The sequence below is a fragment of the Hemicordylus capensis genome, chromosome 2 (assembly GCF_027244095.1).
Source record: "Hemicordylus capensis ecotype Gifberg chromosome 2, rHemCap1.1.pri, whole genome shotgun sequence".
In the NCBI taxonomy this organism is placed as follows: Eukaryota; Metazoa; Chordata; class Lepidosauria; order Squamata; family Cordylidae; genus Hemicordylus; species Hemicordylus capensis.
Genome location: NC_069658.1, coordinates 190,648,811 through 190,776,113, shown reverse-complemented (window position 1 = coordinate 190,776,113; position 127,303 = coordinate 190,648,811). Strand labels below are relative to the sequence as shown.

At 44.7% G+C, this 127,303-nt stretch overlaps 1 protein-coding gene and 1 long non-coding RNA gene across 10 annotated transcripts; one reads left to right on the top strand and one right to left on the bottom strand.

The window, feature by feature from the left end:
• Positions 1 to 56,424: 56,424 nt before the first annotated feature.
• Positions 56,425 to 101,606, bottom strand: LPAR2 (lysophosphatidic acid receptor 2). 9 transcript variants are annotated; one of them, XM_053295317.1, is made up of 4 exons: positions 88,520 to 88,633; positions 72,290 to 72,613; positions 71,441 to 72,192; positions 56,425 to 57,920 (listed from the first exon to the last, which is right to left on the bottom strand). In XM_053295317.1, exons 3-4 carry the CDS (start codon positions 72,171 to 72,173, stop codon positions 57,619 to 57,621), a joined length of 1,035 nt encoding a protein of 344 aa, XP_053151292.1. In that variant the 5' UTR covers positions 72,174 to 72,192; positions 72,290 to 72,613; positions 88,520 to 88,633; the 3' UTR covers positions 56,425 to 57,618. The 9 variants fall into 9 exon arrangements, with proteins under 9 accessions (XP_053151292.1, XP_053151291.1, XP_053151293.1 ...); XM_053295316.1 differs by lacking the exon at positions 88,520 to 88,633 and adding an exon at positions 81,504 to 82,096; XM_053295318.1 differs by lacking the exon at positions 88,520 to 88,633 and adding an exon at positions 81,504 to 82,096 and having other exon boundaries at positions 72,293 to 72,613.
• LOC128344669 (uncharacterized) lies at positions 81,731 to 127,031 on the top strand. The gene is made up of 7 exons (XR_008315978.1): positions 81,731 to 81,816; positions 88,021 to 88,122; positions 92,994 to 93,141; positions 119,052 to 119,163; positions 119,710 to 120,118; positions 120,735 to 120,830; positions 126,196 to 127,031. It is a non-coding gene; the product is annotated as an uncharacterized LOC128344669 (long non-coding RNA).
• Positions 127,032 to 127,303: the final 272 nt, after the last annotated feature.

The window sequence follows — 127,303 nt, the reverse complement described above, 5'->3', positions numbered from 1 at the left end:
AAACCTTAGCAAGCAGACGAATGTACAAAAAACTTCACTTGAGCATACACAGAGGTTTTGTAGGGTTTTGTAACTTTCAAAGAACAAAACATAGCTTTTTTTAAATGTGAAAAGTGGTTTTTCCACTATTTGCATCAGTAGAAGGCAGCTTCCTATTTGCATCTGAAAAGCTTGACTTGGCTCTTTATTATGTTAATGTGAAGACTCTGCAAGTCAGCTTATCGCTGGCAGCCGCTCCCAGTTTATACAAAAAACTCACTAAAATACAGGATTTTTAAAACCCGGACAGAAATTGGGATAAGCTCAAATTCGGAGAGGAAAACCCGAATTTTGTGTGAAGTGCTCTCAAAGATCTCACACAGACTTCAGCAAAAATCTGGCCAATATGCAAATGCACAGACTCCCTTCTGGCGGAGATTCGAGGTAAAAGGAGTCTGGGATGACTCCTGGTGCCACCTCATACTGAAAGATGGTTAGAGGAAGCCAATAAGTCATTCTGGTTGGCAGCTAAGATCTCTGGGTTTCTGCCTCAACATGAACTAATATTTAAAAATAATACTTAAGCTCCACACTAAATTTTGTTACTGATACTTAACAGCCACCCTGTATTTATCCAAGGCAATAAATAACATAAATAAAATGCCCTTAATTGGCCGAAATAAGAAGTGGCATGTACATAGGAAAGAACACACTTTATATACATCCATATATATTAAAAAATGACAGATCTGTTGGCTGCTGCAAGTTGGCAGTCCTTTATACAGATATAAAGATGCCTGTGTCTTCTTCCAGGTTCTGGAATTTTGAAATATTCTACACAAGAGTATGATGGCATGAGAGCCAAAGCCTGGAACTGGAAGTGAATCAGTTCTGTATTTAAAACAATGAGGCTGTTCTCACGCACAGCCTAACCCAGGCTAGGGAACCCCAGCTTGGGTTAGGCAATGTGTGACAACCACCAGGATTGGGTGCGATCCAAGCAAGGCAGCACCACCTAGCCCGGATTTTCAGCCCAACTGTTAGCCGAGGTGAAGGGAGCAAGCACTCCCTTAACCCGGGTTATCTGTTCATGTGTGAGCACGTCATCTTGGCCTCTGGAGCACTGCACTGCGTCCACACAGCATGGATCTTCTGGGAGCGCGGTGCAAGATCAAGTGCCTGTCTGAGGGGAAAGTGAGTTGAGCAAGCCTTCCCAGAGGCGTATCTAGGGAAAATAGCGCCTAGGGCAAGCACTGAAATTGCCCCCCCCCATCCAAACATCTGACACCCATCTTTCAGATAACTTTAAAATAATATCAGCTCAAAAATACAAGTCAACCACATTACTCTTTTAATATTTCAAAAACTATTTAGCAGTGGACTTAGCCAGACCAAAAAATGCTGGAAAACTACAAATTTCAGTACGCTGGGGCTCATGAAACACCCAAATACTATGTGGAGGTGTACTTGGAAAACTAAACAGAAGTGCCTGTCTAATTCCCTACTATGCATTGTAGCATCACTATTGCATAAGTTTTAAAAATCAATGGAGAATTTGACTTTTCCCAGATACTCTGAAAATAATTAAAGGATATACAGAGTAAACTGTATCACTGCTTGGAATATATTCTAGTATTTCAGAAAGACAGTTAAAATGAGAGAAAGAGAGCAAGAACCTCCCCATGGGCCTTAATACTAAGGATTTAACACTGATTCAGAGACAAACTCACCATTAATAGCCATATTATTAAGACATCACATTTAACTCACTTATCACAAGAAGCAAAGTAAGAGCAAATGAATACAATCCTAGCTCATAAGCTTCAGCTCAGTATTCACAAGCCCTGATTCTCTGTACATAGTGCCAAACTGAATATGTGTACAGTGACTTATATTATATTAAATTAAAAAAAATACCTGTAGCCCCTTCAGGGGGCTTCCTAAAGGCCATGGGAGGGGGGTCTGCAAAGGTTTCCCCTCCTCCTGATGGCCTCTTAATTCACTGTTGCAGCCGGTCCCGGGCTGAGGGCTTCGCAGGGACCATTTGAGCATGTGCGGTGGCCATTTTTTAAAATAAAAAAATGGCCACCAAAAACAAAATGGCCACCGCTCATGCTCAATTGGCCTCTGTGAGGCCTGGCATGGCCTAGGGCCTCACAGAGGCCATTTGAGCATGCACGGTGGCCATTTTGTTTTTGGAAGCCATTTTTTAAAAAAAATCATTTTAAAAAATGGTGCCCCCCTTCAAGTGGCGCTCGGGGCATGTGCCCTGCCTGCCCTACCCTAGATACGCCCCTGAGCCTTCCCCCTGCCCACCCGCTGGCCCAGTCGTGTGAACAACCTCAGTGTCTCATAAAGCAATCTTTCCCTCCAACTACTTCTGTGCTGGGATTCAGAAGTTAGAGGCACCAGGGGAGCAGACTTGGTAGCATGCTTGTGTCCTCTCAATAATATAATAGAGCTCTTTTCACGATCGGCGATGTGAGCTCCAGGGCAGTCTGCGGGGAAGGCAGGTTTAACTTATCTTCCCCACAGGGATCTCCTACCCTTCCCTGGGTGGACAGATCACCTGCCCAGATGACCGGTGGTTCGCCTGGCAGCTCCAAGTGCACGGTGCATTATGGGAATCCCCCTCCCCTCCCCAAGTGTGTTAACCCTGGCTACAAGCAGCCAGCCGTGACTGACACATGATCAGAAAAGTAGCCTCCTCGTTTTAATGGGAGGCTACTTAGGCGAGTTTGCCACCATGTAGCCACCAGGATCAGGCCCAACTCCAGTGGCTCACACGCCCATGCAAAACTGGGCTGGGTTCCCTTAGCCTGGTTTTGCACATGCTTATGAATAGCCTCAATCAGTCATTCGGGATTCATAGGCACAGGAAAACAGAGTATTGGGGCCCGAGAAGACAAGAACCTGTGACATGAGCTTCACACACATTTAAAAGGTCATACCTTATAGGGTCATACCCCCAATCCCTATGGTGGTACTGGTTTGCTGCTGCTGCTGCTGCTGCTGCTGCTGCTACTACTACTACTACTAATAATAATAATAATAATAATAATATAAGTGGCTGACATCCAGACTAACGAAGCACTGGTGCCACAGGAGAAGCACGTGTAACACTTCTCAAGAATTCCAAACTAATGCAGGACTAGTGCTTAAAGTGGTGGTGGTGGTGGTGGTGGTGGTGGTGATGGGGCAATTATGACAACAACCCCTTCCCTCAAAAGCACCCTGTGCCGCCCAGAAATATGCCCCTAAGTGCTGTGGACATTTTTTGGGTGGCACAGAGAGAATACTTCCAGGGAGAAAGGGTTGTTGCTGAAATTTGGCCTCTCCCCCTGCTGCATGAGTGATGTAACTTAGCTGAACTCTTCAGAAGCTATGGCGCTTCTCCCGTGACATTAGTGCTTCATTAGTCTGGATTGTCAACCACTGAATTTTGAAGATGTGACTGTTTTTGGACTGAGGGAGTGACAACAAAGAGGTAAATCTAAATGTGCAAATGTGCTTTTGTCATGAAATAGTTTTTGTTTATTTTTAGACCCCCACATAAACTTTCTCATTTGGTTTGCTTGCTACAATAGACTGTTTTTCTTCATATTTTCCCCAGTCACATTCTGCAGGGGCTTAAACTTAGTGAGGCATTTTCAAAAGTAATTGCACTGCAGTGTGTGTGTGTGTGTGTGTGTAATCACTCTTCACATTCTTTATACCTGAATAAGAAGAACTGGAGTCTTCAGCATTTCAAATATAATAATTATAAATGTGTACTTGCCCATTTCGGGTTACTTTTTAAAGATGGAAGACATACAATTTTAAAATGTCAATTTAATTAAAATTTGTAGTACTGCCAATATCAGCATTTTCTCATCTTTTGAACAATTTAAACAGAATCACAAAGAAAGCATAAAACCAGTCACTTTCCTTAGTCCCCTGCTGAGCAGGTGTGCTTCTCAGCAACATCAGCAGTTTTATTTGTCTAGGTAAAGAAAGGTATCTCCCATTTTGTTATTTGACAATATCATGTATGCAATGACAGGCAAGGAATATTCTGGAAAATGACCTGGACTTTTTCCTCTTGGTATTTCATAAAGTAAAATTTCTACAGTGCAGCATACAGGCAGTTGTTCAATTGCTGGAATTATGTAGTTAACATTTTCAGAAACATCTCACAAACATGTATTAATTGAGGGAGTTCAGCTTAACAAACGTGTATGAACTGAAGTAGTTCAGTTACCCCTGCTAAGTGAGCAAAGAGACACCTTTTCAAATGGTGATTCTCTTATATTTAGCAGCGGGGGAGCAACTGGCACCCCAGCACAGCATCCCTCCAGTGGCTGTTGCTGGTATCTGCTTTATGTTTCTTTTCAGATTGTGAGCCCTTTGGGGACAGGGGGCCATCTTATTTATGTCTTGCTTATTCTTCTATGTAAACCGCTTTGGGAACTTTGGTTGAAAAGCGGTATATAAATATTCACTAATAATAAATTAATTATATTGGCTAACATGATGAGAAAAATTACTTAGAGTAGTCCTATTGAAATTAAAAGGACAAGTTAGGCATACAATGTAATATAAATTTGAAACAAATAATGAGAGCCAGTGGTCCCCAGATATCTCAAGTGACTTATGCTTCTACATTATGTAACATATACAGCACATTTTCCTAACCCACACACTCACAGAGTTCTGAATCAACCATCTCTATCCCTGCCGCAATCCCCAGCTTTATGGTCTTAGCCCCAGCCATTTATATTTTAGCCTGATATTGTATCCTTCCTCTGTATTTTATTCTCCCATACCAATGTAATGGAGAGGGACAGAGGAGATACATGAAAAGAACGTTGAACCTCTGGGCAAGAGAAATTTTTGCCTGAATTTTTAGAAGTATTCATGTGTAGGATGTGTGACGCACCCCCCCCCCCTTTAACTGAGCAAAGAAGCACTTTTTGAAAAGTGGTGATTATCTATATTTAGCAGGGGAAGAGCAACTGACCAACCCCAGCACAGCATCCTGCAGGTGGCTGTTGCTGGTGTCTATCTTACATTTCTTTTTAGATTGTGAACTCTTGGGGGTCAAGGATACATCTTATTTATTATTTATTTATTTTTCTATGTGAACTGCTTTGGGAACTTTAGTTGGGAAACAGTATATACACATTAATATCCTTCATTGTCATTGTAGCCCTTGCAGGTTTTCTCCTAAAAATTATTTTGGTAAGTGCATGAGCACTCCAAAAGTAGCCATATCCCAGTTGGGGAGCTACTGATACAGATCATACCTTAAAAAATCTTTAGCCTGAAGATCAGTCACTGTGGAGGAAAAAAATACACCAAGTTCAAATGAAACAGCTGCAACAGAAATCTATGCATGTACAGTAGTTAATCAAAGGTTTAATGAAGAAGCAGTGAACGGAAACATGAATGCAGTTTTAATGTTATATGTTTAACTCTGTTGGAACACGGGGGCCGCTCTTACCCCTGGACTTTGGGGACAAAGCCTAGGGACTACACATACCCTGGGGGCCTTCAAATCTTTTTTTGGTCTGTCCCGGATGGTATAGATGCATTAAGAATGTGTTTAAAATACAGGGGGGGGGGCCCTCCAAAGGCCCTTAGGTCCAGGCTCCAAAATTACCAAGGTGCACCTTTGCCCAGCCCCCTATTTTAAAAATCAAAATGCAAGAAGAATCAACATTATTAGAGCTCACAGAGGGGGAAAGGCCAGAAATTATGATGCTGCTCAATATATTTATCCTGTCACATATAAAATACAGAACTTTATATACATAAATTCATTGGGAGTTTTGTGGATGGCAGTTGCTGATGCTGCCATGTTGGTCACAAAGGATAGGAAATTCAAAGAAAATAAAATGACTTATTTTATTGGCCCAACTTAGGTTGTTGTCAGTGTATGCAAACTGCTGAGCATCGCAGAACTCTTCTATGCCTGTGGTACTGGGATTGGCTTGCATATTTCCATACCAGTGTTCATTTGTCCAATGAAATATGCAGTTTTGTCTCAAACACTAGTGGAGGGAGGCCAGTGGTGGCCCATGTTCAGCTGCCGTGGCGGCCCCCTTGCCTCGCCCCATATGACATCAGATGCAGACGGTAAGCCACGCCCCTGTGTCTGATGTCAGGTGTGGGGCGTGGTCTAGCTCCCAAACAGGGCCATGTGGCCCCATTCAGGAGTTAGATCAAGCCTCATGGCATGTTGGGGTCGTGAGGCGTGGCCCCTGAGGGGCAGTGGCCCAGGTTCTTTGAACCCTGTCACCCAATGGTGGCTACGCCCCTGGTCTCAAATCACAGGGAGCAGATCCTAATTGATGTAGCAGAGGGAGGTGCTCTGATAACACTTAGGACAAAAACAAAATTTCATCAGTATTTGAGAAAATGTGAATATTTAAATGTTGACCTGAGATCTTGGTATCAAAGTTCAAACCTGTAAGGCACCAGGGATTTTGAGCCAGGGGTTCTGACAGCAGGATTCAGGTGTCTTACTCCCTTCACTGCCATAGCAGCTCACAGGCAGAGCAGGGAGTTATCAGAGCAGGCAGTTATCAGCCTGCTTTTGGTTGCAGTGCAGTGCTACTCAATAATGCAGGGGCATAGCTAGAATTGAACAAAAGGGAGACAAATGTCTCTGGGCCCCTGAGGAAGGGAGATCCACTGGCTGGTTGACAACTTGCTTTTTGCTTTCCCCCTTGTGCCTCTCTGAAGAAGGAGGCAGAGGGCAAGGGCCCATCTTCACTTTTTGTCCCAGGGCCCACTCAATTTGTGCTATGCCCCTGAATGGTTGGAACTGGTACTGCAGCTATTCAGCCCAAGTGACCTGAGGAACCAATAGAAGCTTAGCTGGTGGCCTCAGGTTACCTAAGGGTACACCTTCTTATGTACCCCCCCCCGCCCCCCGTTCACTGAGGCCATCTGGGGAGATCCGCTTGCAGTTGCTTCTGGCTCATCTGTATAGTCCATGTATGGAAATAAGTAATAACTTTATTGTTGTGACCAAAGAGAAAACACAACATACTGAAAAGTTAAGAACATAAGAACAGCCCTGCTGGATCAGGCCCAAGGCCTATCCAGTCCAGCATCCTGTTTCACACAGGGACCCACCAGATGCCTCTGGGGAACCCACAGGCAAGAGGCGAGAGCATGTTACACCCGTGTACAGTTTTTATGTTTGTATTTTATATATTTTAAATCAGGTTTGTTTTCATATTTTTAGCTTAATACTTTTAACTGTCATTATTTCTTAACTTTTGTAAACAGCCTTGGGATTGTTTTTAATGAAAGGCGGTATATAAATTTAATAATCAATCAATCAATCAATCTGGTGGCAAATCAGGCTCGGGCCTTCTCCATAGTTGTCCCTAAGCTTTGGAACATGCTCCCTGCTGAGATACAAGGCTTAACATCATTGGTGGCCTACTTTAAGAAGGTCCCAAAGACACAACCTTTTTGATAGACTGTTCATTCAACCTTTTACATTTTGCGACTGTCTTAAATGCTTTTAACTATTTTAATTGTTTTACTTTATTGTAAAACACATGGGATTCCTTGAGTGATGGTCAATAGATCGATAGACAGACAGACCCAGGCTTGGTTCCTCAATCTGAGCAACATCAGTCAGCTGCCTTGCCTTGCTTGCCTTGCCTGCATAAAGTGATACTTTACTATTCTCTCATCTACAACCATGTCTTCTGCTTTTAGCCCTTATAATCCAGGTCTATTCAATCCAACTCTCAACATCAGCCCATCTTTACTATCTCTTCTGCCTCTTGTGCCTTTGACCCTCATCTACGTACTCAGAAGTTAGATCCCCTCTTGCTGCAGCCTAACTTGAAGTCAGGCCAAGACTAGACAAAAACATGGTGGGCAAAGTCTGATTACATTCGTACAGAGGGGTTATCTCATGATAAAATGCTTTATGTTTGATAAAATGTGTTATGTCAACACTTAACACATATCTTACTTTCTGTCATTAGGTTCTAAGGGTACTAATACATTAAATTTGGAGTTTGGGTTATTAAATCTATGGTTGAGGTGATAGAAAAAGGACAATTGTTGTAGATCCCTTCCAATGCAGCATATACAAGTCCTAAAGGATGGAATAATTAACTATCCCCATCAGTCATATGTAGTATTGTGGATTTTTCAGAGTTCCCTCTGTTCTATATGCATCAAGGTGAGGGAGTAGAGAGCAAAAATAAATGGCAGAATTTGCACAACCAGTGACGGAAGGCTGGATGTTTAAAAAAAGAGAGAGAGAAGGAAAAGAAATGTGGGACAACCCTCCAAATGTTAGATGCTTGAGAGGTAAGTGTCACATTCTGGATGTTATGATGCTCTTTGTCTATTTGTTAGTATTCTATATTCCTCACCCTCTGACAGATTGCTGTGCAATACAGTGCCATCACTGTAGTCTCTCGAATTCCTCACAAAATCACATTGCTTTACCCACTACTTCTTCCATCAGGTCTGTGATTAACAGGTGCAAACATTAAGATTAACAGATGTAAGATTAACAGATGTAAGATTAACAGATGTAAACATTAAATTAATAATCTGTGTTAAGTCATATTCTAGGATCCCTCAGCTCTTTGACCCATGAACCACATTTCTTTCTTCTGCCAGTATTAATACAGTCCATATACAGCTCCCACCATTCTCCTACTGTGACATTCTTCCATGGTGCACATGGTATTTTCCTCCACCTAATCTTATGATTCTGAATCTGAACTCTCCTCCAGCTAGGCTTATGGTCAGTGTTCCCTTGTCTTGTCGTGAGGCAGCAGTTGCTATATTTAGAATTATTAGGAGATGTCAGAAAACCAAGTGCAAGGAGCAGGACAATTTCTTTTTCCACATTGTGAAATTCTAGAGGAAGCCCCTGCTTAGTTTGAGCTCTGCACTGTAGCTTACTTACCCTAATGGAGAAGTCAGCAGATTGATGGTTGGTCTCTAATAATTAAAGGAAATTTCCTTATTATATCTACAAATATTAAAGTGTTATGTTTCTCTAGCATTAAATAGTTTTATTGGCATTAAATATGTTTTCTGGCATTAAATATTTTTATTGGGACTATAGAAATGTCCAGTAAGATCAATACAAAGATATATGTCTTTATTGTATAATTCAGAATACAGCAGCTGATAACAACTTTGTCTTCCTTCTTGGCTTCTCTCTTTTCATCCTCCACATCCGATTCTTTACTGTCCACCTCTAAAGTCAATTCTTAGTGCCTTTAGGCTGCAGTCCTATATGTACACTTACATGGGAGCAAGCCCTACTGAACAGTTTGGGACTTAGTTCTTAGTAAATATAGATAACATTGAATTGCTTGACTATGTTTTGGTCTTCTCAATTTCCACCAGTTATTTTTAGGTACTGATCTGTGCTTGATGCAGACATACAAAAGCTTCAGCTATGCACATTTTACTGTTCAATGCACTTCGATGATATTTTGATTCCAGATTTTCCTAGTTTGTAAAATATATACAAAAGGAACAAATTTGTTTTTGTTCTCTCCATTCATACTAATTCAAGTCCAGTTATGTTGAGAGTAGGGAAAGCTAACTACTACATACATGAAGAAGGTTTGATTGATTGAGAACATTACTTGTGGTTATTGTTTTCCCTGTAGATTTGAAGCTTCAGTCAGTCCAATCAATAAATGCACCAATATTAATAGGAAGGCACTGTGCTCTGCCTGGAAACTAAACATTACCCTCTGCAAGGAAGCCTGGGGAGTGCTGGGAACTCACTCAGCAACTGCATCTACTGATGCCTTGAAATTTTCTACAGATGAATATTCACAGACCTTAAAGGCCACAGCTGCAATCCTGCACACAGTTGCTTAAATCCCACTGACGTCAATGGGAGTTAAGCAAGCTAACTTGGAGCAGGATTGCAGCCCACGTGTTCTTCATATTTGAACTATGAATGCTACAGTGATTCAGCAAATGTAGATCTACTCCAGCACATATAGGATTTCTGAGTGTCTTACAAGGAGAAAACATTTTGAATTAAATTGCTTTTTACTTGGGAATGGGAGAGAACAATAGCCATAATTCCGGGCTAAATGTATACATTAAATTCTTGGATGCATTTTATTTGATTTTAAAATAGTCTAACTTCTGTGCATATTATTTCACCTGACATTAAAGTAATGTTTAGTAGTTGTTGCAATACAGAACTAGATATAGGTTAATAGAGAATTTACTATCAAAAGTGTTTAATTACGGGAGTAGGTAAGTTGGGTAGATAAGAAGTTGCCTCTCTGTCACATTTTCAATTAAGGTTAGGAAAAAACCTTACAGCATGTTTTAGTCAAATGTAGGGGCGATTCACACGACCTACTGGGCAGGCACGGGAAAGGCTTCCCAAACCATTTATTCCTCCACAGACGATCCTTTGTTGCTTGGTGGGAGCACTCACTCTCCCACACGATCAGCCTTGCTCTGTTCAGTGAGGAGCAGGGCAGATTGATCTGAGGACAGGATTCACACACTGCACTGAGGGATTCTCCCAAGAGACAGGTGCTCAAGGGGCCCATCTCTCTGCGTGTGGCTGGGCTGGAAGCAGCCTGAGCTTGCACATGAGCAGGTAGCTGGGGTAAGGGAGTGCTCGCTCCCTTAACCTTGGTTAACAGCCAGGCTTAAAAGCCAGGCTAGGCGGTGCTGGCCTGCTGGGATCAGGCCCGATTCTGGAGGTTCTCATGCACAGCCTAATCTGAGCTGGGCGTCTCTAGCCTGGTTTAGGCAGCACGTGAAAACAGCCCCATAGTTTAGGATATTTGATATCAAGAGGCCAGAAATTAAACTGTGCAACATTATCAAAATGATCCTTACTATAATGGCTGTCCTGGCACAATTTGTGAATGAGCGGCTGGTTGCTTATTGACTAAGTGTTTAACATTCTGTTGTACAAATGAAAAAAATTACCTTCTCTCTCGATTTTTGGATAGTTGAAGATGCTTGCTTAACAGGCACTGATGGCCAGTTGTCCTACAGCCAGGAATGCAAGATTGCACGTACCAGCCAGGATGGGGGCTGAGACCTGCATTTTTCCTGGATATGTGTATGACAGAAGAGGGGAAAGAGGTAATTAACTCTGAATCTGATATGAGGGAGGGAGGGAAGGAGAGGCACATTTTGGAGCTAGCTGGCATGAAGTGGGCTTGGAATGAGTTAGGAGTGAGTGGCTGCAGTTGCTTTTGGGGACATTCAGGCTAGCATTGTGTATTTGGTTTTTCCCCTGCCAAATCTCTGGATGGGAATATTGACTGACAGGATGAGGAAAATTACTCAAAGTAGTCCCATTGAAATTAAAAGGACAAGTTTTGCCTAATTTGTCAAATTTAGCCTACTACTTCAACAGGGTAGTTTGGGATAATGTCATCCACCCCAATTAAAGATGGCGGATGCATGAAAGTTTGAGGCACAAGTGAGCTAACTTGTGAACTGCATAACTGATTTGAACCAAATTTGCTACAGCTGAAGGGAGACATAAGGTCACCTCAGTGGTATAGTTTGTGATGATGTCATCTACTCCAGTTCAAGATGGTGGACGCATGAACATTTGAGGTGCAAGAGGGCTAACTTGTGGATCATCTAACCAATCTGAACCAAATTTGGTACAGTTGTAGTGAGTGATACATAGGGACATCTCAACAGCATAGTTTGTGATGATGTCATCCAACCCAATTCAAGATGGTGGACGCATAAACATTTTGAGGAACAAGAGGGCTAACTTATGAACCACCTAATTGATATGAACCAAATTTCAAACAGCTGTAGGGACACATAGGGATGGACACCTCAAAGGTGGCATAGGTTGTGATTATGTCATCGATCCCAATTCGAGATGGTGGACACGTGAACGTTTGAGGTGCAAGCAGGAACCAATTTGGACCAAATCTGGTACAGCTGTAGGGACATGTAGGGGCATCTCAATGGCATAGTTTATGATGATGTCATCCATACCTATTCAAGATGATGGATATGTGAACGTTTGAGGCACAAGTGGGCTAACTTGTGAACTGCCTAACCGATTTGGACCAAACTTAGTCCACTTGTAGGGACAGTGAAAGGAAAGTAGGCCGATTAGTTCTTACCAGAACTTCTTGTAATTTAATGAAACAACTTTGAGTAATTTTCCTCATCATGTCAGACAATCACAATATCACAATATCCCTGAGCAAATATTATCCATCTTGAATATCTGTCACTAAACATACATTCCAGATGCTCCTGACAAGGAAACGGACCCTGCAAAAAGCTACCCTGAGATTTCTTAACACTGGGGTATGTCAGGAGCATGAATCAGTATGGGTTTAGGATTGCACGCTTGAGGAAATTAAATGGTGTAGGACCATCAAAAGGAGCCTTCTACAATTGCTGTGTGGGCACTTGGGGAGGCTGTTCACTTATTGTATTGCATGAGCTGCTACCCCTACTGTGCCAGCACAGACATCTGATCCTCTTGGCGGGCTGGAGGGCAGGGAGCAGAGGAAGAAATCCAGTTATTGAATCCTTTAACTATTTTCATATCTAACAGTGGACACTGGGAGGAGACAGAAATTATAACAGCAACAGTGGCCTAGTCTAATAAAAGATCACATCTTAATTTTCTCTGCCTCACAAATTAATTTATGGAATTACCATCCTGAGCTCACAGTTATGAACTGTGCAGACATTTGTGTCAAGCTACTTTGCACAAAATCTGCAAAGTATTTTGAGCGTAATACTAAACAAGTATTGATTGATGATGTATAAGTAACCTTTCTGCCCAAAGGCACCCAAAGCAATATGCAGCATTAAATACCAAAACCATAATTACATTAAATATTATAATTACACATCGAATAAAATCTAACAAAATCAAACAGCAGAATCACAAATACATCATAAAAATATAAAAGGATGTAGTCCCCAACCGATCAACTGTAACTGAAATATCAGTGATTGAACTATTGTGCTTATTCTGCTCCTGCAAAGACTTGTGTAAAGATAAATTAAGTCTGATCTACTGATGCAACAGAATGAAGTGGTAGAGTCTTGAAGTGATAGAATGGATTGTACCACTTCAAGCTGCCAGCAGGAGGGGATCAAATGTTAGTGCTCTCCTACTTTAAACAAATACTCCCTGCAAGTTGAACACTAGCACAGGAGGAAGTCTCCTGAGTGAGAGCTTTCTTCTTGAAGTGCTAGGGTTTTGTTTCACTTGCAGGAAGCATGTTTTTAATGTGAGGAAACATTCAAAATATTACCTCCCTCAGCTGAAGCCTGAAGTGGTACCGCCTACTTTACCTCATTCTGCGGCATATGTACACCAGGCCTTCATGTTCAGGTATGGCTCAAATTATGTGGTTGTACACAGAAGTCTGAGTAATACCTTCTTTCATTTTGATTTATTTTATTGATTTCACTTGATGGCCCCTCCCCCATGATTTATATCAAACCTGTTCTGACTTCTCTGGGTGGGAACAATATTACGACATCCCTGAGTGTACTGTATATCCCGCCCCCCCCCCAAACCCACCCAAAAAACCAAACCCCCTATCTAGGCAAAATGAAGAAAAGCAATTCTTGTTTCTTGGGATTTACTTAACAGTTGTCAAACCAAACATTGCAGGGAGGGGAGAATAAGAGTCATTGTGGAGATCTTTTTTTCTTTTCTATAGACTTCTTTAGAACTGTAGTGTGCAGAATTAGAAACTGCATGGATTTTGCAATAGAAGGCTGCAGTTGCATTCTGCTAAAAAACAACAACCCCAAAACTGTTTTTGAAAATAAGTAGTCTTAAAACAGAGGACAATTAGCAAACATGTCTTTACTTGTCTTTACGTACAAGCAATTTCCATGAAGGTTAAGTCTCACAGAATTAAAAATACACTTTAGCCCCAGTCTAGCTAAAGGTGGTCATGACTAAATCCCATTGAAAGCAATGTGATTTTAGCTGCAGCTAAGTTGTGTAATTGGTGTCAATGGGTCATGCATTAAGCCAATGTATTTTGTCCAAAGTAAGTCCCGTTGTGTTCAGGGGAGTTTACTCCCACAGTAAGTGCATGGATTTGCAGACTTAGCTACAACTAGACTTTGTGGGTTGAGGATTTTGTATGAAATGTATTAGCCAAATTAAAAGGCAGTTACCAATGCATTAGGAAAAGACTGATAAAATAGTTACTGATTACTTTACGTCTTTATCTAGGTATTTGTGCTATGCCTTTTGGACCTAACAAGGACCCTCAAAACATCTCACGATAAATTTACTAATATGTTAAACATAATAAAACATAATACGTTAAAAATAATAACCAAGTTCACGACAGCACAGCAGTATAACCACAAAACTGGGGGGAAAGGCATATATCACCCCACCTCAAAGTTTTTACCAGCCAGTGAGGAGGCCAACTTGGCCTCAAGGCGCAGGGAGTTCTACGGGTGAGGCACCACAACCAAAAAGACCCTGAATAAGTGTTGCAGCCAATCAGGTCTTCAGTGGTGTAGGGACCACTGTTCCCTCTAAGGTACGCGTCTGTGCACCAACTTCCAAGCCCCCACACAGCAGTTTCTGGCAGGCGTGCAGTCTGCTGTGCCCACCACTGCCGTTCAACTGCCCGGAGCCCCATTCCCCCACCCCCAGTGGGGAAGCATTGCCACATTTCCCCCCTCTCCCTGGCCGGGGTTGCTGCCTATTCCTCCAGTTCCATCTGCACCCGGAGCAGCCAGAGGATTAGGACGGGAGGCAGTGGTGGCTCCCCCCCCCCAGCAGTTCCTCAGACAGAACCCAGAAAGACCGGAGCTGGGGGTGGGGGGAGGAGGACAGAAGGCGGTGGTCGCTCCCCCCCTGCCCCCAGCATCTGCAGATGGAGCAGCCAGAGGAGGATGGGAGGGAGGAGGAGGAGGTTGTGGCAGCTCTCTCCTTTGGCAGCTCTGCAGACAGAGCCCAGAGAGACTGGAGCTGGGGGAGGTGATGGTGGGTCACCCCCAGCAGGGGAAAAAAGGTTAAATAAATTGTGTGTGGCGGGGGGAGAGAGATTGTGCTATGAAACCAACTGGCAACCAATGCAGAAGGAACAGAATGAAAGTAATGCACTCCTTAGCTTGAGTTCCCACAAGAACTCCAGCTGCCACATTCTGTACCAACTGATGTCTCCAGACACTCTTCAGAGACAACCCACATAGAGTGTGTTACAGCAGTTCAAATGGGATGTGACTAAAGTACGTGGTGCACTGGCCAGATCTGCCCTTCCCCAAGAAGGAGAAACTATGCAAATGTGCTTCTGTCCATGGCTGCCACCTGATTATTCAGGAGCAAAGCCAGGTCCAGAGAGCAAGCCCAGACTGTGAACTTGTTCCTTCAGGGGGAGTGCAACCCAGTTCAGAACTGGCTGTAGACCTCCTCCTCCTCGACTGGCTCTCCTATTAATCACCAACATCTTTGCCTTATTCAGATTAAGTCTCAGTTTGTCCACATCCAGTCCATCACCAAACCCAGATTCCAGTTTAGAATGTCCACTGACTCTCTGAGATCGGATGAAAATGAGATAGAGCTGACAGCATACGGATACTCCCACAGTCAAATCTCTGGACAACTTCCTATAGTGATTTCATCTAGATGTTGCACAGCTGTTAAATGATTACTATAGGGGTTTATGGGAATTCCATTCTTTACTCAAACACAAGGGGTCTGCCATATTCAAAACCTCTGTACTATTCCAGGCCTGAAAGAGGAGCCCTGAATCTAGAATACTGCTTGGCTGCATAGCTGCCATATTTCAGACAAAGCCAGTTCATTGTCATTTTCCATTATGGGGCACCACAAGTTGCAGCTAGGTTGGAGGTAGGTTGGAGGAGGGGATTTCTAAGTGCATATTAAAGATCACATTTAAAAACAGTTAACCATTAATACCTTCTGACCATTCTGCCTTGTTCATGATCAAGAGATAACAAGCACATAGGAACATAAGAAGCTGCCATATACTGAATCAGACCATTGGTCCATCTAGCTCAGTATTGTCTTCACAGACTGGCAGCGGCTTCTCCAAGGTTGCCAGCAGGAGTCTCTCTCAGCCCTATCTGGAGACACTAGGGAGGGAACTTGGAACCTTCTGCATGCAAGTGTGCAGGTGCTCTTCCCAGAGTGACCCCAACCCCTAAGAGGAATACCTTACAGTGCTCACATGTAATCTCCCATTCAAATGCAAACCAGGGCAGACCCTGCTTAGCAAATGGGGACAATTCATGTTTTCTACCAAACGACTAGGCCTCTTCCATGAGCTAAGCATTTTTATTGAATAAAACTAATCAACAATAAAAAGACCCAATGTACAATACTAAGAATGAATACATCATCTACATATTAAATACAAAACCATACTGATGTGCAAGACAGAAAATACACATAACACATAAAAATAAACAACTTCTACATAAGTACAGTATAAACATGTTCTACAATGTACGACCAGTTCTTCCACTTCAACTCAAGTATTTGTCAGATAATTAGAAGGAACTTATTCAGTATATGGCCTTGATTCCTCCAAAAGGAAGAGCAAAAATACTTTTGAATTCAATTTCTCAACTCAGTCATCTTCAGAATGTCAGTTGACTTGCTTTTCACAGTGGACAATTTCCTATAACAACATCATATGGTAATCCATAGTATATAGTGAAATCACTTATTGAATGAAACATTTGACTATAGTCTTTACAATTAACTTTAGACAGGGGGGCTTCACACGATTGCTACCAAGTCCAGAAGTCCATCTATCCAAGATTCTACTGACTTTCTCCTCTCAACTTCAAAATTTGGTTCCAAGTGGGTGGAGACAATCAGTAGAATCCTCGGTGGGTCTTTGGGACAGAGCCATCGATTGGTAGGTTCGCATGACAGACCCGCCAGAAGTGTGTGCTTGGCAGCAATTGTGTGAAGCTGCCCATAGTCTTGTTTATACAGCATATGGGATACATTCATGGTGGCCAACATCCTTTCTAATGCTAGGCTTGCACAAGAACATTGTGCTAGTGCATGGCTGCTGTGCTACCTACTTATGTTAAATCTGGAGCTTGCATTTCAGACTAGTGTTGTGCTAGTGCAAGCATGTTTGCACTTGTGCAACAGATGCACAACCTATGGCACGCCTCAAGTTTTAAAGGGAGTTTGATGCAATAGTGATGTTTTGAAAATCCTCAATGCCTCTGCACAGCTTTGCAATTTTTTTTGTACTAATGCAGCTTTGCTCTTTGCATGTGCACCCTTAGTCAGGATGTCAGCCCCGTCTCTTTCCTTTACCAGACCTAAAAATTTTTTTTAAAAGAAGATTTGTCTTGGTATTACAGCTACATTTATACCAACTGTTGTGAAACAAAAGCCTGATCTTGTATTTACCTGTCAAAAACCTTTGTGTTGTAATATACCAGTGGTCCATTGTAAAGGTAAAGTTGTACCCTTGAGTCGGTGTTGACTACTAGCGACCATAGAGCCATATGGTTTTCTTTCGTAGAATACAGGAGGGGTTTACCATTGCCTCCTCCTGCACAGTGTGCTTTTCAGCACCTTCCTCTATTGTTGCTGCCCGATATAGGTGTTTCCGGTATTCTAGGAAACACACCAGCGGGAATTCGAACCAGCAACCTCTTTCTTGTTAGGCAAGTCATTTCCCCACTGTGCCATTAGGTGGCTATATTGGTCAATTGTAGAAAGTGTTTATACTTATGTGGAAGTTATTGATGTGCTCTGTAGATTTAAGGTCTTGCATATCAGTAGGGTTTTGTATTAAATAGATTGTATATTCATTAGTATTGTATATTGGGTCTCTTTATTTTGGTTAGTAGTCATTATCAAGGCAAGGACTGGTAAAAGGATGCACATGCATCCTTTCAGTGCTACTTTATGGGAGAAGTGGGGATTTTAGTCCATGTTTTGTGGGTACAGAACCAGAAGGTAGTAGTTATGCCAGATTTACAGAGTATAAAGGCATGCTGTTGTGATAATAGCATGCCTTTCTACTCAGTTAATCTATAGTCTATTCTCCTCAGCCACTTCCTGGTCAGCTGGATGTGACTGAGGAGCAGTCTGCAGTTCCTAGGCAACTTTGATGTTCTTCATTTGCACTATTGTTTATCTAATTATTTATTTATTAAGTAAGTAAGTATATTTGTATACTACCCTATACAAAAAAAGTCCCTGGGCGGTTCACAATATAAAAACCATCAAAACATTAACATAATTAAAACAATTTAACACACAATAAAAACTCTAAAAACCGAAGTTTTAAAACTATAAACTAAAAGGCTGAGTAAGTGGGCTTTTCAGGTCTTCATATCCTGTTTTCAGTCCTTCTTAAAAACATTAAGAGAAGAGGAAACTCTAATTTCATTATGAAGCAGGTTCCAGAGTCCCATGGCAACTCTAGAAAAGGCCCAGTTTCAAGTCGTCACCAACTGAGCTGGTGGCAACCACAACCAGACCTCCCCAGATGATCTTAAGAGGCGGCAGGGTTGATGAAGAAGCTATCCTTTTCTTTGGAACCAAAAAAATGACTGGCTAGGAAAAAAAGCAAGTAGGGGTGCCAGACAGTGTTCCCTCTAAGGTGTATGCATGTGCGTACACTCACAAGTTTTTGATGTCCACTCAATTAATTTTAGATCCTGCTCAGGTTGAATCAGGAAGGCCCCATTCTGAACACACATGCACACATACTGTCTTGATACTGCCACTCAGAACAAAATTCATTCTGTACACAGATGGAAAAAAATAGAACACTGGTGCTAGATCGCTGCTTGCGTGGAGTCCAAAGGTAAGCAAGAAGTGCAGAGAGTAAGACAGAACATTTGTTCTAGATACCCAAATACCTAGTCCAGCTCCTGGCCGAGTAATATTGTGTCAATACGTATAACTTTACCCTTTATAAATCAGTACAGTAGGCTTCCCCCCCCCGCCCTTTTTTCTTTCTACACACTGAAAAAAAAGAGAGAGATTATATACATAAACCATCTTTTCCCTGCTCACAGATAATCATGTCTCTGCTGGATAATGAAATGAAAAGGAATTAAATTGTAGGGCAATAGTTCACACTGATACTGCTGAGGGAGCAGGGAGAACCATCTTCCAGCCTTGTGATGAATCACCTGTGCTTATAGGAAATGGACAGGGGTATAATTAACAAGTGAATTCTTGCATGTCAGCACAACGGAAGAAAGTTCATTCTCAGACTGAAGCCGGAAGCAGGCAACTGACCAAGGTACACAGACTTGAAAATCTTGAATGGAGATCCGCCTTCTTTCCTTGTTAACTGCATCTTATCTCCAGAAATCTCTGTGACCTGGATACATATTTCAGTGGCAACATTAGATTTCTGATGCAGAAGACTACCGTGTTTGGTCTAGTTAAGCAATCCATAGCTCTCTGCTGGGCAGTGTTTTTGCAGTACACATACATTTTTTAATGCAGGGCTAACTAGTGCTGAATCTACTCAATTTCTAGTAAGTTTCTTCTGTGTGCTTTTTGTATGCAGAACCCCTAAAATCTTTTGCGCAATTCTGTGAGGAGGAAAAGCTGTTGATAAACTACCAAAAGACGAAAATAATGACCTTTGCCAGGAGAGTTAAAGACAATGGCTGGTGCGTTAATGGTAACAAAATAGCTCAGGTCCACTGTTTTAACTATCTAGGAATAGCTTTTCACTCTTCAGGTCGAAGAGATGCACACCTAGATAATGAAGATCTTCTCACGATCAGTGAGAAGAGCTTTGGGGCTAACTGCAGGGATAGCAGGCTTAGCCCACTCTCCCCGCAGACGAGCAGCCGCTTGTAGCTGGGTGGCCAGATCGGCCGCCCACACAACTGTCATGGAGCCGGCAGGGGTGGCGGGGATCAGGGGCCGCGCAGCCCCTGGAAGTTCCAGGATGCCCTGCATGAGGGCGCGGGGCATTCTGGAGAGACCCCTGAGCCCGGGAGGCTGCAAGCAGCCTCCCAGTCGGGGGTCTGCTCATGTGTCACCGTGCACCATGGCAACACATGAACAAAAAGATAAGTTAACGAAGCGCTCGCTCTATTAATCTTGTCTTAGGGGAGGGTGTTTTAGGCATACTAGCCGCCTTGGGAGCACCGGGCTCGCCTGTGAGCTCGGTGGTTCCCACAATCCCTGGAAAGCGGGCTAAGCTCCCTTAGCCCACTTTCCAGGGATCGGTAGAATAGCTTCTATGTTTCACAAGTGGCACAGAGGAGTGCCTCGGCCATTATGTCTTACTGTTATTCCAGGGGAGGGCAATATGTCCCAGTGGCTTTGAAACTATTTGAGGCAAAAGTAGTGGTGCACCTGCTGTATGGTGCTCAATTGGGCCCTTACTTCAACCTCACCCGGATAGAGACAATACAGTCTAAGTTTCTAAGATCAATTATGCAAGCCCTAAAATGTGTCTCCAGTACAGCATTAAGACTGGAATTGGGAGTCACGCGAGTGGAAAGCCGAGTGTGGATGACTACCCTTAACTACTGGTTGAAGGTGGTATTTTCACCAATGGGCCTGACCCCACTGATGCTTGAAGACAGTTTTCAGACGCAGTGGAAGTCAGCTGTTAAAGAAAAGCTCACCTTTTGTGGCCTTCCCCCCTGAAGTGCTGCAATCCATGGGCCATGAGCTAGCAAAAAAGGCTGTTAAACAAAGAATATTGGACATGGAATGGCAACAGGAGTTAAGCAAGGCCCCCAAATGACTTAAATTATGGAGACATGCCTTTAGCACCAAGCCAGCTGATTACGGTCAAGCCCTAATAGTTTCCAAATATCACAGAGCATTTGTGTTGGCCTGCTTTGATGTGTTGCCCTCAGCAGTGCTATATGGCAGATAAGACTCCCTACTCTGAACGCTACTCCCCCTGTAGTACACAGGCCATAGAGGATGTGGGTCATATTTTATTATATTGTAACTTTTACAGGGATTCATGTGAATCATTAATTTTACCCTTGATTAAGGATCTACCAGTCAGAGGAGATGAAGTAGGCAATCATTGGACCTCTTCTAAAGAAGCCTGCATTAGATCCCTCAGAGTTGAGTAATTATAGGTCTGCTTCCAACCTCCCATGGCTGGGCAAGGTAATTGAGAGGGTGGTGGCCTCTCAGCTCCAGGCAGTCTTGGAGGAAACTGATTATCTAGACCCATTTCAAACTGGTTTTCAGGAGGGCGATGGGGTGGAGACTGCCTTGGTCGGCCTGATGGATTATCTCCAATTGGGAATCGACAGAGGAAGTGTGACTCTGTTGGTCCTTTTGGATCTCTTGGCAGCTTTCGATACTATCGACCATAGTATCCTTCCGGAATGTCTGAGGGTGCTGGGGGTGGGAGACACTGTTTTACAGTGGTTCCGCTCCTACCTCTCGGATAGATTCCTGATGGTGTCGATTGGAGACTGTTGCTCTTCAAAATCTGAGCTTAAGTATGGTGCCCTTCAAGGCTCCGTACTCTCTCCAATGCTTTTAACATCTACATGAAACAGCTGGGAGAGATCGTCAGGGGATTTGGAGCTGGGTGTTACCAGTACACTGATGATACCCAGATCTACTTCTCCATGTCAACTTCTTCAAGAGCTGGCATAACCTCCCTAAATGCCTGCCTGGAAGCAGTAATGGGCTGGATGAGGGAGAATAAACTGAAGCTGAATCCAGATAAGACAGAGGTACTTAGTGTGCAGGGTCAGAATTCTAGAGACAATTTTGGTTTGCCTGTTCTAGATGAGGTCACACTTCCCCAAAAGGAACAGATTCACAGTCTGGGAGTACTTCTGGATTCACACCTCTCCCTGGTTTCTCAGGTTGAGGCGGTGGCCAGGGGTGCTTTCTATCAGCTCCAGCTGATACGCCAGCTGTGCCTGTTTCTCGAGATCAGTGACCTCAAAGCAGTGGTACATCTGTTGGTAATATCCAGACTTGACTTTTGTAATGCACTCTACGTGGGGCTGCCTTTGTACGTAGTCTGGAAACTTCAGTTGGTTCAGAACGCGGCAGCCAGATTGGTCTCTGGGTCATCTCTGAGAGACCATGTTACCCCTTTACTGATGGAGTTGCACTGGCTGCCAATAGGTTTCCGGACAAAATACAAAGTGCTAGTTATAACTTACAAAGCCCTAAACGGCTTAGGCCCTGGTATTTAAGAGAGCGTCTTCTTCAAGCCCCACCGCCCATTGAGGTCATCTGAAGAGGTCCGTCTCCAGTTACCACCAACTCGTTTGGTGGCTACACAGAGACGGGCCTTCTTGGTTGCTGCCCCGAGATTGTGGAATGTGCTCCCTGCTGAGATACGTCCTCCCCATCTCTGGCAATTTTCAAAAAACATCTTAAACCCCATCTTTCCCCCCAAGCTTTCTCAGCTTCCTAATATTTTGGGGTTTTATCTCTGTTTTTTTTTTTTAAAAAAATTGTTAAAGTGTTTTTAAGTTTTTGTATATGTTTTTAACTGGTTTTATGTTATTGTAAATCTCCCAGAGACAAAAGTTTGGGGCGGTATACAAATTTGATTAAATAAATAAATAAATAAATAAATATACATTTTAGCACTTAGCAATAGCACTTACATTTATATACCGCTCTATAGCTGGAAGCTCTCTAAGTGGTTTACAATGATTTAGCATATTGCCCCCCAACATTCTAGGTACTCATTTTACCGACCTTGGAAGGATGGAAGGCTGAGTCAACCTTGAGCCCCTGGTCAGGATCGAACTTGTAACCTTCTGGTTACAGGGCGGCAGTTTTATCACTGCGCCACCAGGGGCTTTTATTTCTTTTATCAGATCATCCAGCCCACGTCACCCACAACGTGGCTAAATTTTGTTTTATAGCAATGAATATACGACAACGACTAATGACCACTGTAGTGGAATAATTTATCATGCCATTGTATATTCATAAAGTTATGCTGTTGTAATACTGTACGTGTATGACATTGTGTTTTTTCTTCATGCTTCTGTACTGGTCAAAGACCGCAATAAAGTTTATCTGTCTATCTTTGTATGCAGAAGTTATTCATTCTGGTGTACTCCCTCACTTTTATTGTTGCGTGGAATATACAGAAGGTATTTCTTTCAGATTATTTTCTTGAGTGAAATCTAACAGCATGCAGAGGTGATTCATTCAGTATATTTCCATTGAAGTGGATGAAATAAAGTGCTGACATCCTGAGTAACAATACACTGGTGCTTTTCCTCTTGCACCACGATTTTGGTAGTCACGATGTCCGTCACTGATTCTAATGTTTCCAGGTCTGGTGCACTCAGCACAGCATGTTCAAGCAATAGTTTATAATGACTAAAGCACACACTTAATATTCAAGTTGTCATGGATTTTGATCTAAATCCAGACTTTGCAGCCAATTCTGTGGGTCTTGGTCTTTTGAACTTGATTCCAGATCAGTTTCCAAACAGTCTGGAGTCCGTGTCCAGTCCTAGATTAATCCAGATCAGGCCCCCAGACACCCATCGGATCTGGGACTCCCATATCCACAATGTTTGTGATTAAGACACTCAGTTAAATGACTGGAAATCTTTCACATGAATAAGCAGCCTTGTTCTCTTTACACTACAGAAATTCACCCCTCCATTCTTCTAGAGCAGCCTGTGACCATTACGGCTGGGGATTGTAGATGTTGTCATCCAGTGACATCTGGGGACCCAAGGCTGGGTATCTCTGGGCTAGAGTAAGGTTTTGTACAGACTCCTCTCTTTTCAGAGAGGTGAAAGTACTCTTGTCCTCTCCTTGTATATGTACACAATACATATTTATTTTCTAAACGGGAAATATGCGGAGCTTTTAACCTTAGCAATATGTACTGCAAAAATATAAATATAACTAAGAAACAATCCCCTATATAAAAATAACAATTTTATAATGGTTTAAGTGTCAGACTAGGATCCGGGAAACCTGGGTTCAAACCCCCCACTGAACCATAAAGCTCACCAAGTGTTCTTGGGACAGTCACTCTCTTAGACTAGCCTAACTCACAGAATTATTTTGAGGATATGTGATCCTCCACTAACACAGGAGAATCTCATATGCTCACTTGATCTCCTGAGAGAAAGGGCAAGATAAAACACAATCAAGCAATTAATCACATTTCCAGATAACTGGGGCAAGGTAGGGGTTGGGAAGTGAATAAAGGCAATGGATACCAAGCAACATCAACTGCAGAAAGGGGGCACCAACCGTGGTTTAGAGTATCCGCAACTGGAAAATTGTGTCTGGTCTTGCCAACCACAACTCAAATATCCGCGATTGGTGCGTGTTTTTGTTTGTTTGTTTGTTTTTTTAGTGTTTTGGGGTTGTTGTGTTTTTCGGGGGGGTTTGAGATTTTTGGGAATTCAGATGTTCAATCTGTTCATTCCTCTTTGCTGACCCTTGGTGATTTCAAGTGCATTTGAGTATTGGGGGGGGGGGGGAGTTCAAAAAATGTCCAGAGCAGTGTTGCCTCGAATAGAAAATCCCAGAGGTTGTGGACTACAACTCCCAGCATCCTCAGCCAAAGCCCACTTCAGCTAGGGATTCTTGGTGCTGTAGTCAACAACATCTGGGATTCCCTCTCACAGGGAACACTGGTCCAGAGGTTCAATCTGCTCATTCCTCTTGGTGACTCTTGGCGATATTAAAGGATTTTTGCCAAGTTTTTTTAGCATATCCCCCTTTATTTTTTGGTGTTTTTGCAATCACGTTTCCCCATACCCCTTGTTTCCCATAGACCTTAATGCTTTGCCAACTGCAAATTTGCCAACTGCAGGATTTTGCTGGAACAGAACCTTTGCAGTTTGCAAGGGATGACTGTATTTCACAGGGTCATACTCATCAGGACCCTACATATATAAACCACTGCACTATGGTGGTTGGTGCTGTTTTTAAAAAAATTTAAGTAGGATTTTTAACTTGCTGGATCTGTTGGTTAAACTTATACATGATCATGACTTCTCAGATGTTATCTAACCATTGTTGTTTGATTATTGGGGCATTTCCTCACACATATTTCTCTCTCTGCTGCAGCTCTGTCACTGGCAAACCCACTTTCAGGTTTTCATGAGGCCTCAGAGATTCCTGCTATAATCAAAAAACTCTGTCAGAAGAAGTGCAACTTTCATTACTTTGAGTATATTTTTGTGTTATGGTTGCATAGTGCCTGTAACAGAAATGGTGGGACATAGTTTTCCCCATTCCTGCCTTATGGCAGTGCAGTTTTGGGATGTGTTTTTAAAAATATTGTTCCAAATTGAGCAAAGGAGGATACCTGCACACATCTGATGCAAATATGCACGTTAATGCTCTTTTACTTACCATTCTTTTTACTTTACAGCTTAAAAGATGAGCTTTACTTTTATCTTTGTGCACATTTTGTTTGTTTGTTTAATTCAAAATGACGATTGCACACATCCATCACAGAATCAGTCACACATATCAATACATCTCATGTTCACACCAGTGAAAAGGCTTTGTAAGACTCAATGGCCACATTCACACGTAACATGGAACTGGAGGTTGCCGAACCCGCTGTTATTTTTGGAAACCATGAATCACATAGCAGATGTTCATCTAACTGCGGTCCGGCAGCCTCAGATTTCCGGGCAGGGGTGCCACTGCCCCTTCCTAGCCCACCAAGTCTTTATCCCAACAAGCTCCATGACACTCGTGTTGCCAGACTCCAGGCAAGGCGTTGACATGTCATCAGGGCTGAAGACACTGGCTGCGATCCTGAAGGGGACATGTGCAGCGTAATCATGCATTTGTGGCAAGGATTGCCTGCCCTCAGCTGGGCAAGGGTATTTAAACCCCTTTAAATGGCATTTAAACCCTTCTCCTCACACCACTTGCTCCAAAGCTCATGCAAGAGGCCAGAGGACACACAGTCTTGCACATGCACATAAAATGTGAAAGGGTGGGTGTGTAGAGGGGCACTGTTTTTCTTCAACCCGGGAAGGGGTCATGATGACTTCCTAGGCGGGAATATGTATATAAGGGCGGGCAAAGGACCCTGGGGCATGGTCCACTGTAACAAGGGAGGATGCTGTGAAGGCAGACCCACTGGAAGCAAACCAAGAACCCCCAGCATACTCCTGCCCCCGCGCTGGCTTGACAACTGGGACTCAGTCTTCTCAGGAGAGGGCCAGTCCACTGGGAAGGACCAGGGTCCCAGTGGGCCTCAGTTTTCCACTGGACTGCACCCTCATGAGTTAGGCTATTCAAACTCCATTCTCACTGGTTAATAATAGAGCTCATGATCTGCGCCTTCCCCTCGTCACTAAGTCCTTACATGTTCCAATGCCTTGCTGGCTGCTCCACATGTATGGGTGGTCCTGGGTAGGCGCAGTGGGGAAGTGCTGTGGATAGACCCCTCTACCCATGCAAACTTCCCAGGCTCTGATTGGCATATTGGCATATGCAGATCAGCTGCCATGGGGAATCACAGGTGCGGGTATCCCTTCTCTTCAGCTATTCCTGTTGAGCCAGCTGGCCATACTGCGCAAGTATCAACATGTGTATGCACCAGGGCACAACCAGACTGGCCAAGGGGCTGCCTTTCAACAAAGACACAGGGCACAACTCCATCGTCATGTGTCACCTGTTGCCTTTCAACAAAGAGACAGGGCGCAACACCTTTGTCATGTGTCACCTGTGTCATGGCTGCCTTTCAATGAAGACACAGGGTACAACTCCCTTAGTATGTGTCATCTTTGTTGTGGTGGGGAGGGTCACCTGGTTTATGGTGCCATAAGGATTCCAGCTGCATTTTCTAATACTCCTTCATTGCCAGAGTTGTGGAGACTTCTCCTCAGAGTGGCTGCCCTGTCATACCATCCCTTTTTTTGCATTTTGACCAAGGGGCATGAGACAAAGCACAAGCCAGGCCGCCCACCACTGCTGCTGTTCACTTTGCCGTACTTTAAAGACTGTGGCGCGGTGGCCTTATTGCCAGGCAATAGCTTGTGAAATGCCGGGACTGGGGGTGGGTCAAGTTATCTGAAAGACGGCCAGCGAGTAGCGCAGCAGTTATAGAGCTGGCGCATTTCAGGGCTAGTCTGCGTCACTCTCTCTACGGTTTCCAGAGCAGAAACAACAAGAAACCCAGGTCATGGTGCTGTCTGCATTGGAGCAGCAAAACTCACTACAAACCAAAAGTTCAAATTTGAGTTTGGCAAGGGAAACCTCAAGTTGCTTTAGTTTGGATGTGCATGGAATCCAACCTCTGCCCCACTTCTTCTTCTTCTTCTTCTTCTTCTTCTTCTTCTTCTTCTTCTTCTTCTTCTTCTTATTATTATTATTATTATTATTATTATTAATTTATTTACACAGTCAGACAGGTGTTATTGACTAGTTTGTTTTATCCAGACATCGAGTCCTTCCCAAGGACCTGAGATGGCTGAATTTTATTGTCAATGTAGTTGCTATTGTTATAGATATCATCGCAGAATATAGGCTGTTCCCAGCAAAGCTGCTTTTTGTAATTGGCTAATGGTGATTTCTGTGGCCCCTATGGTGTTGAGGTGCTCTTCAAGGTCTTTTGGAACTGCACCCAGGGCGCCAATTACCACTGGGATTATTTTGGTCTTTTTCTGCCACAGCCTTTCAATTTCAATTTGTAGATCTTTGTATTTGGTGATTTTTTTTCTGTTTCTTTTTCTTCTATTCTGCTATCCCCTGGTATTGCTATGTCGATTATTTTGACTTGTTTTTCTTTCTTCACGACTACAGTTATATCTGGTGTATTGTGTGGCAGATGTTTGTCTGTTTGTAGTCGGAAGTCCCATAATATTTTTACATCTTCATTTTCTACAACTTTTTCAATTTTATGGTCCCACCAGTGTTTTGCTACAGGTAGCTTGTATTTTTTGCAGATGTTCCAGTGTATCATCCCTGCTACCTTGTCATGCCTTTGTTTGTAGTCAGTCTGTGTGATCTTTTTACAACAGCTGATTAGGTGGTCCACTGTTTCATCTGCTTCTTGACAAAGGCGGCACTTGCTGTTTGTTGTTGATTTTTCAACTTTGGCTCTTATTGCATTTGTTCTTAGTGCCTGTTCTTGTGCAGCCAGTATTAAACCCTCCGTTTCTTTCTTCAAGTTGCCATTCTTAAGCCATTGCCAGGTCTTGGTGATGTCTGATTTTCCACATATATTGTTCAAATATTGACCATGCAGTGGCTTATTTTTCCATTTTTCTGCTCAGTTCTTGACTTGTTCTTTTTTGTAGGCCTGCTTTGTTTCATTGGTGTTGAATAGTTTCTCGTTATTGACCATTTTAAGTGCATCTTCTTCACTGTCCTTTATGTATTCTTCCAGGCCTCTTTTCTTCTCTTCTACTGTTTGATAGACTTGCAGCATTCCTCTTCCACCTGAGCTACGAGGGAGGTATAGCCTATCTACATCACTGCGGGGGTGCAGAGCATGATTGATAGTCATTATTTTCCTGGTCTTACAATCTAGCGTCTCTAGCTCTGCCTGGGTCCAGTCTATTATTCCTGCAGTGTATCTGATAACAGGTATAGCCCAGGTGTTTATGGCTTGTATGGTGTTCCCGCCATTGAGTTTGGACTTGAGGATTTTTCTAACTCTCCTGATGTATTCACTTCCAATTTTTCCTTTAACTTCAGTGTGTACAATGTTAGCAGCCTGGAGAATGCCCAAGTATTTGTAATGTTTTTTTCTCTTCCAGGTTCTTGATGTTGCTTCCATTGGGCAGTTCTATTCCTTCTGTTTTTCTTATTTTCCCTCTGTTCATTATTAATGCAGCACACTTGTCTAGTCCAAACTCCATTGCTATATCGCTACTGAATATACGGACATTGTTTAGCAGTGATTCAATTTCTGACTGGGACTTTCCATACAACTTCAGATCGTCCATGTACAGCAGATGGTTGATTTTACTGGATGTTTTAGATGTTTGGTATCCGAGGCCTGTTTTGTTGAGTATTTGTGAAAGTGGAGTCATGGCGATTACAAACAATATAATGAGTCCCCTTGGAAAATGAGTCCCCTTGGATAATGAGTCCCCTTGGAAAATGCCTCTTCTAATGCTAACCTGTCCAAGTGTCTCACCATTGATTGTTAACTGTGTACTCCACATGCTCATTGCTTTTTTTATAAATATCTGAATGTTTTTGCTGACACCAGTTGTTTCTAAACATTTTAGTATCCATGTGTGAGGCAATGAATCGAAGGCTTTCTTGTAGTCAATCCATGCAACACTTAGATTTGTTTTTGTTCTCTTGCAATCTTCTAAAATCATTTTGTCAATCAGCAGCTGGTCTTTTGTGCCTCTGGTGTTCGGGAAATTTCCTTTCTGTTCAACTGGAAGTTGTTTGTTAGTTAATAAGTGTTGCATCACTTCATCTGCTATTATTCCAGTTAATAATTTGAACATAGTTGGCAGGCAAGTTATCAGTCTGTAATTTCTTGGAACTGCATCTCTTGCTGGGTCTTTCATGATGAGATGAGTTTTCCCAGTTGTTAGCCATTGTTCAATATCACCGCCTTGCAAAATGTGATTGAACTGTTTTGATAGTTGTTTATGAAGGCTTGTTAAGTGTTTAAGCCAAAAGCCATGCAGTTCATCGTCGACTGGCGCAGTCCAATTTTTAATTTTCTTTGCTCTTTCACTTATTAATTCTGGTGTTATTATTAGATCTTGCATTTCTTGGTTACATTTTTTTACCTCTTTCATCCAGCCTGCTTTTTATTTATAATCTATTGGATTGTATATTATTATTATTATTATTATTATTATTATTATTATTATTATTATTTCTTGTTTGCACAGTCAAACAGGTGTTATTGACTGGTTTGTTTTATTATTATTAATTATTTATTTATTCGATTTCTATACCACCCTTCCAAAAATGGCTCAGGGCAGTTTACACAGAGAAACAAACAAACAAATAAGATGGTTAACTTTGGTTCTGCGTTATGGTCGCATGTGGCCAATGCCCATATTAAAGCATGACATCACATAAATTATTCTCACAACAGACAGTTAAGTAGGAAGAGCACCCAGTCAGGCTCCAAACCCTGTGCATGCTCACGAGAAACAGTTGTGTGCTGGCAAAAACAGAGGTAGGAGGAGGGGGCAGTGATAGTGTGCTAGCCATGATCTGGGTAGGATGGGGTGGGATGTGCTTTTCCTCTGTCCTTGACACAGTGCTGGGTGCCACCATCCCACCCAGATCAGGGCTAGCACATGATCACTTAACCCCCTATCTTACCTTGAATTTTGCCAGCACATGACTGTTTCTTGGTAATGCACCCGCAGCTTGCAGTCCAGCTGGACATTCTTCATTCCCAGCTGTTGGTCGTGAGAACCAGCCCATGACATAAGGAGACCAGTCCTTTTCAAAAGGTCTCCAGTTTTTTAAAATTTATTTCATTTACTGTACAGGTTGAGTATCCCTAATCTGGACATTCGAAATCGGGAATGCTCCAAAATCCGGAAACCACCATGGCATGCACCCGCAGCACCAACTCATTGCGGCTTCGTTTTCATTACATTTACAGCTACCTGTAGTTATCGTAAATTCAATGCTCATTCATTTTTATACTTTCTAAACTGTCCGTGTTTAGACTTGGATCCCATGCCCAAGATATCTCATTACAAATATGCAAATATTCCAAAATCCGGAAAAGTCTGAAATCCGGAAAACTTCTGATCCCAAGCAGTTCGGATAAGGGATACTCAACCTGTATTTGTATAGCACCCACTAGTGAAATCTCTAGGTGGTTTACAACTTTAAAACAAATGAAGCAAGTTCCCTCCCTGGCTTCTCCAAGATAGGGCTGAGAGAGATTCCTGCCTGAAACCTTGGAGAAGCCACTGCCAGTCTGTAAAGACAATACTGAGCTAGATAGACCAATGGTCTGACTCAGTATATGGCAGTTTCCTATGTTCCTATGTTCCCATGAAGAAATTTTAAAAACAATTTAAAACATTTAAAAGTTCAAATTAAAATAGCTAAAAACCACTCAATAGCTATACAGCTTGGCTGAAGAGAAGTGTCTTCAGCTGTTTCCTAAAGGCCAACAGGAATGGAGCAGCTCTAATCTCAGCAGGAAGTGTGTTCAGGGGCATATCTAGGGTAGGGCAGGCAGGGCACGTGCCCCGGGCGCCACTTGAAGGGGGGCGCCATTTTCTAAAATTTAAAAAATCTTTAAAATGGCCACGAAAAACAAAATGGCAAATGCTCAAATGGACTCTGTGGGGCCCTAGGCTAGGCCAGGCCTCACAGAGGCCAGTTGAGCATGCGCGGTGACCATTTTGTTTTGAGCAGCCATTTATTTTTTTTAAAAAAATTATTTTAAAAAATGGCCATGACACATGCTCAAATGGTCCCTGTGAGGCCCTAGAGGCCAGCACAGGAAGGGGGAACCTTTGCAGATCCCTCCACAGCCTTTAGAAAACCTCCTGAAGGGGCTACAGGTTAAAACAATTAATATAATATAAGTCACTGTACACATATTTAGTTTGGAACTATGTACAGAGAATCAGGGCTTATGAATACTGAGCTGAAGCCTATGAGCTAGGATTGTATTCATTTGCTTCTTGTGATAAGTGAGTTAAATGTAATGTCTTAATAATATGGCTATTAATGGTGAGTTTGTCTTTGAATCAGTGTGAAATCCTTAGTATTAAGACCCACTGGGAGTTTCTTGCTCTCTTTCTCTCATTTTAATTGTCTTTCTGAAAGACTAGAATATATTCCAAGCAGTGACACAGTTTACTCTGAATATCCTTTAATTATTTTCAGAGTATCTTGGAAAAGTCAAATTCTCCATTTATTTTTAAAACTTATGTAATAGTGATGCTACAATGCATAGTAGAGAATTAGACAGGCACTTCTGTTTAGTTTCCCAAGTACACCTCCACATAGTATTTGGGTATTTCATTAGCACCAGCATACTGAAATTTGTAGTTTTCCAGCATTTTTAGGTATGGCTACGTCCACTGCTAAATAGTTTTTGAAATATTAAAAGATTAATGAGCTTGACTTGTATTTTTGAGCTGATATTATTTTAAAGTTATCTGAAAGATGGGTGTCAGATGCTTGGACAGGGGGCGCAATTTCAGTGCTTGCCCTAGGCACTATTTTCCCTAGATATGCCTCCGAGTGTGTTCCACAGCCCTGGGTCAAGTACAGAGAAGGCTGGCCTCCAAGTTGTCCCCAGACAAGGCAGTGGCCCCCTCAGACGAACCTCCCCTGAAGATCTTAATAGGTGGTGGAGTCCATAATGAAGAAGGTGTTATCTTAAATACCCTGAGCCCAAGCCAGTAAGGGCTTTATAGGTAATAACCAGCACTTTGTATTTTGCCTGGAAACCTATTGGTAGCTAGTATAGTTCTTTTAAAACTGGTGTAATATGGTCTCTTCAGGAGAACCCAGAGACCAATTTGGCAACAGCATTCTGCACCAAATGCAGTTTCTGGACTATGTACAAAGGCAGCCCCACTTAGAGTGCATTTCAATAGTCAAGCCTAGAGATTACGAGCATGTGCACCACTGTCTTATGGTCACTCACTTCCAGGAAAGGCACAGTTGGCGAACTGGCCGAAGCTGATAGAAAGCACTCCTGGTCACCTGAGGTATAAGAGAGAGGGTTGGGCCCAAAAGTACTCCCAAACTGCGAACCTGTTCCTTCCAGGGGAGTGTAACCCCATCCAGAACCGGCAGATCTATCTCGTTTCCCGAACTGCGACTTCCTACAATGAGCACCTCCATCTTGTTTGGATTCATTCTCAGTTTGTTATCCCTAACCGGCCCATTATTGCCTCGTGGCAAGCGTTTAGGGAAGTTATGCCATTATGAAACAGGCATGGAGAAATAGATTTGGGTATCATCAGCATACTGATAACACCCTGCACCAAATCCCCTGATGATCTCTCCCAGTGGTTTCATATACAGTAGGTGTTAAAAAGCATTGTAGACAGAATGGAGCCTTGAGGGACACCAAACAAAAGCTCTCTCTTCGCAGAGCAACAGTCTCCAAATAACACCTTTGGGAATCTGCCCAAGAGATATGAACGGAACCACTGCAAAGCAGGGTCCCCTATGCCCAGTGCCCCCGGCGATTCAGAAGGATACCATGGTTTTTGTCTCCCATCCCATGGCCAAAACTGCCAAACCTCATGCGGAGACTCAATAATTGGAGCCCTGCCAGTACAGCAATCAATATTCTAGTGGTTGATAGTAAATTCCAAACTAAACTTCGATGTTCCAGTAATGGCTTCTTTCAAATAATTCCCATTACACTTGGATGGATTTGATGCATGGGGGTGCAGCTGGTTGGGGGAGTGCAACTCTCCCAACTCCCCATCCATGGCCACTAACTACATTCAACAAAGTGCAGCTAGAGCTGGATTAGAGTCTATTGCTAATCAGCTAGCCCTTACTAACTGAGCAAAGAAGCACCTTTCAAAGTGGTGGTTTTCTTTATATTAAGCAAGAGGAGAGCAACTGACCCTATCCAAACCCCTTTGCAACCATCTTTCCAGTGGCCGTTGCTGGTGTATACCTTATTTCTGTTTTGATTGTGAGCCCTTTTGGGATAGGGAACCATCTTTATTATTGTTTTTTCTATGTAAACCGTTTTGTTAACTTTGGTTGCAAAGCGGTATATAAATCGTAGTAGTGATCAGCCTCCCCTCCTTCTAAAGAGTTAACAGGGAGTGAACCCTTGTCTCAACTGACAAGCTGGTGAACTCCAGGGCAGCCAATCAGTACACCAGCTGAGTGGGACCTAGAGAGTGGTTTCTGGGAATTCTGGGAACAAGAAGGGTGGTCTGTGTTGGAGAGAAGCATGTGCGGAAAAGCTTAGTGAGGGGCATGGAGTTTTTGATCCGTCATGGTCAAAGCCAGCATGGAGGTTTCTCACATCAACTGCAAATCCTTGAAAGACAGGATTGCAGGAAGCTTGATTCTCTACAGGTGTTAGGTTAGTTTTCAAGGAAAAGGGGATTCAGCACAGGGGACAGTTTGTTAGTCAGATTTTGTGTTAGAAACGTATATTTCTTTGTGTGCGTGCTTTGTATGTTCCTGATACTGTTCTATTATTGTTTACCTGCAATGTAATTGAAATAAGACACACTAGCCTACACTCAATCCACCTTGGGCATTGCAAAAGACTCTGGAAACTTTTAAGCGTGCCTAAATGCAACCTGAAAATGAAGCTTAAGGACAATCTGTTTTTGTAACCTACTGAACCGGGTCTCACGATCAGTGAGACCCAGTTTTTGCAGTTAAGCGGGGAGAGCGGGCTAAGCCCTCTCTCCCCACACACGAGCAGGGAGGGAGCCCTGGGCGGCCGGATCGGCCGCCCACATGATTTCCGGCTCCATGACAGAGCCAGCGGGGGCTGGGGGGAGCGGGGGCCAATTGGCCCCCAGAAGCTCCAGCATGCCCTGCGTAAGTGCACAGGACATGCTGGCGAAACCCCTGGAGCCAGGAGGCAGCTTTTCACCTCCCTTCTGGGGTCTCCTCATGAGTAGCCATGGCGTGGAGCCGCACTGCGGCTACTCATGATAAAAAAACCCGGGTTTGCGGAGCACTCGCTCTGCGAACCCGGTTCTAGGGATGGGCTACTTAGGTGGGTTAACTGCCTGGGAGCCACCAGGCTCGCCTGCGAGCCCGGTGGCTCCCATGATCAGGCAAAATCGGGCTAGGCTCTCCTAGCCCGATTTTGCCTGATCATGAGAATAGCCCCACTAAGTATTTGTGAGTGTGTTTAAAACCTGAAAGCCTCAGATAAAAGCAGGCTGTAGTAATTTTTTTTAAAACCCCACTGTTCTTTTTTTGTTCTTTTCTTAGAGTTGGTTTTTAACTCGGGGGAAAGGGGAGGGGGCAGAAGGGGGATTTCTCTGGTGCAAAAGTGTCCTCAAGCACTCGGCAGCTATAGGTTTTTCTCATCCCATGTAAGCTTACACATGGAAGGGTTTGTTTGGTTTTTGTATTTGCCCAATAGCCAGTTACAGAGGGACCTTGGATTAAAGCACCCTATCTACTGGTCCAGTTCTCTGCAAGCTTCAGGGTGCTTGGTGGCAGCATTTTAAATCTACCGGAAATATAGAAATGTTTTAGGAGAAGCCCAGCCAGGCAGCTCACCAGGGATGACTCTGCATTTCTTGTCCCCCATGTGAGCTAGTTCTGAGACAAAGGCTTTAATTTGCTACAAGTATATACCAAAAGCAATGTTCAGTAAAGGGAGGATGCTCACACGTTACGTACTACATGAGTTCCTCTTTTGACAGCCCTAAAAACCACACCTTCCTACCAAGCAATGGCCTACCATTTATATCAACTTCTTTATGTGAAAATATTTTTGTGGGGATGGGGACATGAGCTGCCTGTCTTCTACACTGCAGCATGCATCTACTTTTTCTGATTCACCTTGAAGGGATGAAAAGCTCTCCTCACTGCAGTAGTGTGTGTCCAGTTTTTACAGGCACATTGCAGAAATCAGAATTAGCACCATCATAGCACAAAGGAGAAGGTCTCGCCCATGGCTCTGGTAAAGCTTCCCTCTGTATGGTCTCTGAGGGTTCCTCACTTCGATACCCAGATCTGAGACTCCATGACTACATGTTTTCAATGTATCATCCTCAGGGTGGGTAAGGGATTTAGCTAAAGTATCCACAAACTCTCTCTTTAATTACTGGTTGAGTGTCTGGAATTATAAGCAGAAAAATCTTGTTCCCTGTGTGCCCTTCCCAGATTATGTAAGATGAAGGCGTCATGTATTGCAGGAAAAACAAGTAAGGTTAAAGGCATGTTTTCTGAGGAAACAAAAGACATGTCAGCTCTCAGCTTGAACCCAGCTTTGCTCTCTTTCTTAATGGGAGCAAGGCACCGCTGTTTGGGGTGGGGTGGGGTGTATACCACATATCACCAGAAAAATCAAATCCAAACCAGCCATGTATTAGGCTTCCATAATACAAAGCTGTTACACACAGAACTACAGCACTAGCCCAGACTGACCAGAGTAGAGCTGCCAACATTTGTTTTTAAAATCACTGGCCCTTAGTCAGGATCAGGGGGTAGTAGCTGGACAGTTCCTGGTAGGTTAGTGGTGCAGCCAGCATAGAATTTGGTGAACCAGGGCAGAAACCGGGGGTGGACACAGTCTGGTGAGTCAGAGCCACAGCTTACAGGACTGTGGACTTTTCAGAGCCAGGGATGGTGTCAGGGGTTATCCCTCAAGGGCAGCTGACAAGGGGCCAAGGCCCTCCAAGGAGTCACTGCTGATCCCTGCAATGATCCCTGCTGATCCCTGTGCTCATTGCTGTTGTGTTGTGGTGAGTAAATCTCTCAGGGCCCACCCAGGTAGGAGAAGAGGGCATGTGGAGACAGGGGCGCAGACAGAAGGAAACTTTTATTTAAATCCATAATTTATATTGGCCCTTTTTCCTGGTGATTTAAATTGTGATTTAAATGACTGGTGTAAATCAATCAACCTTGCCACAGAACTATAAGGATCCCCTCTTTTAATGCAGTGATCTTCACTATTTCTTCAAGCGAGGGCTGCTCTGGCAACCCCCCCCCCCCGCAAAAAAAACCCTTGAATGTGAGAGTAATTTCCCACTATGCTGACTTCCACACAGTACTGTTTTCCCCCCTCAGTGCTAGGAGGTTCTTGAAGAGAGACAAAGCAGTCTTATGAGGTCTCTGGTATGGGGAAGGTTCTGGGGAGGGCTGCACTTCCCAGCACTCCATGTATGCAGAGGCTCTTACCCCTGGACTTTGGGGCCAAAGTCCAGGGCCTCCACACACCCTGGGGGCCCCCACATCCTCTTTAGCCTGCCTTGGGTGGTGTAGTTTGTGCCCTCAAAAACCTATGTGTTAAAAATGATGCTTAACTTGCAGTGGGGGGGCCCTCCAAAGGTCTTTTGGTCCAGTCTCCAAAATTACCTTGGCGCACCTCTGCATGTATGCCTTCCAAGATGGTGCAGGGGCTCAAGAGGGCTCTGTTTCCCTGAGAAGAGCTAGACCCTGAGAATTATCTAGACCCATTTCAGACCAGTTTTCAGGCAGGCGATGGGGTGGAGACTGTCTTGGTCAGTCTGATGGATTGTGTCCAGTTAGGAATAGGAGTGTAACTCTGTTGGTCCCTTTTAGATTTCTCGGTTGGATTTCAATACTATCGACCATAGTATCCTTCTGGAGCATCTGAGGAGGTTGGGAATGGGAGGCACTGCTTTGCAATGGTTCTGTCCCTACCTTTTGAGCAGATTCCAGATGGTGTCCCTTGGAGACTGTTGCTCTTCAAAATGTGAACTGTCGATAGGTTTCCGGGCAAAATACAAGGTGCTGGTTGTGATGACCAGCCTCCCCACCCCCATAGAGTTAACAAGAAGTGAACCCCTGGCCTTGACTGACAGGCTGGCAACCCCAATCAATCCCCAATCAATTAAAAACCAATCCACCAGGTGAGACATGAGGGAATGTGGGGAAGTAGAAGGAGAGAGAGGAAAGTGAGGAGGGGCAGGGACAGGGAATCCAGCATGGAGTTTGCTTTTCAGTCACTCAAGCCATATTAGGAAAAACTTTTAAAAGTGACTTGGTGGCAGCGATTTAATCTACCGGAGATCCATCTTTTCATTAAAAACCTACCAGAGACGTTTCCTTTGCTTTCTGGTTTTGAAAGTTAAAGATGTAAACAAGCAGTAAATCCACAGCTCAGAGAGGGGACTCAGAGATAGAGCCTCCCTCATGATCCGACTGCTGGAGACTGGCTCAGACTGGTCAGGGGGTTAATCATAATTGGGATTAACCCAGATGCCTGAGTCAGATCGTTACATTGGTTATAACCTATAAAGCCCTAAACAACTTAGGTCTTGCATATTTAAGAGAATGAGGCTCTACACATGATCTGTGTGTAGAGCCTAACTGGGCTCTTCCCCCAGATGAGCAGGGAGCTCGCCCTGTGTGGCTGGATTGGCCGCCCACATGACTACCAGCTCCATCACGTAGCCAGTCAGGGCGGTGGGGATCAGGGGGCCCCTGTCCCCTAGCCCCTCCCTCCACATTCTGGAGAGATCCCCGAGGCCGGGAGGCTAATTGGAGCCTCCCGGTTGGGGGACTCTTCTTGAGTTGCCATGACACGGAGCCGTGCTGTAGCGATTCACAATTGCCAAAATGGGGTTAGCGGAGTGTTTGCTCTGCTTACCTCATTGAAGGGGGTGGAATTAAGTGGGCTAACTGCCGAGTCATGTGAATAGCCTCAATGTCTACTTCACCATGAACCACATCACCCATTGGGATAATCTGGAGAGGTCCGTCTGCAGTTGCCACCAGCTCATCTGGTGTCTACTCAGGGACGGGCCTTCTCTGTTGCTGCCCTGAGACTCTGGAACATACTCCGTGCTGAAATAAGAGCCTCCCCATCTCTGATTAAAAAATTTAGAGCCCGTAAAGACTAATTTTTCCACCCAAGCATTTTAACTTGACTGGGGTTTTAAATTAAGGTTTTCATGTTTGTTTTAATTTGCTTTATATTGTTGTTGTTTTAATTTGCTTTATATTAAGAACATAAGAACAGCCCTGCTGGATCAGCCCCAAGGCCTATCTAGTCCAGCATCCTGTTTCGCACAGTGGCCCACCAGATGCCGCTGGAAGCCACAGACAGGAGTTGAGGGTGTGCCCTCTCTCCTGCCATTACTCCCCTGCAAGTGGTACTCAGAGCCATCCTGCCTTTGAGGCTGGAGGTGGCCCACAGCCCTCTGACTAGTAGCCATTGATAGACCTCTCCTCCATGAAGTCATCCAAATCCCTCTTAAAGCCATCCAGGTTGTTGGCTGTCACCACATCCTGTGGCAGAGAGTTCCACAAGTGGATCACGTGTTGTGTGAAAAAGTACTTCCGTTTGTTGGTCCTAGACCTCCTGGCAATCAATTTCATGGAGTAACCCCTGGTTCTAGTGTTGTGTGAGAGGGAAAAGAATTTCTCTCTCTCCAATTTCTCCAAACCATGCATGATTTTATAGACCTCTATCATGTCTCCCCACAGTCATCTTTTTTCTAAACTAAAAAGCCCCAGATGTTGTAGTCTTGCCTCATAAGAAAGGTGCTCTAGGCCCCTGGTCATCTTGATCTTGTTGTAAGGCCCCTGATCATCTTGATATTGTTGTAAACCACCCAGAGACGGAAGTCTGGAGCATTAGACAAGATAGATAGATAGATAGATAGATAGATAGATAGATAGATAGATAGATAGATAGATAGATAGATAGAAAGAAGCTCTGCTGGCACTGAGTAAAGTGCCAAACTGGAAATGGTTGTCTCCACATGGTGTCCAAGTGCTGTGCCAAATATCCAGCTTCAACCAAAACTTTGCACAGGCCTAATAAACAATTAGGGAGCAGCACGTAGGGTTGCTGGGAGTTCCAACTACCTCCTGGCCCTAGGCCTTTCAATGAAGAACATTGGTTTAGTGAGTACTACATGAACTTGTGCACAGATGTTTTTGTTTTACTTACTGCCAGGACACCGGGCCCTTTCCTGTTTCCCTGGCATTGCACAGGTCCTGAGAATTTGCCTTATGTTATGTATATGGTATAGTGCCATGGTGTGGGGGCAGGGCTCCTGCCAAAATGCTCTGGGGTTCCAAAAGTTCCAAATGAAGCATTGTGCAGGCTCAGGGCCCACATACATGACTGCACAGATAACCACTTGAAGAACCTCACTTAGAGGTAAGGAACTTGCTATTATGGATTTTTTCTGCTCTGTGGTTTTATTGTTATTGTTTATTTTAACCTGACTTTAGACAACTTTTTACTGTTTTATATTTTGTTAAGCCTGTTTAATTTTGGTAACTTTGACAAAAATGTATAAGATGTTTTTGAATGTTTTAATTTGCAAATTGCTTTGGGAATGATTTTAAGACTGAAAAGCATGGCAGAAATGCCCTAAAAATAAACAACTTGGTCTCTAAATTGCCACAGAACACTTTGGCTTTTTGCTGCAGCAGACTAACACAGTTATTCTTTCTGTCATTCTGTATATTTGTCTGTTTTTAACAAGGAACTTCAAAAATTCACTTTGCATTTATCTTTATCAACGTATAGGTCACAGAAAGGTCAAATCCGATAAACATACATCTTACAAGAGCTAAAGAATGTCTCAGGGTCTGATACAACTTCAAGAGTGTTTTATTTAGTTTTTCATTGTTTATAAAACTAACTTTGTTGCTGGAAATCATATGAAACATGATTTGGTAGAGAAATCTCCATGGCTCCACACAACCCATATAACCCATTCTTAGAGATGGATAGGCTTAATGCTTTGGCAGGGAATGCTATGCAAAATAGGAGGAGGCTATAGGATAGTCAGAAAAGAGTGCTGGGATTCAGATCTGCCTAGAAAAGTTTTCAAAGAGGTTTCTGGCTGGCAGACAAAACTTCCAGCTATTGAGGTATTGAACAACTGTTGCTTTGGGACTAATGCCACCTGCATGCATACTTGCCTCCCTCTGCTCAACCTCCACGTTTGTTTAAAATCATTTTATTACAAAAGGCACCACAAGTCTCCAGTACTCTCTTCTCACAAGGACTATAAAATTGCTCCAGAACTCCGAGAAGGAGGGAGCGTGAAACAATTATTCAACGTTCTCTCTTATTCAGTGGAAATTTCCTCTAATATATAATCCAAATCACCCTTCTTGCATCTTGAGCCTTAGTTCCTCATGTCCTACACTCACTGACAAGTGGGAACAATTCTTGTCTCTTTGCTTTATGGCAGCCTTGGACAGCCATCATGGCCCTCTTAATCTTCTTTATCCTATGCTAACACACAGAGTTCTTTTGACATTTCCTTATATGCAAGGCTGTCTGTATTCACACACCACCACAAAAGATTAAAATTCTGTGCCCAGGGAATAGAATAAATTGAAATAAATGGGATTTAGTTCCGAGGAAACCTGGTTAAGATCAGACTTCATGTGTGTTTTATTATAGTATCTTACATTCTAAAAACCAGCTTTAATAATCTTTGTCTCTCTCCTTGGAATGGTTTCCCTCTAATTTTATTTTATTTCTTTTGTAAAACCACATGTTTTATATGACCATTTCTACCATCATCAGAATTTCAATATCACCAATATTAATCTTCCCATTTGATGAAAATGTGATTTTATCATCACCCACCCACATGGTTCAATGGCTTGCTAAAACGTTTTTTAATGCATTCCTTATCAAAAGACTAAACTGATCTCCCGCCTCAGCACTGAGCCCCTAAGGATGCCCTCCATGGGTCCCTGCATTATACAAGTTCTCTCCCCCCCATATGCATCCTGCTCATCATAATGACAAGCATTTTGCAAGTAAATAAGACTGGCATGGCAAGCTAAGCCTCAGCATGCGGTACCCTCAGACAGTATTCATTCCTATCCTTGGTCCCATTGAAGAGGACTGAGCCCAACGGCTAGCAGACATGATTGCACAGGCAGCAGCCATTTCTCCTCACAATGCCCAGAAACAACACTGTGTCATCATGAGGAAAAATGGCTGAGGAGAGCGCTGTCAAGATACCACCCCAAAACCATGGGGTGGGGGCACTGGAGGGCAACCACCTCAACCCTGAAGCCATTCCTGTGGCACAGGAAAGGATCCCTGATCTTCACAGACGTAACATATATAACAACATATCTGGGGAGTCAAGCAGGTTATATCAATGCCCTCAGTGCGTGTGTATGCTCAGACATGCTTGTGCTGAGCAAATGCATCACTGTGCTTCCTCAGTCCTTTGACTATACGTATAGTATAGATGTCACAAGTGGTGCAGGTACATGGAGTTTGTGACAAGCCTAGAAAGGAGCAGCTATATGGACTAGCTGTTAGGATTGCTGGTTTTTGCCCAGGTAGCACAGGTTTGACTCCTGGTATGGGGACAGTGTGTCTTTTGTAAGTTTCTTCTCTCAGTGTAGGTACCTGGCTGTGTTCTACCTGTACCTGTAAAGCACTGTTGTGTATCGACACTGCAACTGAATGGGGGAGTTAAATAGTGACATCGGAAGACATTAACAATGACTATGTGCGCCAAAAAGCCTTCTATGGGAGTAGCTTTTATTGGAGGAGAGCTGGTCTTGCAATAGCAACCATGAATTGTCCCCTTTCCTAAGCAGGTCTGCCCTGGTTTACATTTGAATGGGAGACTACATGTGTGAACACTGGAAGATATTCCCCTTAGGGGATGGGGCCAATCTGGGAAGAGCATCTGCATGCGAGCATACAGAAGGTTCAAAGTATCCTCCCTGGCATCTCCAGATAGGGCTGACAGACTCCAGCCTGCAACATTCTGTGTAGACAATACTGCTCGTCTGTGTAGACAATACTGACCTAGATGGACCAACACTCTGACTTGGTAGAAGGCAGTTTCCTATGCTCCTATCACTGTTCCAGCAGGAAAGCCTGTGGTCTATGGCATCAAGTCAAGCCTACCCTTGTGCCTGTCTCTCTCTTTCAGTAGACCAGAGTCCAAACCAGTGGCCTAACTAGGTCTGGAGGGCGGGCCACAGGTTTTATAACTCAACATGGAATGATTGTGCTGTCAAGTCAGTGCTGACTCCTGGCGACCACAGAGCCATGTGGTTTTCTTGGTAGAGTACAGGAGTGGTTTACCATTGCTTTCTCCCGCGCAGTATGAGATGATGCCTTTCAGCACCTTCCTATATTGCTGCTGCCTGATTTAGGAGTTTCCCATATTCTGGGAAACACACCAGCAGGGATTTGAACCTACAGCCTCCTGCTCTCTAGGCAGGTTGCGCCATTAGGTGGTGCATTAGGTGCGCCATTAGGTGGCTTGTCAACTGAACATAGTTGATTTTTCTTTTTTCTTTTCTTTTCTTTTCTTTTCTTTTCTTTTCTTTTTGCAGCTCTATAGGCACTGCTGAAATTTGTGCAGGACACTTACTTTTTTATTTTCTTAGCGGCTACCAGCCACCATGTGCCTACATGCCTACCTACCTTCCCACCCCCCCACCCCCAGCACTGGCAAAGAGCCAGCATGCATGGAGTCAGGGCCAGGCGAGCTATACGCCCATTGTCATTGGCTCTGGCAAAGTCAACAAGGGCTAATGATGTCAGCACCCAACGACAAGTTCCTGTGTACTGACTAGGAAGTGGCAACAATGGTGGCAGGAAGAGGAAGAGGGGTGACAGATGAGGAGTGACTCTTTGCTTTGGTGGCCCCTCTTCTCGGGGTGGTCTGTGCCGTAGGAAGTCCATGTGCTGTGGAAGTAATTGTGCAGGGAGAGATCATCCTTTATTTCCTCTGAAATGCCCAGTGCCCAGTAGGTGCTGATGGTAGCTCAACTGTGCTTCCACATTGGGGCTTCTTCTCTGGCATATTATCTTGGATTCCTGACACATCAAGATCATAGTGACTACAAGTATGATGGCAGTCTGGGACCAATCTCACCTCAGTTATGATCAGTTTGGGGCCAGGGGCGTAGCTAGGGGAGAAAGGTTCCGTGTTCGCCCCTCTCCCTGGCAGCCCTTCAGATTGATGGAGATGAAAAAGAAAATAGGGAGGGGTGAAGCTGGAGGGCCCTCAGGAGCTGAGGGTGGGGGGGCTGGGTTCTTTGAACCCATCTTCTCAATTATAGCTACACCTCTGTTTGGGGCCTGAAGAGGGTTCAGGAATTGTGCTCAGAGAGGGTGAGCTCAGTTTCACACACCAAATACTACCCCTTCATAGGGCAAAGGATTGCCAGGTGGGAAAAGAATAAGGTTGTGGATGTAGGCCTGAAAATATGTGTTTTCTGAGCTGAATTCCCCACCGTAGAATCTTTTAAATTGCATAGGGAAATGCTCCCTCAGTTCAAAAAGGTCTTTGGGGTCAGAGTGGGTCGATGGAAGGAACTGAAAATGCATACTTTCAGCCATGCGCCCAGCTCCTCCTGCTCTCCCCCACATCACAACCCTTTACATTGCCAAAGGGAATGCTGCCTCACAGTTTAAAGGACAACAGGGTCAATCAGTGCATTCAAAGGTGTGTATTTGTGCATATGCTGTCTCTCTGCATTGCATTGTTTTCAATAGGCTGTATATTTAAATGCCCACCCAAATGTACACTCCCATCCGGACTGGAATCTGCATATGAGGGTGAGGAAATAGGTGGCATCTACATTCCAAGGCACCTTTGGATGTGTATTTGATTTTGGCCTCTGGTTTCTGATCTAGCAAGTGATAGGTATTCAAAAGGCTGCTTCTGTTTGTGGATCTCCTTAACTGGATGAGAAAAGGAGGTGTGGGTGAGCGGGTGGAGAGCTGAGATCTTTGAGAATAAAAGGAGGACAAAAATACCTGTCTTTTCCCTGCTCCTCTTCTTCTTCTTCAAGGTAGGATGAAAATACACAAAGCACAAAAAATTGTGGAGAGCTTTGTAACAACAGCTCTAAACATCCTGCCTTTAGCTTCCCTCTCCAATTCAGGATTTGTATATGCTTTGCTGAAATAGAACCTTATTAAAGATTCAAAACACCCTGTAAGCCCTTTCCAGTTACATTGAGTGACAGCTGTCAATCTGAGACTTCCTGCAGCAGATTATTTTATCTGTGTCTGTTTTTCTTAATTCCCTGTTTGTGCTGGTGGAAACACTTCCTTTGGCAGCAGTAGAAACAAATCACAGACTGGAATGTTCTTTTTATTGGTTTTGTGTATTAGAACAAACCCTAACCATAATGACAGCTTAAATATTACAACCTCAGTGGGAGAGGCAAGTGATGTTCATTGGGCAAAGCCCGAACAAACAAGACAAGCAATAACAGGACTCCATAACTAATATTTATCACAGGGATGTCAGTTTAAGATGCTGTAGCTGTAAATAAATGTGTTGTAAATACAGAGTGTCTGCAGAATTGCAGCAAGTTATTAAATACGGACATAATGGGCTAGTTTAATTTTATTCTTTTAGTTCTTTCTGACTAGGGTTACCATCTTTTTTTACTGCCTTTGCTCCTGTGTATTTAACCACAGCCTGACACACAGAAATTCACAGTCACACCTCTGTTTTATTCCTGGGATTCTCAGGCCTTCTTCTCCTGCGGCTATCCCAGCCATTCTGCATTGCTGATCAAGCATTTGGCTGCTCCGCGAGTTACCTTTGGATAGCAGAGGTGCCCTCTCAAGTTGCTTCCCAGTGGAAGATTAGATATGCCAGATTTTTAGGGGGCCTCACTTCTGTGCCTTTAACAGCAACCTAGCATCCAGAAATGACCTTTAACAGCACCCAGCATGTTAAGTTTGTCTTGCCACAGGAATAATTGATGGGGAAACATCCACCAGCTTTCTGTTCATCAGGCTGCTGTTAAATACACACAGGGGCATGGCCAATGAGCAGGGTGGCAGCCAGAGGCTGCCCTTCTGTGAGGCAATGTAAGGAGGTTGCCTCAAGTGGCCGATTATTGGGGCACTACCAGGGTGACAAGATAACCTCTGCTGCTCGCTGCCATCTGAGCAACCCTTTGACTTCTCCTCCTCACCTTTGCTGCTGCTGCCTCCCTTATTTGCTGCTGGCCTGAAAATGAGAAGGGGAGGAAATAGAAGAGGTCATTTCAGAGGAGGGCATGCATGCTGCATATTGCATGGTGTTGGCAGCTATTGCCACTGCAAAGGAGGTTGGAGAGGCAGCAGAGCAGTGTGGTGTGCACACATGCAGACATGCTCATGAAATAAAGTGGTGGCAGCAGTGGCAGCAGCAGCTGCCACCATTTTAAAAAAGGGATTGGGCAGCATTTGGCATTCTACCTCTGGTGTAAGGTGGTCCTGGAAACTAATTTTCCACTTGACAACTGGGTTGATCATAATAAAGTGAAGAACAAAATCCAGCCAAGTCATCAGTGTGGTGCGGTGAACCCTACTCTCTTAAGACCGCACAAGAAGATACGATTTAGATGCCAAGATCATTTCAGATTTAATATTAGGGAAAAGTTCCTGACTATATCAGTAGCACTTTGGCTGTTTGGGATCTCCTGCCATACAGGTTTTCAAGGACTTGGGTTCCTAGATGTTATTGGACTACAACTCCCATCATCCCCAGCCACAATGGCTGATCTAGATCTAGTGATCTAAATCATTGGCCTCCAGTGGCTTTGTCATGACCTGATTGCACCAACAACACACTTTTTGGAGGAGGGGGGGATGGAACAAGGAGGAGAGAGCAAGGGTGGAAAGAAGTTACCTTTTAAAAGATCACTTATGTTGCATCCTCCCCCTGTACTGCTCTTCCAGGTTCATCTAGCAGCAGCAGTAAAGGAATAAAGGAATGGATTGTGGGTGAGCAGCATTCTGCTTCAGACCACCAATAACCCACATTAAATACTAAATATGGAAGCACCATTTGAAGCACCAGGGAGTTAAGGAATGCTGACTTGATGTGATAGTTAAGCAAAGAACAGCCAAGCTAAAGGCCAGTGTAGTGTAGTGGTCAGAGTGCTGGACTAGGACCATGGAGACCTGAGTTTAAATCCCCATTCAGCCATAGAACTCACTGGGTGATTCTGGAACAGTCGCTTAATTCTCAGCCTAACCTACCTAACAGGGTTGTTGTGAGGATAAAAATAACCATGTACAAAGTTCTGGGCTCCTTGTTGGAAGAGCGGAATACAAATGTAAAAAAAATAATAAATAAAAGTAGGGGGATCCTGCTGAGAGTGTGATGGATGAAGGTCCTCCTCCAATGTGCTTCCATAAACCATTTACTAGGATCACCCACTAGTAAGGTTGTCCTCACTTGAGAGACAATATACTTTGTTACCCACATAATCTATCGTTCTGGAACTGAAATCAAAGCCAGCTTTAGAGCATCTTTTATGGTGCTCTTAGAGCCCTTTCTCACGATCGCAGGTGGGCGGTGGAGAAGGCTGCGAAAGCCCGCCTTCCCCACAGACGGTCTCCAAGGACTGCCTGGGTGTGCAGATCGTCTGAGTGTGTGTGTGGTGCATTGTGAGGATCTCCCCAGCAATGGGCAGGCACCCGTCAGTGCTTCAGTGTTCAGTGCTGATACACGGTCAGGTTAAGGGAGCGCTTGCTCCCTTAACCTTGTTTAAGAGCCCAGCTTCTTAGCCGGGTTTGCTGCCGAGGCACTGCAGGGAGCCTGGGCTTAGCTCCCCTCGCCTGCTCTTGGCTGGTCATGAGAACAGCCTCTTAGTATGGTATAGAGAGGTGAACTAGGTGTCAAATTAAAGCACGGAATATCCAGACTTTCAGCAAAGAATAAAGTCGTTGCCAATTTAGCCCCCTCATCACCTCCACTCGTTTTGACAAAAGAAAGAATCTGAGGTAAGTGGAGCGGTCATTTCTGAAACCAGTGTGGCTACCGTATTAGCAGATTCAGCTTCACGTTTCATGGAGCCCTTAGCAAACTGCCATCCATGGGTTTCCTCTTTCCTAGGCAGGCCCAGGTGAGCTCTGCCACAACCACCTGAAAGCCATGAATGCAGAGAGGCTCTCGGAGATCAGCAGTGCACCCTTCTTGAGGGCTCTGGATGCTCAAAACCACCCAGCAAAGCTGACTCCTGATGCCAACCCTGCTATTGCTTGTAACTGAGCAAAGAGGCACCTTTTAAAAGTGGTGATTCTCTTTATTTAGCAGGGGGAGAGCAACTGGCCCTATCCAACCCCAACACAGCATCCCTCCTGTGGCTGCTGTTGGTGGCGGCTTTCTTATGTTTCTTTTTTAGACTGTGAGCCCTTTGGGGACAGGCAGCCATTTAATTAATTAATGTATGTATGTATGTATGTAAACCGCTTTGGGAACTTTGGTTGAAGCGTTATATAAATACTCGTCGCATTCGTTGCAAGAGGATTGGCTGCAGCTAGTTAAAATACAAGCCCCCCCCCAAGCATTGGGCTCAGCTGCTGTTATGTAATGTTTATGTTGCAACTGCTCAGAAGCTTTAAAAAGTGTTTTTAAAGCGAAGCTCAGTGACAGGTGAGGCTTGCACTCTCTATGGGAAGCAATGTAGCAAACAAAGGCCACTCGCAAAGGCCTGGTCATCCAAACCTCAGGCTCACACTCTCCTCCATACCGCTGCTATGCATGGGAGGAGAGCAAAAGCTTCCATCTGAGCTTTTGAATTAATCACAGTTCAACTATGATTTATTTAAAAAAAAACACAAGAACAAACTGTGATTTATTAATATTATTAATATTTACATATTGTTTTTCAACAAAAGGTTCTCACAGTGGTTTACACAGCAAAACTAATAAGTAAATGTTTTGATACATTGATTTGTCAATTAATCATAGGTTGAAGAAACCACAGTTCCTTGAGTTTTGACATAATGAGGAACTCAGGGGCGTAGCAAGGTTGGAGTGGGCCCAGAGACAAGATCTTAAAATGGCCCCCCCTCCTCACTGAAGCTCAGCTCATGAAGTGAAGAAATCTTAAATTAGGCTGAATAAGGGTAACAAAAAGCATAGTAAAATATGACCTATATGCCACAATAGAACATCATCCTAAATTATTTTTTAAAAGGTTATGTAAATTGTGGACGATGCAAGTCATTTAATGGCACTAGAGAAAGACATGCTGTTGTGGTAGCTCCAGGTCTTAACACTCACATCAATTTCGGAGGATGAATACAACTGAAGGAATCCCAGGCGGGTGCGCGGCTGAGGGAGTCAGTCATGTGACTTGCCTCGGGGGGGGGGGCAAGGCAGTGGGCCCCCAGACAACCATCTCCCCTTGCCCTATTATAGTTACGCCCCTGGAGGAACTGTGGTTAGTTCAAAAAAGAACTCTCTCCTCCATTGTGTGCACAAAGGTGAGAGGAAGGAAGACTGTGAGAGCTTCAGACTCTGTCGGGCTCATTCTTGTAACAACAACCCAGGGTTTGTCAACTGTTAGATTGTGTGTGAGAATGTGATTTGTGTTTATGAAAAAGAAATATGTGAACAGTGTATGAGAGAGTACTGGAGCATGTGAATAAATACAGAAAAGGTATCACACATAGAAATAGATATCCACAAATTTTCACTAGTTTCCATGAGTAATATGTGTGCAAGTCTGTCTACTTTGTGATTTGACAGTTGCAGCCCAGTAGAATTTGTTCAGAGCAAAGGTGAGGTCAGGATGCATGGCAGAGTCCACCACCCCCCAGAATGCAAACTGCCTATTAGAGGCTCAATTGGTCATAAAAGCCAAATGAGTCTTTTAGAGAACTACATATCCTACTGCTCAGGACAAAGATCAATTCACAAATGTCTCACTGCGTGCTGCATTTTGTATGGATTCCCCACAAATCACACATTTTAAAACTCTCCCTTCATATTGCTTATAAATGAGGTAATCTGGCAAAGAAACACAAACTCCTTTCTAAAGACTAATTTTTCCAGGAATCATTTGTGGGAGCACTAAACGAGTCATAAAGCCTTGTGTCCGTACACCCTATCTTAACTCTGTGATGTACACATGGGATTTTTTTTTTAATGAGATAGTGTCAAAGCTTCCCTTAAACAGCTGGCCGGAGGTGGGCTGTTCGCCACTTTTGTAAACATCTGGTTGTTACTGCCCTTCAGGAATGGACACAGGCTTCCTGAAAGAGCTAGAAATGAAAGTCCGGTTGTGAAGATTTTTAAACAAATACCAGTTTGTACTAATTCCAGGGCCAGGTTTCCGACAGTTCTGTCCCCACTGAAATCAGTGGTCTTATATGGAGTCAGCCCAAGGTATTTTGGTGTTTGTGGGGAAATGACCACTCCACTGACACTAATAGCACAATCCACTGGGAAGCTCCCCTGCCCTGCACAGAGCCTCACTGAAAGGAATGTGAGCTGTGCAAGACCATCTCACAACTCCTGCTAACTGGGCAAAGAGGCACCTTCTAAAGCAGAGGTTCTCAGTGTTGGGTCCCCATATGTTATTGGACTTCAACTCCCATAATCCCCAACCAAAGGCCGCTGGGGTTATGGGAGGTGAAGTCCAATAACATCTGTGGATCCAACATTGAGAATCCCTGTTCTAAAGCAGGGCAGCACAACTCTGACCCTCTTGCAGATGTTGGACTACAATCCCCATAACTCCTGAATCTTGGCCACTGTGGCTGGGGGTGATGGGAGTTGTCCAAAAACAGCTGGAGGGCTGCAACTGTGCAGCCCTGTTCTAAAGTGATGGTTCTCTTTTATTTAACAGGGGGAGAGCAGTTGTCTCTATTCAACCCCAACACAGCATCCCCCCAGTGGCTGTTTCTGGTATCGTGTGTGTGTGTGTGTGTGTGTGTGCATTTTGACTCCTGAGTGGGAATGAACAGCTGAAGTACCTCAGGAGAAATCTCTGACAGAGTCTATGCTGCTGTTCATGTCAGAGCAGCAGTAGCCTAGTGAGCCCATTTCTTGACTCATGGGACCAAAAATACACCTTACATTAAAACGTGGTTTGGTCCTCTTGTGTTTTATTATGCTTTTAAGTGTAAATACCTGTGAGGGGGAGGCAATCAGGATCACATCATGTGCTGAGGTGTTTAATTGGAGCTTCCCTTACAGAGCTAGTAACAGCTGTGGAGGGCTCAGTACCACTGGGAAAGTGTTAAAGGAAACTCCTTCCCTGCAGTTGATGTTTACATGAAACAAATCAACATGCTGGGCCAAACTATACATTGAGGTCATTCACACAATGAGAAACGGAGGCTTTTCTCATGATCAGTGCTGGTCATGAGAAAGCGGTGGGATCCTCTTTAATAACCCCCTTAATAATCCCGGCTTCTAGCTGAGGTTAAGAGTGCTCTTGCACCCTTAATCCGGCTACCGGGGATCACAGAGACGGGTGCATAATGTGCCCCTCGGGGGGGGGGGGAATCCCCAATGCAATGTGTGTCCCTCATGTTGAACTGAGAGTTGCTTGGAGACTGGAACAAGAAGTTCCCGTCCCCAGATCCCTCCTCGGGACCTGATCCCTGCTCTGTGCTTCATGGAGCTGCACGGAGCAGGGCTGTCCATGTGGGTGCAGGGGAGGCACGCTGATGTCAACCTGCTTGGTTGTCTGGGGAGAAGGTAAGTGGAAGGCAGCCTGTGTGTGCTCCTAATTTTCAGTTGTGTAAAAGCAAGCTAAGAGCAAAACCTGGGTAGAAGTGATCGGGTGGAAGCAAGGTAAAATGAAAAGTTGCCCAAGTTTTCCTCCTACCTTGCTTCCACACAATCGAAAATTGGGAGCACACACAGCTCCCAAACCTAGGCAGAACATGGCAAGGCGCTTCACATGAGCAGTGTGAAGAGCCAGTTGCGGGGAGAGCAGGTTTGACCTGCTCTCACTGCAGACGATCACACGGAGTCCTCCCTGGTGGCTGGATTGGCTGCCCAGATATTTGGGTGGTGGGGTTTGGGGACTGGGAGGCCACTGGAGGCTGTGATTGTGCAGTGCCTATTGGGGAGCCTCCCGATGCCAGGTGGCTTGTTGTAGGCTCCTGGTCAGGAGGCTACTTGTGAGTAGGTGCGGTGTGGAGCCACACTGCAATGACACATGATCAAGGAAATAGCTTTTGGGGCATTCTCGCACTCAAAACCCAGGTTTAGGCGGGCTCCGTAGGCGGGCTTGCTGCTGAGCCGCTGCCAGGAGCCGCACAGCTCCCGTTGTGACTCGCGTTTGGGAAAAATTGGGCAAGGCTTCCCTAGCCCGATTTTTGCTGAGCGTGAGAATAGCCTCCGTTTTTGATTGTGTGAATGACCTCATTTACTGCAGTCTGTCTCTCTCCTTTCGTTCAACCACACAAGCGACTCTAATTACACAATAGGCTTGTTCACACCATTGTTTGAATCTATTGTTGTTTGAAGTGATTGTTGGAATCCATACCAAGGTGGTCTGTGGCCTGAGATCCACCCCACCCGGCATGGGTTCACACAATCACACTAACCTTGGTAACTCACATTAAACCTAGAATCAAACAACTGCATGAACAAGCCTAAAACCAGTGATCCAACCAAATGTGTTCTCTATCTGCCAGGGGCGTAGCAAGGTTGGAGTGGGCCCAGAGAGAATATTTTAAAATGGGCCCCCTTCACTGAAGCTCAGCTCATGAAGTAAAGAAATCTTAAATGAGACTGAATAGTGGTAACAAAAAGCATAGTAGGTTTTTGTAAATTGTGAACAATGCAAGTCATTTAATGGTACTAGAGAAAGACATGCTGTTCTGGTAGCTCCAGGTCTAAACACTCACATCAATTTCGGAGGATGAATACAACTGAAGGAAGCCCGGGTGGGTGTGTGGCTGGGGGAGTCAGTCATGTGATTTGCCTCTGGGGGGCCCCCCAAGGCAGTGGGCCCCCAGACAACTGTCTCCCCTTGCCCTATCATAGTTACGCCCCTGCTAGCTGCTCTATATTTTGCAGCTTGATATTATACACAGAAGTAAGGCTCCAGTTCAGTGGTACGTATCCCCAACTAAGTGTGCGTAAGTTTGCAGCCCTCAAAGAAGAATGAGTGCTGCTGGTTAGATTGCCAGGGTTTACTTTGGTTTGGTCAGAGAGAGGCTTACAGTTAGCACTGACCGGCTCACTGTTCCCTCTAAGAGGTATTCCCAGATGTTAACTACAACTCCCATAACCCCCAGCCAAAGGTCACTGCAGCTGGTGATGCTGGGAGTTGTAGTCCACACTGGGAATACCTTTTACAGGGAACACTGGACAGGGTTAACTACTATTTTTAAAATAGTAGTTGTGGGGGGCAATCTGGGCTGGGACAGTAGCAGAGGGAGGACAGATGTCAGCCTTTGTCCCCACCATCACCCTTTTGATCCAGATTGATTGCTATAAGACAAGGGAGGGAAGGAAGCTTCCATTGGCCCTGAAGGGAAGAGTTCCTATTGGTGCAAATAGCAGCTGCAGGGCCCACCATGGCAGGGCAAAGAATTACCCCACCCCAGCTGCAATATTTTGGAAGAAATCTTCAGCAAGCCCATCAGAACAAACCACATCCTTAATATCAGGTCTTGTTTGACCTGAAAACACCTCTGAAACAGCCAGAGCTAAGAAGCATTAAATTCAGTGGGCAACAATGCAGCTGTAGGTCTCTGCCGACTGCTGCTCAATGAAACAGGTAGAAGCTGTGATGAGAGCAAGATGGTGCTTGTGTACATCTCAGGAGACCTTGCCTAGGGGGAGTGCCTGTGTGTTGTGCCCAATGGTTGAACAGGAAAGCCCACAACTGTGTGGGTCAAGTAAAACAGGGCTACCGCTTTGGAAACTGACAAGCAGGTCTCCCAGAGCACTCTCTGAAAGTAAAAGAGGATTTGTTTGCAATAAAATGACTCATGAAGAGGCCCTGAAGTTGTAATCAAGTGGCACATGGCAGAGTCTAAAGACCAAGTGTTGTATTCTCTATCCAGTAATCTTTTGTATTTAGTTGTTTGGACATTTGTCCCAGTGGGGGATCCTGTAGAGAGTGTGAGGGAGGAGTCAGAACAGAAAAGGAAGGAGGAGGAGGAGAAAATGGGAGTTGTTGCTGAATAAACCTTTAGTGAAATCCACATAAGATTTCTTGGTGTGTATGAGGGAAGCTGCTATAAAATAAAATTTTATATAAAACAAGGCAAAAATATTTAGTGCAACATTATGGTGTATGCAGCTAATGTGTTTCTGGTACAGCACATGGATGACTACCTCATATTCTGCCACTGAAGCCAGGCACACCCTGGCTGTCCCTGCAGTTCACTTCCACCTCTTCCCTATCGTCATCAATTGAACTTCATTTTCATATGCGGGGGGGGGGGGGGGACGGGACTTTTTCTGCTGACCAAAAAGGGCAGATTGAGTGTCAAGTCGGCTTGTAGATTATTGGTTCAGCCCCCCATACAGGTCCAAAAATGCAGGCGGCTGCTGCTGCTGCTTTCTTGTGCATAGGGAGGAATTAACCCTTGCACATGCTGCCTCTCCCCCCAACGCCATGACATATCACATACTTTCCACCGCAGCTAGCAATGTTTACCATTTTGTGGGGAAGATCAGCTTGGGCGGGAGTTGCAGGGAGAAAGCCATAGGCAGGGGGGAGGATTAAGTCACTTCCTCCGTGCTTCCCTGCAAACTGCAGCCACACATATTGCTCTGCTGCTGCAGCTGAAGGTCCCACACTGGTGTTTTCTGCCAAGTCTAATGAAGCCTTTAGCGTCACTCTTAGGGATAAGAGCTCTTTTTCTCCTCAGTACTAAAGGCTGCATCCTCCCACATCCCTCCTAATCATGAGGTAGGGTTCTCAGACCTCTCTCTTCCCTTCGGTCATTTTGCATTGTGTACAGAAAGTTCAAGGCGGCTTAGTCACCTTTGACCAACTCAGGTACGCTCTCAAGTCACTTTAGGAAAATTTTAAAATACAGTCTCCTGCTTTTTAGTGGCTCTCCTTCCAAGCCTAACGCACGATACAGTGAAGGAAGAAGGCAGAGGCGGTAGCACCTGACTAACTAGTATCTCTTCAAATATACCTATACATGTATAGCGTATGTCAGTACCTGCCTGTAACTGATCATCCTTGCTTTCACCCTGCATCTGAGAGTTATTGTTATGAGTTTATGTATTACAATATTAGTCTAAAAGGTGTGCATCCACACACACACACACACCCAATCTATATGCAGTAACTGACTAGCACAGAAATGGAAGTTTGTCCTGGAGCACAGCTGAAGTGAGGGGGGCAAAAAACTGCCTATTAAAAGTCTGTGGGTCTGGCTACTGTTAAATGCACAAGAGTAGAACGATGACAACCTTACTCAACAATTTGAATATTCTCCTCATGTGTTTTCTTTTTAATTTCTTCTCATGGCTAGAGCTAGATCTTTCAGCCCTGATGGATACACTCCTTCAAAGAGACCTAGAGGGGCATAGCAAGGTTGGAGTGGGCCCAGAGACAAGATTTTAAAATGGGCCCCCCTCACTGAAGCTCAGCTCATGAAGTAAAGAATGAGGCTGAATAATGGTAACAAAAAGCGTATATATATATATATATATATATATATATATATATATATATATATATATATATATAAAATCTATGTGCAACAATAGAACATCATCCTCAATTATTTTTTTAAAGGTTTTGTAAATTGTGGATGATGCAAGTCATTTAATGGTACTAGAGAAAGACATGCTGTTCTGGTAACTCTAGGTCTTAACATCCACATCTATTTTGGAGGATTAATACAACTGAAGGAAGCCCCGGCAGGTGGGCAGCTGGGGAAGTCAGTCATGTGACTTGCCTCAGGGGGGTGGGGGCACCCAAGGTAGTGGGCCCCCCAGACAACTATCTCCCCTTGCCCTATTATAGATATGCCCCTGCTAGAGGTTACTTACTTTTAATACTGGTGTGTCAGCTTTAGGGTGGGTGGGTCAGTTTTTGCCTTAATGCAAGGTTGCCCTCCATTTTCTCTTTTTTATACCGACTGCTCTGTCTGTACTTTTGATACTAGTTTGATCTGTCAATGTTAGCAGAATGCTTATTCCCTGTGCCAGGGATTCCCAACCTGTGTACTCCAGCTGTCAATGAACTACAACTTCCATCATCTCCAGTCACAATAAACTGCAGTTGAGGAAGATGGGAGCTGTAGTACCACAGGTTGGGAACTCCTTCCCTATGCCCTGAAAAGTGTTACCAGCCGATTTCTGCAGATAAGTCTGCTGTTGGGGAGAAGATCATGCCCGATTTTGGGGTGAGCTCCCAACTCTTCAGTTGAATCATCCGCTTCATTGGACTTGGCACAGCTTAGTGCTAAAAAGGTCTCACTCCTAGGAGGAAACAATGCCACTCATGTAATAGACATTGCTCATTAGGACATTCTGCCTGCACTCGGGCAGAGATTAGCCTTCCAGCAAGGCTGTGCAGAGGGGAGCCACTCCTGACTGATGTACAGGAGAGCAGATAATAGGAGGAAAGGATAGGACAGAGGACCATGTAGGACTCTTCAACAAGTAGAAGCTTGTGAAGCACCCAAAGAGCAGGGAAAGTTTTACAAGCTTTCAGACATCAGGCAAATGAGCAGCCTGGCCCACTCTGCTACATGAGCATCGGGGAGATATGCCCCTTGGCAACACTTCAGACTAACTGTAGTATTCTGGTTACATTCACAGTATTCTGTGTAATGCAACATTATGTTGTACTGTATATAGAAATAGCCCCACAGTTCTCCCCCCGCCCCCAACAAAGGGGCAGTGTGGGAGGGAATCTTCCCTATGGTGAAATGAGCAGCTTAGGTTCTTCCTAACTTAGCTTGTGGTGCAAGTATGTTTGTCATTCAAGACACCAAGTGCCAGCTTTTTAAGCAGCAGAGCACCTGTGCCTTTCTCATCTGTACAAGCAGCAAAAATTGAGCAGCTCAATTGTTTCTTAAAGTGTCTGTCTTTAGAGAAAGAGTTCAGCTGCTGCTTTGTAGTTGTCACGCCACCATTCAAAGCAGAGAAGCAACCCCCTACTCCTTATCAGGTGACTCCAAATCAATACATAGCCAGGTCTAATCCTTGTAAAACAAGAGCATTTTGCACATTTATATTCCACAAAAGATACTTTACAAAAGGAACCAAGAATTTACATGCAGCACTGCACCTCTGGTTTGGGAATAGAAGGGCATTTTCCTCTACAGCAATTAGGAATGGTGGGAGGAATCCCTTGAGCAGGTGGGGCACATGCAAAGCTGAATCATCCATGGTCATCAGCTAGACTGTATCCCTAAACATCTGTGCAGCAAGGGTAAAACAAGTGGAACAGATGGGTTTTTTTTAACATTTTTAATTATTGCATATTCCTTGTGCTATATCCGTTTCCCAGCTAATATGGACTGTATACCCAGCCTAATGTCTGCAGTGGACTTCGCCAACCAGACAGACAGCCGCTTGGCCCCGTAGATCTGGAATCTTCCTGAGCTACACAGAGGGACGGCTACAGGTTGAGCTGAGAAGGCAGCTCGTATTGTAACAGATTCTAAGGGAGCTGACACAGAAGGGGAAGCGTTGCCTTTGCATCTTAGCCCTAGGAAGGCCATGCTAAAAAGGCAGTAATACTAGAAGGGCTAGGGCAACCAGCCTTGCTATGGTGATGCGGAAATCCACACTGTTAAAAATAGCAGTGCACACGCACAGAGATGCATGTGCCTCCGCCTTTTTGCTCCACCACTCTTCAAAGTTTGTCCAAACATTTGGGTTTGAAGAACAAGGCAAATAAAATTTGTCCTAACAGGCCACCCATGGTCTGTTAGCCGACAGGGCTATATTTGCTTATTTCACCTGTGGAAGAAGGAAAGCTGGGCCTGTAAGAAGTTCTGGTGCAAACCAGTTCTGAACTGGCTCTTTACCCAATGGAGTATTTAAGGTGCCTCCACAACTGTAACAGAGCAAACATGCTCATTCTTTAGCTCTGACTGAATCATCACTGTATCCCAAACGTGTGGTTATCTGTACTCAAAAATATGACCACCTCTGTCATGAGGCTGCATACTGTTACCACGTTGTGCTACAGATCAAAACTGCTGTCCTCAGTCACTGATCAAGCCACTGGCACAACGTTGTCCCCTGGTTGCCAAGTTTCATCACAGTGCAATTCCCCAGCCACACTGCCGCCACTACAGTTCACCGTCTCTAGCCTCAGTTGGATGGGGCACAGACAACCAAAAATGGCTTTGGATGGCCAGCAAGGAGGAGCCTGAAGCTGCAGCGTTAGAGGGTGGAGTCCATAACTGGATGCCCATTCTGAGGCAGTATCCTATGCTCTGCGGTGCTGGTCTTGGATGAGGCAGGCGAGTACTTTGGAATCCTGTAAAAGGCAAAGCAGAGAATCTTCCGGAAGGTGCTGCGCATCTCATTGTCCCGGTAGGAGTAGACGATTGCGTTAATGAGCGAGTTTATTTCAGCCAGTAACAGGAAATATTTCTCCACTGATAACACATCACAGCTTTCACAGCCAAGGCCATCCAACAGGAGCACCACCTGCCCAGGGGTCCAACAGATAACAAAGGCACCTGAGAACAGAAGAGAAGAATCCATTAAATTCTGAAGGAGTGAGATGCCTGCCTCCAAGCACTTGCATCGTTCTTGGTGTGACTGGCACTTCAGGGTCTGAAGAGGGCTTGTGTGGTAGGGGACAGGCTGCTGCCAACTTTCTTTGCATGCAACAGCGGACTTATGCTAATGATACTTCCTTTGACTAAACTGGCAACAAGGAGGGAGAGCTCCCAAGTAGTATATACAAGATTCCAGCACCCCCCCCCAAAAAAAAGGACACACAGAAGAACACAACCATCTGAAAATGGAGAGAGTTGTAGCTGTCCAGCTTCTTAAGTTTTTTCAACATCTGGACTAGTTGGCAGTCTGGCAAAAACAGGTGCAGGAAACACTCGTTATCTGAGGTTTCACAGATCGTGGTTTAATGTATCTGCAGATAGGTCTTAGACACCCAGTTTCTTATCCGCAGCAAGAAATATAGGCAATTTTCACCTATCTGCAGTTCATGAGTGGCTGGAAATGACTTCTGATGTCATTTCCATTTTGAAGCGCGCGCACACATGCAAACACCCCACAATTTTTAAACCAAAAATAAGAGGATTTGGGGGGCATTCCTGGAGAATAAGGTACTGTGTTTTTCTACCCTTATTTTCTACCCTTATTTCCCTTCCTGCTTTGACATTTTTTAAAGAGTAAGGAACCTAACCGTTCGATTCCAATAGGGGTAAGGTTTCTTTATTCGTAGTTTCCATATTTGCACTTATTGGCAGGAACAGAACACCTGCAAATAAAGACGGCCTCCTGTATTACAGATCCAGGTATTAATACCACAATGCTGATCTTGTAGGCTGGACTGCAGGAGAGTCTCAAACACACTAAACAACTAAGAGTGGACATGGATTGTTTCCAAGATTGCAAATCATGTGGACAGAGAAATTTCCTTCCTTATAACACCAGAACACAGAGTCACCTAGTCAAATTGATTAGTAGTAGATTCAGAACAGGTGAGAGAGAGAGAGAGAGAGAGAGAGAGAGAGAGAGAGAGAGAGAGCACACAACATAAGTACAACAGTGCCTTTAGGGGAATGGTGCACAACTGTAGCTTGTGGGATTCATCATCACATGCCATGGTGATGGCCAATGGCTTCGGGTGCAAGGCGCGTTTCCTTGGAGGGAGGACGTGTTTTCCTGAGCTCCTCCAGTACCATCATTATAACTGCTTTTCTTTCCTTCTTTTAGTCCTTATTTTTATACTATCTATATTATCTTCTTTTAAACATTTTTATATACCTTTTAATGTCTGGGCAGATGTTTTAGCTATTCGTTTTTTTTGCTAATTGTGTTTTACCACTCAAACCTTCATGCACTATGACAAGGAAGAAGAGAGCTCACCTCAGTCCTACAGCTGGCAATGTGGAGGAGGAACGCTGTCCTAAACAATCTCGGATGGATAATATTTTGTCTACTAAAGTAAGTGCCTCCCATATACCAGACAATGGCTTCAAAGGGGTACTAGAAAAATTCATGGACTATATATAGATCTGTTAAAAGCAATTAGCCATGATAATTGAACAGACCCTCTGTATTGAGGGGCAATATATTTCTGAATGACATATTAGGGACAAACGGGAGGGCTACTATCTTCATGCCCTACTTGTGGGCTTCCTGGAGGAATCGAACTAGCCACCATTGGAAACAGGATACTGGACTAAAAAGGACCTTTGGTATGATCCAGCAGGGCTTCTTCAAGTCCACACTCTGCAGCAGTTATTTCCCCAGCCAAACTCTGCAAGACTCAAGTAGCAAGCTCCTGTCTTATGAACTTGAAACCACAGTGGCACACCAAGCAAGGCCTTGACTGAGCTGGTATTTGAACCTAGGCCTACCATCCAACTCTATGGGACGTCACTGGCCCATAGGCTAGGGCTTTTGTGACAAAATCCTGTGGCAAGATCTCACGCTGCTAGAAATTTGAATTCATGTCATACTATTTACCCTGAACAACTAAGTTCAATATCTGGTGCCTGATTCAGACAGGGTGAATCGTTTTCAGGACTGGTGGGTGGGGAAAGACGGAAGGGAACATACAGTTCTCCAATCAGTTGTGCACAGTGACATCACAACCTCTTCTCCTCTTTAGAGCAGTTTTGCAACAATCCAAAAACTTGACTTCTAAGTGAACTTTTGCCCCAGGGCACAGTCTGAAAGTACACACTGTAGCCACCTTGCTAAAACTAAGCAAGTCTGGGCCTGAATGAGAGATCCATGCTGCCTTGAGTTCCATGTCGGGTTGCCAGCTCCGACTCAAGCAGTTCCTGAAGATCCCCACCCCACCCCCACAATATTTTTCACAACCATTAAAGTCTGCAGATTGCTTTCAATAATTATCTGGAGACTTCAGGCCAATCCTAGCTGGCAGTCCTAGCTCCATCAGGAAAAGTGGGAAATAAGAGGCATGTAGCTATGTGGGGAGGGAATAAGGGAGCAAGATTTTTGGGTTTCCGTAAGCCCCCCCACCCAATTATTTAAAGCACTGTCCCAGAAGCCAGGCTCACCCTGCAGGAGTGATTGGGTTGTCTCTTGTTTCTTATACATGTGTGCCCTCACCCACATTCTCAGAAGTTAACAAGCAGAGAATGCACAGTGGTTAGCCTAGACATAGCCAAAAAGGAGCAAGACCTACATCTTATATAGACATTGAGATTACATGAGGCAAAAGGCAAGTTAAGCCCCTATTATCTATCTTGGTTCCCAAGTCTTCTGAACTCCCAAAATTTATCAACTCTTTCTTAAAAACATCACAACCATCAGTTATCTCTCATAAACACAGATGAATGTTTTCGTGAACCACCCCTACCCGTTCCTGGTGACTCTTGAGATTCAAACCCATCTAGACAGGCTCAAATGTTGGGCCAGAGCCAACAATTAAATTCAACTGACACGAATGTAAAGTCCTCCATTTAGGTTTGTACAAGTATAAGATGAGGGAAGCTGGCTTGCAGCAATGCCCATGAAGAGGATCTAGGTGTCTTAGTGGACAATAAATTGAACAGGAGCCAGCCATGTGATGCAGCTGCTAAAAAGGCAAGTGCAATCTTAGGCTGCATTAATGGAGGCATCGTGTCTGGATCATGAGAAGTAATAATTCCACTCTATTCTGTGCTGGTCAGACCCCGCTTAGAAAACTATATCCAGTTCTAGGCACCTCACTTTAAGGAGGACATTGATAAACTGGAATGGGTTCAGAGGAGGGTAACCAAGATGGAGTGAGGACTGGAAACCAAGTCCTATGAGGAATGATCAAAGGAGCTGGCTACGTTTAGCCTGCAGAAGAAAATACTAAGGGGAGATGTGATGGTTATTTTCAAATATCTGAAGGGCTGTCACAGGAGGAGTGGAGTCATTCTCTATTGCTCCCTAGGGCAGGACCAATGTTTTGAAGTGACAAGGAAGCAGATTCAAGCTAGACATCAGGAGGAGTTTCCTAACTGTGAGAGCTACTTGACAGTGCGACAGCGTGTGGTGAGCTCTCCTTCTCTAGAGGTTTTTCAAACTGTGGCTGGATAGCCATCTGTCGGGGAGCTCTAGAAGTTTCCTGCACTGAGCAGGGACAGGGAGTTGAACTAAAGGCCTCCAAGGTCTCTTCCAACTCTAATTCTTCAATTCCGGCCAAATCTAGGTTTATTACTTGGCCTCACCCTGTTCTTAGCTGGAGTTCATTACCAAAAGGTTGGATATTTGTTTCCTCTAAAGCGGCCGTCCAACTCCCTGAAGCCTCCCCTACCACCCCAACAGCCTCCATTTACCAAAGGAACAAATTCAAGGCTTATGTTTTCAAAGATGCCGAGCAGCTAGTGAATGTTCAGGATAACACAGTGCACTGGAGCCAAGTCTTTGGCCATCTGACCTTGAGCTTTTCTGAAATTCTGGCCAGGCCAGAGACAGGAGGATGCAGCTGCTACAGAGATCAGGTATGTGCATGCAAGGTCAAGGGCGTGCAAGCCCCATCTATAACGGATTGGATGAAGAGCCCTTCTACAACTTGGCACAAAGCTGATGCTCTCTTCTTGTGAGTCTAGTGAAGTCAGTACACACGCACACGCCCCACACACAATGTGCTACAAGCAACATTGTAATTCTCATCTCCAGATAAGATGGACATTATCTCCAGACCCTGGACTGGAGAGGAGAATGTTAATATTCAAACTGAGCCCACCCTTCTGCCTGTCTGTCCCTCCCCTTCACTCTTTCTCACACACTCCTCAGGAGCACTTACCTTTCCTTGGATTAGTCAAGCAGATCTTTAATAATTCTTTTAGTATAAGTTGTTACAAAGCCACGAGTGGAAAATGCCACCCACCCACCCACCTCCCATCCTAGAAGAGCCATTCTCCTTTCTTTCGCACACTGGAGGAAATGCCTCTTCTAAGAAGAGGCCTGTTCACACATTCAAGAATAGGGTAGGAGAAGCCTCTTATCCTAGTAAGGGAGCTGTGTGCACACCTGATATTTGATCATCTGTCAGTTAAACACAAGGGTCAGGCAAGCTGTCTGGGCCCATGAGCTAAGCGACAGCTGGGGCAGAGGACTTTTTGCCCCACGTCATTCAGCTGCTGGGTAGGAAGGCACCCTCTGACCCAGATGCTGCTCAGCAACACCATCATGGACAGCGCCCCTGACCTTGCTTTTAACTAACAAGACAATCAAATATCGGGAACGCGCACAGCTCCCAAGCAAGATTGTGTGAATGAGCCTAATGTGTGGTGCCGAAGGACAGCATCTAAAAATAAGAAACCTTCCCCCCCCCGTTCAGAATTGTTTCCTTCATATGCAAACTAATGGAAGTTTAAACAGCCGAATGAAGGCATTTTAGTCAATTGTACATGTTTCAACTGAGGCCTTAAGCCTTATAAACAAATTAAGTGGGTCTGAAGTAGGTATGCATTCCAAAGACACAAATCCCTTCTCCTTTCTGAAAAGACGACTATCCTATTTTGATACGATTGCCATCGTTACTATGAGGCGGAGAACCAAGTGTTATCTCAATATACACTTTTTGTGCAGTTTAACCTTGAATATACCTGATGATGGCAGAACACTCTAGAAGTACTGTGCCTCTTGATAGCAGTTGGGGCATAGGTGGCCCCTCAGGTGTGGGGCAAGAACTGTCACCCCACCACCTCAAGCACGCCCCCTCCTCCAGATGAGAGGGTCATCATATTGTCCACCTCAGATAGCAAAATATCTCAAACAGCCACTTAGTTCCGGGGAGACAAACAGAAAGGAAGGGCTTTTGCCTTTATGCCCTGCTATGGAATTTCCAGAAGTATCTAGGTGCTGATTGTTGGAAACCAGATGCTGAGAGAGATCAACTCTTAATCTGATCCAGCAGGGCAATGCTTATGTGATGATGAGCCCAGGTAATTTCTCCCCCTTTTCCAGAAATCATCAACATGACTAGGCCATGGCTAGAGGTGGCAGCACAGCAGCAACAGATATGAAAGCAGAAGAGCCCAAGATCTGCTCCAGATCCTGAGAACTGGGTGCAAAACAAGAACTATGGATAAAGGAAAGTACTAAGCTCTCATATTTTAGCTCCTGGAAATCGCTCTGTTGCGAAGGGCATTCTCAAGGATTCTTGATAATTATTCAAGGGTCTGATCAAGGATTAATCAGATTCTTAGAATTCTGTGGAAGCTATTCAACTTCTGCTGAAGATGGATCGCTTGACTATTAATGCCATAGGTTTGAGTAAACACTCATGGAATGTACTCTATGGAAACAAATAGACCCCCAAGGCAGCTAGGACTGATACAAGACACAGAGTATATACCTACAAGCTCCAGGAGATGGACTCTCTCACTGGTAGTACATCTCTCTAACTGGCTGAGAGAAATCCAAATTAAGCTGCAATAAAGATTTCCACCCTGCCGCCCCCCCCCACCATTTTGCTCCTATACCTTCAACAGTAGCTTGATGTGCAGAAATGCTATACACAGCATGCAGATAAATATTATCACCTGTTAATGTCTGAACATCAAGCTGCTGTTAAAAGGCACAGGAGAAAAGCCCAAGGAAAACAACAGCAACCCTCATGTAGCCTCATCTTGGGCTTTTCTCAGCCCAACAGTGTTATGTTCTCTTCATGAACAAGTCTCTCCTCCTGAAGTTTGAAGGGCAGACAAGGTTTTCTTCTGATTAGTTGGTAACCTTATTTTTCTAGTTTGATCCTGCCAACAAAGCTTACAAGTCAGATCAACACAACATTCAGTTCCTATATACATAACAGGGGAAAACAATCCATAATTATAATTTCAGTATAAAAACCTTTCAGGTGAAGCCAGCAGTTAAGTTGCCTTACAAATTAATTCATGCACCAACATCTGTGAAACTGCAAGTTAAGGCAGTACAACTTATACACTACATAAGTAGTTAAACACACCACTCCAAACACACTCCCTGGAGACAGCAGAAGCAGAGGAAAGCACCCTCTGGGAGAGACCAGAGGGCTGAGAGGTAGAATATGCAAACACACAAATGTACAATTACTACTGCAATCCATTGTAAATTGCCTTGAGGACCATTAAGTCAAAAAGTATACACACACAGGCTTTCCGAACAGTTTAGCCTCCTTGCACCCAAACTTTCACCACAATCCAATCCTTAGCATAGAGATAACAGTGGAACTACAGTTTGTGGTATGTCAATTAAATAATTTATATTATTGTTAATACCCTTTAATTCTGGGAACTAACCTCATCTAAAGCTTAAGTTGTAGAGTTCAGTCTTGTCCAGGCTTAAAACAAAAGTAAAGCCAGCACACGAACAGAATTTCTGTTCTCCTCTCCTCTATAAATGCTAACAATTTAATTCATTTCTCAGAGCCAAGCTTCTTCATATTTATGAATAAATACATCTTTTTCTCACTTATCTCCTCATAATGATAGACACTTGCCCATTGCTTCTCCATGAGGCTTCTATGCGGCTGTGCACCTTCCGTCTATCAATGTTCCCTGCCCTCTCCCCAACAATATATTAGACTCTCACTAACAACATCTCTCTCTTATCCCAAACAAAAGTCTATAGCAGGGGTCAGAAACCAGTGGTGAGCCACGTCTTCATGCACAAAGGAAAACTATGAACTGGAACCTTAGTCAAAACCCAAGATACAAAAACAAACATGTAGAAAGGGATCTGTATTGATTCTCCAAAATGATCAATGTACCATATACCTGAGTTTTCCGGATAGCAACTCATTTAAATACTTTATCAAACATATTAGAAAAAAAATTATGTGAATGGACAAACTCAAAGAGAGAGGATTGCTGAAGCAAAAAGTGACACATGGGTCTACACAGTTCCAAGACAGATATAGAGCTGGATTCCTCAGCTTAATGATAAAATTACAGTCGTACCTTGTCAACCGCGGTTTTCCCCAATTGTGGATTTGAGTATTTGCAACTGGGAAATTGTGATCGCCCTCACCAACTGTGACCTGAATATCTGCAGTTTGCCGAGTTTTTAAAAAACTGTTTCTTGGAGGGAATTTTCTGCGTTTTACTTTGTTTTTCAGTTGTTTCACGACTGATTCCCCTAGCCCCATTTTCAATTATTCCCTATTGCTTCCCAACCGCCAACTGTGAGGGTTTCCTGGAACGGAACCCTCACGCTTGGCAAGGCACAGTATATCTAAGAGAGAAATAATTTAATCTTTAGAAACACGTTTTCAAACTTATCTCCAACTCCCACCACAATCCAATAAAGCTTAATTGTTTACCAAGACCAACCAAATCATTCTTGTGAAATTCTCACTAGGAACTCTTTGGCTCTGAATGCAGACAGTCATACAACCATAAGGCTTAATTTAATTACTTGTTTCTCTCTCTTTTAAATCTAATTGTAATCATTAAACTGATGCATGCAGCTTTGGAACTATGGACCCATGTGGGTAATGTTTTGGCCTACTTTCCTTAAGGAACGTTCATGAGATCACCCAGCTTTCTATGTGTGTCCCCCTATCAACTTCACAATGCCTGGACCAATTTGAACCAGATTTGGTACAGTTGCAGGGAGACCTCCAAGGGATAGTATGTAATGATGTCATTCACCCCAGTTCAAGATGGTGGGCACATGAACATATAGCAATCATGAATTAAGACTATAGTGAAAGTAGGCAGATAAGTTCTTACCAGAACTTATTGTATATGCATTTATTGGCCATTCTTTGTATTTGCAGTTGTTTGTAGTATCAGTACAGATTCCTTTTTACATGTTTGTATCTTGGTGTTGTATTGAGGTCCTAATTTGTGGTTTACCTTTTGTCTTTTTGGAACCTTCTCCTTTGCGGTTGAAGTCTTCAGGGGCAACTCAAGGAGAGGTGCCGCTCAAAGTGAAGCTGAGATCCCCACCTCACTAGCACCTGCCCATACCCTGCATCAAGCAGGCAGAGAGTCCACTTCACTCCCCATATCATTGGCCAAACCTGGCTGGAAGTCTCAAGCTCTCTTTGAGAGGTTTGTATATTTATACAAAGCCTGCAAGGTAGACCAACGAGTATCCCTGCTTTTATGATGTCCACTGTTTGACCAATATTTCAATAACTATACAACATTATCATCTCCAAATCTCTTCGATTGGGGGGTGGGGAGGTGCTGAAGCTGAGCGAGTGGCTCACAACCGTGGAATGCAGTCCAATTATCATAGAATGGATATGAAGTTAATCCTTTGGAGAACACATCACACAGAGATTATTCAAATAAGTGAATAAAGCCACAGACTACGATTGAAGTCACAACATGGATTGTAAGTCGAATGCTTGAGCATATTAAAATAATGCAGTTTATAGATTGGAAACAGAGGCAAAGAGAGGCAAAAATGACCTTTTAAATAGGAAAGCAAAAGTACAGGGAGAAGGAGGGAGAGGGAGGGAGAGAGGGAGAGAGAGAGAGAGAGAGAGAGAGAATTCCTGTTTCTCCCTACTCTGCTTACTATGTCACACAGAAGAAGGAGCAGCAGCCTTCCTTAGCCCTAACAAACAAGAAGGGAATACAGCCTCCTGCCACCCCACCTCTAAGAGAACTTGCCAGGGTGACTATTTTTCTGCTGGGGAGGAGTCTTCACTCAGGAACAATTCACTTGGCCAATCAGTAATTTATTGGGACTTTTGCTCCACCTGTTTTTGGCAAATATATGTTGCAATATATTTGCCCAGGCATCCACAAATCCACTTTCCAGCAGCAAGTGCCCCCAGCCCTCTGGTGAACAGGACACCTAGCACTAGACAGATTGCCTCCGCAGAGGTCTCATTTTTGGTGCTGTTTTTGAGAAGGTAAGAAACAGAAGAAATTCCTTTTGAGCAGGAGGAGAAGGTTCCCACTGTTTCCTTCCCTCTTCATATCCCAGTGCAAATGAGACAAGATCTGCTTCTTCTCCAAGCCCTCTGCCAGTGTTCCAGAAAGGATTTAAGGAAAGAGAGTGGGTTGGTGGCAGGCACAAACAATAGCTGGTTAATTAACGAGTCCTACATTTGTGGATCCCTGTATTTGCCCACAAATGCATTGGAATTCAGCAAGTTGTTTTAAACCCCCAATATCTTCCAAAAAAGAAGAAGAAGAAGAAGAAGAATTAAACAACTGATTTTCACCAGGCCAGTGGAAGGGGCAGACCTCTGCAATTGGCTTGAATTCTTGACATAATCTAAACAGTAAGACATGAAAGTAGGTTTTAGTTTGGCACCAAAAAAAAAGTGGTCGCAGAGGGGACACACTTAAATGTGTCTTTTAAACTGTCTTTAGTCAGCTTTCAGTGGATTTGTCTGGAAACTGGCTACATTATACTTTTCCTGAGGTAGTCTGGGTGCCAAGTTACACACTGATTGCTTTCATGTTATAATAGTGTCCGAACATTGGGAAAAGGTTACACCTTAACTCAGGACAGCAATATCACAATTTCTCGGTAACTAACAACAGCCATTCTATAGTACCTCTCCAGAATCCCACGTCTCTCTTCCTTTGACTCCTTTTTCCAGAGAAGTATTTGGTTTGGGCCTAATCCTTTAGTTCTCATCCTCAGCTGAGCATGAAGCTCAAGTGCAAGCAGCTGCATTTGTAATTTCTCCCACTGTCAGCCTTTAAATTGCAGTTTCCTGGGGTAATTTGTGCTTTTGCTTACATTGCACTGTAAACCAAACAATTGACATGCCATAGATCCGATGTGCATTGGTTCTAAATTATAGAGGGAAGAGTACATAAACCAACTATGATCTAAACTCGCTGTTCTCAAGGATTAATGTGCTGTGCCTAATTTTGCTCTCAGTTTACTAAAGCTCACATAAACATTGTTCAATAAAATAAATATCTGTTCCTATGCTATAGCAGAATGATCCAGGATTCCACTTGAGGAAGTTCCTTTCCCCTCTGGCCTCGGGATACATTCCTCACATCATCCTCTGGTCACACGTCCACACGTGCCTATGCAGAGCCAAGATTGCTCATCAGCACTGAAGGCAGCCTAATTACATTTCTCTTGGCTCTCACTAAGCCCTCTGGGAATGAAACTTTAGCAGACTTATCTGGAGCAACCCTGTTAGGATATGGCTCGATTCCACACTGTCTCCGTTAAGGGAGAGCAATTTCCTGCTGCTTCCCTCAGGCAAAGCAACACAGTCCCCAACAGCAGCCAAAGCTCAGCCCCTTTGGGATGAATCATAGTAGGTAGCTCTCCTGCTCATCTTGTTCAGAAGCATCCAACACCATGCATGCTTCCGAGCAACTTCATACATTTTGAAGGGATCATACCCTAGTAGCAAGTCACATGCTTTGTACACAGAAGGCCCCACGTTCAGCCCCCATCATCTCCAGTGGAGATCAGGTAGCAGGGCTGGAGAAAGTCTTTCTCCTCTCACCCAAGACCTTGGAGTTCTGCTGCCAATCACAGAGTGGACAGTGCAGGGTGGGATGGACTGGTTGGTGGTGGTGTGGACTATTGGCCAGCCATTTCCTTTGTAGAGGATATTCCTGGCTCCCCTCCACCCCGTCCCTTTAGCCCAGCTAAAACACATGTGGGCAGGCAAGGAATAAAGCTCTGTGGGGACTAGTAAATAACGTGGCTTTATTTGCCGGGGTACTGCACCTTCCTCAGTAACCACAGTTGTGAACAATTATGAACTCTGAGTATAGAAAGACAGCATGAAGATGAATGGCAATAGATCAGAGGTTGCCATCATTTGTATTTAGGAGTTTACAGTACTCTCCAAAACAGTGGTTGGGGGTTTAGAAGTGTATTGTTAAGGCAACTCAGTTGTCAGGCTTTGTAATGGAATCAATACCATCTAGCACAGGCCTGCTCAACTTTGGCCCTCTTGCAAATGTTGGCCTACAACTCCCATACTCCTTGGCTATTGGCTACTATGGCTGAGGGTTATGGGAGCTGTAGTCCAAAAACAGCGGCGGCGGGGGGGAGTTAAGCAGGTCTGATCTAGCAGCATTGACTCCACCATTTATGGACCATTTGGGAATAACCTGGACTATTACATATAGAACTCAATAGGAAATGCAGCATTCCAAGTCTGGAATTTCTCTCCCCATCCCATGCAGCTATTGAAAGCAGTTTGTTTTTTTGTGAGTAAGGCAAACACTTTCCTTGATTAATTCATATTTATTAATTTATATTTTTATATCCCAGATATAAATTTTTATATCCCATTTTATATCTTCCTCCAAGGAGCCCAGAGCAGTGTACTACATACTTAAGTTTCTCTTCACAACAACCCTGTGAAGTAGGTTAGGCTGAGAGAGAAGTGACTGGCCCAGAGTCACATCCAGCTAGTATCATGGCTGAATGGGGATTTGAACTTGGGTCTCCCCGGTCCTAGTCCAGCACTCTAACTACTATACCACACTGGCTCAATTAAGATTAGGTAGGGCACTCAGGGCCATATTAAGTTGCTTTGCAGAAAGAAGTATTTATTTATATAGTGCTTTAGAGCATCCAGAGTGTTTCATAAATGGAGAGTTTTCACATTGGAGGAAGTAAGAAGTAGGGTCCCCCAGGGATCTGTACTCGGAATGGTGCTTTTTAATTTATTTATAAATGATCTAGAAGTATGGGTAAGCTGCGGGGTGGCCAAATTTGCAGATGATACCAAACTCTTTCAGGTAGTGAAATCCAAAACGGATTGTAAGGAGCTCCAAAAGGATCTCTCAAAATTGGGTGAGTGGGCAACAAAATGGCAAATGCGGTTCAATGTTGGCAAGTGTAGAGTGTTGCACATTAGGACAAAAAACCCCAAATTCAAGTATATGCTGATAGGATCAGAAGTGTTGGTGACTGACCAGGAGAGGGATCTTGGGGTTGTGGTGGACAGCTCATTGAAAGTGTCGACTCAATGTGCGGCAGCTGTGAAAAAGGCCAATTCCATGCTAAGGATCATTAGGAAGGGGACTGAAAATAAAACAGCTAATATTATAATGCCCTTATACAAAACTATGGTGCAGCCACACTTGGAGTACTGCGTACAATTCTGGTCACCACATCTAAAAAAGGACATTGTAGAACTGGAAAAGGTGCAGAAGAGGGCAACTAAGATGATCAGGGGCCTAGAGCACCTTCCTTATGAGGCAAGGCTACAACACCTGGAGCTTTTTAGTTTAGAAAAAAAGACGACTGCGGGAAGACATGATAGAGGTCTAATTTTTTCTCTCTCACACATAACACTAGAACCAGGGGTCATCCCATGAAACTAATTGCCAGGAAATTTAGAACTAACAAATGGAAGTACTTTTTCATATAACGCATAATCAATTTGTGGAATTCTCTGCCATGAGGTGTGGTGACAGCCATCAACCTGAATGGCTTTGAAAGGGGTTTGGATACAATCATGGAGGAGAGGTCTATCAATGGCTACTAGTCGGAGGGCTATAGGCCACCTCTAGCCTCAGAGGCAGGATGCCTCTGAATATCAGTTGCAGGGGAGTAACAGCAGGAGAGGGGGCATACCCTTAACTCCTACCTGTAGGCTTCCAGTGGCATCTGGTGGGCCACTGTGTGAAACAGGATGCTGGACTAGATGGGCCTTGGGCCTCATCCAGCAGGGCTGTTCTTATGTTCATATACATTATTTGGTATATTCCCAAATGGTAAGTCATTATCATCCCCATATTGAAAATTGGGAGTGGGGAAGGGGACGGCCCTGGATTTCTTGTTTACAGCCACTCATTACATTTATGGCAGCAACTAGATTCAAACTGGGGATTTCCCCGTTCCTATCTTATGGGTCCTCAGCTGGCCATCGCTGGTTTATACCCATAAATTTATGCCAAGATTGTGACCATCAAACCAAGTTAATCACTTTTAAGAGTGTGCTATCCACAAAGCTGCCATCTTCACCAACCAACAACTACACTTGTCCACTAACAATTGAGAGGATACCAGTATTTTCTTTTTTAGAAGAAGGCATGGGTATATATCTTATGCCCCACCCCCCAAAAAACCCCTCTGCTTAATGGGAGACTGGAGCTCCAAGGCCATGAATACTTACTCAGGATAATAATGACTGTCTTGATGAGGTTGATCATTGTCTCTTTGTAGCGTGGGTGGAAGTTGGTGTGCTTGGACATCCGTGCCATTTTCCTCTTGACATAGATGAAGATGTGAGTGTATACAACCACCATGACAAGGAACATGAAGAGATTGGAGAGAGCCCAGAAGGTCAAATAGCTGCGGCTGTAGAGGGGTGCCATTTTGGAGCAATTGTTAAGGTTACACAGACAGTGCCAACCATAGGAGGGGATGAGGCCCAGCAGCAGGGCTGTGATCCAGATGCAGCAGATAAGGATCATCACTCGCTGATTGGACATCTTGCTGTGGAGCTGCATGGTGAACACTGTCTGGTGCCGCTCCACTGCAATGGCCAAGAGGTTGACCACTGAGGCAGTCAAGCTGGTGTCCAAGAGGCTCTGCCTGATAAACCAGGTCTTGAGAGAGAGCTGGGCAGTCCTGGGTCCCGTATGAAACATCAGGAACATGTATGCAATGCCGGCAAAGAGATCAGCAGCTGCCAGATTCCCCAGCAGGTAATAGATAGGGTAGTGGAAGCGCTTGTTGATAATAATGGCAGTGATGACCAGCAAGTTGGTGAGAAGGACGATGATGCTGACCGTCAAGCCAAGCCCTACCACCAAGGAATCCTTGGGTCGCCATATGAGGGATAGTTCCTTCCCACTCCGGTTGTAGAAGAACGCGATTGTCTCATTGTAATAACAGTGGCTCATCTTGTCAAGCAGTTGATCCCTGGGTGGAAAAGGGAAAACAAGAAGAAAGTAAAGTCTTTTGCTCAGCCTACTTTCAGACTTCAGGAAGAGGACAGGGAGGCCAAACTAGTTCTCACCACCTTTCCTGCCTGGATTGTTCTCCAACTTCTTGTGCTCATTCCAGACCAAAACAAGTCCAGTCACTCATACATTCCTGTGATGCTATCGTCACCACATAGCCCGACTGGCAAAAAGATATACAGGTCTTCTCTTAGTACTGTCATGCTTCTACCAAAGATCACGGCATCAGCATGGTGAACAGTCAGGATTCCAGCTGGGTCTCAACTTCTTGTATAGTTTCCCCATGATGCATACAGCCCATGTGGTGCTCTGACTTACTAGCAGATCTTGTTTACAGAAAAACTTACTGGTTTGTTTGTTTGTTTGATAAAAACTTTGTCCTGTGAATAAGAGGAAACAGGCAATGTCATCATAGATGAACTACAGAGGGATTGGGGGAAAGGGAGAAATTTCCCTTCATCAGGGAGATGTTAAAACTATCTAGGCAGGAATCTGTTTCTAGTGTAAACTCAACCACAGTAGCTGCCTTTAATCTGCTTAGACCTGGGACACACCTTTGAACACCAGCCTACAAGACAGCAGTCTTGTTCATTGTTTATGGCATACATCATTCCTTTTCCACTTGCACTGCTCAACTTTCATTTTGAAAGGAGAATAAAAAACACGAGTGGATGTCAGCAGCATGGCCATCTTAGGCAAAGTGGGTATCTGGTCTCGGGGGGCCCTGTGGCAAAACCCTGAGGGATCCACCCCATGGCATGCTGCCCTTGCCTCTTGATGGCATGGGTCCACATATGGGTCCATGCTACCCCTCCCCATGATGCCTGAGTACTGGGCAGACAGACATGTGTCCTCTTTCATGCCACTATCCATGGCTACCGTGGCAGTGCTGAAGGAGGACTCTTACGAATCCACTGTCTGGTTAACAGATGATGCCCAACCAAAACATACACACTAAAAACTCAGTTGGTAAGGGGTGGGTGCAAGTCCTCTTTCAGCTTCTTCGCTCTGCAGTAGCATAAAGGAGGACTGACATCAGCTACTGTACTGGTGCTGTTCCTCAAAAGCTGCCAAGTAAGCCTCACCATTGGGCCCTGGCTTACTGAGTGGTAGTGGGGAGCAGCAGCAAATCCTCCAGGACTTCAGGGGTTGAATGGGCATATGTGGGTCCTTGATCTGTGTTTGACCTGCCTGGCCAACCATTAGCCAATGACGCAACCCATGATCGTAGATCTGAGTACAACCCACCAACTGAACGGCCTGCATCTTTGAGAGAAGCCACATGCACTTCCTGTCTTTGGCTTTTACAGACGCCTGTTTAGTCACTGAAGCTGTTCACACATAGGAAAAAGTCTGGTTGTCACAGACAGCAGCCTCCATTTCCGTTTCAGATAAACTCTATCAAGCTCAACTTGGTGAATGAGAAGCATGGAATAAAATGAGGTCTACACACTATCGTAGCTCCACCTCATGAAGACAACTTTAAATTTTTAAAAAATGGTTTTGTAGCTCAGACTATACAAATTTATACCTTTAGCTCAGCAAGTTCCTAATTCAAGCCCTGATTGTAAGGAAACAAAAAAGAACAAACTCATGCAAAAGTGCATGCATCAGGGGTTCACAAACCTGGCTCCTCAAATGCTGTCAGACTATGATTCCCATCATCCCCAGCCTCATGTTTGAAAACTTATCATATAAGTTTTATTATTATATAAGTATAATAATATAATAATATAAATTATATAAGTTTTGCCTTATATTTTATATCTTTTAAATCTCATCCATAGAACATAGAACTGGTAACCCCAGTTTATCTTCCGTTTGTCCTGCAGTAGTTTTCCCTTTGAGGCACAAACATTTTGACTCTTGAAACAACCAGCCCAGGTATATTGTTCCCCTTTCATTAAAAAAAAAAATCTGGGGCTTTAAAGCTGCCACCAGGGAGGAAGTAATCTCATTATGGAAGGGGTTTAGGGCCAATAAATATGGCACTGTACATCATTCAGTATCTGTTATAGGTAGCTATTTTAGGACTGGAATCCTGTGTACATTTTCTTGAATGTAAATCCCTTCAAACTCACTGGACAGTAAGAAGGTAACAAGCATAGAATCAGGTTGTATGCACAGAGTGCATTTCACAGGTCAGACCACGGGTCCTTCTAGCACAATACTGTCTCCACTGACTGGCAGCAGCTCTGCAAGGTTCCAGGCTGGAATCTTTCCCAGCCCTACCTGAGGATGCCGGGGATTGAACCTGGGACCTTCTGCAAACAAAGCCGATGCTCTACCACTGAGCTACAGCTCCACTGAGCTGCCTTCTCTACTTATGATATTAGCAGTGGTTGAATGAAGCTGTTATGAGAGGTACTTAATAATGGAAATTAATCTCCAGTATTAATAGGATTAATTAGCTGTTTATGGACAAACTCCTAATGGAACATCTGGTCCCCAGGGGGTGCATATGGATGTTTGTTACATTCCATTTAGTATTAGCTCAAGCAGCAGCAAGAATGATACTCGGAAGGGGGGGGGCAAAGAATACCAAAGTGTCAAGAAAACCCCATGTCTGTGTTCCAAATAAATACTACAAATCTGCATTATTCAAGTTTACATATTGGGCATTCTGAAGAATTTCAGATGTGTTGGCAGACACACACTGCGAAGGCCTAAAGGGGGATAGGAGACACCACTGTCTTTTCTGCATAGGGAAACACTTCAAGCCTTACCCAATATCTCTTTTGGCTTCCGAGCTGACAGAAGATACTCTGCACATTGCCAAGCGCTTATCTACAGCTATGGAAGTCGCTCTTTCTGCCAGGTTTGATGCCAGATTCTCAGCAGGCTTACCTCTCTAAATTGCAGATAGCTCATTGCAACTCTCTGAGCAGCACGTTCTTTGCAATCATTGCAATCAAGTCATGCTCCATTTAAGAAGTGCAGGGTCTTGTGGAGAAGTGAAACTGAACTGGGCAGCACACAGCCGTTGCAGCAGCCAGCGGTCACTTTATGTTCACAGGGTACCATACATGGGCATCCTGGAGGTGGGGAGAGAGGGGGCTACTCCCCCCGCATTGCCTTGTGGATGCCCACAGCACCACCATAACTGCCCTTAGAGTCACGAGTGTTGCAGTGCAGCTGTGGTTGCACAAAGAAGTACAGAATGGGGTGATGGGTACAGAATTTGGCTTCTCAAGGGCCAAACAACATGTTTTGCCTGTGCTTTGATGCCAATGGGAATTGTTTTTCCTTAGCAGCCACAGCCAAGAGAGATGCAGTGCAGTCCAGCCTGGGACCATTGTTAATAGGTTAAAGCCCCCTTCCACACTGCAATCCCAATCCAGCTGCTGTCTAACATTTAAAACAAGCACACACTTGCAAAGCATGTGCTTAGAATAATGTGCCATCTGACTCCAAGAATCAGAGAGATTTAGAGTTGCGAGGGACCTTGCTCGGTGCAGGGAACTTCTACAGCAGGGTTTCTCAACGTGTGGGTCCCCTGATGTTATTGGACTTCAATTCCCATAATCCCCAGCCCCAGTGGCCTTTGGTTAGGAATTATGGGAGTTGAAGTCCAGTTACATCTGGGGACCCACACGTTGAGAATCCCTGTTCTACAGCATCCCTGACAGATGGTTGTCCAGCCTCTGTTTGAAAACCTACAGCAGCATAGGAACAGAGGAAGCTGCCATAGACTGAGTCAGACCATTGGTCTATCTAGCTCAGTACTGTCTACATAGACTGGCAGCAGCTTCTCCAACGGTGCTCTCTCAGCCCTAACTTGGAGATGCTGCCAGGGAGGAAACTTGAAACCTTCTGCTCTTCCCAGAGTGGCTCCATCCCCCAGAAAGGGAATAGAAGTGTTCACACTTCTAGTCTCCCATTCATATGCAACCAGGGCAGACCCTGCTTAGCTAAGGGGACAAGTCATGCTTGCTACCACAAGACCAGCTCTCCAATGTTCCAGTTCACCAATGAACAAGGCAGACTGTTTTTAAGTGTAAAAGCTGTTTGACAGTGGCTGCTCTTCCTAATGTTTAGCCTAAACCAGCTTTCTTGTCATTGCAATCCATTAGTTCTAGTCCTGCCCTCAGGAGCAACAAAGAACAAGCCTGTTCCTTCTTCTCTGTGACAGCCCTTCAGATATTTGAAGACAGCTATTGCATCTCCCCTTAGTCTTTTCATCTCCAAGCGAAACCAGCTCCTTTGATCGTTCCTCACAGAACTTGGTTTCCAGATCCTTCACCATCTTTGCTGTCCTTCTCTGCATCTGTTTTATTTTTTATTTATTTATTTTTACATTTTATATCCTGCTCTTCCTCCGAGGAGCCCAGAGCAGTGTACTACATACTTAGGTTTCTCCTCAAAACAACAACCCTGTGAAGTAGGTTAGGCTGAGAGAGGGTGACTGGCCCAGAACTACCCAGCTAGTTCCATGGCTGAATGGGGATCTGAACTCAGGTCTCCTCAGTCCTATTCCGGCACTCTAGCCACTACACCATGCTGGCTCTTAGTTTATCAACATCCTTCTTAGAACAAAGGGCCCAGAATTGAACGCATTATTCCAAAGAGGTCTGATCAGCACAGAATAGAGTGCAGCAATTATGACCTACACACTATGCTTCTGGAAATGCAACCTAACATTGCATTAGCCTTTTGACAGCGGCATTACACGGTTGGTTCACGTTCAACTTGTTGTCCACCTAAGAAACTGAGGTCCTCTTCTCATGTACTGCTGTCTAGTTTCCTCTATCCTGTATTTGTACTTTTGATTTTTCTTACCCAAACGCAGGACTTTACATTTGTCTCTCCTCAATGTTATCTGGTAGGCTTGGTCCAATATTGAGGCCTGTCCAGATCAGATTGAATCTTGAGTCTGTTTTCCAAGGTGTTAGTTATCTCCATGTCATTTTATAGGGCATCTCCTCTACTCTCTCCAAGTCATTTATGAAAGTTTTGAACAGCACAGGACCCAGGACCAAGCCTTAGCACTCTGCTTGATATTTCCCTCCAGGATGATGTAGCCCATTAATGAGTACTTGCAGCACAGCGGGGAAGTAACTTGCCTAGGGAGCAAGATGCTGCTGGTTCAAATCCTTGCTGGTATGTTTCCCAGACTATATCAGGCAGCAGCGATACAGGAAGATGCTGAAAGGCATAATCGAATACTGCACAGGAGATGGCAATGGTAAACCCTTCCTGTATTCAACCAAAGCCAACCACAGGGCTCTGTGGTCACCAGGAGTTGACATCGACTCGACAGCACTCTTTACCTTTACTGGGTACAGCTGTTCAGCCAACTGTGAATTCACCTAACAGTAGCATCATCAAGCGCACATTTTACCAACCTGTCAACAATAATATCAAATATTCTATAAAATGCTTTGCTGAAATAAAGATAAACTAGGTCCACAGCGATGCCATGATCTACTAAATTAGTAGTTCTGTTAGAATAACAAAATAGATCAGTGACTTCTTGTTGACCAATACATGCTGACTCCTACTAATCACTAGATTATTTTCTAGTGCTTGCATACTAACTACTTAATAATCTGTTCTAGTATATTGCCAAGTATCATCATCAATTTGACAGGTCTGTAGTTTCCTGGCTCCTCCCTTTCCCCCCTTTTGAAGACAGGAACAACATTTGCTTGTCTCCGGTCTTCTTCTGGAGTTTTCAGAGATTACAAACAGTAATTGGAGATCACATTTTCATGTCCCTTCAGTACCTGGGGATTTAATTCATCTTGACCTGGAGACTTAAAGTCATTTTAAGTAGCTAGGTTCTCTCTCATCATCATCTCTTTACTTGGGCACATAGGAATCTCAGCTTTCATTAGAAGTTCCTACCAATTACGGCTGTAATCATGTACTTGAAAGTATTTTATTTACAGTAGTGAAAATGGACTTTTATCTCCGTGCCCCAATAAGCTGAAGTCTCAGAAGCCAAAACCTGGCTTAAAATATTCAGTACTTAGGGGTGAGGCTTCGGTGTCCTTACCCCACCCAGCATTAGCAAAATAATAATTATGCAACATTGCATCATTCTGCAATTTTTTGATGAGTAAAGCAGTTATGGGAATGTGCTTTGCATATACAGGTCATAGAATTCATCTTCATATTTGCAGAATTTTGATCTGCTGGGCTTACATTTTAATATTTTTAACAGAGAGAGCGAGAGAGAGCACACGTGCGCTTTGGCTGCAGCCATATACAGCCTAGATTATCTAGTTGTTTCTACACATGACGCTGCCTTGTTGGACCATTAGTCTGTCTAGCTCAGGACTGTCTATAACAGGGCTGCTCCACTTCAGCCCTCCTGCAGATGTTGGTGTACTACTCCCATAATCCCTGGCTATTGGCCACTGTGGTTGGGGATTATGGGAGCTGTAGTGCAAAAACAGCTGGGGGACCAAAGTTGAGCAAGACTGTTCTATGACTGACTGACTGACAGCAGCTCTCCAGGGTTTCAGACATGGGTCTTTCCCCAGCTGTACCTGGACATGTTAGGCATAGAACCTAGGCAGTGATATTCTGCGTGCAGGTGCTCTACCACTGACCTCCAGACTTTCACATTCCTGTATGATGGGAGAAACTTGGCGGGAGTGGGTGGGTTGGAGGGGAAAGCAGCTGCTTAAGATTTTCTCAAGCTGGCCCAGAATTGTTCAAAATTTGAATTGAGGAACTATGCTGCGGATTCTCACCTAACCAGAAGCTGCCCAACAAGCATGTAACTATCCCCCATAGCTTACCAGTTCACTTCCATCCTCCTCTGTATTTCATCCGACAGTTCTAAAGAACATATCTACTGTAGCATGGAGACCAATACAGGGTTGCGGCTCCCTGATCCTCACCACAGAGATTCTGTTCATTTAGCAGGCAGAAATTCAACAAGTCATTTAAAGCTACACTTCTTCCGTTCCTGCTTGGCATGCAGCTGCTAAAGATACAATGCCTTTGTCAGGGGACAAGAGATAGAGAGAGAAACGAAACTCGTTATTATCCATAAGGGGTCCGTAAGTAAACCAACCCTCAACTTTTACCTACATGTCTAATCTGTGTTAAGTGGCGTAAACTGGATAAAGGTTTTCCGGTTTGGGCTGGAATTCTTAAGACCTAGAAGGAGCGGGGGGGGGACGGATGTGGCTTGCAGAAATTATTGCTTTAAAAGCTGAGAGAGGATAAGGGATGACAAGGAGTAGAGGTTTGGCCTTCACTCGCTCAGTTTTGCTGAAGATGCAGAACTCTTGGGACAAGATACAGGCCAAGCCTGGAAAAATTGCCCAAATCTGATAAGAAACCCTTCCTCAGGAATATTTCCTCCCAAGTTGTGGGCGTGGGAGATGTAGTCGCCAGAGAGTTTGTTACCACAGCTGTTCTGCCTCAGAAATTATCAAAGCCCAGACCATACATGTTTATCGTTCGGTGGCCAAACAGAAATCCAACGGCACTGTGCGTCTGTGCAGCTGTAGGCGCTGTCTTTTCTCTAGTGTGCATTACCAAGTGCCTGATTCCAGGACAGGCGCCTACAAGAGTCCCAAAGGGTGCAGAAAATGCAAATAGGAAATTGTTATTGCAGAGACTAGGAATAGTTTCTTGAGGAGTTTCCTTGAAGTACATATACAGCTGTAGGAGACAACTCATGAAGTCTGCTCTGTACTCTAACGTAATTGTATTATAGAGGTGGGGGTGCACACATTTCCCCCAAAGTCAATCGTTTTCCTCCACTCAAGGAAAGAAACTTGAAGTGGTAGGGCATTTCTACAGAAGCAACAATTTTCCATTCCTAATCCCTCCCCTGTAAAAGCAGAGCTTCAAAAAGTGAAGCAGCAGTGCTTTACCAACCTTCAATGCACACATTACTGGGCATGAAGGTGGTGCATGGCATTTGTGTTGTGAGTCACCAGTGATGACACTGACAACAGCCAATAGGTGCCTATAACAGTACCACAACTGTCACCTTAATTCCAGTTTTTGCTGTGGAAGAGCTGCACATGCTCAGTTCAGAAACTGAAAGGACTAAGTTGTGGGTATTTAAGTATTAAATCTAACTACACCAGCAATGTTAATGAATTACAAGATTCCATGGTTTCTATCTGATAAATGGTTACTACCGCAATAATACACAGAGATACTTCCAAGAACTCATAAGGCCTCATTGAAGATGGTTATGTTCTTCTCTGCCACAAACTTAGCACAAACAAGCCCACATTTTTCTGCTTTCAATTATGACTCGCCAATGAGCTCATGTTCCCTCTAACATCTTAATTATATCCCTTAGTCCTCCTGACCCATACGCCTTTGTCACAAAATATCAGTATTCCAAGCTAAAAGGAGACAAATGTTGAAGGATGGTTGGAGTTTCTTACCCCTTTGTTTAAGGACAGTAGTATACCAAGTCTTGCTGAGCAGTTCAGACCTCTTAGGAAAAATATTCAAATCTTTCAACCTGCAAGTTGATTCAGCTGCAGAGCCACGAAGAAGTAACCCAGGCCAAAACATTAGTCTTAGGCCCTCCTCCTGTCCCCCACCCCCAAAATGTCAGTAGACAATAGCATATTTGGGGGCCTCAGAGTAAATTGTCCCCTCATGGCATTGTTCAGCCCCACAGAAATAAATAAGACCCAATCAGCTTAAATCCAACTATTATGGGTGAAATCCACTTGTGAACTGCAACCATTACTCCCAACTGTTGATCATGAGTCAAATACAGGTAGAATGTCTAAATGTGGACATTTAAAGAAGTCGCAAAAAGGAATATCTTGGGGATATTTTCAAATCAGTTTGTGAACATGCTCTCTCTGCTTAGCCATTCATAGTTTCCAGATTTCCCTGCCAAATAAAGATTATGAACAATTAAATTAAAAAACAATGAGCCATCTAAGCCCTAGGACCTGAGAATTTAGAGGAACAGTTGAAGTACAGGAAATAATAGCAAGTTAATTTACAGAGACTGACAGAGAGCAAAAGCTGAATGAACCACAATTCAAAGGTTAACTACAGAACATTATTACAGCTAACATCATCTGGAACTAAACTACAATAGTAAAATGAATAATTTGATCTTTGTCATCAGAAGACCAGTAGAAAGTCTACTACAGACCTCTCCTCCATATATCCAAAATGCAGCAAGGACAACACAAAACCTCTACTGGTTTTCCTCTTTTAAAAATAAAAATGTAGCTGCATCTAAAGATCGCTTTCCTACATAACCAACAACTGCATAAATGTCTGTATAGAAGAAGGAACCAAGTGAAACCATTGCTCCTTTACCTTCAAGGGTTCTTGGGGGTGGGTGGGTGAATCACAGAGCTATTGCTTCTCATGACACATAATATTGCAGAGCTTCACCTGCTGACATTCCCTCAAAGACACAGGAACCTCTGGATTAGTTGGATCACTATACTCCCCTGAATGCAAAGTTCCCATTCCCAACTTCTCAGGCGGCCATAGTGGCTTGACCTTTAACAGCAGCGTGATCAGCAGACATGAGCAAGTGAGAACCTATCTCCATGCTGTGAGAAGTTTCACCTGCTTCTTTCCCTCTTCTTCTTCAGATCAAGCTGCTGACATAGTAGCAAGCTGGGTAGGGATGTTTTTACCCCTGGTCAACAGGCAACCTTAATGGGGTGGCAAGTAATTTAACAGGGCCATATTTTGAAATGAGCAAGGGATAAAAAGGCTGGCAGCACTGGAGGCATCTATTGACTGACTTCTACTGAAACAGAATCAGAAGCAAAGGGCTCTTTTGTTCTCTCTTCCCATGGAAACAGCAACAGAAGCCTTGCTCTCCCTGACGCGTGCACTTGCTACTCTGACAGAACTTCCCTTGTTTATCATATCATCGGAAAGGAATAGAAAGAGTAAGAGTCTTGAGTCCCAGATAACAACAGAGTCTCATCAGGGGAGGACTCTGTCAGAGCACCTGTTGCTGTTCCTGTTGGGAAGGGAGAGTGCTAGAGAAGGCTTTGCAGGTGGAATAAGGCACACAATAAGGGAGATAATTAGGATCAAGAGCTCTGCTTGGAACCAGATTGAGGCCTTGGACCAGAGGCAGATTAACGTAGTAGCAAATGTAGCATTTGCTACGGGCCCCACGTTTTTGAGGGCCCTGCATGCCTGGCTTCCAACGGGGAATTAAAGTTAAAACTTTACCTGTTTTATTTGGTCCATGTTAGAGAAAATATCCCTTTCCTGCTAAATATGCCTTTTAAGAGAAGGCCCAGCACAGCATCTGTCCAGCGGCTGTTCCTGGTGCCTACCACATTTTTCTTTTTAGAGCGTAAGCCCTTTGGAGACAGAGAAGCATCTATCCACTCTTTATTTTTCTATGTAAACCACTTTGAGAATTTTGATTGAAAAACGGTATATAAATGTTCACTGTTGTTGTAGCAAGTGTGAGTTTGTGGCTTGGTCTCTCATACTCCAAAATATAGCAAATGAAAAAAATTGAATTACTTTACTATGCAAGTAAATAATTTACATTTTAATATTTATGTGCATTAAAAAAAAAAATTAGGGCCCCTTTATAACATATGCTACAGGCCCCGCACTGGCTTAATCTGGCCCTGCTTTGGACTATCATGTGCATACCCCCAACTATACACCTAAATCCTAGATTAGCATCAGTGTAGCCCATCCTCCTTTAAGTTCTGCAGGGGTGCAGTTCTATGAATATTTGCTTCGGAACAAGTCCCATGGAACACAGTTGGGACTTACTTCTGAGTTAACCAGATGGGGCTGGGCTGTGAATTTATTTTGCCTCTTGCCTATTATTGACTGTGCTCTGGACCTTGTTTGCTCAAACTGTCAGCTTTGCTCGCAGATTTGGAATGCTCTTGTTTCAGAAATTGGATTTGTTGAAGAAAGGAATGTGAAATTCTAAATACCCCTTTCTCCAGGTGTTTTTTTGGTGTTTTTTTAAAAGAAATCTGAAGTTGCATCTGCAGTAGCCCAATGCTATGCATTTTTACCTGGATGGTAAAGTCCACAGATGGGCTCATGTTCAGTGGGACTTACTCCAAAGCCAGTGTACAAAAGAGTGCAATCTCTTATTCCCAGTAGAGCCTCTGTGCCTTTAACAGCTGGATGCAAGGAAGAAATTCTGCTTTGCAGCTTTCACCTCCATTATTTAATGTTAGGGAAAGCAGAACCAAATAAACTTCTGCCTGCCTTGCACCTGTTAAACAAATCCCCTCATGGTGGGGGAGGACCTACCTTAGTCCCCTTCTTAGGGTAAGCAGGCAATAGTATCACATAGATGGACTTGGACAGAAAGTCAGTGGAATGTAGTAATGGTACTAGCCTTCAAAGCTTTCCCCGTAGCATTATTTCAATCCAAGGCTGACACTTCCCCCCCACAAAGGAGTCCTTGGAATTGTAGCTTTCTGAAGGTGCTGAAGATTAACATAAGAACAGCCCTGCTGGATCAGGCCCAAGGCCCATCTAGTCCAGCATCCTGTTTCTCACAGTGGCCCAACAGATGCTGCTGGAAGCCACAGGCAGGAGTTGAGGGTGTGCCCTCTCTCCTGCCATTACTCCCCTGCAACTGGTTCTCAGAGCCATCCTGCCTTTGAGACCAGAGGTGGCCCACAGCCCTCCCACTAGTAGCCATTGAAGTTATCCAAACCCCATGAAGTTATCCAAACCCCTTAAAGCCATCCAGGTTGTTGGCTGTCACCACGTCCTGTGGCAGAGAGTTCCACAAGTGGATCACGTGTTGTGTGAAAAAGTACTTCCGTTTGTTGGTCCTAGACCTCCTGGCAATCAATTTCATGGAGTGACCTCTGGTTCTAGTGTTGTGTGAGAGGGAAAAGAATTTCTCTCTCTCCAATTTCTCCAAACCATGCATGATTTTATAGACCTCTATCAGGTCTCCCCGCAGTCGTCTTTTTTCTAAACTAAAAAGCCCCAGATGTTGTAGTCTTGCGTCATAAGAAATGTGCTCTAGGCCCCTGGTCATCTTGGTTGCCCTCTTCTGCACCTTTTCCAGTTCAACAATGACCTTTTTAAGATGTGGTGACCAGAATTGTACACAGTACTCCAAGTGTGGTCACACCATAGTTTTGTATAAGGGCATTATAATATTAGCCATTTTATTTTCAATCCCCTTTCTAATGATCCCTAGCATGGAATTAGCCTTTTTCACAGCTGCCACACATTGAGTCGACACTTTTAACGAGCTGTCCACCACAACCCCAAGGTCCCTTTCCTGGTCAGTCACCGACAGCTCGGATCCCATCAGCATATATGCGATATGAATATGAACCCCTTGAATTTGGGGTTTTTTGTCCCAATGTGCATCATTTGACGCTTGCTAACATTGAACTGCATTTGCCATTTTGTCGCCCACTCCTCCAGTTTGGAGAGATCCTTTTGGAGCTGCTCACAATCCGTTTTGGATTTCACTACCCGGAAGAGTTGGTATCATCTGCGAATTTGGCCACCTCGCTACTTACCCCTGCTTCTAGATCATTGATGAATAAATTAAAAAGCACCGGTCCCAGTACAGATCCCTGGGGGACCCCACTTCTTACTTCCCTCCATTGTGAAAACTCTCCATTTATACCTACCCTCTGTTTCCTGTCTTTCAGCCAGTTAGCAATCCACACATGCACTTGTACCCTTATCTCATGACCGCTAAGTAGATCTGTCTCTAGCCCCTTCGTAGAACAAAGACTGTCAGCTTATTCTCTGCTGGAGCTCTTGTTAATAGCTGCCTAACATACAAAAGTTAATTAAGAAGCTTTCCCATCATTTATCTCCATGCCACAAAGATCTTTGCTTGCTACATATTCCATGTTAGACTTTTATTAAAGAACCAGGCCGGGGCGGGGGGAGTTGGTTACTCTAATAATATCTTCATAACCACAAGGACTAGAAACTTGCTTGTAAAGAAAGCCCCACAGATTTACAGTGAACTGATTTCTGTAGCCACCCACTGCCCAAATTGTGTGGAATCTTGTCATGACTCACAGCCCTGCATCTAGGGCTTTTTGGACCTTGAGTCAGTCCCATGCTTTCTGCAGCTGCATTCCATTCTAAATGGAATGTGTGTCTAGAGATACAAGTATCAGGTGGTATATAAATGTGATAGATAGATAACAAGACCATGAGAGAGAAACTTATAAGCCATTCAAGGCTCATCTCGCACAGCAGGATACTATAGGACAAGAATTGTGTGGCATTCTTTTCCCTCAAGGCTGATGAGAGTTCTGTCTTCCCTTTCTCTGTCCTGCCTAGGGAGATGACACACTCCTGCTGAGCAACAGCTAACTGGGGCCAAACCCCTAGAGGAATTCATCATTCCACAGCCTGTGTTTGGTTGTAGACTCTGTCTCTTGACACCTGGCTGCCTCTGCTGAGTTGCCTGATGAACTAATTAGGCAGGCAAAATACATTATGTAACTGTGAAACAACACAACACTATAAACAAATGTGAGAGGGAGAGATAGAAATGTGCCAAACTCAGCAGCTCCCCTCTTTCCTGTTTCTTAAATGAATTATGTCCAGTTTATTTAAAGAAGAAAAAAAGGTGGTTTTGGAGGACAGTGCTTACTAATTTGGATATAAAATGACTTCCCAGAAACGTGTGGATTGTTAGGAGTTAGCTTTGGGAGCACTGGGTTCAAATTCTTGAACAATGTTCTATTTTCCAACTAGAAACCCCAGCTATGTCATGGGAATAATTATTTCCTGTGTTGCACGGTTCATGTGAGTATGAATTACAAGTGTAAAGCACTCTGCGTGGGGAAATTGTAATATCAAAAGTTTAATTAGGATAACATTTTGTTTCTAATGGCTTTTTTGGGGGGAGGTATCTGAACACATTTTCTCAGCTGGATATCAGGTGGCATTGTACATAGGGTTGCTGCCAACATTTCCCTAACAAGGCTCCTTAAGTAGGGGAATATTTTATTTCTGTATGAAGCAAAACTTTCCCTAGCTGCTAAACCTCTGCATATTAAACTGCTAATAAAAGTTCATGAAAAGGGCAGGAAAAAGAGATCGCAGGTCTGCGCTAGCATTGTGTAGTGTAGACATATAAAAGTATTTGTTCAATGAAAACAGAGCGGCTCTTTTCTGGGACCCCTGTGCATTCACACCGATGGATTCCATGCAAAGCCAACTACAGGAACATTCTAGAGCTCTCGCTAGCAACTGACATTTGCTATCCTGCCTGGGGCTGATTCCAGTTTCCAGAGGACTCTCAGCAAACTGCCCTCCATGTGTCTCATCCTCCTTCCTGGGTGGGCCCTGAGCAGGCCATTCTACCACCACCACCACCACCACCGGAAGGCTATAGGCCCAGAGCTGTCTTAAGGAATCAGGAATAGGGATGGGTCCGGACCGGTCCGGAGGTGGTTCTCATTCATTTGACCGGCCATTCTTTTAGCCTGGCTCTCAGTCCTAGCTGTGTAGCTGGGGAAATAAGGTTGCCAACTGACCAGAATGGCCTGCTTTTATGTCTTTAGCATCAACTGGATGTGCAGAAAATAGGCAAGTAAAGTTTTTCACAGCATGGAGATTAGCATTAACATTGGCCATTATCTGAACATCCAGTTGTTGCTAGGGTGGCTTTTTGAAATGTTGGCAACCCTTCTGGGAGAAAGAGAGGCTGTGTGCACCTTCCTTCCTCTCACACTGGTAGTTTCCGCCCTGGGTTTGTGTGAACTGGTCTTACCCAAGCTGGTGTTAACAAAAGAAAGAGAAAGGGTGGGGCTGGGACAATGGGTGTCTACTAAGTAACTTGCCAGTCAGCTTGGTAAAAGGTCAGTTTGTCCTAGTTATTCAGAGAAAGAGTTGTCCTAGAAATATGCAGAGAAAATTCCAGTCTGAAAATGCAAGTCTGGAACCAGGTGGTTATGTTATGTCATGCTCACAGTTAGGGCTGTCAGCTTCTTTCCTGACAGAGCTTCCTTCCCTTGTGGAACTCAACAGATGCTGGTTTGCCTGTCAACACCGCTCCATGATGAGAAAAGCGATGCCTACTTTTATTCATTAAAACAAACAGAGTCATATGCATCTTTGTACATTATATAGTTTAGTTGTATAAGAAATCCAACAGGTAGAATGTTTCTTCACAGAGCTGAAGGTGATAGAAAAAAACCTATTGGATTACTCACTGTCCCATAATAGAGGCCCAGGAGCCTCTAAGTAGGGGATCACTCTATTTAGAGTGAAAAGGTGTCATAGGAACATAGGAAGCTGCCATAGATTGAGTCACACTATTGATCCATCTAGCTCAGTATTGTCTTCACAGACTGGCAGCAGCTTCTCCAAGGTTGCAGGCAGGAGTCTCTCTCAGGCCTATCTTGGAGAAGCCAGGGAGGGAACTTGAAACCTTCTGCTCTTCCCAGAGTGGCTCCATCCCCTGAGGGGAATATCTGACAGTGCTCACACTTCTAGTCTTCCATTCATGTGCAACCAGGGCAGACCCTGCTTAGCTAAGGGGACAAGTCATGCTTGCTACTACAAGACGAGCTCTCCTCTTTGTGTATGCATCCTATGTGTTAGGATATATGTTCAAATATTAACATGTAAGAATGCAGGCAGATCCACATGTTAGACAGTTTGCCATAAGAAACGTTAGTGTACACCCAGCAAGCCATTTGCCACATAAAGCGTCTTCCCACAAATCAGTTTTAAATTCACAATATGTCCTCTAGCTAAAAAGAGATTTCTTTCCCTGCCATAAAGCAAACATGGACCAGTAGTTAAAGATGGGTGGGTGGGTGGGGGGGCTCTGAGTTCTTAAAGATGCTAACTTCAGTTATGTGTTTTGCCTTAGATGCCATATGTCTTGGTAACAGAACCACTGAGCATCTCTGGACATTGGATTGATAGCTCCACCCCGTGAAGATTTTCAAGCATCTTGGTAATGATTACTAAGGTAATGGAGGTGGGGGGAGGGGGGCAGATTAATAGTTCTCATAAACCAGCTTCATTTCCAAGCACTGGGAAATGAAGCCAGGAGTCTTAAATTTGGTTCCCTCTCCCCCCCATCCCTTAATAGTCCATAGGGGCCTTTTCTTTATGATTCTCTCTTTTAATCATTAACAGAATAGAAAGGGAAGGAAGAAGCTGGAAACCAAGTAGTATTTATGCCAAAGTTGATGGCAATAGTGGCTAGTAATTCAGAGTTATCACTCCAGCTTAAAAGGGTTGTTAGGGTTGTATTTTTCAGGACATTTCTGTTACCTCCTGTGGTCTTACTCCCTAAGCATACCAAATTGATGCACAAAGGGAGGGTATGTCTCACTAGTGCCTACTTTGCTATTAAATCCTACTTTAAAAGTTGCCTCTTCCCTAGTTAGAGGAGGATCTGGAGAGCAGCAGACTTCTATCCATGCACATCCCATTTCCAGGGCTGCTGCTTCCTCCACACTTGCACACACCTTCTGGGAAGCCAACTGTACCCTCAGGAATCTGGCTGCTTTTAGCCCAGGGTCCAGCTGTTGCTGATCTGTCCAGCAAGCTTTCCCTTCATTTTCTTACATCAAAGAGCAAATGCAACCAGGGAACTTTTAATTAGTCACTTAAAAGGGTTACATTCTACCTTGAATTCCCAAGGTAGCTCACATCAAGAATTAAAACCAACAATAAAAAGAAAAGTTATACACTCTAAAAGCAAAACTAGTGAATTGATCACAATAGAGCTGGTACACTAGTAGCTGCTTTTGATGAAAATCGCAGCACCACCTGCCTAACTGCTGGAAGCAAAAGAGCTAGTCGGGCCTCCTAGGCTAGGAAGTTCCACAACACAGGTGCCATTATGAAGACAACTCTGTCCCAGACATTCATGGCTCCCATGGCAATGGCAATTAATAGAGGTCAGAGCTTGTCACCTGACCTGCTCTTGGTCATTATTATTGTTCAGGAAGCATCTCACAGGTCTGGCTGATCAATGCATGGCCAGTGCTCAATGCAGGCACATAGCCTGAAACCTTATCTAATTTGTCTCAGATTCAATATCGACTGCACAGTAAAGTTGTTCATTGGGCAGCTCTTGGTTTGAAGTACATTTCAAGTTATATTGATGCTCACAAATATAGGGAGTGCTTTTGCCAGTAGTGATCCCTGTGGCAAAGAGGCATCTTTTAAATATGGTGATTCTCTTTACTTAGCAGGGGGAGAGTAACTGGCCCTATCCACCCCCAGCACAGTACCGCCAGTGACTGTTGCTAGTGTCTATCTTATGTTTCTTTTTTAGATTATGAGCTCTTTGGGGGCAGGGATCCATCTTATTTATGTATTTCTTTATTATTTCTCTGTGTAAACCATCTTGGAAACTTTTGTTGAAAAGTGGTAAATATTTGTTGTTGTTGACAAAGATGAACACATGAAGCTGCCTTCTGAGTCAGACCACTGGTCCATCAAGCTGAGTTTTGTCTATTCTGACTTAACAGTAGGTTTCAGACAGAGACTCTTTCCTAGCCCTACCTGGAGATCGCACGGATTGAACCTGGGACATCCTTAATGCAAAGCAGGTGATCTGTTGCTGAGCTCCAGCAACTCCTCTGCACATTTTCTTCTGTAGTCATTAGAATTAGTTTCCTACATTTTCTCTGTGGCCTTCCCAAGCCTTCTCTCTTAGGAAATTTAGGAAACTAATCCTAATGACTACAGAAGAAAATGTGTAGAGGAGTTGCGCATAAACTGAGGCACAGAAATTGCATTTGTTTAGCCCTCCTGCAATGCTGCAGATATGGCTGAAACAAGCAGGAAGGAAAAGTTGTGCCTTTGAGTCGGTGTCGACTCCCGGCGACCACAGAGCCATGTGGTTTACTTGGTAGAATACAGAAGGGGTTTACTATTGCCATCTCCCACACGTAGTATCAGATGATGCCTTTCAGCACATTCCTATATCACTGCTGCCCGATACAGGAGTTTCCCATATTCTAGGAAACACACCAGCGGGGATTTGGACCAACAGCCTCCTGCTCTCTAGGCAGGTTGCTTCCCCGCTGCTCAGGCTGTGAAAGAGATGGCAAGGAAAGGGATTTTAAAAAATGTCCTGGGTGGGCAGCCTTATTGCCTGTGTTGAGGCATTTCCATTCCTTAAGTACAAAGCAAAAATGCTTACCAGGATTTCAGCTTCCAAAGCAAAGTGAGTTTGGGAGATCCCTAGCCAAATTCTTCATTCCACAATGCCTCAAAGACTGTCATCCTAATCTAACAGTTTCCTTGCACATGCAAAGGGCCTTAGTGTGTACAGTACAGATATGCCAGGCAAGCAGTGTTTCCTCATACTTTTTTCGTGTTGGAGATTGCACTGCACACACCACATGGTCACATCCAAGGAATGTCCCCCTGAGGTTTATCAGGATGGGACAGCTTCTGCTCACACGGAACTCCAGACTGTGGCTGAGGACTCCAGTCCTCGTTGTGACAGAGGCTTATTGACAACAGAAACTCCTTGTCATTCTTTATGTAATGCAAGTGCAGCAGGACTTTGGCTTAGAAGACAAAGATGAAAAGTGAGGGGGAAACATGATCCAAACTGGCCCGTCTAGATTCCAGATTCATAAACCTCTCCCCCGCCACCAGGACTCAAGTTGTATGGGGCTGGCTTCCTTTTCTCCACACCTCCTTCACGTAATCAACACTACGCCCTGCATGCCTCAAACCAACATACAGTATCCTCCTCCTTCTGCAAACAAGCAGAATGAAAGATGCAATGGAGTGAGAAAAGTAATTGTTTCAAAGACTTATTTAAAAGAGCACAGCTCTTTAAATTCCTCCTACTGATGCTCATCTTGAGTAACTTACCTCTCTTCCCCTCCAAAAAACTGGAGTAGGATATTATAGTGTCAAGGCTACTAGTATACAGAAACTGAAAATCCCATTTCAACAAAAAGTTATGGACCTATTCCTTCCTATACACATGAAAGGTTGCCAACTTTTTAAAAAGCATTTGTAGCTGTACCATTTAACAGTGGCCTGCAACAATTAGCAGGCAATAAATGCTTATCTCCATGTTGTGAAAACATTGTTAAAGGCACAGCTAGAGGAGTTCAGGAGTTGGCAGCACTATCTCCCACTACCCTGTAAAATAAATCTGAATATTTAAAGTTCAATAACATGCACATTGATTTTTGCCTAACTTGCAAAATGTATGCTGGTTGCAGATGTTTCTTCTACAGAATTTGGAGTTCTTTGATACTGAGTATAGGGTTACTATATAAAATAGAGTTGCCAACTTCATTCTTACCACCCCTCCTCCTGTGCCTTTAAACAGTTTGTGGACTTTGGCTTCTCTATGAAAAGCTTCACCTGCTGATTTCTGCAGATCAAATTGCTATTAGAGGCACAAGAACACATCAGGCCAGTTTTTCTGATTAGTTGGCAATCCTGTACATAGCCCTATAAGGGGAGTGTATTGTAACAACTTGTTTGGGTTTTATTTAGAGTTGTGTCAGGCCCACCATTTGAGCTGGCCAAGTAGGGCACTTGCTGAAGGTTCATGGCCATCAAGAAGGCCCATGGCTGACCCTGGAGACCCTGCCCAGTGCCTATCTTCATGCAGTACAGCCAAAGAGGCATCTCATCTGCAAATGCAAGCATCCCCCAGAGATTCTTGCACCTTTGCAGGGATGTCTCAATTTGCTGTGTGGAGGGTATGATGGGAGGAGGTGATTTATTTATTTATTTATTTTTATTTAACACATTTTTATACCGCCCAAAACTTACATCTCTGGGCGGTTTACAGCAAAATAAAAACAGAAAGTAAAACATTAGTTAAAACAAAAACAAAGTTTAAAACACAACAATTTAAAAAAATTAAAACAATGTTTTCAAACAGCATTAAAACCATTAAAACAATATTAATTAAAAGCCTGGGTGAACAGATATGTCTTTAAAGACTTTTAAAAAGCTGTTAGAGATGGGGAGGCTCTTATTTCACTAGGGAGCGCATTCCAAAGCTTCGGGGCAGCAGCAGAGAAGGCCCGTCCCTGAGTGGCCACCAGATGAGCTGGTGGCAAATGCAGACGGACCTCTCCTGATGATCTCAGTGGGCGGTGGGTTTCATGACGAAGAAGGTGTCCCCTTAAGACTGAACAACTCTTAATGGAATGAGTTACTCTGCTGTCAGCTCCTCCCGTTTTCCCTATCTGTAAATGAACTTCCTCAGAGCCCTCTGTGATGATGCAGAAGCCTCTGGAGAAAGCCCATTTGAAGATTCTGTTTTTATAGTTTTGATTTTAATTGTTAACTGGTTTTACTTGTTTTTATTCTGTTGTAAACTGCCCTGAGCCATTTTGGAAGGGCGGTATATAAATCAAATCAAATCAAATCAAATAAATAAATAATAAGACAGAGGACAGCAGGAGGAGCTGGTACTACTGCCAAACCCTCGAGGCTGTGACAGGCAGCGGGGGCGGGACCCCATGCTAACTTAAGCCAGGGCCCATCCACGGAGAAGGACTCACAGTGCTCCTGCCAAGGGCCCCTACGGAGCCAGCACTGTCCCCAGTTTGCCTCACCTCAACCACAAACTCACCAGTATACACAGGCCAATCCCTGATCTGCAATATGGGAATAACACCACTAGCTGATCTCTCAAGACTGCTGTAAAGATTAGAGAGAGACACGTACTCAACACCTGAAATGCACTATATGAATGCTAATTACTACTATTATCTGAATGCTGATTTTGCTTTCACAATTTAGAACAGGTGTCTCATAGGAACAGATAGTGATATCAAGCAAAGCTCAGATATTCAGTATAGAAATGATTGCAGTCCTTTCCTCCATCAACAGGATGCTGGAACACCAAATATTGCTGTAGTCTTCATTTGCCAGTGAGCATGAAAAGCACTCTAAAAATGTTTTGAATGTCCACCATATTCTCTTGAGGGGAGAATGACAGGCTTTGGATGGACTTCATAAAATCCTGCTCTTACTCAAGGTAAGGAGTTTTGCTGCCTTTAACAAAAGGGCTGCAAAATGCTTCCCACTAATAGGGGAAAAGATCTGGGTCAACTCTATAGGATTGTCAACATTTTAGATACTTTTGTGAAGCTTGAGACTGAAGAGTCACTAGGTTCATTATGTACCTTTTTATTTTTTAAGAGGGGTAAAATCCATTCACACAAACCATGTCCCCTTTCACAATAATTATTTTAAGCTGCCTTGTAGACCTTCTTAGTAGGAAGGTGGGGTGTGTATAAATAGACAGACATCTATGACGCTTGTGCAACCACATTGCACGCGGCACTCACATTGATAATGGAAAGGTTAGTTAGGAGAGAAACTGCAGTTTCCCATCACAATTTGTGGGTTGAATGTTAAGAAAGAACAACTCCTGCATGCCAAATGCTATCAGTTTGAAAGAAGTCCAGATCTCCTACAACAACACTTAAAAGAAGTATAGATCTCTTGCAGCAACTAAGTAAATAATGGATGCACACTGGTTGCTCTTAAAAAGGAGAGAGAGTCTAGAAAGGCTCTCAAAGTCCCCAGTTCCTGTTGTGTTCCCCACCCACTGTGCCATGCTTCAAGTAAAGGCATTACAATTAGGTTAAGTATTTTTGAAGTCATTCGGATCACATTCAAGCAAAACATGCTGCCCTATTTTAGGGCTGAAGAACAAATGTATGTCAATGTCCTGTTCCACTTAGTAAACTCTAATCTTACTTGACATATGACTATGTGCAAAGCTTTTGCTTATCTTAAATAATATTTGATAATTAACTTTAAAAGATTTAATAAAATCTTGCAAAGCTTACCTTTAGGGCTGCAAGCTTTACTGAGTAAGCCAATTTTCATTAGTGGGTCTGTGAGTCAAGGGCACAGATTTTCATTTTTATTCACTCTCCCACAAAAGAACCCAAAAACCAATAGGAAATAAAAAGAGAAATACAAGATGGACTTTCCCTTAAATTATGAGTGTCAGCTTTTCTTAATTAAAGTGTAAGTTGTTTTACACTTCCATAGTATCTTTCAAAGCACTTATGCTAAGATTGGTAATATGCAAATATTTACATTTAATCAACAAACTGGTAAAAGGTGGGTGATTACTCCATTAAGTACTCTTTAATAGGCTTCTTCAACCCTACTTATTTTGTGAGTTAATGTTTAAGAAACTCTGATGAAGGAGCAATCCACTTCACATCAAACTGACTCCATGTAAAGGGCAAACTTGAGGCTGTAGATTCGATTCTGAAGTGATAGACTGATATCATCGTCAGAGTGCCACCCAAAGTATCAGTGAGGGGATCAGGAACCTAAGCTACATTTGGACCCAAATTATGAACCAAAGCAGTGGCCTTCAGCTTTGAGCAATTGAGTTTAGGAACATAGGAAGCTGCCATATACTGAGTCAGACCATTTGTCCATCTAGCTCAGTATTGTCAACACAGACTGGCAGTGGCTTCTCCAAGGTTGCAGGCAGGAATCTCTCTCAGCCTTATTTTGGAGAAGCAAGGGAGGGAACTTGGAACCTTCTTGCTCTTCCCAGAGCAGCCCCATCCCCTCTTTGTACCATCAGAAGTTTGTACCATCAGAGAACCCATCATAGATTACTATTTTTGCACACATTTGTTGATAAAGCCCTCTTTATCACTTGAGCAGATCATTCAGGGTGGACTCTGGAGACAAGATTTTAGCACAGAGGTGCTAAAGCAATTTCAAAGAGGTTTTGCTGCTTGTGGCATTTATACTCATCCCACCCTTGCCTTGGGCAAACAGATTTTGCAGGTTTCTGTATTGGTTCAAAAACCTGCTTAACCAGCGGTGACTGGGGGACAAAATATGTAATTGGCAAGCAAAGCCTATCTCAAATGATTTTCAATTCTTTTAAAATCTATTATCTGTCTTGATGACTCTATGATTTTAATGTTAGTGATTTTAATGTTTAAATGATTTTAATTGTAAACCACCCAGAGACACAAGTTTTGGGCGGTATAGCATAGTAATATGTTAAATAAATAAATATAGATGACTACAGGGTGAGAGAAATGATCCTAGGCTACTTTGTCTGTGTGGGCTGTTTTGTACCTAGAAACTTGCGAATGCATCTACCTCAGGAACATAGCAAGCTGCCTTATACCAAGTCAGACCATTGGTTCTTTTAGCTCAGTATAGTCCACATGGACTGGCATGGGCTCTTCAGAAACTCCTTCCCAGCCCCACTTCTTGGAGATGCTAGGGATTGAACCTGAGATCTTCTGCATGCAAAACAGATGCTCTAGGGCTGAGCTGTAGCCCCATCCCCAAGAGGCAAAAGCCCAGCTGAGAAGTGACAGAACTGGAGAGACAGTTTCAGAATTCTTTTGAGATACAAGGAAGCAAAGACCAGAGTACAGGCAGAGCTGGGTGCCGACAGGTAAATACTTTCCTAATCTTCAAGGGTGTCTGGATTTTCTCTGCAATTAGGCAATAACTGACCTTGGAGCTTAGCACAACAGGGTGTCCACAAACAAGACTACTCTCAATAACAAAATAACCCAGCTGGTGTGTTGTGAAGAACAAAGAAGCTGGTGTACAGTATTCAAAAGCAGGGATGTCTTGTTCCGGGTCAGCCTGATGGATGAGAAGTTAAAAGAGCATGCCTTTTCAGCCTGTACAGCTCAGGTATGAATCTCAGTGGGGTGGCAGAGGGGTTGACCAAGGTAAAACTCCAGGGATCTTTTAGATAATGAGCACTTAGGGTGTCTTGACACATTTGCATTCCTTTTCCAATTAAAAGCTCAAATGTGTTCCTGGGATTCCTTAGAAGCCCTTTAGTGCAATGGTTCTCCACTGGTAATACGTGGGGTCCAGGGTTTTCATAACAATTACTAAAGCTTCCTTCAGACATTATAAAATAGAGGTTGTACTTGAGATGGAAGTCCCGCCCTGAAAGAGGCAAAAGTCCCGCCCAGCTCTGAGTCACTCTCCCCTGCTGAGTGGTTGCCTCATGCTTATAGCCTTTGTCTGAAACAGCAAAGGCTGTAAGTGTGTTGGACGGCACATCAGCCTCCTGCTCACACAATCATCCTCTAACATGCTCCCAGCCTTTGCTATAAGCGTGAGGCAACTGCTCAGCAGGGCAGAGTGACTGCCGGCCTCTCTTTCGGGCCGCTCTTTCATGAGATTTCTGCTGCTCTTTCGCTCTTTCATTTGAAATGTCTGAAGGAGGCTTAAGAAATCACTCTCCCTCAATCCCCATGCCCACCTGTCATTATAGTCTGCCCTATAATAAGAATGAGCTCGCAAGGACTAAAGAGATTTGGTTTCAGCTCTCCAGAAACTACTAATGGAATTATTATTTTTGTTTGTGTTTTAAAGCCATAACAATAAAATTTACTCCCAAGAATACACTGCAATTTTAATGTCCTTTAAATTTACCATAAATGATAAATATAACAATGCCTGTAAACATGTAAGTGTCCATCTTGAAAAAAGTAGCCTTTTTGCTTTTATAATGGTGGGACCCAGATTCTTTGACAGAGTGACTGCTGGGATGTAAGATATTTTATTTTTTAAAATTATTATTATTATTATTATTATATTTTTTACTTTTATATCCCGCTCTTCCTCCAAGGAGCCCAGAGTAGTGTACTACATACTTAAGTTTCTCTTTCACAACAACCCTGTGAAGTAGGCTAGGCTGAGAGAGAAGTGAATGGCCCAGAGTGACCCAGCTAGTATCATGGCTGAATGGGGATTTGAACTCTGGTCTTCCCGGTCCTAGTCCAGCAGTCTAACCACTACACCACGCTGGCTCACTTAATTTTAATTAAGTTAATTAAGTTAACTTTCACTTATGAAAGGTTGAGAACTACTGCTTTAGCAGAGGTTCCTCCATCAAAAGATCAGGAATGGTAGATAAAATTCCCGACCACTATAGAATGTGGCATATTGTAACAGGTCCACTCATTTTATGTGGGGTGATGGTAAACCTCCAAAGGCCTGGCTACACTCTTTGTGAATAGTTTGTTTGCATTACAACTTAGCCCAAATCCTCTGTGCAATCACTGGTCCCTCAGCAGCTAACAAGATGATGTAGAAAAACTTACATTAAAAGGTAGATTAAAAAAACAAAAACCCCTGCCTTAGAACAGCTGTCACCCAAAATAGGGATGTAGCGTTAAAGACTCACACGATACCCTGCCAGATGTAGTATATAATGTTGCAGAGTAATTATTTATCCTCTACGTAACTTAACAAGAAGCCAACTTTAAATGAGAAACAAGAGTTTGATATTTATTGCTATCTAAAACATGGGCTTAGAAAACAATAAACAGACTAACACTCTTGTGCAGAGAGAGGGGGAACCACTCAGTTTGAATTCAAGGTAACAAGGAAGAAGCTTAATTGAAACTTAGACTTCATCCCCAAGCCTGAAAACAGACACATACATCAACAAGCATGCCCTGGACCAGAAGAGAGACAATGCTCAATCACATAGCAAATTCTAACATATAATGTGGACACAGATTATTTTAGTAAAAGTATATTGAATCCAGCTGCATCTAGGGTTGCCAACTTTGCCAGGAAATTTAGGACCAACAAACGGAAGTTTTTTTTTACACAATGCATAACCAACTTGTGGAATTCTCTGCCACAAGATGTGGTGACAGCCAACAACCTGGATGGCTTTAAGAGGGATTTGGATAGCTTCATGGAGGAGAGGTCTATCAATGGGGCTATTCTCACAAGCAGCAAAAATCGGGCTAGGAGAGCCTAGCCCGATTTTTGCTGCTCCTGTAAACCACTGGGCTCGCAGGTGAGCCCGGTGGCTTACAAGAGGCTAGCCCGCTTTTGTAGCCCTCCCCTAAGCCCGGATTTGTGGAGTGAGCGTTCCACAAACCTGGTCTTCCCGATCGTGAGTAGCTGCGGCGCAGCTCCGAGCCATGGCTACTCATGAGTAGACCCCCGGAGAGGAGGCAAAAAGCTGCTTCCCGGCTCTGGGGGTCTTCCCAGTATGCCCTGCATGCTTGCGCAGGGCATACTGGATCTTCCGGGGGCCACGAGGCCCCCAAGCTACCCAGCCCCCGCTGGCTCCGTGACGGAGCTAGTAATCATGTGGGCGGGCGATCCGCCCACCCCAAGCTCCCGCTCTGATCGTGAGAAAGCCTACTTTCCCCGCTCTGCTGCAGAAATCGGGTCTCAGTGATTGTGAGACCCGGCTCAATGGCTACTAGTTGGAGAGCTATAGGCCACCTCCAGCCTCAGAGGCAGGATGCTTCTGAATACCAGTTGCAGGGGAGTAACAGCAGGAGGAAGGGCCTGCCCTCGACTCCTGCCTGTGGCTTCCAGCAGCATCTGGTGGGCCACTGTGTGAAACAGGATGCTGGACTAGATGAGCCTTGGGCCTCATCCAGCAGGGCTGTTCTTATTAACCTTCCAGCATTGGACTGGAGTCTCCAGGAATCAGAATTAATCTTCAAGTCACTACTGAAAACAGTACTTGATACTATGAAAAACGGAGAGAAGAATTTTCTACAAATGGCTTTAGTCAGAGTTTGCAACCCTAGCAACACTGGATACTACTGACTGGTTGAGACAAAGCAGAGCAGAGATAGATTAGCTCTCAAAAGATGATCTCACACATTGTGTATGAATTTTGGCTTCAAATATTGACTGACTAAATGATACCTGTATTTGACATCCAGGAATATTTGATTCCAATATTTGCTGTGTGACTTTGTTTCAATTCCAAGGCAGAGCCACGGAATCTCCCCCTTCATCATGGAATCTTCCCCTTCATCATGGAATCTCCCCCTTCACTATGATAGGATTTCCCATCAAAACTTATTTGGGGAAAACTCCCTAATCCTTGGAGAGAACAATGTCAGAACTGGTACTGCACCACAAATCTAAGACATCAATAATTTAGACTCCTCACTGGATTTTGGAAACTCCAGACTGAGGTAAGGAAATATATCCATTTCCTCCCCATTACAATAAACATCAGGCACTAAGCAAAGTTACTTGACCTCAAGGGAGGGATGCTTTGGGGCTGGCTGTGAAAAATCTGGTCGATGGATGCACTATATGGGCACCAGTTGGCCATCCCTTCCTTCCATGTTAGGGATTCTCTTCTTTCCATGTTATGACAATCCTTTATATATTTTTGTCCTATCAATATGCTAGCTGATCTCCTAATGAAGCACGCATGTAAACAGGATGTATGGGTCTGCAGCAGCACCCCTTGTGCAACTCCTCCTGTCCTTCTGCTCCAGCACGGTTGTTATGTAAGAGGGCTAAGAGTCCATAAATTCTTAGTAAGATCAAAAACATGTCACAGAGGGTGAGTGTCATATTTCCAGTTTTACTAAGCATTTACAGAGTACAGGGAGCACTCTTAGCCCTCCTGCACAACAGCACAGGAGCAGGAGGACCGGGGCGGGGGGGGGGATGTATGCAAGGGATGCTGCTGTGTGTCCACACACCCTACTAACATGCACCCTCCATTAATCAGGGTCTCAGCCACTGTTACCTGTGAATCATACTACAGCTTGGGAGAATCATTGCTCCCCCGCCTCTTATCTGTTACAAGATTAGTGCAATAGACACAGCCTTAACTTTGGCACTGGAGTGATGCCAGATCAATTCTATGTGTGAAGACAGGAAGGTATCTGCTCGATTCCTTTAGCATCCTCTGTCAATGACTATGTGATAGAAGGAATCCTCCCTCAGTTGCAGCAAGTTGTGCATTCACTAGATTCTCAAGAAGCCTCCTGCTGAGTTTGCACATATTTGGAGCCAAGAGAAGGTTGATCTTATGCCTACAAAATAACCTGTAATAAAACAGCAAAAGTAGGACCATCCCAAGATATTTTGAGGCCGGAAATGCAGACAATGTCTGCCATTTCACCTTGCCTCATGCTAGATCAGGGTGGCAGTCAGATGTCCATCCCATAGGTGTGTATGAGCAGTTGTTCCATTACCTGGAATGACTGCCTGCACTGAACCAGCAGGTATTTGTTGCACATAAAGCCACAGTATTAATCCAGTGTTATTTTCTCCTATTGGGTCAATTCAGCTGTGTGAAAGTGCATTTGTTAAACAAACAAACAAACAAACCCAAGAAATGTACTGATTCTATATGAGAATAAATGGGCACAGATGTTTTAAGTTCATCTTGAAGTTGGACCCCTGTCTGGGATTTGGACTGCGGACTCCATTTTATACTGTAGCCCGTGGCCAATCCTATACCTTAGAATTCCTCTCCAGCACTACAGCCTCGTAAAATAATTGTTCAATAAGCAACATTCTTTGCACAGCAGACAGAGACAACAGTGCTGTTTCACATTTCTGCAGTTAGAGTGCAGCCCACTCGTTCAAAGTGAGCAACACATTGTTTCTTGTCCCCTCCATGAAGACAACTGAAGAGCCGGGAACCAGGCTTACTGGGATCAACTCTTGATGACTAGAGGATTAATGAGGGGAGTAGGAATCCAGGACTCTTAGCTGAAGAAAAGTTCTGATTAGGTCCCACCAGCTTTTCTCCTTTTCCTATCAGATTCAGGACACAGAGTACCCTCTTCTCTCGAAACGGCCCATTGGAAACCATGTTACCAGACTTCAGCCAGCCACGAGGGCTAGAAACATTATTCTCCAAATACATGTTGAGATTCTTAGAATTCCGGCCAGCTCTTGTTACCTGCCTGATCAAATCGGAATTCCTTTGTGGGCCGAGCCATCTCTTTCTTTAAATACTACCTTCCGCCTTTAAACAAGTTCAGACTCCTTCTCCAAAGAGAGCATTTTTTAATTAAGTTGCCCTTTCCTGCCCCTCCCCAAATTAAAAAAACAACCAAAAAACAACCACCAAAGGAAAACACACCAAGCAGAACAAGAAGATGCAACTCAAACTAAGGGGAGGTTGTTGCAGTGCACATACAGTTAACACACCGGCAACTTTGGCCTCGAATCAATCGCACAGTTCCTTCAGCAAGGGAGGGCTCCTCCAGCAGCCTCCGCCGTTTGACAGTATATGTTGTAAGGAGAAGTTATCCCCCGGCCCCCGCCCGGCTTCCAACCCAGCTAGCTTCCATTGTTCCCCAGCACTGGGCAGGCAGGTTTTGCCAGTGCAGACGTTCTTCTTTCCGGCACACCAGCAGCCGCCCCCCGGAGCCCCGCTCCGAAGCAGGAACAGGAAGCGCTTACCTGAGTGAGTACCCGAGCAGCACCACCTCCAACACTCAGCCGTGTTAACACTGGTCTCCCCACCGCTGCTGGGGCCAAGGGTAGCTTCCTGAGAGTGAGTTCCTAGGCATTGCTGGACAACCCAGGCCGTTCGTTTCCTTTGCTTTTCAAGAGAACTGGAAGACAAAATAAGAAAAAGAAAAAAATAAATAAATCCCCACGCCACCTTCAAGCAGCTTCCAACTCTTGTCACAGTGTAAACCTTAAGAAATGCTGACTCCTGCAAGGCAAGTCTCTGTCCCTGCCCATCCCTCCCCGCGGCCTCCCCTAGGCCCGCCTTCCTTCCTTTGCCTGGCAGGAGACCTGAGCCACCCAGGAATTGTAACCTGAGTCTTTTTAGTAGAGAGTCTGTTATCTGAGCACCTCCTGTTCAGGAAAACTTTGCCTGGCCTTTACAAAGGAAAATGGGGTGCTCCTTCTACTGGGTTCCTAGTTCTGGGAGGGGAAAGGGGGGGCTTAATAGCAGGAAGGGTGGAGAGGACCCGAGAATCAGGAGTCCAGGGTTCTGTCCTCGACTCTGTGAAATAAAGTGAAGCTTAGCAAGCCATCCTTTGATAAAACTTTTCTTGCAACTAACCAAAATGATACAAAGTTGTGAGCAGCAAGCTCTTGTTTTCTGCAGAAGTCTTCATCAGGCTGGATTTTCTGCAGAAGTTGAGGATTCTATGCCATGCCCTTTTCCTGTCCCACCCCCATTTTTGGTGTGTGTATTCCTCCACACCCCCTTGCTTTCCTATCCCACCCCCACTGATGGAGAGTTCTCAGAAGTTTGCTGCCCGCAGCTTTGTGTGGTTTTAGTTAGTTCTAATAAATGTATTACCAGACTGTGGCTTCCCACCCTAATGCGTCAGCACAGCTACTTACGATTTTTGTGGGCATAGTAAGATGGTAGTTGGTGAGACTAGGTCAGGGGTGGAAACTTGGGTTTTATTTAGAGGAGGTGTGATGTAGTGGTTAGACCTGAGTTCAGATCTCCACTCCACTCAGCCATGAAGCTCATTGAGTGACTGGAGCCAGTCACCATCTCCAGTTTAACCTACCTCACTGGGCTATTGCGAGGAGGTTACAATGTGGTGGTGGGGAGAACCATGTAGGGCACCCTGAATTGCACTGAAGAAGAGTAAGGTAAGCACTGAAGAAGAGTAAGGTAGAAGAGTAAGGTTTTTATCAAAAAGAGAAAGAAATGAGGGAAGTATTAGGGGGTGTGAGGCAGCGAGGATTCTGCTTCTGTTCTCAGGTCTGGAAAGGAACAAGTTTTAAAGGGCACGTCTGAATTTTAGAGATGGAGCCCTTTCTCACGATCCCGTGAACAGACTTGAGAACAGGTGGCAGGGAAGGCTGCAAGAGTTTACCTTCCCTTCAGACAATCAAGAAGTGTTGCTGGGCACGCGGATCACGTGCCCAGACAAGCCACTGCTGCCCTAGGCAGTGCAGAGATTCAGGGGCCAGAACATGTCATCCTGGCCCCTGGAAATCCCACAATGCACCACACATGAGGGTGTGATGTGTTTTGGGGATCCCCCCCCCAGTGATGGCTAGGAGTCTGCTGCTCCTGTGTCAGTGCTGGCTGGTGCTGGCAGATGAGCTGTTCGCCTGAATTAATGGTGTGCTCAGGGGCGTAGCTATAATTGAACGAAAGGGTTCAAAGAACACGGGCCCCCAGCTCCAGAGGGCCCTCCAGCTGCATCCCTCCCTATTTTCTTCATTATCTCCCTCAGTCTGGGGTGCCGCCAGAAAGAGGGATGAACACGGGCCCCCTCTTCCCTAGCTACGCCCCTGGGTGTGCTAGCTCCCTTAACGTTGGCTAACAGGCAGGCTCCCTAGATGGTTTTGCTGCTGAGGCACCAGCACCACCAGGAGCCCTGAGCCCTGGCCTTAGCCCAGTCTTGGCTGCTTGTGAGAACAGCCTCACTGTGTATGTTTCAAGAGCATCAGACCCCACACGCACCCGACATGTATGAAGAGACTTGTATGTATACATGAAGATGCATGTATGCACCATTATGTATGGAGATACATATGCAGGCTGGATTATGCTATTATTCTAGGTCAGCAGTTCCCAGACCAGAGATTGTTGGATCATAACTTCCATCATTCCCAGCCACAATGGCCTTCCGACTCCCATCATCCTCAAAGGCCATTGCAGCTGAGATGATGGGAGCTGTAGTCCAACAACCACGTCTGGGGACCCGAGATTGAGAACCATTGCTCTTGGTTTAATTCATTGAGCACTGGAGGTAGCAGGAGAGGCACTACAAAGTCACAAGTGCAACTGTGTTTAACATGTTGGGGCTCCTAAAAAGGCTCTTCTTGCCATTGTGATGACTGGAAGGTAATGTTTGTTACAAATGGAATCTGGAGTCCTCTCTGTTATATCGTGAGTTTAGTGCCTCCACCCCATACATATGCTTTCATGCTTAAAAGAAAGAGAAAGATGCTAAAGCAGTGACACACTGGCAACCTTGGGAGCAGTTGTAACTTCTGGCACTATCTCTGGGAAAAGTTCACTCTGGTTGCATGTACAAAAGGGTGGCTACAATTATTACTCAGTCTGCAGATAATGCAAAATGAAAGAGGGCCTAGTCCTACTCTGTTCAGCATTATGTTCCTCCTTTGAAGCTTCACTGGCATGCTCTGAAGTTCTTGTGTGAAAGCCTGCCCTAGTACCGTTGGTTCTTTTGCACACTGCAGCAAGCATTTCTCCTCATATTATGGTGTGATCACCATGGAGACAAGTGGGGGACAAATGGAAACTTCCCTTTCTCATAATGAATAAAATAGTTATTCATAGAATCTTAGATTTTTGAGAGTTGGGGGGTCATTGGAGGTCTTCTACTCCTGCTCAGACCTGGAAACTGCTACAGCACCTGTGAGAAGTGGCTGTCCTGCCTCTGTTGGAAAACTTCCAGTAAAGGGCAGCTGCCAACTACTGCATGGTGAGGCAAACTGTTCCACTGTTGAACAGCTCTTAGGACATTCTTCCTAATGGCTAGCCTAAATCTGCTTCCTTGTCATTTCAGTCCATTGGTTCTAGTCCTGCCCTCAGGAGCAGGAGAGAACAAGCCTCCTCCTTCTGTGTGACAGTCCTTCAGATATTTGAAGGCGACTGTCATATTTCCCTTTAGTCTTCTCTTCCCCAGGCTAAACATACTCAGCTCCTCCTGACTCAGTATAAGGCAGCAGCTTCCTGTGTTCTTCCTATGTTGCTAACTGTTTTTCATAGAACTTGATTTCCAGACCCCTCACCATCATTGTTGACATCATCTAGACCCATAACAGTTTATCAATGTGCTCCTTACAATGCAGGGTCCAGAACTGGACACAGTCTTCTAAGTGAAGGCTGACCAGCACAGAATAGAGTGGAACTATTACTTCTTGTGATCTGGACACTATGCCTCCGTTAATGCAGCCTGATATTGCATTAGCTTTTTTAGCAACTGCATCACACTGCTGGCTTATGTTCAGCTTGTCCACTAAGATGCCTAGGTCCCTTTTATGCATACTGCTGTCAAGCCATGTCACCCGCATCCTTTACTTGTGCATTTGGTTTTTCTTCCCCAAAATGCAGAACTTTACATTTGTGTCTGTTGACTTTCCTCTTATTGGTCCGTTCTCACTACTTCTAATTGTTGGTCATTTGTTTTGTATTTGGACAGAGAGAGTCTGCTTCGGCTTTGCTTATCTCAGTGTGACGAAATGTGGCACATGAACATAATAATCTGTATCATATATTGAATCTGAGCATTGGTCCATCTAGCATCATATTGCCTATACTGACTGGAACCAGATCCTTCCTCAGTGTTTCTGTATAGGAACTTTCCAAGTCTTCTAAGTACAGTAGTATACAATAGTACTCAGTAGTAAAGCAGGTGCTTTGTGGCCCCTCCTCAGTGCTTTTGAACATACTGAATGGTCTATCAGAACATACTGAATGGTCTAACATACACACTGGTCTATCTAGCTTAATATTATCCACACTGAGTGGCTCTCCAGGGTTTCAGCTTCGTTTTCCCCATCCCTTGCTGGGAATGCCAGGGATTGCACTGGGGACCTTCTGTATGCAGAGCAGGTGCTTTTCCTCAAGGGCTGCATAGAGATTGTTAATAGAGATCACTAGCAACCCTACTCATGTTATCCATTTGCCAGTGTAATCCTTTGCTGGCACTGAGCTTCTGGTAAGATCCTCAGCAGTGATCTCCTCCTTTCCTCCAAATTTTCCTAGAAGTGTGGCCACTATGCTCCCATCCCCCAGTTTTACGAGTTGGTAAATTACAGCCGTCCTGGCCAAAGACTTCTCCCAGGCAGGCGGGAAGTGGAATGGGGCTTTGCTGAAAACAGGCCTTGAAGACCTTGGGAGTCCCCCACCCCACCGCCTCCCCTTTTTAGCCATCTGCAGCAGAGAGTAATTTAAAACCAGCTTGCTCTAATCGCTGCCACATGTGTGAGGTTCCTCCATTCATCTCCCTTTTCTAGGGTGTGAGTCAGTTCCGATCTGGGGCTGACACAAAAAAGGGCTTTCCAAAAAGAATAGTCATAGCCAAGCCTTCCCCCTCCAGGAGGGTGGCAAATTCACAATCAGATCTGGAAGGGTTCCCAAGGAAGAAGGAGGGTTCAAAATCAACGGCTCAGCAGGAACAATATTTCAAATGCCTGAGTGCCAGCATCAGAATTTTAGGAGCTAGACTTTATTCCCATACAGAGCGGAAAACATTCTGATCCCTAGAGGTCCGGGCATTAAAAAGTACACCCCATCCCTCCAGTACACTACTGCTTGGGGCGGCTAACAAAGTCAATCAAAACAACACACTATAAAACAATATAAAACCAATAAAACAGAAACCAGCTAAAAACAAATCTCATCAAAACCAACATTGAAAACATTGAAACATTAACAGTTAAAACATTAACAAGTTAAAACATTAACAGTTAAGAGGTTAAAAACCCACGAGATATAGTTACAGCTAAAATGCTGGAATGGCTCTCTAAAAAGATGGGTCCAACCATTTCTTAATGACCCTAAGGGAGGGAGCATGGTAGAGCACTTCTGGGAGGGTGTTCCAAAGTTTAGGGATCGCAACTGAAAAGACCCCGTCTCTTGTCCCCACCAATCGGATCTCTGTTAGTGGCGGGGCAAAGAGCAGGGCCTGGGATGCTGGATGGAGGGCCCTGGCAGGTTCATATCAGCAAATGAGGTCTAAAAGATACTCGGCCCAAAGCCAGGTCGGGCTTTAAACGTCAAGACCAGCACCCTGAATCAACCCTGGAAGTGGACTGGAAACCAATGAGCTGTTGCAGGATGGGTGTAACCCTTGTGAAGTGACTTGCACCCAGAAGCAGGGACGTAGCCACCACTGGGTGACAGGGTTAAAAGAACCCGGGCCGCTCCCCCTCAGAGGCCATGCCTCATGGCCCCAACACCTCCTGTGTCTGACATCAGATGCGGGTGTGTGTGTGTGTGGTGGTTTAGCTCCTGAATGGGGCCGCACGGCCCTGTTTGGGAGTTAAATGGTCAGCACTGCATTCGCAACATGACCATGAGCGGCCCTCCCTGCCTTTACGGCAGGGAGAGTTGCTTCTGACCACCCTGCGAACACAGTGTTGGCCTCGATCTAACTCCCAACGGGGCTGTGCAGAAGGCGCAGCTCCCAAACAGGGCTACGCCTGACATCAGAAATGGGTGGTGGGTGGTGGCTTACTACCCGTGTCTGACGTCAGTCGTACGGGGTGGGGTGAGGGGGGCCGCTGCTGTGTCTGGACACGGGCCGCCGCTGGCCTCCCTCCACTAGTGCTCAGAAGCATCCTTGCAGCAGCATTCTGGACCACCTGAAGCCTCTGAACCATCTTCAAGGGCAGCCCCACATGGAGTGCATTGCAGCAGTCCAATCTGTATGTCACCAAAGCACAAGTGATTGAAGTCAGGTCTGACTTCTCCAAGTAATGCTGCAGGTGGCAGAGCAAGCATAGCTGTTAGAAGTCCTGTACTCTGCTGCTACTTGTGCCTCCACAGGACAGCATTGGGTCCCAAAGCACCCGTAAGCGGCATACTCTTTTCTTTTAGGGGGAGTGTGGCCCCGTCTAAGACCAGATTTACCTCACCACTGGGATTATCAGTTTACTGACCCAGAGCACTTCTGTCTTATCTGGATTAAGTTTCAGCTTGTTTGCCCCTATCCAGCCCAGCACAGCCTCTAAACACCGGTTAAGAACATCCGCTGCCTTCCTCAAATGATAGGTAGAGTGGGGTATCATCTGCATATTGATGACACAGTGGTCCATACTCACAGATAACCTCTCCCAGTGGTTTCAGGTCAATGTTAAACATGAGGGGGGGACAAAATGGATCACCGGAGGCCAAAGCGTCCTTTCTGAGTCAGAAGCTCCAGGTGGGACTGGAGCCACTGTATAACCATGCCCCCAAGTCCCAGCCCAGAGAGATGTCCCAGAAGGATACCATCGTCAATGGTATCGAAGGTCACTGATAGGTCCAGGAGAATTAGCAGAGTCCCATTTCCTCCAGTGGTCCCTCTAATTTTTTTCATTTCTGTGCGGAATCAGTTTTGTTCTGTGCGGCAGTATCAAGGCAGTGTGTGTGCATGCACATGTATTCAAAGTGGGGCCTTCCTGAGCAGGATCTAAAATGAACTGAGCGGGCATCCCAAAACTTGTGAGCGTGTGCACATGCGCATGCCTTAGAGGGAACAGTGATTCCCTCTATCTCCAGGCATAGGTCATCCACCAGTGTAACCAAAGCAGTTTCTTTCCCATATCTAGGCTGGAAGCCAGACTGGAAAGGATCCAAGTAATTAGTTTCATCCAGGACTGCCTGGAGCTGAGACGCCACCATGTGCTCTAATACCTTGCCCAAAAATGTTAAGATAGAGATTGGTCAAATGTTGTTTAGATTAGTTGGTCCAGAGGAGGGTGGTTGTTTTTTTGAGGGGCCTAATGACCACCTCTTTCATCAGCAGGAGGGATCAACCCTTGGTTCAGTTCAGGGAGGCATTCATCACCCCGCCACCCACAGACCCGGTCTCTCCCTGGTCGCCTTCAGCAACCAAGAAGGGCAAAGGTCTAGTATGCATGTGGTAGGTCTCAGATTTGCAAGCAGCCCTTCTCCTCCCTCAGGCAACACTGTCTGAAAGGTATCCAACTTTATTAGACCAGACAGTGCACTGACATTTGAGATTCCTCCTGCCCTCTGATATCTGGGAGGGCCATCTATAGCAATTGGGAATATAGGAACATAGAAAGCTGCCTTATACTGAATCAGACCATTGGTCCATCTAGCTCAGTATTGTCTACACCAGGGGTTCTCAATGTTGGATCCCCAGATGTTTTTGGACTTCAATTCCCATAGTCCCCAACCAAAGGCCACTGGGACTGGGGATTATGGGAGCTGAAGTCCAATAACATCTGGAGACCCAACGTTGAGAATCCTTGGTCTACACTGACTGGCAGTGGGGCTCCAAGGTTTCAGGATGGAGTCTTTCCCAGCCCTACCTGGAGATGCCAGGAAGCGGGCCTGGGATCTTCTGCCAGGAAGCAAACAGATGCTCTTCTACTGAGCTATGGCCCCATCCCCTAAGGGGAATATCTTACAGGGCTCACATGTAGTTTCCCATCCAAATGCAAACCTAGGTGGACCTTGCTTAGCAAAGGGGACAATTTCTGCTTGCTATCACGAGATCAGCTCTCCCATGCATTAGTGCTAAAAGCATGGGGAAAAAGGTATCCAGGACCCCCCATGTTAACTAAGTCCCCTGCCTCCCCTATAGCCCCCTCTTTAGTTTTCTAAGGAGGCTGGGCCCTCACCTGGCTTCCCTGGAGCACTGCCATTAATACACAGAGATGTTTAGCTAACAGGGACAAGGATAGCAGGGCTGTCCCAACTCATTCTGGTGCCTGCGGTGGAAAACTCAAACTTGCACCTGTCCACTCCCATTTGCCATGGGGCCATGATCCACTGGGAAGTGCTCCTGTGCAAGTCCCATTGACCTGAAGGGAACTCCACATCTCAGGGACTGCCCTGGACCATCAGAGTCAGAGGAATCTGATCAGGAAGCAGCCAGGGAACCGGATCGTGATGGGTGTCTCAGTGACAAGCCTGAATAGGAGCAAGGACCAACAAACCAGAGATCCCGGACTTGCCCACTGAAACCCCAGCTAGAGCAGAGACCCCTGAGCCAGGAAGCAGGGACCCTCCCGAAGGCCCTCTCAAGGCCCTGGATCCAGGAGAGGCCACAGAAGCGAGGGAAAGCCCCATACCTGGACCACCGTGGGCGTAGGAGTTTCCCCCGAGACCCCCTGTGGACTCTGATCAGGAGGAGCCTCCCTCCCCGATTGAACAGCAGCGGAGGGAGGCCTGTGAAGCCCTCAGTGAACACAGGCGAAGTGCCCACTTAGCTACAAGAAAGGGACTTGGGTCAAGAGTTGCTTGTGAGTAAGGAAAAGGGACTCCTTGTGAGAAGGAGTTCTACAGTAGGCAGGCAGTCCCAGCGGCAACCCATGACTCCTTAGGCTCTGCCCTTCAAGCCTCAGCTTTATAAGTTGCTCAGTCCAGCCTGCCTGTTGTTGGAAGAACAGCCCTTGTCTTCAGTTTCCTTGTTACTAAACACAGCCAGTATCTGCAGCCTCAAAGCTTGGGCTCCCTGTCATCTCCTGCAGCCCTTCTCCTGTCTCCATGGAACCTGGGTCCCCAGACTGTTTTGCTGCTGGTAACTGCTTTCCTCAGTGTTCCTGACTGAGCCGCCACTCAGCCCAGGCCTGCGAGCTACCCCAGCAGCCTCAGCCACACAACCTCACTGGCACCCCTCCAGGAACTGTGAGTGAGCACTCCTGGCTGTGCGGAGTCGACACCGATGGCTTATATTAACAAAGCTTGTGATCAGAGCTGCCTCTTTCCCTGACTCTGGTACCCAACTTGACATTCAAAATCTGTGGCCCCCTCACCTTGCTTCAAGCCTGGCTCGCCTCTAAGGGATAGTGACTGATCAATAAGCATTTAAATGTTTGACCCACTTTCCCACCAGATGGTGCTCTAAGAGGCTAACAGTCAACATAAAACAACACTGCAACCATCATGAAAACTACATAAAATATATCAAGAGTGAAAAACATCTAGATGACCCATGCTTCCAAACTATGGGCCATGATGAGTGTCCATAATAATGCAGATGCACGTATTGCCTGACACCTTGACGCCAAGGCCTGCCTTGGATGTGGGGAGCAAACAAATGAAATGAACCCATGTAAGATGGACAAGGTACAGAAATGCAGAGACACAGTGGAAAAGTAATACTATGTATATTCTCAAACTAAAGGCATCCAAAAAACAGCAGCGAAAAAATCAACAAATGTGAACTGTGACAAACTCCCCAATGACAAAAAGACACTCCCAAGGGGACACTGGTACAAACACTAGTATGTTAAACCAACTGATGGAAAGCTGCTGGTGCCAGTTTGCTGAATGTCCACCCGCCAGAAGGAGAGGAAATCCCCTCTGCACAGTCCTTGGAAAATCTGCAACCTTGGCACTGGAGTCTTGAAGCTTTAAATGAAGACTTGACTTTCTTGTAGCTTGAATGAAGATGAGAAAATGGAAAACTTGACAGACTCCCTAGATGATAGTCTGTTTCACATATGTCTTCATCAGAAGTTCCTAATATCTATACATCAATGAACATTAGAATATGACATCAACAGTGCACAGAACAACAAGACATGTATAATATGTTATACTGGTGAAACTCGGAAAATTAGAATATCGTGCAAAAGTCCATTAATTTCAGTAATGCAAATTAAAAGGTGAAACTGATATATGAGACAGACGCATTACATGCAAAGCGAGATAAGTCAAGCCTTAATTTTTTATAATTGTGATGATCATGGCGTACAGCTCATGAAAACCCCAAATCCACAATCCCAGAAAATTAGAATATTACATGGAACCAAGAAGACAAGGATTGTAGAATAGAACAATATTGGACCTCTGAAAAGTACAGTATAAGCATGCATATGTATTCAGTACTTGGTTTGGGCCCCTTTTGCAGCAATTACTGCCTCAATGCGGCGTGGCATGGATGCTATCAGCCTGTGGCACTGATGAGGTGTTATGGAAGACCAGGATGCTTCATTAGCGGCCTTCAGCAATTCTGCATTGTTTGGTCTCATGTCTCTCGGCAATGCCCCATAGATTCTCTATGGGGTCAGGTCAGGTGAGTTTGCTGGCCAGTCAAGCACAGTACACTGTATACTTTTCAGAGGTCCGATATTGTTCTATTCTACAATCCTTCATGAGTCAGACTCAACCTAGGAGTTAAATACTCTTTACACAAACTCAAACGGTGCAGAGGGGATTTCCTCTCCTTTTGGAGGGTGGACATTCAGCAAACTGGCACCAGCAGCTTTCCATCAGTTGGTTTAACATACTAGTGTTTGTACCAGTGTCCCCTTGGGAGTGTCTTTTTGTCATTGGGGAGTTTGTCACAGTTCACATTTGTTGATTTTTTCGCTGCTGTTTTTTGGATGCCTTTAGTTTGAGAATATACATAGTATTACGTTTCCCACCGTGTCTCTGCATTTCTGTACCTTGTCCATCTTACACAGGTTCATTTCCTTTGTTTGCTCTTGTGCCCGTGTCCCCATTTTTTTCTTGTTTTCTTGGATGTGGGGAGAGCAGCTTCCCTGTTTGCACTGCAGTGGTTCTGGAACCAGGCAATACGGCTTCATTTTTGTGATCTTATGAAGGAAAGGGCAGTAGGCTTCTGAAGAAGAAGAAGAAGGAGCAAGAAAGAGCTGCTCTCATGGGACATTTGGTCTCATGATGGAGGTGCATAGCTTTTATGTGAGGTGAGTGATTGTGGCAAGCGGGCAGAAGAGCTAAAGGTAGGACTCTGAGTGGACTGTGTAACCATGCAGGGGTGTAGTGAGGGGAGCAGAAGCCCGTGTTTGCCCCTCTCCCCGGCAGCCCCTTGTGAAGGAGATAATGAAGAAAATAGGGAGGGGTGGAACTCGAGGGTCCTCAGGAGCTGGGGGGCCCGAGTTCTTTGAACCCTTTCGCTCAGTTATAGCTACACCCCTGTAAACCATGACATGTCTCAGGTCCTGTTTTGTCTCTTTTCCCTTCCCCTACTTTCTGCTCAGTTTTGGATTAGCTTCTTTTACCTTACCCATACCCAGCACTATTGTGATAAGTGCTAACATCAGACATTCCATCCTGTGATGGAAGTGGGCAAACCTGCTTGTTAGTATTCCTGTTCCTCCCTACAAGTGTGCTTTCCATTCACACTTTGGCAGGATATTCAGCAAGCATCGGTTTTTGTTGAACTCTTACACTATTTCAACAAACATGCCTTTGCAGAAATGCATCCATCCATGCATTCCTCCAACTGTGCAGCCAAAGGGTTTCCTGTTCCCAGGGCCAGGCACTTAGTTACTATTTTGCATGAAATCGAAGGCATATGTTAAAGGGTCACACAGTATTGCTTTTAGTTCCAAGTTTGACCAGGAACAGTATGTTTTGAGAGAACATGTGGAAGAGAGAGCGAATTGGAACTGGAACTGAGATTCCATGCAAACTCCTGCTCTCTGTCATGTTGTATAAAGAGCAGAAGACTGTGTGAAATTAAAGGTGTGGACATAGCCAAAGATAATGTCAATTATATATATATAATTAATTCTCCAAGACGGGCCATGCGTGGGGACGTGGTAGAAAGGAGGCGATTGGCTGACAGAGTTTGCAAGCAGAAGCACCTGATTGGGCAGTGGAGAACTGGAGATTCCATATGCAGATAGGGAGAAGGAGCCTGTGAGAGCAGAAGCACTATGGTGATTGGGCAGTGGGGATTCCATATGCAGATAGGGAGGAGGAGCCTGTGATGGTTAAGGTCAGTTGGAATGCAACTGTTATTGGTCGGAAGATGTTTTTGATTGAAGAGGAGAGGAATAGACAGACAGACAGATAAATAGATAGACAGATATAAAAGGATAGTGGGCAGGAGTCTATGAAGAGAGGGTTCGTGAGGAAGGAAAGAGCCCCTTCAGGAGAAGGAGGTTGCTGTTGTGTGAATTAAATGAGGAAACAAGATGAACAAAATCTGTTAACTCAGGGAGGAATTGAGAAAGAGAAAAAACATGAAGGGAGGGGGAAGAAAGAGTGGGGAAGAGCGAGTGGAGGAGAGAGAAAAAGAGAAAAAGAAGAGAGGGGGAAGAGAGACAGAAGGAAGGGCAAGGGAGGGGCCTGAGCCTGTCAGCAGCCTGAGGGGAATGAGCGGCCATGGCAGCACTGGCAGCAAAGAAGGGACCAGTCAACCACTGCTGCTCTTTGGGGCTACCGAGGCCATTGTCAGAGGGAGGCAGGCAGGCAAGGGACAGGCCTGGGCCTGTCAGCAGTCTGAAGGGAATGAGTGGCCATGGTGGTGGCTGCAGCGAGGAACGGCCTGGTCAACCACTGCTGCTGCTCCTGGGGGGGAGGAGCAGGAGCCGGGCTCGGGTGAGGTTGGGGAGGTCTCTGGGGATAGGGGGCTGCAGCTTGGCCAATAGGTGGCAGCAATGCTGCAGCCATGACCAAGAAGGGTGAGGGGGATGGAAGTAACGGGATGGAGGAGGAGTAGGAGTGCAGCTCAGGTGAGCATGGGGAGATCTCTGAGGTGAGGGGAGCAATCAAGTACTAATGTGTAGATGCTCTAGAGCATGCAAGAGTTCCAGCATTGAAGCGGAGAGAAATAATGGCGGTGGTCAGGATGCAGAGGTGGAGGGCCAGCAGGCGAAGCCCCTTCGACCAGAAGAGGTGGGTGGACGGCGAGTGAAGCCCTACCAGCCAGGAAGAGGAGGTGGTGGGGAGAAATGATGGGGGTGGGGAGGAGGTGGGCAGATGGCGGGCAAAGCCCTACCAGCCAGGAGGAGGTGGTGGGAGGCGGCGGCGGGATGGCCTGGCCCTGGCCCACCCAATGGGGAGAGCTGCAGTGGGGAGAGAGGGAGCGGACGTGCTGCGGGGGGGAGAGGGAGCGGGCACGCTACGGGAGGGGGATGCCACAGGCTCAGTGCACAACTGCACAGATGCTCTGTGCGGGGCCAGATAGTCTATATTCCAAGAGTTTCAGCACTGAAGCTGAGAGAAATAATGGTGGCGGTCAGGATGCAGAGGTGGAGGGCCAGCAGGCGAAACTCCTCCGGCCAGGAAGAGGAGGCGGTGGTGGGGAGAAATAATGGCAGCGGCGAGGAGGTGGGCAGACGGTGGGCAAAGCCCTACCAGCTGGGAGGAGGTGGTGGGAGGCGGTGGTGGAATGTCTTGGCCCAGGCCCGCCTAATGGGGAGAGCTGCGGGGTGAGAGAGCTGCGGGGGGAGGGAGGGAGAGCAAGCGAGCGGGGGAGGGAGAGGGAGGGAGGGAGAGCGCTGCGGGGGAGGGAGAGGGAGCAAGCGAAGGGAGGGAGAGGGAGGGAGGGAGAGCGCTGCGAGGGAGGGAGAGGGAGCAAGAGCACTGCGGGGGGGGATGCCACAGGCTCAGTGCACAACTGCACAGATGCTCTATGTGGGGTCAGCTAGTTATTATTTATATTTTATACTGCCTAAGACTCCAGTATGGTGAACAAGAAGTTCAAAACAATCAGTTATAAAATATGAATAAAAACATCCTTGAAATAAAACATACTTCACTACAATCTATTACCAAGAGGGCCCTGACTAAGGATACCCTGACCTCTGGAGTGCCAATGTCAGTCACTGGCAAGATGAAGCTAGATGGACCAACGATATGACTTGGGATAAGGCAGCTGTATATGTAACACCTCTTGTGTGCCCATGTTTAGGAGTGAAGTTCTAGTCAGGTTTTGTTCTTATTGCCTATTGCGGCAGCCTGCTGTTTGAGCATCCAGTAAATGAGTTTAGAAAATTCTTGAGTTGGACTGCACAAGATGCCTTGCTCCACCACTTTTACAAGCACAAGCTAGAACATTCCAATTATACCTGTGATCTCGCCCATTACGCTGCCTCCGCTCAAAGTGAGCATCTCCATTAAGAAGGCAGCCACCCACTCCCTAGCCAGTCTGAGACCATTAAACATACTGTGCCTCATTTCTAATTAGAATGTGCTTGATTAGATCCCATCTTGCATCCCACGCAGGCATCCTTCCTGATTGTAAACTTATTCTAGTAGGAGTAAGTCTTATGAGGAAATGTTATTGTACATTCCAGCCTATAGGTGGCACTAACATTTCCTGGGAATTAAGACAGAGTTCTTGTTGATTCTGCCCAGTCCCCTCTGCAACAAAGAACATTTATTTATTTAGCACATTTTTATACTGCCCCATTTACAAATCTCTGGGCGGTTTACAAATTTAAAACACCAACGACAATTAAAACAAGTTTAAAATGTAGATAAAAATAACTTAAAACTTCAAAACTAGGTATGTTTTCAGATTTTTCTTTAAAATATCCAGATGGGGAGGCTCTAATTTTGTTTGCAGGTGTGTTGCAAACTCCTGATGCAATCCTAGAAAAGGTCCAGTTTTGGGTTGCCACCGTGGCAACTACAACTGGATTTTCCCTGATTCTCTTAATAGGACGCAGAAGAACACAAATAACTTGGACCCAAGCCATTCAGGACTTTATAGGTAATAACCTACACCTTGTATTTCACCGAGGAACTTATTGGCAGCCAGTATAGTTTTTTAAAATGGGAGTAATGTCTCTTCAAGTAGCTCTGGAGACCAACCTGGCTGCTATATTCTGTACCAATTCCAGGTTCTAGACTATGTACAAAGGCAGCCTAATGTAGAACATATTATTATTATTTCTTGTTTGCACAGTCAGACAGGTGTTATTGACTGGTTTGTTTTATCCAGACATCGAGTCCTTCCCAAGGACCTGGGATGCCAGAATTTTATCATCAATACTGTTGGTTATTATAGATATCGTCGCAAAATATAGGCTGTTCCCAGTAAAGCTGCTTTTTGTAATTGGCTGATGGTGATTTCTGTGGCCCCTATGGTGTTGAGGTGCTATTCAAGGTCTTTTGGGACTGCACCCAGGGCGCCAATTACCACTGGGATTATTTGGGTCTTCTTCTGCCAGAGCCTTTCAATTTCAATTTGTAGATCTTTGTATTTGGTGATTTTTTCTATTTCTTTTTCTTCTATTCTGCTATCCCCTGGTATTGCTATGTCGATTATTTTGACTTGTTTTTCTTTCTTCTCGACTACAGTTATATCTGGTGTATTGTGTGGCAGATGTTTGTCTGTTTGTAGTTGGAAGTCCCATAATATTTTTACATCTTCATTTTCTTCAACTTTTTCAATTTTATGGTCCCACCAATTCTTGGCTACAGGTAGCTTGTATTTTTTGCAGATGTTCCAGTGTATCATCCCTGCTACCTTGTCATGCATTTGTTTGTAGTCAGTCTGTGCGATCTTCTTACAACAGCTGATCAGGTGGTCCACTGTTTCATCTGCTTCTTTACAAAGGCGGCACTTGCTGTTTGTTGTTGAATTTTTGACTTTTGCTCTTATTGCATTTGTTCTTAGTGCCTGTTCTTGCGCAGCCAGTATTAAACCCTCAGTTTCTTTCTTCAAGTTGCCATTCTTAAGCCATTGCCAAGTCTTGGTGATGTCTGATTTTCCACATATATTGTGCAAATATTGACCATGCAGTGGCTTATTTTTCCATTTTTCTGCTCAGTTCTTGACTTGTTCTTTCTTGTAGGCCTGCTTTGTTTCATTGGTGTTGAATAGTTTCTCATTATTGACCATTTTAAGTGCATTTTCTTCACTGTCCTTGATATATTCTGCAAGGCCTCTTTTCTCCTCCTCGACTGTTTGATGGACTTGCAGCATTCCTCTTCCACCTGAGCTGCGAGGGAGGTATTGCCTATTGACATCACCGTGGGGGTGCAGAGCATGATTGATGGTCATGATTTTCCTGGTCTTACGATCTAGTGTCTCTAGCTCTGCCTGGGTCCAGTCTATTATTCCTGCAGTGTGTCTGATAACAGGTATAGCCCAGGTGTTTATGGCTTGTATGGTGTTCCCGCCATTGAGTTTGGACTTTAGGATTTTTCTAACTCTCCTGATGTATTCACTTTTAACTTCAGTGTGTGCAATGTTATCAGCCTGGAGAATGCCCAGGTATTTGTAATGTTCTTTCTCTTCCAGGTTCTTGATGTTGCTTCCATTGGGCAGTTCTATTCCTTCTGTTTTTCTTATTTTCCCTCTGTTCATTATTAATGCAGCACACTTGTCTAGTCCAAACTCCATTGCTATATCGCTACTGAATATACGGACAGTGTTTAGCAGTGATTCAATTTCTGACTTGGACTTTCCATACAACTTCAGATCATCCATGTACAGCAGATGGTTGATTTTACTGGATGTTTTAGATCTTTGGTATCTGAGGCCTGTTTTGTTGAGTATTTGTGAAAGTGGGGTCATAGCGATTACAAACAACAGAGGGGATAGTGAGTCCCCTTGGAAAATGCCTCTTCTAATGCTAACCTGTCCAAGTGTCTCGCCATTGATTGTTAACTGTGTACTCCACATGCTCATTGCTTTTTTAATAAATATCTGAATGTTTTTGCTGACACCAGTTGTTTCTAAACATTTTAGTATCCATGTGTGAGGCAATGAATCGAAGGCTTTCTTGTAGTCAATCCATGCAACACTTAGATTGGTTTTTCTTCTCTTGCAATTTTCTAAAATCATTTTGTCAATCAGCAGCTGGTCTTTTGTGCCTCTGGTGTTTGGGCAATTTCCTTTCTGTTCAACTGGAAGCTGTTTGTTAGTTAATAAGTGTTGCATCACTTCATCTGCTATTATTCCAGTTAATAATTTGAACATGGTTGGCAGGCAGGTTATCGGTCTATAATTACTTGGAACTGCACCTTTTGCTGGGTCTTTCATGATGAGATGAGTTTTCCCAGTTGTTAGCCATTGCAGGGAAGAGCCGCTCCTGGGCTGCGCTGCGAAAGCAGCGCCAGCCTTAGTTTAACTGCCGAAGGGGCTGCGCGGCCCCTTCAGCAGTTAAACTGCAACTCCTGAATGGAGCCTCAAGGCTCCATTCGGGAGCCAGACCACGGCTAGCCCCTGTGTCTGACGTCAGATGCACACAGGCCGCTGACAGTCTGGCTACACCCCTGCATATACTAGTATAAAAAGTACAGCTAATTTCAGTGGCAGTATTGTGTATGCAAAATTTGGTATCTGTAGGTAATTGGAAAGTATGACTTTCTTTCGTACCAACACACCCACAAACATGTTCTTCAAAATATATAATAAAAAAACAACTAGTCGGAGGGCTAAAGGCCACCTCCAGCCTCAAAGGCAGGATGCCTCTGAGTACCAGTTGCAGGGGAGTAACAGCAGGAGAGAGGGCATGCCCTCAACTCCTGCCTGTAGGCTCCCAGAGGCATCTGGTGGGCCACTGTGTGAAACAGGATGCTGGACTAGATGGGCTTCCTTGGGCTTGATCCAGCAGGGTTGTTCTTATGTTCTTAACTGTCACCCTAATGCCTGCTGTTCTCTGAGCTCCCATGACAAGCACATCCATTTCATTGGAACTTGGGCTGTCTCTCACCCCCACCTGCCCTGAGCACAGTTTCCTTCCTCCTGCTTTCCTTCCTCCTGCCTCCAATCTTTCCCTGCCCAGTTTGCCTTCTTGCCCATGAATAATCCCTGTAACTCTTTTCTGCAGAATACACTTTGAAGATTTTGCAAGAATATAAGAACATGAGATCATGGAACATGAGACCCATAAGTTCTTTTAGAGTGGCCCTTCCTGTGCATCTGGGCCGGTCTCTTCAGAGGTAAGGCTGACAACCATGTAGGATCAAGCCATCTCAATAGCAGACTGGCAGTCCTCACCTATACTGTCCATCTGTTTCCTTTCCTTCCTATTTTAAAAGTAAATTTAAAAAACCTTGCTGTGCATTTAAGTAGGCATTCTCCAAACATTCACCAAATCCCTTGGTTCTGTAGAAGATTTTATTTGATTTTGTAATGTTATTGTTACTTAACTACACCTTCTTCTTTCTCTGTGTTTTAAAACTTGATCCATGGTTTTAATTTTGTTTTAATTTGGTTGGCTGACCTACTGAGAGAGGTTCTCAGAGTAGTCCAATTGAAATTAAAAGGATGAGTTAAGGAATTCTTTTAATTTCAATTAGTCTCTTTTAAGTAATGTTCTTCGGTATGTCTGTCACTGTTTGTACTTTTCTGAATTTTGTTATATATTGTTAGGCATCTTAAGTTTCCGGGGGTTGGGGGCAGAGGCAAGAAGGCATCCATCTATCTGAACTGTCCTGCTGAATCAGACCAAAAATTCATCGGGTCCACCCTTCTGTTTCCAACAGCAGCCAGCTGGCCTCTGGGTGCTCCCAAACAGGAGGGCTTCCACCTGTTGCTTGGATACCAGGAAGAGGCAGGTAGAGCATGTGAGCTGCCATTGGTGGCCCCTGGGTAAAAAAGCTCCGGGCAGGCAGCCCTCTTAGCAACCTCTGTTTTTGCTTCCTCTTGGCTCAAGCCCAGGGCAGCATCACTGGAATCTCTGTAACATGTCAGCCCCCAAAGCCAATAGCAGGACAGAGAGGTATGTTAACACCAGAAAGAGACCCCACAGAATCCATTACCTGCAACTGGTACTAAGGAAAGGCAAGTGAATTTGGGAAGCTCTTCAATCAATCTTTATTATTACAGTCTCAGACCAGCATAAGGGAAGTTGCTGTTAAGTCCTACCTCTACTTACTGGGCAGACAAATGGAGGTATGTTGTATTCTATCTAGTGATCTTTTTTATGTTTTGTTGTTGAGAGGTTTGTCCCAGTGGGGATCCTGTAGAGTGGGGGATGAAGTCAGAAAGGAAAAGGGAGGGGAAGGGGAAGGAGAAAATGGAGTTGTTTCTGAATAAACTCTTAGTTAAATCTGCATGAGATTACTTTGTGATTATGGGGGAAGCAGCTATAAAACAGGTGCCTACACTGGGCGGGAGACTTAGGCCAAGGTGGCTGCCTTTGCATCAAGAATTCAGTGACAAATGTCACTGGAAATTACACAGTGACAAAGAGCACAAACCTGGGATACCTTCTGAAATGGGGCATGTGGCCGGCGGGGGGCGGGGCAGGCCAGTCTCTTTCCCAGCCTATGGAATCCATGGGGCCAGACAGCATACAAGTCACCTGAAATACTATCGCTCCTGTTCTGCTGAACCAAGAGGGAACCATGCAGCTGAAACTAATTGACTGACAGTCTGTAGTGACTTTATTTGACTGGTGGGTTTTGTCCTGGTTTTAATGGGAGAAATTTTGCTTGCTGTTTTTGTGTTTCTTTGTAGTAATGTTTGCATTTCATACACTGTACTTTCTTGTTTTATCTTTATTTAGCACCTTGGAAAAAGATTGGTTTTGAAAGGGACATAAATCATCCCACCACCAACACCACCATCATCTGGTATTCAGATGTAAACTGCATCCATACAAGTAGGTTTCACTTGTTGATTGTGCCTAAGAGTGTTTGATAAATCTATCATCCTCTGAAAACTGCAGCAGAGGGAAAGCATAAAAAGTTACCCAGTAGAGAGAGGAGAATTGCTGGGTACACCATTTTGTGTGTGGGGTAGAAAGTGCTGAGGCTGCAGCATCTGTGCTTTCCTCTGCTCTGGTGGCTGATTTCCTCCTGTTCACACAGGGGGAACAGGAGCCTGACCCACATCCAAGACAGCTTTTAATATGTACAAATCCTGAACAGGAAGATTGACACCCCACAGGCTATTTGCCTGCAGGTTGCCTGCATTTCAAAGAGCATCATTGTAGACTGAAGAATGGCTGTCTGTATCAGCTGCTGAGGGGAACTATCTTTTCGCTTCCTCTCTCACTTTGCACTTCAAAGAGATGGAAGTGGAATGCGTCCTGTCGCCAGGATCACTGTTTGTGATGGCTCCCTTAGCTGATGGCTTTAGAAGGCTATGGGGGAGCAGGGAGATTTGGCTAACTTTGGGGTAATGGTGGGGGGTCGGGCTTATTAATTCCATTAAAGGCCTCCTACCACCTAATGGTGCAGCAGGAAATGACTTGACTAGCAAGCCAAACGTTGCCTGTTTGAATCCCCACTGGTATGTTTCTCAGACTATGGGAAATACCTATATCGGGCAGCAGCGATATAGGAAGATGCTGAAAGGCATCATCTCATACTGCACAGGAGATGGCCATGGTAAACCCCTCTTGTATTCTACCAAAGAAAACCTCAGGGCTCTGTGGGTGCCAGGAGTCAACATTGACTCGACGCCGTGCTTTACCTTTATACACAAGAAAAGAGTATTTTCATGTTTCCATGCTTCAAAACCTCCAACCCAAGAAATACAAATTGCTGCAGAGTGGGGTTTCATGTGTCTCCAAGCCCCTTCCCCATGGGAATGGACTTGGATTCCAACTCCCCTAGACATTGCATTGCTTCTGTTTCATCCAAATTCTGGAAAACAAACAAAATTCCTGAACTAATTGTATTCCACTGGCAGCATTCCCCCACCCCCATGCTGGAAATGCCTGCCTTATTCCTTGCAGTGAGTTTGGGATAGGCTAAGCTTGACTTGGACAGAAAGCTCAAACTTAGATGCTTTAAAATTTCTTACCTTAAGTGTCTGAGATTTGCTTTGCTCAAGTGGCTGCGTTCACCCTAGGGGAATGGGAGCCTGACCAGCAAAGGAACCTGTGTGTGTCTGGTACTGCGGCATGCCTGTATGGTATGCCATGCTACATACAGGAACATAGGAAGGAAGCTGCCTTATACCACCACATCAGACCGCTGGCCCAGACTGGCAGCAGCTTCTCCAACATTTCAGACAGGAGTCTTTCCCAGCCCTACGTGGAGATGCTGCTAGGGATGGAATCTGAGACCTTCCACATGCAAAGCAGATGCTCTGCAACTGCACTCCAGCCTCATCTCCAAAGTTATGCTGTTCCCATACTGAGAGTTGAACCAGGGCTGCTTGAGTGGAAACTAGGAATCCTAACCGCTAGACCATATGCGAGCCATTGTGTGCACACGTGTATGGTGAGCATATTTGGAGGAACAAACTACACATTATATGCCTCTGAATGGGATGAGGCTCTGACCTTTTTATATGAAAAGCAGCCTCAGAAGGCATGACTCTGAGTGGAAGAACGGTAAGTCAGAAGCAATCATTTTTTTTAATCATCTATTTTTTTATAGTTGCCCCACTTAGGGTTCCTGATGTGGTCGTGCATCTGGAATCCTGCAAGGGGCTGCAGTCCAGGGGGTACATTTTAAATGGGAAAATGGCAGACTGGGGAAGGTTTAAGCACCTCGTCTTTCTCCATTACCTTCTATCATTCCATTCACAATTGCAACAGTGGTGACACCAGGGGAAAAAAAAATATTGGGGAGGCACAGAAGGAGCAAAATGCATTTATGAGAGAGGGAGCTTTGCTCAACATGTTAAGATTTCTGAAAGGGAGATAATGGTATATTGCCCATTAATGTTTCCACCTTAAAAATATTTTTCGGAGTTTGATTGAGCTAACAGTCAAGTAAGTATGATTAGGGTTGCAGTGATGTTTAATTTCCAGTTTATCATTTAGCAATGGGGTGGTGAATGAGAGGGCAACCTATTTAGGGGGCATTTGATCCCCCCTATGGTGCATGGTGTGATATATGGATTACAGGCTCAGCCTCCTCCCCCCAAAAACCAAAACAACAACAACAACAACCCAGAACTCACACAGGGGATTTGACACATGTATTTGCATAGCTCCCATTCATTTCAATGGGGCTTGTACAAGAAAACTTTGAAATGGATTGTGTCCCTTGGTAGTCAGTGTATAGTAGGGGGGTGACATTTGGATCTTCCGCCTCAGGCATCCAAATACTGAGGGCCAGCCCTGGTCATGGCAAACTGTTTTGTTTTTTAAACATAGTTTAGTGATAAAGTCCTCTTAGACTTCCCACTTTTGCCTCTGCTTGTTCCCAGGGTTTGCAATTCTTATTTTATATATAACTGGAGTGCTAAAGCTTTATATAGCCCCACCCTTAAAAATATAGCAGCCTGCTTCTTTTGGAGGAGAAGAAAAGGTAGATAAAGGAGAAACACATCCTCTTTCATTACATTCATTTGCATGAGTCAATATTAATTCTCAGCACAAAGCAAACATCTAAGCCACCCCCTAATAAAGGTGCTCCTGTGTCTGAGGGATAATCAATAGCTTCGCTTATCACCAAGTCAACAAGAGGCTCTCAGACTTCACAGCTGGAGGGACCCTGATTGAAGCACTGATTGGGTTCAATGTGCTGACCTCCGCTGGAATTAGAACTCTCTTTCAATCCTACTCAGTCCAGTGGGGCTTTAGTGACCAGCTGAGCTATCTCTGTGCTGTGAATGTGTAACAGAAAGGCAGGTGCCTCCAGTATGTAGGGAGGTTGGGGAGATATGACCTACTGAGATGGGGAGTTGGGACCCATGTTGTCCAGTTTCAGCCTGCTGTTGGATCCAGCGGCCATTGTTGTCCAGGGCCTGCTCCTTACAAAGAGCAAATGATGTGGTAAATGCAAGAAATATTACCTATCCATTCATCTGCTTATCCTCCAGTGTGATATATGCAGTCACCTGCCAACAATGCCTCTCTGCTTTCTACATAGAACAAAAACGTGCTCTCTACAAAATGAAACTTGGATATAATATGACAACATTCAGAAATGAGTTGGGGAGAAATTCAGGCCCCCAGAATGCTGTGATGTTGACTTGAAAGTGGCCATTTCCCAACAAAAGTGGTTCCAAAGGAAGACTCCAGCATAAAAGCACTGCAAGTGAGCAGCCAGGTGGATGACAGCGATGGAGAGTGTCTGCTCAGTCACCTGCCTGCTGCTCTCTTGCTCCCACCCACAGAGGCAACATATGATCTGTGCTGTTGGCACCCTTCCCTGCTTGGTGCCCTAGCGACCACCTAGTTTGCCTAGCAGATGGTCTGGATCTGGGGAGACCTTAGAAAATGAATTCTAAAATGAATGAATAACTTGGATTAAATTAAGCAGTATACATATTACCTCCATGGGTAAGAGCAGGGCCTTCTCAGAAGTGACCTCAAAGCTCTGCAACAAGCAGCCAGAGCTGTTATTTAAGATGTCATGTAAGGCCCAACTATTTAGATGAGCTTTTGGTGGTTAATAGATTAAAAACCCACTGTTGATTTTCTAAATTTAACAGACCTGGATTGTTACTAGCTGTTGGTTGGTTGGTTTATATTTTTATTTTCCTTCCTTCTACCAAAAAAAAAAAGCCACTTTAAGTGACGCAGCGGAGAAATGCTTGACTAACAAGCAGAAGGTTACTGGTTCAAATCCCTGCTGGTACTATATCGGGCAGCAGCAATATAGGAAGATGCTGAAAGGCATCGGACCGGGTCTCACGATCAGTGAGACCTGGTTCAGGGCGCTGAGCAGGCAGGAGCCCTGGGCGGCCGGATCGGCCGCCCACACGATGGCTGGCCCCAAGACGGAGCCGGCGGGGGGTGGGAGGAGCGGGGGCCGTGTGGCCCCCGCAAGCCCCAGTATGCCCTGCGCAAGCGCAAGCGCGCAGGGCATACTGGGGAAACCCCCGAGCTGGGAGGCTGCTTTTAAGCCTCCTGGCCGGGGTCTACTCATGAATAGGCGCACCACGAAGGCGCGCCGTGGCTACTCACGATCGCAAAAAGCAGGTTTGCAGGAGCGCTCGCTCTGCAAACCTGCTTTTTGCCAGGGTTTCTCGAGCGGGTTAGCTGCTTCAGAACCACCAGGCTCGGCTGCGAGTGGTGGTTCTGACAACCAACAAAAATCGGGCTAGCCTCTGCTAGCACAATTTTTGTTGGTCGTGAGAATAGTCCCATCATCTCATACTGTGAAGGAGGAGGCAATGGTAAGCCCCTCCTGTATTCTACCAAAACGAAAACCACAGGGCTCTGTGGGCTCCAGTAGTTGACACCGACTCGACAGCACACTTTACCTTTACCTTATTCCAAAGGCTCATGGTGCTATACCATTCTAAAATGCAGTTAAAAAAAAAAATACCAAGAGAATTAATGCTCTTGGTGTGGTACTTAATAATACTAGCTTTTTAAAAAAGGCACATATGCACTGCTAGCATCCCTGCTTCTGAAGTGCAGGGGCTCACATGTGAGGAGTGATTTTCACCAATTCTTCCTTCCCCTGGAAGTGCACTGTATGATCAGAAGTAGGTATCTGTGAATCGCACAGTAATCAGGAACCTATTTCTCGGTCATATGGAGCACTTCCAGAGGAAGAGGGGTCAGCAAAAATCATGCCCTCAGCACATGAACCCCAGTGCTTTGGAAGCTGGGATACTAGCATGGCATGTGTGCTTTTTTAGCTGCAAATGCACAGCATTAGCCAGGATGTCATCCACTGTGATCCTTCTCAAGCTTGTAGGAAGCAGGAAAGAATGGTCTAAAAGACTAAAACAAAGAAACACACACAAACTGCAATCTGATTGGTCCAAATCAGTGGAGCAATTCAGAAACGTTTTTCAGCGGAAATCATTGATCTCAGGCAGACAGGTAATGCTGCTTATGTTATATGTGTTTTGTTGAAGAGGAGGTGTTGCATACCTCTGGGTGTTTCTGAAATTAAGCAGTAATTGTCCAAAACTTGGCAAGAGCCTCACTTACAGAACAGGCTACTTCTCCCTCTAAGCAAACGAACTTGATGAACTGGCCGGTTGATTATCCATTGCTGAGCCAAAGCTGACAGATTCGTCACAGTCTTTCCTGGAATGTATCATGGGATCCCGCGGACTGACGGTCTTTCTTTGGCGCCCATCTCCTTTCATTTCTGCCACAGATTCAGAAAACGCCCTTGGCTGTCGCTTGCTTCAGTGACAGCAGGTTGGGAGCACGCGAAGGAACAGATTTGGAACAGATCAAGCTCAACATCCTTTTCAACCAGCTGTTTGTGGCTGCCCCCTGCTCTATCATTTGTTTTAAAAAAAGAACTTGCAAAGCTGCAATTCTGGCTTTGCTTAGGCAGCAGGTTTTAGATCGTTAGCAACGAGGGCCCTGGAGATGGCTGGCTTCACGGACGACACTTTCAAACACATTTACCTTTCTCTGCACACACATGTCAGATTAATGAACGTCATTGACGGGTTTCTCACACTGCCAAGCAAAGGAGAATCACAGTTCATCACAGAAGACGCCGGGCTGCTTAAGGGCAAAATAAGTATAAGAAAGAGAAATGGAAAAAATTATTTGAAAGGAGGATGAAAACCCGTCTCAGAAGAGTCCAATTATTCTTCAAGTTGGAATCTACTGGACAGATAAACAAAAGGCATTTTGTGTTACAGAAGTGGGCAAAGACCCTACAAGTAATTAAGCGGCAGTTGGGTGTGGCGGCATGCAGATGTGTATGAGACCAGCATGGGTTCAGAGAGAGAGAAAATGTGATTTGCAGGGATCAGATAAACAATGCTGGAAGTTTCAGTTCTGGGTCCCATGGACATGGGAAGCTGAAGGCAGGACTGGAGCTGAAGCTGGATGGAGCCCTGGAGCAGATCCACAGAAGGGTCAGTCCTGAAGCAGAGCCTATGCGCGTAACTATGAGCGGGCAAGGGGAGGCAGTTGTCTGGGGGCCCCACTGCCTGGAGGGGCCCCCCAGAGGCACCTCACGTGACTGCCCATTGCCCCCTGCCCAGCCCCAAGGCCCCTCAGCTAGTCATGTGCACGGACCGGTTCGGAGGCCATTCTAAAGGCCTCCAGACCGGTCTGGTCACGGGGTGGTTTTGGTTTGGGTGGGGGGGTTCCAATTTAAAAAGGGGGAGCTTTACTCACCCCTTCCAGTAAAAAACCGTATTTCTTGTAGTAATTGGGCGGCAGGGTGCCGCCCGCTTCAATCTCCGCCCAATTACTACAAGAAATACGGTTTTTTACTGGAAGGGGTGAGTAAAGCTCCC

What these genes read in the sequence shown, in the direction of transcription:
- LPAR2 (XM_053295312.1), bottom strand. An exon ending in GACAGTCATTATTATCCTGA is followed by an intron (nt 57,921 to 71,440) that starts GTAAGTATTCAT and finishes TTCTGTTCTCAG; the next exon opens with GTGCCTTTGTTATCTGTTGG.